Source organism: Monodon monoceros, unplaced genomic scaffold, assembly GCF_005190385.1.
Source record: "Monodon monoceros isolate NGI ecotype Baffin Bay Population unplaced genomic scaffold, NGI_Narwhal_1 Super_Scaffold_7, whole genome shotgun sequence".
Classification (NCBI taxonomy): domain Eukaryota; kingdom Metazoa; phylum Chordata; class Mammalia; order Artiodactyla; family Monodontidae; genus Monodon; species Monodon monoceros.
The window spans coordinates 55,277,201-55,401,919 of NW_021703784.1; the positions used below are offsets into that span (position 1 = coordinate 55,277,201).

The 124,719-nt window shown below is 51.7% G+C and overlaps 2 protein-coding genes, 1 non-coding gene and 1 pseudogene across 9 annotated transcripts; 2 read left to right on the forward strand and 2 right to left on the reverse strand.

Moving 5' to 3' along the window:
* Positions 1 to 19,639: 19,639 nt before the first annotated feature.
* TRNAG-UCC lies at positions 19,640 to 19,712 on the reverse strand. The gene has a single exon. It is a non-coding gene; the product is annotated as a tRNA-Gly (tRNA).
* Positions 19,713 to 22,459: 2,747 nt separating this feature from the next.
* On the forward strand, positions 22,460 to 104,147 carry ARRB1 (arrestin beta 1). 7 transcript variants are annotated; one of them, XM_029209506.1, is made up of 16 exons: positions 22,460 to 22,814; positions 74,532 to 74,562; positions 76,347 to 76,407; positions 78,954 to 78,998; positions 79,760 to 79,956; positions 81,325 to 81,384; positions 82,179 to 82,246; positions 84,421 to 84,556; positions 85,428 to 85,512; positions 85,940 to 86,012; positions 87,007 to 87,144; positions 88,328 to 88,411; positions 89,622 to 89,645; positions 92,563 to 92,633; positions 93,412 to 93,463; positions 94,788 to 95,499. In XM_029209506.1, exons 1-16 carry the CDS (start codon positions 22,795 to 22,797, stop codon positions 94,897 to 94,899), a joined length of 1,257 nt encoding a protein of 418 aa, XP_029065339.1. In that variant the 5' UTR covers positions 22,460 to 22,794; the 3' UTR covers positions 94,900 to 95,499. The 7 variants fall into 7 exon arrangements, with proteins under 7 accessions (XP_029065339.1, XP_029065343.1, XP_029065341.1 ...); XM_029209510.1 differs by having other exon boundaries at positions 22,702 to 22,814; positions 79,801 to 79,956; positions 94,788 to 104,147; XM_029209508.1 differs by lacking the exon at positions 22,460 to 22,814 and adding an exon at positions 24,605 to 26,578 and having other exon boundaries at positions 79,801 to 79,956; positions 94,788 to 104,147.
* Positions 96,898 to 104,147, forward strand: LOC114887692 (annotated as a pseudogene).
* A 6,508-nt stretch (positions 104,148 to 110,655) lies between these two features.
* Positions 110,656 to 120,115, reverse strand: TPBGL (trophoblast glycoprotein like). Its single transcript, XM_029206860.1, has one exon. It carries the CDS (start codon positions 113,355 to 113,357, stop codon positions 112,179 to 112,181), a length of 1,179 nt encoding a protein of 392 aa, XP_029062693.1. The 5' UTR covers positions 113,358 to 120,115; the 3' UTR covers positions 110,656 to 112,178.
* Between the last annotated feature and the right edge of the window lie 4,604 nt (positions 120,116 to 124,719).

The following is a 124,719-nucleotide window of genomic DNA, read 5'->3' on the forward strand; positions in this document are numbered from 1 at the left end:
CCACCAAACTGTCAAACATTAGGAAACTGTTTAAACAAATTGTAATATATCCATCAGATGGGATATGATGAAATCATGAACAAGAATGACATAACTATGTACAGTGGGAGGAACCACTTTCCAAAAAAAAAGAGCAAAGTGCAGAAGAGCATGGAAAATGTTACAATTTGTATAAAAACTAAAAAGAAAGGCTATATGTGTAAGTACTTTTATGTGGGTTGAATATCTCTGGAAGGAAGTGCCAGAAACTAGGGGGCTGCAGAGCTGGGCTTCAGACGTGGATAGGAAGCTGACTTTTTACTGACTACCCTTTTTGAATGTTGTATGATATGCATGTATATCAATTAAAATTTTAACTAAAAATAAAAGTGAACACCTGGGGCTTCTCTGGTGGCACAGTGGTTAAGAATCTGCCTGCCAATGTAAGGGACACGGGTTCAAGCCCTGGTCCAGGAAGATCCCACATGCCGCAGAGCAACTAAGCCCGTGCGCCACAACTACTGAGCCTGCGCTCTAGAGCCCACAAGCCACAACTACTGAGCCCATGTGCCACAACTACTAAAGCCTGCGTGCCTAGAGCTCGTGCTCTGCAACAAGAGAAGCCACCACAACGAGAAATCCATGCCCCGCAACGCAACTAGAGAAAGCCCGCGTGCAGCAACGAAGACCCAACACAACCAAAACTAAAAATAAATAAATAAATAAATGGGAAAAAAGTGAACATCTGAAGATATTCAATCTCAGTCATAACATTTTTCCAAAAATGATATACAAATGGCAAACAGATATATGAAAATATGCCCAACATCACTAATCATTAGGGAAATGCAAATCAAAACCACAATGAGATATCACCGCACACCTGTCAAATGGCTATTACCAAAAAGACAACAATTAACGAGTGTTAGGGAGGATGTGGAGAAAAGGGAAGGCTTGTGTAAAGCTGGTGGGAATGTAAATTGGTACAGCCACTCCGGAAAACAGTTTGGAGGTTTCTCAAGTAATTAAAAATAGAACTACCATACGATTCAGCAATCCACTTCTGGGTATATATCTGAAGGAAAGGAAAACACTCTCTCAAAGCGATATCTGTATGCCCAGGTTCATTGCAGCATTATTTACAAGCCAAGATAAAGAAATAACCTCAGTGTCTATCGATGGATGAATGGATAAAGAAGATATGTATATATATATAAATTATTCAGTCATAAAAACAGAAGGAAGTTCTGCCATTTGTGACAACATAAATGAACTTTGAGGGCATTATGCTAAGTGAAATAAGCCAAACAGTTTAAGACCAATTCTGTGTCATCTTACTTATATGTGAAATCTATAAAACAAAAACCCAAACTCACAGACTGGTGGTTGCCAGAAGCTACGGGGGATGGGAGAAATGGGGAGAGGTTGGTCAAAGGGTACAAACTTCCAGTTAGAAGATAAAGAAGTGCAGGGGGGGTAATGTATAGCATGGTGACTATAGTTAACAATTCTGTATTGTATACTTGAAAGTTGCTAAGAAAGTAGATCTTAAAAGTTCTCAACACACACACACACATAAAAGTTAACTACGTGAGGGGTGATGTGTTAACTAATCTTATTGTGGTAATCATTTTGCAATATATACAGTTGCCACATCATCACGTGGAATACCTTAAACATACACAATGTCATATTTCAACTGTATCTCAGTAAAGCTGGGAAAAAAACCCTCAGTTGTAATAAGCGACATGCAAATTAAAAAAAGGTGATTATACTTTTCATCCGTCAGATTGGCCAGCATTTTCAAGTCTGGTGTCAAGTGTTGGCTCACGCCGGTCCTGTAACACCTTGTTGGTGGCAGAGTAAGATAACACAGCTAACTTTATTATTTAAAAAAAATATTTATTTATTTATTTTGGTTGCACTGTGTCTTAGTTGCGGCACGTGTGCTCCTTAGTTGCAGCATGCGAACTCTTAGTTGCGGCATGCATGTGGGATCTAGTTCCCTGACTAGGGATCGAACCCAGGCCCCCTGCATTGGGAGCACGGAGTCTTAACCATTGCACCACCCAGGGAAGTCCTGCTACAGCTAACTTTAAAACAACTTGGCTTTATCTAGTATTTGCTCTATGCTGGCACGATCCCATTTTCCAGGTCAGTTCAAAGCCAGAGGTAGAGCTGTGTCCCTACCCTAGCTCAACATCAGCTCTTGGCAGCCGTTACCTCTGTGGGGCACTGAGGCCAGACTAGAGATGCTGGTCGGAGGAGACAGGCCTCACTGTACTGTTTCCAATTTTTTTTTTAATCCAAGGAGAATGTATTCATGCATTAGTTGTATAATTAATTATAAGGTTTAAAAGTTAAAAATATTTTGAGGGACTTCCCTGGTGGCAGAATGGTTAAGAATCTGCCTGCCAAAGCAGGGGACATGGGTTTGATCCTTGGTCCGGGAAGATCCCACATGCTGTGGAGCAACTAAGCCCATGCAACACAACTACTGAGCCTGTGCTCTAGAGCCCATGAGCCACAACTACTGAGCCTGTGCATCTAGAGCCCATGCTCCACAACAAGAGAAGCCACTGCAATGAGAAGCCTGCACACCTCAATGAAGAGTAGCCCCTGCTCAATGCGACTAGAGGAAGCCCACACGCAGCAACAAAGACCCAATGCAGCCAAAAATTTAAAAAATAAAATAAATAAATTTATTTTAAAAAATTTAAAAATATTTTGGCATCCCAATCCAAAAATGGGCAGAAGACCTAAATAGACATTTCTCCAAAGAAGATATACAGATTGCCAACAAACACTTGAAAGGATGCTCAACATCATTAATCATTAGAGAAATGCAAATCAAAACTACAATGAGGTATCACCTCACACCAGTCAGAATGGCCATCATCAAAAAATCTACAAACAGTAAACGCTGGAGAGGGTGTGGAGAAAAGGGAACCCTCTTGCACTGCTGGTGGGAATGTAAATTGATACAGCCACTATGGAGAACAGTATGGAGGTTCCTTAAAAAACTAAAAATAGAACTAGCATATGACCCAGCACTCCCACCACTGGGCATATACCCTGAGAAAACCATAATTCAAAAAGAGTCATGTACCAAAATGTTCACTGCAGCTCTATTTACAACAGCCAGGACATGGAAGCAACCTAAGTGTCCATCGACAGATGATGGCTAAAGAAGATGTGGCACATATATACAATAGAATATTACTCAGCCATAAAAAGAAATGAAATTGAGTTATTTGCAATGAGGTGGATGGACCTAGAGTCTGTCATACAGAGTGAAGTAAGTCAGAAAGAGAAAGACAAATACCGTATGCTAACACATATATGGAATTTAAGAAAAAAAAATGTCATGAAGAACCTAGGGGTAAAACAGGAATAAAGACACAGACCTACTAGAGAATGGACTTGAGGATATGGGGAAGGGGAAGGGTTAGCTGTGACAAAGCGAGAGAGAGGCATGGACATGTATACACTACCAAACGTAAGGTAGATAGCTAGTGGGAAGCAGCCGCATAGCACAGGGAGATCAGCTCGGTGCTTTGTGACCACCGAGAGGGGTGGGATAGGGAGGGTGGGAGGGAGGGAGATGCAAGAAGGAAGAGATTTGGGGATATATGTATATGTATAACTGATTCACTTTGTTATACAGCAGAAACTAACACACCATTGTAAAGCAATTATACTCCAATAAAGATGTTTAAAAAAAAAAATAAATAAACTACTATATATAAATATAGATACTATATCTATTATCTAAAATAGATAATAAGGTCCTACTGCACAGCATAGGAACTATATTCAATGTCTTGTAATAAACTAGAATGGAAAAGAATATGAAAAAGAATATAGATAAAACTGAAACACTTTGCTGTACACTAGAAACTAATACAACACTGTAAGTTATCTGTACTTCAATTTAAAAAAGCACATTTGTTTGTTTAAATGATAAACCATGTGGTATAGCAAATAATGTCTTGAACTAGGAATTAGAAAACTTGAATTAATTCTCTCATGTCTCATCAGTTTTGTGATATTAGGCAAAACGTGTAATTTTTTAGATCTCAGTTTCCTCACCTGTAAAAGTGGAAGAAAAACTGTCCTTACATGAATGTGAGGTAAAGCAAACAAGCTAATACATGAAAGTCTTCAGTGAAAAAAAAAAAAAAAAAAAAATTTGGAATCCCACCAGCTGTGAGGCGCGGCCAGCAATAAAAGGTGAAAAACATGTTACAAACATATTCTCAGGAAACATGGGGGAAAAGAAAAATGAAACAGAGAGGAAGAAACATCTCGATTGCCTAAGGTAACTGACATTTTAGCCATTTTCCCTCCATTGTATTTTTTTCCTCATAGTTTACCCTTGAGCTATGTTGAGAAGGTACACAATTTTGTATTCTATTTTTCCCATAACTTTATAACTTGGCATTGGTTCACATCTGTGGCAGGTCCATGAGTCTCTCTCCACATCTCTTAATGGCCTGAGGGAAGGAAAGCATGTGGGCAGGGGGTGGAGAGTGCTGTCTGCTCTGGGTCCCAGAGGGCCAGTTTCTCAGCCTTGGCAGTTCTGCCATTTTGGTGTGGATAATTCTGGGCTGTGAGGGACTGTCCTGTGCGCTGTGGGATGTTGAGCAGCACGCCAGGTCACTGCCCACTAAATGCTGGTAGCACCCTTCTCCCTGCAGCTGTGACAAACCACCATGTCTCCTGACATTACCAACTGTCCCCTGGGGGTAGGGTTGCCAGGTTCAACTGAGAAGAATAGAGGGCAGCCAGTTAAATTTGAATCTGCATTTCAGATAAACAACAAATAATTTTTTAGTATAAGTGTGTCCTAGAGGACATAATGAATAGGGACACACTGAAAAATTATTATCTGTCTGAACCTCAAATTTACCTGGGCAGCATGTATTTTATCTGGCAACCTAGGGGTGGGGTGAAGGGATCGCCATCTGTTGAGCTCCTGCTTTAGGGTATCAGACATAAAGGAACAGGCAGAGGAAATCCTTGCTCGCGAGGCTTACGATCTCATCTCAGATCTCACAGCAGGAGGCGGCACTCATATGTGCCACTAAAGCACCTCGGGTGCTGGCTGGGCCCTTCATCTCCTGGTCTGCTTCTCCCTCCTCCTCAGGCTCAAACCACTCCCCCCAAGAGTCTCCCTGGCCTATTTACACTCTGTCCCCAAGAAAGCAGAAGTCACTGAAACCCAAAGAACAACACTGAGTCTCCAGTTGCCAAGTGTAAAGGGCTGGTGGCCTCTTGGGGTTCAAAACTGCCAAGGAGGCACATCTGGGCTCTGGGATTGCTTTGAGGGCAGGTTCACGGGGACTCCCTAACTCCCAGCTTGGGGACCCTGGGAGTGGGCCCACTGGGCCTGGTAGGGGTCAGTGAGAGAGGGGGCAAGTTCAGAACCTAGAGGCAGTGGGTGAGACTGCCCGCTCATTTGATAAAGTTCATTTATTGAGCGCTCACTGTGTGTCAGGCACTGTACTAGGTGCTGGGGAGGTGTCAGCCATCAGGCCGAGCTGGTCCCTGCCCAGGTGGGCAGGTGTGGAAGGTGCGGGCAGGGAGCATGATCAGCATTGTCAAGAGAGGGCATCCACAGGCCAGCCTGACTGGTCTGGGGACAGTGAGGTGATCAGCAGGTGGTGAGTCCAGCTCTGGACATATGCAGAGTCCAAGACTCTGGAGACATTTGGGGCAGATGTCCAAGGAGAAGAACCGTGGCTCTGGGCACAAATGTGGGCAGAAGACCTGGTGGGGTGTGGGGTAGCCAGAGTTTTAAGAGAGAGAGTCAGGTGAGGACAGAGCCTGGGAGCCTCCCTGTTTAGAGGCAGTGAGGGAGACTTAGAAGAGATGGTCAGAGAGGTAGGTAGGGGTTGACATCATCGGGAGGGCCGGGGGAGAAGAGAGCTCCCAAGAAGGAGTGGTCGAGAGCAAGCAGCACAGCTGAGAGGGCAGGTGGCCTGAAGACAAGGTTGGAGGGCATTGAGGCCACTCACCAGCACAGTTCTGGGCATCACACTTTAGGACGAACATTCACCAGCAGAGAAGATCCAGGGGTGACCAGGTGTCTTTCAGGGGAATGTTTGAATGAACTGGGGATGCCAGCATGAGAAAGGAGTCTCCCAGGCCTGAGAGTCCCCCATAGACACAGCCCCTCAGACTCGGAGCACCTGGGGTGGCAATGCTGATTCACCCTCTGCCCCTGGCTCATTCTGCTCCAACCCAGCTGGCCTCCTTGCTGTTCCTTGGATGCCAGACCGGCTCCCACCTCAGGGCCTTTGTACCTGCTGTTGCCTTTGCCTGGAACACTTCTTCAATACATCCTCATCTCCTTTAGGTTTTTTTAAAAATATTTATTTATTTTAATTATTTATTTGGCTGCGTCGGGTCTTAGTTGCAGCGCGTGGGTTTTTTTTTTCGGCACGCAGGCTTCTCTCTAGCTGTGGCACGTGGGCTTAGTTGCCCTGCGGCATGGGGGGATCTTAGTTCCCCGACCAGGGATGGAACCGGTGTCTGCTGCATTAGAAGGCAGATTCTTAACCACTGGACCACCAGGGAAGCCCCTCCTTTAGGTTTTTACTCAAATGTTATCTTCTCTGTTAGGCCTTTCCTGACAATCAATTTAAAACAGCAGCACCCCCTCCCAACATTACCTAGTCCCTTCCCTACTTAATTTTTCTCCATAACACATCTATCATCATCTTATAATACCTATATTGAAGTTTTAAAATGTTTATTTTGATTTGAGTGGATAATATATTCACATGGTTCAAGATTCAAAGTTGTGTCCAGTCTTTTGCTATTACAAATATCTCTGCCATGAATAAATTTGTGCCTGCATCATTTTATTGTATAGATGAAGCTCTAGGCTACAGTCCCTTAAGTGGGATTACTGGGTTAAGGGGTAAATGCATTTATAGCTCACTTTTTAATTTTTTTTTCTGCTCTCATGGCTAGAATAAGCTCCATGACAGGACAGGAATTTTTTTTTTTTTTTTTTTTTTTGCGGTACGTGGGCCTCTCCCTGTTGTGGCCTCTCCCGTTGTGGAGCACAGGCTCCGGACGTGCAGGCTCAGCGGCCATGGCTCACGGGCCCAGCCGCTCCGCGACATGTGGGATCTTCCCGGACCGGGGCACGAACCCATGTCCCCTGCATCGGCAGGCGGACTCTCAACCACTGCGCCACCAGGGAAGCCCAGGACTGGAATTTTTCAACTTTTGTTCATTGCTGTATCCCCAGTGCTTCAAACAAGGCTTGGCACATAGTAGATGCTCAATAAATACGTGTTGAGTGAGTGAATGAACCCATTCCTGGAAGCCTGAAGATACACTCCTGACACCGTTCTAGAGTCGGCCTCCTTCCCGACCTCAGGGCTGTGGATTCTTGGAGAGGCTTGGACACAGTACAGTGTCCTCGCCAGTCCCACACCCCCTCCAGAAAGTGAAAGCCTTTCCTCAGCAGATACAGCAATGCTGTACTAAGGCTGGTTGTTCTCTCCTCTGCTTCCCCTGCTTTACCCAGGAAGGCTTTTAAAAATATGTCTACTAATATTTGCAAATGAATCAACGGACAAAGGATTAATCTCCAAAATATACAAACAGCTCAAGCAGCTCAATGTCAAAAAAACAAACAACCCAATCAAAAAATGGGCAGAAGACCTAAATAGACATTTCTCCAAAGAAGATATACAGATGGCCAAGAAGCACATGAAAAGATGCTCAATATCACTAATTATTAGTGAAATGTAAATCAAAACTACAATGAGGTATGACCTCACACCGGTCAGAATGGCCATCATCAAAAAACCTACAAACAATAAATGCTGGAGAGGGTGTGGAGAAAAGAGAACCCTCCTACACTGTTGGTGGGAATGTAAATTGATACAGCCACTATGGAGAACAGTATGGAGGTTCCTTAAAAAACTAAAAATAGGATTACCATACGACCTAGCAATCCCACTACTGGGCATATACCCAGAGGAAACCATAATTCAAAAAGACACACGCACCCCAATGTTCATTGCAGCACTATTTACAATAGCCAGGTCATGGAAGCAACCTAAATGCCCATCGACAGATGAATGGATAAAGAAGATGTGGTACATATATACAATGGAATATTACTCAGCCATAAAAAGGAAAGAAATTGGGTCATTTGTAGAGACATGAATGGACCTGGAGACTGTCATACAGAGTGAAGTAAGTCAGAAGGAGTAAAACAGATATTGTGTATTAACGTATATATGTGGAATCTAGAAAAATGGTACAGATGAACCAGTTTGCAAAGCAAAGTAGAGACACAGACATAGAGAGCAAACATATGGACACCAAGGGGGGAAAGTGGGGGTGGGATGAACTGGGAGATTGGGATTGACATATATACAGTACCTTATATAAAATGGATAACTAATGAGAACTTGCTGTACAGTAGAAACTAACACAATATTGTAAAACAACTATACCTCAATTAAAGAAAAATGTCGGGCTTCCCTGGTGACGCGGTGGTTAAGAATCCACCTGCCGATGCAGGGAACACAGGTTCGAGCCCCGGTCCGGGAAGATCCCACATGCTGTGGAGCAACTCAGCCCATTCACCACAACTACTGAGCCCACGTGCTACAACTACTGAGCCCGCACACCACAGCTACTGAAGCCCGTGTGCCTAGAGCCGGTGCTCTGCGACAAGAGAAGCCACCGCAATGAAGAGTAGCCCCCACTCACCATAACTAGAGAAAGCCCATGCGCAGCAACGAACACCCAATGCAGCCAAAAACAATAAATTAAAAAAAAAAGAAAAAGAACATGGTGAAAATTGTAGCTGCCGGCAGGTCTCATCATTCCTGGGGAGAGAGCACCCAGCAAATCTCCTTGTGGGCAGGGACTCAGGTTCTGGCATGTTCAAGACATCCACTACCCCTACCCTCCAAATTAGCAGGTTAATGTTTGAGTCCCCCAGACTTCTAGGGCAACGGTGAAGAAGTTGACTGTAATAATTCCCCAATTTCTCTCACCTGTCAAAAGGACCACTTTTGTTAGTTGGCTTCACGTTTCCAGGAGTGTCTGTCGATATTTGTCTGAGTCAACTGTTTAACTGCAGGAAACTTGGCCATTCTGATTCCCTCTGGGCCCCTTGAGGAAGCCCCAGGTCCCATGAGGACATCTCCTGTTGGCTTCCAGTTTCCATGGGAGTGGGGAGAAAGAAGAGGTTAAAATATGCAGCCAGACTGACCTGGGTTCACACTCTGGCCTGGCAACTGAGTAGCTGTGAGGTCTTGGGAAACTAAGGTCAAAGCTCCCTTCATCTTGTGTTCCAGCCCTGCCTATTTTTCTTGCCCCTCCTGTAACCAACCACCCTGATAAAGAGGAGGGAAAGGGTAAAGTCCAGAACCTACGACCCAGGTTTGGGCCAGAGACAGAAGATCCCATAATGGCAGTCTGTGTGCCCCAGGACAGGCCCCTCCTTCATCTTCATGGTCAAGTGGGCTGTTTATAACAAAACCCGGGATCCATGGCAGCAGCTCCAAACACCTTTTGGCTCCAAACCTGAACTTTCTGGATTTTCTGAGAAGTTCACTTATAAATTAGAGCATTGTTTGGATATCTTTAATCACATCTGGCACTCAAGTATTCACAGTGTGTATAATCAGGGGCGCTCCTAATAAACTTTGGTAAACACAGAAGTCCAGATTTCTAGGCTAGACACCTGCCTCAGTGTTTATGCTGGAATGGGGGATCTCAAATTTCTATAGGGACGGGACCACCAAGAAAAGGTCCTTTAAGGCTGAAAGAAATGGGAGATTCTTTTGACTCTAAAGAAACTGAAGATTTGAGAGAGCTTGAAGTAGCCTGAACTTGAAAACTGCCCAGGAAACAATAGTGATTAAAACAAGGGATTTAGCCTTTAAAGCAGAAACAAAACAATCCCTGCAGGTTTGAGCTGGTGACTGGATCAGTAGAGAAGAAAGTGTCAAATCCCTAGATTGTTTCTGTCCAAAGTGGAGCATTCCCCCGCAGCCTGGGAGAGATTTAGGAGACATGGAAACTAAATGTAATAAAGAGACCTTGTCAGGATCCTGATTCAAACAAGCCAACTGTCAAAAAGGAAAAACTATGAGACATTTAGGGAAATTTGAAAACTGACTGGATATTTGAGATGAAGCCAAGCTTGATAGTTGTTGAAGGTGAGTGATGGGTACATGGTTCCTTTTGCTATTTTTTTCGACTTTTGCCTATGTTTGAATTTTTCCATAATAAAAGTAAAATAAGGCCTCCAAATAGATTGTTTCATATGTTAAGCTCAAATACTTCCCTTTCCTTACATATCATCAATTGCTTAAAATCATGCCACATTTTAATTTCCTTCACATGTGAATCACAATTTTCTGGTACAGTTATGTGTTTTTCCTGGAGTTTCTTGGCACTTTTCCTGTTCGTTTGGGAGAGAAGAAACTTATGCCTTCTTTACCATATGACTAAGAGCTTCTAGCTTCTTTTTTTTTTTTATGATATTTTTATATCTTTTTTTTTTGGCTGCGTTGGGTTTTCGTTGCTGCGCGTGGGCTTTCTCTAGCTGTGTTGAGCAGGGGCTACTCTTCATTGCAGTGCATGGGCTTCTCATTGCGGTGGCTTCTCTTGTTGCGGAGCACGGGCTCTAGGTGCGTAGGCTTCAGTAGCTGTGACTCGTGGTCTCTAAAGCGCAGGCTCAGTAGTTGTGGCTCATGGGCTTAGTTGCTCTGCGGCATGTGGGATCTTCCTGGACCAGGGATCGAATCCGTGTCCCCTGCATTGGCAGGTGGATTCTTAACCACTGTGCCACCAGGGAAGTCCCAAGAGCTCTAGCTCCTTAATTGTATTATCTATTGACTGGAACTCAATTCTTGAAGAACTTTTTAAGACGTTGTTATCAGAACCTTCTGTTTTCCCGTTCTAATTTAAAGCAAATACTTCTAGGCAAACAGTTATTACTCTGGGATTTCCTTTCAACGTGTGTCTGGATTAGTTCTATTTTTATTGATATTAAGTGTGTTAGCTCAGGCTCCCCAGAAGCAGAGCCTGAGACAAGGATTCTGGTGAAAGTGACACCACTCTCTCAGTTAACCACTGTCACCAGGATAAAGCAGGGGAAGAAAGCTAAGCAGGGAAGTATTCTTGGCTGGAGATGCTGGAGTTCGTTCCCCCTTGAGATAAGGAGGAATTTTGTGCAGCAGCTCACAGCAGGGGCAATGGGTACACTAGACCATTGGGGGGGATTTGAGAGCACCATCCACCACTCTAGTGGTTCTCAAACTTGAGTGTGTACCAGAATCACCCAGAGGACTTGTTAAAACACAGATCACTAGGCCCCACCTCCAGAATTTCTGATTCAACAGCTCAGGGGCAGGTCCTGAGAATTTGCATATTTAACAAGTGGCCAGATGCTGCTTCTGGAACTATACTTTGAGAATCCAAAGCAGCACATGACATATTATTTTTTTGTTTTCCTGGACTACAAGCTCAAGTATAATTTTTTTCAGCGTGAATGCATGGGAGATACAAGTCTATTTTGCCCCTACACTTGTCTTTTCCTTAGGCAAGTTCAAAAACATTTCCCTCAAGAGCTTTGCAGGCCATTTCATAGTTTCTAGCTTCAGAGAAGCCCAGTGCCAGGTTTATCTTTATTCTCTCCCCTTACAGATAACCTGTTTGCTTTTAAGTTCCAGAAGCTGTTAGGCTTTCTGAAACCTCGTGAGCCCTTAGTTATGCATTTTCTCCCCTTTTGGCTCTGCTCAGCATTCAATGGACACTTTTATTTATTTATTTTTTGGCTTGAGGGATCTTAGTTCCCTGATCAGGGATTGAGAACCCGGGCCCTGGCAGTGAAAGCACCTAACCAGAGTCTTAACCACTGGACCGTCAGGGAATTCCCATCAGTAGGCATTTTTAATCTAAGGGTGGTTTGGAGGTTTTTTGATTTCTTTTTTGTTTGCTTGTTTTGGTTGCTCTGAGAATTTCCCTTCTATTATTTCTCTGATGATTTTCTTGCTTCTTTTTTCTGTTTTCTGTTATTCTCATTAGAAAAATATCAGGCCTCTTGAAATGATCTTTTATGATTCAATTTTCCCCACTTATTAAAAAAAATCTTTTTTGTCTCTATATTCTTTTTTTTTTAATTTATTTTTATTTGTGGCTGTGTTGAGTCTTCATTTCTGCACACAGGCTTTCTCTAGTTGCGGCGAGTGGGGGCTACTCTTCGTTGTGGTGCGCAGCCTTCTCATTGCGGTGGCTTCTGTTGTGGAGCACGGGCTCTAGGTGCACAGGCTGTAGTCGCGTGGGCTTCAGTAGATGTGGCTTGTGGGCTTCAGTAGTTGTGGCTCGCGGACTCTAGAGCACAGGCTCAGTAGTTGTGGTGCGCGGGCTTAGTTGCTCCGTGACACGTGGGATCCTCCTGGACCAGGGCTTGAAGAGACTTTAGTTTTTTAAAGAATATATCAAGGGACTTCCCTGGTGGCACAGTGGTTAAGAATCTGCCTGCCAATGCAGGGAACACGGGTTCTAGCCCTGGTCCGGGAAGATCCCACATGCCGCGGAGCAACTAAGTCCACGTGCCACAACTACTAAGCCTGTGCTCTAGAGTCTGCGAGCCACAACTACTGAAGCCCACGTGCCTAGAGCCCATGCTCCGCAACAAGAAAAGCCACCGCAATAAGAAGCCTGGGCACTGCAACAAAGAGTAGCTCCCACTCGCCACAACTACAGAAAGCCCATGCGCAGCAACGAAGGCCCAATGCAGCCAAAAATAAATAAATTAATTAATTAAAAAAATAAAGAATATATAAAAATTAATTTATTTTCATTAACTGATATAAAATACAATTCCAATTGCAAATCAAGCTTCTGATACCACAAATTTGTCATTGGATTAATTTACACAGAATGAAAAGTCTCAAATAATGATTAAAAACAAGAACATTCCAAGATTTCCAGGTGGAGGGAAAAGCAGCATCTTTTGTTCTTGAATAATCTAGGATACAATGTACTTAATAGTTGGAAGAAACCTGACAAAAGACAAAATTATCCTTAGTAAAATAGAAATATAAAACTTATGACCGTGGTATTATCCTTTGCTTTAAAAAATTGTTTTCCTTCCAGTTTTATTGAAATATAATTGACATGCAGCATTGCATAAGTTTAAGGTGCTCAGCATAATGATTTGACTTATATACATCATGAAATGATTACTGCAATGAGTTTAGTGAACACCCATCATCTCATACAGATACAAAATTAAAGAAGTGGAAAAAAATTTTTTTCCTTGTGATAAGAATTCTTAGGATTTACTCTCTTAACTTTCATATAAAACATGCAGCAGTGTTAACTATATTTATTGTGTTGTACATCATGTCCCTAGTACTCATTTATCTTATAACTGAAGGTTTGTACCTTTTGACTACCTTCATCTAATTCTCCCTCCCTCAACCCTCCGCCTGTGGTAACCACAAATCTGATCTCTTTTTCTATGAGTTTGTTTGTTTGTTCTTGAAGTATAATTGGCCTACAACACTATGTTAGTTCCTATTACACAACATAGTGATTCAGCATTTCTGTACATTTTGAAATGATCAGCACGGTAAGTCTAGTTATTGTCTGGCACCATACAAAGACATTACAAAATTCTTCACTATATTCACAACGCCATACATTTCATACCCTTGACTCATTTATCTTGTAACTGGAAGTTTGTACCCCTTAGTCTCCCTCACCTGTTTCTCTTCGCCCATCCCCTCTGGCAACAACGTGTTTGTTCTCAGTATCTATGACTCTGTTTCTGTTTAGTTTGTTCATTTGTTTTAGTTTTCAGATTCTGCATACAAGTGAAATCATACAGTAATTCTCTTTGTCTGTCTGACTTATTTCACTTAGCATAATACCCTCTAGGTCCATCCATGTTGTCCCAGATTGCAAGATTTCATTCATTTTTATGGCTGAGTGATATTCCATTTTGTGTGTGTGTGTGTGTGTGTGTGTGCGCGTGTATGTGTATGACATCTTCTTTATCCATTCATCTACTGATGGACGCTTGGATTGCTGCCATATCTTGGTTATTGTAAATAAAGCTGCAATGAACATAGGGGTGTGTATATCTTTTCAAAGTAGTAGTGTCATTTTCTTTGGATAAATACGCAGGAGTGGAATTGCTGGATTATACGGTAATTCTATTTTTAATTTTGGGGGTAGTCTCCATACTGTTTTCCACAGTGGCTGCACCAGTTTACATTCCTACCAACAGTGCACAGAAGATTCCCTTTTCTCCACATCCTCACCAAAACTTGTTATTTGTGTCTTTTGGTAATAGCCATTCTGACAGGTGTGAGGTGATATCTCGTGGTTTTGGTTTGCATTTCCCTGATGATCAGTGATGTTGAGCATCCTTTCATGTGTCTGCCTGTTGGCCATCTGTGTGTCTTCTTTGGAAAAATATCTGTTCAGATCCTCACTCATTTCTCAATTGGGGTTTTTTTTTTTTTGATGTTGAGTTCTATGCATTCTTTGTGTATTTTGGATATTAACCCCTTACTGAGTACGTCATTTGCAGGTGTCTTCTCTCATTTGCAGGCTGACTTTTGGCTTTGTTGATAGTTTCCTTCACTGTGCAAAAACTTTTTAGTTTGATGTAGTTCCCTTTGTTTATTTTTGCCCTTGTTTCCCAAAATTTTTATTAGCTCTTATTAGAATTTCAACAGTTTTTCCACTACTATCCTTTTTCTGTTCCCGACCCAATCCAGCATACTACATTGTATTTAGTTATCCTGTCTCCTGAGTCTCCTCTGGGGCAGTTTCTCAGTCTTTCCTTGTTTTTGTCTTTTTTCTTTTGAAAGTGGTGAAGAGTATTTGTCAGATATTTTGTAGAATGTCCCTCAATTTGGATTTTTTTCTCATGATTAGACAAGGATGAGGTTCTTGGGGGAGAATATCACAAAGGTGAGGTGCCCCTCTCATTACATGACAGCAGCTGGTGATGGTACCCTTGATCACTTGATTAAAGCAGTTTGTCAGATTTGTCCAGTGTGAAATTACTATTTTTTCCCTTTCCATACTTTCTTCTTCAGCAGTGAGTCACTAAGTCCAGCACACATTTACGGGCGGAGAGCCAATTAAGCTCCATCTGGAGGGGAGAGTATCTACATATGATATTTGGAATTCTTCTGCAAGTAAGATTTGTCCCTTCTCCCCATGTATTTATTTATTCAATCACTTATTTAGATCAGCATGGACTCCTGTATATGTATGTTATGCTTTGGGTTATACTCTAATACTCCAATATTTTGTTACTAAAATTGTCCCAGCTTTGGCTATTGAGAGCTCTTTCAGGTTGGCATCTATGTCCCTTTGACACACCCCCATCCTATATATTTAAGCACTTCCTTACTTTCTGGCACTAGTTTCTAGACTTTCAAATCATATTTTTTATTTCGGCAATCATATTTTTCATGTCCCAGAACTCTTTCCTGTTTTCTTTCTTTCTTTCTTTCTTTTTGTTATTTGAATTTTATTTTTATTTATTTTTTATACAGCAGGTTCTTATTAGTCAACCATTTTATACACATCAGTGTATATATGTCAATCCCAATCGCCCAATTCATCACACCCCCACCCCCACCCCCACTATCCCCCCTTGCTGTCCATACGATTGTTCTCTACATCTGTGTCTCAATTTTTGCCCTGCAAACCAGTTCATCTGTACCATTTTTCTAGGTTCCACATATATGCGTTAATATGATATTTGTTTTTCTCTTTCTGACTTACTTCACTCTGTATGACAGTCTCTAGATTCATCCACATCTCAAAAAATGACCCAGTTTCGTTCCTTTTTATGGCTGAGTAATATTCCATTGTATATATGTACCACATCTTCTTTATCCATTCATCTGTTGATGGGCATTTAGGTTGCTTCCATGACCTGGCTATTGTAAATAGTGCTGCAATGAACATTGGGGTGCGTGTGTCTTTTTGAATTATGGTTTTCTCTGGGTATATGTCCAGTAGTGGGATTGCTGGATCATATGGTAATTCTATTTTTAGTTTTTTAAGGAACCTCCATATGGTTCTCCATAGGGGCGGTATCAATTTACATTCCCACCAACAATGCAGGAGGGTTCCGTTTTCTCCACACCCTCTCCAGCATTTGTTGTTTGTAGATTTTCTGATGATGCCCATTCTAACTAGTGTGAGGTGATACCTCACTGTACTTTTTTTTTTTGTGTGGTACGTGGGCCTCTCACTGTTGTGGCCTCTCCCGTTGCGGAGCACAGCTCCGGACGCGCAGGCTCAGTGGCCATGGCTCACGGGCCTAGCTGCTCCACGGCATGTGGGATCTTCCCGGACCGGGGCACAAACCCACGTCCCCTGCATCAGCAGGCGGACTCTCAACCACTGCGCCACCAGGGAAGCCCTGTCTCTTTTTTACCCCAAGATTTATTTAGCTTTTTCCACATAAATTTCTCATATAAAGGTCTACTAAAGAAAAAGCTTATTGGGATTTTGATTGGGATTGTATTGAATTTACAGATTGATATTTAAAAATTACTTAGTTAATTTATTTTTGGCTGCGTTAGGTCTTTGTTGCTGTGTGCAGGCTTCTCACTGTGGTGGCTTCTCTTGTTGCGGAGCCCGGGCTCTAGGCACGCGAGCTTCAGTAGTTGTGGCTCGTGGGCTCTAGAGAGCAGGCTCTGTAGTTGTGGCACACGGGCTTAGTTGCTCCGTGGCATGTGGGATCTTCCCAGACCAGGGCTCGAACCCATGTCCGCTGCATTGGCAGGCGGATTCTTAACCACTGAGCTACCAGGGAAGCCCTATAGATGGATTTTTTTGGAAAATAACAGGCTAATACTGAGACTTCTAAACCATGAATTTGGTATATGTCTTCATTTATTTAGATCTCCTTTGATTTCTCTCAATGTTTTGTAATTTTCAGTGTGTAAAGCAAAGGTCATGCATGTCTTTTGTTAAATTTATTCCTAAGGATTTTATGTTTTTTGATGCTCTTGTAAACAGAATTTTTAATTTCATTTTCAGTTCTTTCCTGCTAGTATTACATATGGAAACACAACTGATTTTTATATATTGACTTCATTTATTAATTCTAGTAGTTGTTTGTACATTCCTTAGTATTTTCTGTGTTAACAATCATGTCATCTGCAAATATAGACAGCTCCACTTATTTCTTTCCAATCTTTGTGCCTTTTATTTCTTTTTATTTCTTATTGCAATTTGTATCAAATTAAATATAAGTGGTGGGGCTTCCCTGGTGGCGCAGTTGTTAAGAATCCACCTGCCATTGCAGGGGACACAGGTTCGATCCCTGGTCTGGGAAGATCCCACATGCCATGGAGCAACTAAGCCCGTGTGCCACAGCTACTGAGCCTGCACTCAAGAGCCCGCAAGCCACAACTACTGAGCCCACGTGCCACAACTACTGAAGCCTGCGTGCCTAGAGCCCATGTCTGCAACAAGAGAAGCCACCGCGATGAGAAGCCCACGCACCTCAGTGAAGAGTAGCCCCCGCTCACTGCAACTAGAGAAAGCCCGCGCACAGCAACAATGACCCAACACAGCCAAAAAACAAAACAAACAAATAAATAAATTTATTAAAATAAATAAATAAAATAAGTGGTGAGGACTGAAAGCCTGGCCTTATTCCTGATCTTACAGGGAAATCATTCAGTACTTTAACTTTAAGTGTCATGTCAGCTGTAGTCTTTTTATAGTTTCTCTTTATTAAGTTGAGGAAGTTCCCTTCTACTGCATTTCACAGTAAAGGGTATATTTGTCTTTTTTTTTTTTTTTGCTACTCAGCCTTTAAACTCCTTACTCATGTTTGGGGAATCCTCCACCCTTTGAGTCTTGGAGTAAGTTAAAGCCTGCCTTGCAGTATGGAATCACAAATGCCAACCACACAGATTCTCAGTGTCCTTGCAGCACAGGTAGGATCACATGACCTAGTGCAAGGGCACATGACTAGGCTCAGCCAATCAGATGCATAGGGGACTTTGACTGAAAGATGTAGGGCCAGCAAAGAATCCATTCTGGTGACAGAGGTGACAGTGGCCATATCTTGTTTCTGGGGCAGCAATAGGGCTAGGTTTGGTTCTGGCAGTAGTGGGGGTATGAGTTGTGGTATCCATCGTTCAGCAGTAGTAGCTACATGACTATCTTGCCAATATGTTCTTTGTATGATTAAGTCAGCCAGAATTGGTTTCTGTTGATTACAAATAAGAACCTTAAATTGTCCAAGTAGTTAAATACCAGTAAGCCCACCATAAAGAAATCTTGTTAGACAAACTGGAGATTTGTTAGATTTGTTTACACTTGTTAGACAAATGTAAAACAGCCCCTGCCATACTGGGGAGCTGACCCATCTGTGAGCGTTCTTCCTCAGGATACGGCCCTCATCCTCCTTTCCAGCTCCTCCCCTCCCCTCTCTGTGCTTTGGCCACAGATCCATCTGAATCCTTCCAAAGTGTCATGGCCTTTCCTTCCTCCCTGGCTTTGCAGCTGTAGAGTATCTTCTTCCTGGAATGTAGTTATCATCCCTCCCTAAACTGCTGACACTGCCTCCTAATTGGTCTCCCCCTCCACATCCCCTCAGGCCCATGTCCAGTCCATATTTCATACAATGGCCAGAGCCATCTTCTCAAAACTTATGTCTGAACATGTCACCACTCTGTTTAAAATCTTTCAAAGCTTCTTTATTGATCTTTGGATAAAGACTAAATTCCTTAACACGACCCTCCAGGCTCAGCATGGTCTGGCTCCTACCTACCTCTCCAGCTTACTGGAAGACACTTAGAGGTAGAAGCAGGGAACTGGATTGATATGGAATGAGGGGGGCAAAGGAAAAGTCAAGGATGACACCCAGATCTCTGGTTGGGGCAGAGGTAGGGAAGCTCCTTAGTTTATTCACCTTTAAGATCTCAAAGGTGTGTACTAGTCCAGCCTCACATCTTTTGCTGAACAGGGAGCTGAAAACCCATCCACCCACCCACCCACTCACTCACACTTCAGTCTGACAGTCAACTACCTGACCAGCCAAGCAGAGGCTTTAGGAGCGAGCTGCAGCTCTTTTATTTTTCTGTCTTTGGCTTAGGCACTTTCCCTCCCAGTGTCTTCGTTTTCTCATCTATAAAGCAGGAATAATATCAATACTTTCTCTCTTGCCTTCCCTTCCCTTTCCTTCTCTCTCCCTCCCTCCCTCTCTCCTTGATAAAAAATTATTGTAAGTGGTAAATTGCAGGCATGTGACTGGCCCAAGTTGAGACATAGCTGGAGATGATTATCTCCTATGAGCCTCAGTAATAGAATCTATTTGCCTTTTAGAAAAATCACTCTGGTTTTCAGGTGAGGATGTATTGCAAATAAGTTAAGACAGGAAAGAAGAGGTCTCCAGTCTTCTCAACCCTTGGAGAAATGTGTGGGGAGGTGGGCTACATGGAGGGTGGAACAAACAGACCTGCCCCAAAACTCAGGGTAATCCTGGATCCTCCACTGTCTACAGTCCGTCCCTCAGCACGTGCTGTCGGCTCTACCTCCAAATAAAGATGAACCCCTTTACTTCTCTTTTTTTTTTTTTGGCCATGCTACATGGCTTGTGGGATCTTAGTTCCCCGACCAGGGATCGAACCTGGGCCTCCCGCAGTGGAAGTGTGGAATCCTAACCACTGGACCACCAGGGAAGTCCCACCCCTTTACTTCTCTTCATTTCTGCTGCCATCACCTTAGTCCAACCACCATCCGTTCTCTCTGACCTACTCCAATAACAGGATGCCCCGCCTCTGCTCCTGTCTCGCTCCAAAACATCTCCATCCAAAAGCCAGTGACCTCTAAAAATGTAAAGCAGGTACTGTTACTCATTTCCTAAGTCCTCCACCGGCTCCCCAAACTCCTCAGCCCTAGCCACAAGCCTGCACGGTCTGCACCACTCCTTCCCTGTTCACCCAAACCCAGGCACCCTGTCCTTCCTTGCTCCTGTGCTTCAGGAAGGCCCAGCTTCTGTCCTTACCGCCCCCTCTGCCTGGGTGGCTCTTCCCCTGGCTCTCCCCGCACACCGCAAATCGCTGAGTCCTCCCCTGCAGGTCTCTGCCCAGAGGTGTCTCCTTGAAGAGCCTCTTTCTAAGTGCACTTGCCCCCATCACTCTTTGTTCCATCACTTTTATTTCCTTCATAACACTTACTGCCTGAAATTAGACTTTTTATATTTATAGAGGTCTCCTCAACATTACTACTTTTACATTTTTATTAATTTTAATTCTACTAGGAATACATAACTATGTTGTCCAAAGAGCCTGACAGGTAAGCTCCTCTTCTCCCAGTGAGATCCCTCACTGAAATGACAGCTCCGTTTGTCCTATTGACCATGATTTGTAAGTTCCTAGAACCATGCATGCATGGCATATTCCACAAACAGTTAATGAGTGAAGAGTGAATCAAGGGCCACACTCTGGCTCTACCACATATTAGCTTCCCTTTGGGGAGGGCTGGAGGAGGAGGAATCAGAGGCCAAAGTCCAGAGGAGGCAACGGATTTGGGCAAACTACTTATTTTCTCCAACTATCAGTTTGCTCATTTATTAAAAAAAAAAAAAAAAGGGAAAAGAGCATTTATCTCATAGAATTGTGAGCATCAAGTAGTGCCAGGCACACCATACACCCCCTCATGAAGTTTATAGTCTAGTTGGGGGGGGGCAGTGGGGACGTACTTGAAACGCTGCGTGTTGATTCCATAGTTCACCAATCTGTTCAGTGGCCCTAGAATGTTAGAGCCACGCTTTCCAAACGGGGCTGGAAAGAGCTATGTGGGAACAGGGGTTACCCTGAAACCGTCCGATGCATCTTCCTGGACTGTTTGTTTTACTTGGAAGTAATTTTTAGCATTATGTTTTATAGTAAACTAAACACAAAGACTTATTGAGTCAAATGCAGAATTTGCCTGAATTTTAAAATCCAGGCGCTTTGGGCATCATCATGAGGAGAGGCACTGGAGATCATGTGGGAGGGTTGAGCCCCGTGTTTTCTAGGTGGGGAAGTGGATGCAGAGAGTGGCCAGACCTGGCCTCTCCATCCTGGTTAGGGTCTTCTCTGGCTCACTTGGTAAGCCTCCTGTCATCATGCAGGACTCTGGTGTGCTCCTCTCAAGTCCCTGACCTCAGCAGAAACAGCAGGTAGCTTCCTCTCCTTCCCCTGTGGGAGTGAGGGTGAAGCCCAGAGGCCAAGGCCAGGAGGAAGGTTCTGGGCCCTAATCCAACTCTCCTAATTCCTAACATTGCCCAGACCCTGGACCACCCTGCCTGCCCATCAACACTTCCTCTTCTCAACCATCCATCGATCTGGACATAATTATAGTAATTATACTGGGATATCCTTTCCCAATTATGTAAAACCAGCATAGGTAACTGCTTCTGAGCATAATTACAGGAGATGTTTACAGACTCACAATCACATCAGAGTAAATGAGAGCTTCCTCTCCTCCCATTAATACACCAATATTAGGGCCCTATCAGGGCCAATTAGTCAAATCCCAGCAGTGAGGGGGTGGGAAAGACCTCACACTCTCCCACCACCTGCAAAGCAGGAAGGGATCTCAGGGTCCCAGCCAGGATTTTACAGGACACCCAGAAGCCTGCAGAAGTATGGGCTAACGTGCACTGGACACCTACCGTGTGTCAGGCACTCAGGGTAGGCCAGCAAACACCTAGGAACAATTCTGCATGCTGGTGTTAATATCCCACTTTACATGTTTGTAGACTGGTTCTGAGAGGGGGGTTGTCCAGCGTCACCCACAACAGACCATGAAGCTAGGAGGGGGCTTTTCCATTACGCAACTCAACTGGCCAGACTCCCAGGCCACAGCGCCGCCAGCTCTATGCCCCCTTCCTTACCTCCTCTTTTCAATGCTTCCTCTTCCGTGGCAGTCACCAAAGCTACCCTTGCTCGCCTCCGGTCCCCCTCCCACCCTCATCAGTTCCCCAGCGTTGACACTGCTTTCTCTGGCCCCCTCCGCCCCTTCTTCCTGTCCCTGTGGGGTTGTAGGGTGTTATCTCTCCAGAAGGGCGGGGAGGTGGGGTGGGGATAGGGTGGGGCATAGGGCGAAAGCCACCGCAGGCACCCGAAGTTTCCCACCGACCCCCACCAGGGGCTCCGCCCGGAGCTCGGCCCTGGGGTCGCACACCTTCGGCGTCCACGCTCCCGCACACGCAAAGGCCGCCCCCCGGCGTGCGCAGGGGAGCGCGCCTGCACACACGCACACAGCACAAAGACGTGCACCCCGCTCCATCCAGGCAAACGCACCCCCAATCGGTAGAGCACGCAGCGGTGCACACGCACCCTCGCTTGCACACACGCGCACGTATACCCACCCCAGCGTGCGCCCTCACGTACACACAAACGCACGCACACACACACACACACACAAGCCGGACAGCATCCTTGTGGGCCCCTAATGCCGATCTCAGGGCCCTGACGCGTCCGGGCCCTGCCCAGTGCTGGCTCGGCGGCGCGCACACACGCGCACACGGGCCCCCGCGCGCCCTCCCAGCTCGGCTGCTCGGCTCCCCAGATCCCCAGCTCCCCGCCCCGGCCGCGGCGGTCGCTGTGAGGCGGGCGCTGTGCGGCGCGGCGGGACCGGGCGGGGGCGGCGGCCGGGAGCGCGGAGGAGGCGGAGCAGGAGCCGGGAACCGGCTGGCCCGCGCCCCTCCTGCCGGCCGGGAATTTTCCAGCCTGGGCGCTGACGCCGCGGACCTCCCTGCGGCCGCCGAGGACCATGGGCGACAAAGGGACGCGGTGAGTGCGGGCGGCGGCCGGTCCGGGACGCGTGGGGCGACCCGGGCGAGGGCGCGGGCAGGGGTTCTAGTCCGTGTCCCGGCTGTGCGTGCGCAGCCACCCCGGCACCGCCGGCGCCTGCTCCGCGGCGGCTCTCGGCTCTCCTCCACCGGAGGTCTCCCGTGTGGTCGCCAGCAGGGCCAGGGGCGCGCGGACGGAGCGACGAGGACTTGGCCGCGGAGACACACTCACATGCACTCACTCGCTGACACCCAGCACTGGCCAGCCGGCGCAGGGATGCAGGGGGCAGGTTGACACACAAAGGCACACGCTTATGTGGACACACGGGCACACTCATGCATGGGCGTGCTCATGCTGGCATACACACTGACATTCACTGCCACATGTCAGCACATCCAGTGACACACTGTCACACACTCACTGGTACACACTCATCAACACGTTCTTGCTGACAGTCATGTTGGCATACACAGGTCACACTTCAACACATACCAATGCTAACACACCTTCATGCTGGCGCACACATGTTGGCCGACCCTGATGCATACGCTATCACTTGCACTGACCTTAACAAACACTCTCACTGAGACACACACGTTCTTACCCTTACCAACAGGAACACTTATGTTGGCATGTCTCTCACCAACACAGTGTTCAACAGGCTACGCCAACGCTGACCTCCACAGACACACATCAGACTAACGCCCACACAGACACCCCAGGTCACATGCCAACAGCCCCTGGCCGCTGATACACTCCAGGTCCCTGCAGGTGGAGAAGTGGAAACACACGCGCCACACAGGGTGGGAGGCCCCCTGGAGCCTGGGAAAATGCCTCCCATCCACATTTCCTTTCCCTCTGACCTCCCCAAGGCCTTCGGTGGTGGCTGGGATCTGCTTGAGCTGGGGGTGGGGAGGGCCCTCCTGTCTCTTAGGAGCCTGCCCTGCTCAGAAAGGGAGAGGGATGCCTCTGAAGTGGGAAACTGGGACAGAAAGGGGAGGGGGCTGGGGCCCAAGGCAAGCCCCGGTCAGGCACTCAGCTTTGTCACCCTAGTTCTACTCCTTCCCTCAGCCAACTCCCCTTAAGTTCTGATACAAGCTTCTCCCTTAGCTGCTCTCACCCCTCTGCAACCCCCTTATTCATTCTTTTCTTTCTTTACCCCCTTCTGTCCTTGTGCCCCACTTCTCCCTCCTCTCTTCCCTCTCTGCACCCTCCCTTACTCTCTCCTTGCTTCCAGTAATTATTTCTTGAGTGCCTGGGGTGTACAAGGTATAATGTGGGGATCAAAGATGTCCAAAACCTGTCCCTTCCCCAAAGGAGCTAATAGACTAGAGAGAAACGGCCCCCATGGTCATCATGTTTCGGGACCTCTGACAAAACAATGTACCACCCACTGCCATCTGATACTGTCTCTCAACAACCTGAGAAAAGTAATTTTTTTAAAACACATTAAAAAAATGTATTTATTTATTTTTGGCTGTGTTGGGCTGTGTTGCTGTGCACGGGCTTTCTTTAGTTGAGGCTAGTGGGGGCTACTCTTTGTTGCGGTGCGTGGGCTTCTCATGGCGGTGGCTTCTTTTGTTGCAGAACACGGGCTCTAGGCGTGCAGGCTTCAGTAGTTGTGGCACATGGGCTCAGTAGTTGTGGCTCGTGGGCTCTAGAGCGCAGGCTCAGTAGTTGTGGCGTGTGGGCTTAGTTGCTCCGCGGCATGTGGGATCTTCCCGGACCAGGGCTCGAACCCGTGTCCCCTGCATTGGCAGTGGATTCTTAGCCACTGCGCCACCAGGGAAGCCCCAACCTGAGAATAGTCTTTCAGAGATTATTTCCATTTTCCAGAAGAAGAAACTGAGACTCAGAGATAACTTGTGCTCCTAAGTTTTAGAAACTGCTTCCCAGCCATCCTCCTGACGGCTCTGCAAGGAGGTTAGCTCTCCTCTTCCTGTTTTCCAGAGGAGGAACCAGAGCTTAGAGAGGCTACCTGACTTGCTTAAGGTCAAGAGGGGTCAGAGACAGGATAGAGGCTGGAGTCCACTTGGTCCACTGCTCTGTGGCTCACCCTTGGGAACTGTCAGGCCCCTCGTGGGCCCTGGTTTGAGGCCCAGGAGGGATGGCCTGCTCTGTGTGTGGAGGCCCAGCTGGTGGTGGAGGCTGCAGAGATCGTGAGGCATCTGCGTTCACCTCGACGGCTAGTCCCCATTGCTGAACTGGTGACTCACGTCTCTGTCCTCAGCAGGAGCATGTGTGACCCTCTCCTCCACCACATCCATGTCCAGCATTGCCAAGATCCTCCTGACCTCTGAGGTCAGACTTTTCTCCCTGCAGGGAGTCAGGAGCCCTTCTTCCTCTCTCATTCCTCACGTGCTACTTCACCATCAGGGTGACTCAGCCCCTCCTGGGCCTTGGTTAGCCTCGCTGTGACTTGGGGGAAAGTGTCATTGTTCTCCTGCTGGCATGGGTTGTCAGCAGGATGGGGACACCATGAACAGCCAGGCACCTGTTGGAGACCCAATCTTTGGGGCCAAGCATTTTCCACCACTCCCCCTTCTCTGCCTCTAACTCACTGGGGGAGCTTGAGGACCTTGGACAATGGTCCTCACCTCTCTGGACCCTATCGTGTTCCTGTCTGTAAACTGTAGCTATCAATACCTAACATTTTCAGGGCTCTCCCTGTGTTTTCTGAATATACTGGGCAGGGGAGGAGGTGCTGCCAGAAGCCTGGTGCCCAGGCCTGGCTATGGTCCATGTGACGGTGGCCCTGCTCTCTCTTCCGGTCTCCCCTGTAGTCCCAGGAGGGCTCCGTCTCCCTTCCAGACAGGTTTCCTGAGTAATTTGGAAGAGAAAGACAAAATCAATAATGGGCTGTACCTTGCCTTGTTCTGTAAACCATGGGATTCCACTTTATCTCTGTCTTAGAAGAAGAGGCTTGCAAGTATCCAATACTCCAAGGATCAGCAGTCGTTGCATCCATCCTGCACCTGGATTTTCAACCCGCACGTGAAAGTGACAATGAGAATTTTTCAGAAACTGTCACTGCCCTCTAGGGAGTCCCAGGGTCAAGGGGGAAAGAGGGCATGAGACGAATACCTGGATAGGACTAATTACAGGTTGTGTGATGACTGCTCTAACAAGTGCTCTAGGAGCAATCACACAGCCATTCAACAAATGTTGACCAAGTGCCGGGGCTGGCGGTTCCGAGGTGAATGGCTCTACTCTGTTTCCAAAAGACTGAGAGCAGAGCAGCTGATCATAATGCAGGGTGACATGTGCTGTGGGAGGCTGAAGGAGGGGCCCCCCCACCCCCAGTCTTGGCAGGGGGCATGGTGAGGGAAGCTTTCATGGGAAGGAGGTGGCATTGGAGCAAGGGGGTGGGACTGGGGACGTCATTCCTGGCTGGGGGTACAGAATGTGACAAGGCTTGGAGGCATGAAGCAGCCTGCGGGTTGGGCTGGGGTGATGGGTGAGAGTGAACACGGACTAGTTATCAACAGGCTGGGATGTCAAGCTAAGGAGAGGAGATTTTCTCCCGAAGTCCCTGGTGACTCAGAGAGGACTGTGGGGAGGGGAGGGATGGGAGCAGATCTTTGTTTTGGAGGGATGCCTTTGGCAGTGGCAAGGAGGGGCAGGCCTGTATGAAGGGAGACCGGTGAGGAGACTGAAGAGGAGCCTGAGAGAAGGCGAGATCCGATCTAAGGCTTTGGCAAGGATGGAACTGAGAAAGATGAACAAGGAGCTGGAGTCCATTAGCCTTACTGCCTGGATGCCTGGTATGTGTCAGCTTTACATGCATGATCCCATTTGGTTCTCCCTGTGATCCTATTAGTGTAAGGACTGTTGTTCCCACTTTACAGACCAGGAAACAGACTAGGAGAGATTAAGTAATTTGTCCACTACCATTCAGCCAACGAGCTTCTGAACCCAGGCCCGTCTGTCCTGCTGCTCCGTGCTTTCACCCAGAGGGACGGGGTTGTCTGGCTCATAGGTGGCCTCCCCCATCTCCCTGGTGGCCTCATTCTCAAGTTGTGCGTCCCTTCTGGTTCTTGCTGTTCCCACTAATTCAACTGGCAATATACAGGATCAAAGTTGAACAACAGGAGGGACTTCCTGAGAGGTGATGGGATGGAGTGGCATTTCGTTTCCTACAGATGTTTATGAACTCTTCTTTTTTGGCAGAGAAGGAGGGTGGGTGTGATGGGGACACGTAATCACCAGCTCTCTGTGAACCTTGGCTGTTGTCTCTGTTGGTGGTTAAGCTCTGTGTGATCCATCTTGGCTGGAACATGGGGGAAGTCCTGTGGCTTTGGCCAGAGGTGCTTATGGGGCTGCTGGGAGTGGAAGCATTGAGCTTGACCCATCTTCTCTGATCCTTGACTCCGGGCTGAGCTCTGGGCTTCACACGTCTCCCCAGCTCTCTTCCTTCCGAGTTTGGGCCTCCTTGCCCAGGGTTGAAACCTCCCACTGGCATGGGTTCAGGGGTCCTGAGTCATGGGTGTGCCATACCTCGGGGCTGTGGCAATGGAAGAACAATAGCCTGGGAGTCAGCACGCCCCGAGTGGCCTCCTGGCCTCTGCCAGGCCATCCTCCACAGCGACCATGCTGACCATCTGTTGAGGCCTGCAGGGGGTGGCAGCTTGACAGGGAGTCAGGCTGGAAGTTGAGGAAGATGTAGGGAGGCTTCTGCATAGATGGGTCCGGATCTTGGGGCAGGGATGGACGTGGGAGGCAGGGATTTGAAAGTCTTCGGGTTAGAGGTGGTGTTTGACTTGGGGATTATGGGTGACATGGTACAGGAAGAGGGAGAAGATAGAGCGTATGAAGAGAGGATGGCTGGGGGCATTTGAGGCTTTGGAGAGCACATGCCTGGGGGTGGAGAGAGGAGGGAAGGACCAACAGAGGATGAGCTTGGGAAAGACCCCTGGGATTTAGGCAGAAGGCAGTGGCTGGTGACTTGGTGGGAGGGGTTTTGATGGAGCCATGAGGGCAAAGCTGGGCTACAGCAGGCAGAGGAGAGAAGAGAAGGACCTTGCTTTTCTCTGTGCCTGGAGCTGGGGGGGAGCCTCTCGGAAGAAGGGTATGAGGCCCTGGGCTGGGGGTGGTGGGGTTTCCGGGTGTGGGGACCTGGGGGGTGAGGCTCAGCTGGGGACTGGGGAGAACATTGCAGAGGCGTCAGCTGGTCACAGGGGGGCATGTCTGTGCTGGCTCCTGAAAGCGGGGCTGCTGACTCAGGCAGGGGGTCTTGAGAAAGGCTTCCTGGAGAAGGTGACCCCCTGAGCTGGGTCCTGGGGCACAAGGAAGGCTTAGGTGTTCTAGACAGAAGGAAGAGCCTAGGCCAATGTGTAGGTGCGGGAGTGTGAGGGGTGAGGCTGCTGAGGGAGGTGGCAGCCCTGGCGAGCAGGCTTTGGGTGCTGGGGTGGGTGGGTTTCGAGGTACTTTCTACCCAGGTATTCACACCTCAGGTGTCTTTGTTCCCCAGGTGGTGAGCTCCTTGTGATTTGGGGCTCTTTCTGTTTCCTGGTCCATTATCCAGCTCTGGGTCTGGTTCACAGGAGATGCCTGACAGGGATTTGTTGATGAGACTGAACTCCTTCCTCCCTTCTTGCCTCTGCTGTCAGCCCAGGGGCTCCCTGAGTGCTGAAATTAGCTCTTTCCCATTAGGGAATCCTAAGGATGGAAGCCATGCCTCCCACATTAGACCGGCTGTTGGGGGGTCTCTTCCATCAGACTGGGAAGTCGCGAGGGAGAAGATTACCACCCCTGTCAGAACGGGCTTCCTGCAATTGAAGCCTGTTTCTCCCCCATCAGATAGGCTTCTGCAGGTGGGAGCCATGTCTCCTACATCAGGCGGGGGGCTCCTGGGGGTGGGGCATGTCTCCAGGATAAGCCCTGGAATTAGAACAGGACACCCTTATGGTTCCTGGGCACCCTTCTTCCCTCCTGTGTGCAGGATGGGTCCTGCCCAAGGGGTGGCTTGAGTCCTAGTAGGGGGATATAGATCGGAGGGGGTGCGACAGGGCAGGGTGGCTGCTTTTGAGAGGGGAACAAAGGACACTGTTGTCCCAGCCCCCTCCCTCCCTCCCTCCCTCCCGAGGGGCCCTGGCAGGGTCATCTCTCTGGAGACACACCTCCTCCTTCCTGGTCCTGGCCCCATCTATAGTCCCACTTGAGAGGAACTGCTTGTTCCTTCCCAAGAGACCTGGTGACGGATGAGGCCCCCAGGAGGCCAGACCCCAGGGACCGGACCAGACAGGTCCCTGGAGTTCTGTGTGATTGAAGCCACCGCAGCCACTGAGCTGCTTTCCCTCTGCCTGGGGCTGGGCCTGGCCTGGCTGAGACCATAGCCAGTGGGTCCTTCTGTAACTGGAGAGGGATCTGGAGCAGGTAGGGTGTGGTGGTCCATGTCAGGCCAGCGGGAGGCAGGACTCTTCACTCAAGGTCGGAGGGGTTCAGTGGCCGTGCAGGGTGCAGCCTCTCTCCAGGGTGTACTCAGAGGCCCAGAAGCTGAATGAGTATGGACCTGCACAAGGCAGGGGCTCCCTCGCATCCTGGCCCTGGGCCTCTGGCCCCACAACTGGGCCTCCTGGTCCTTTTGCAGCCTTACCCCCTTCCCCGAGCCTGTGCAGTCAGTGGGCATGGATACATTTTGGCAGAGGACCAGGAAGGGGGTGGGGAGTGGACTGCTGGGATGTGCCATCCCAGGAGGGTCCCAGAGATACGCTCTAATGCTTGCTCAGTGCTGGAGGGAAGAAGTGGGGGATTGGGCAGCTCAGGCCTCTGCCACTTACCAGCCTGGCAACCTCTGCCGATTATTTAACCCATTCTCTGCTACAGCTCCCTCATCTGTAAAATGGGATAGCAATAGTGCCTGCATGATACGTTGTTTTGAGGGTTAAGTGAGTTAAAATAGGTACAGCTCGGGGACAAGTCCCTGGAACAAGTGCCGTGTTATATGCGGTTAGTTCACAACACCCTTCCTGTCCTTCAAGGCCTGGATCACACATGGCCTCCTTCTCTGGGAAGCCCTCACTGATTTCCAAGTGCCTTGTGACTTTTTTTTTTTTTTTTTTTTTGCCATATATTCATTCTCTCTCTCTTCTCTTTCTGTTGGCACTCATCCCTCCGTCTCTTCGTGGGTCCTGGTTATTTGCACACTTGTGATGTCCTCTGTGTGAGGCCAAGGGCACCTGTCCTGGATCTGTTGTCCCTTTGCACCTGTGCAGACCTGGCATGAGACTGAGCTCCATAAATATTTGTTCAGTGAAGGAGGCTAATGTAGGTGTTTCACTGGGAAAAAATATACTTGCAGATGGGCAGCGTGGTGGGTGAGGACAATGGGACACCATTGCTGATTCTGAAACGTCTAAAAGTGACCTGAGCCACAGGCATTAGATTATTCTCTGTGATCCAAAGGGCGGAGGTCACAGGATGACTCGCTTTACCTTTGCTAGGAGAATGTGTTTTCAGACAACCAGAGCTACCTGGCGAGGGGCTTGGTGGCTCATTCCAGCCTCTGTGCCTTTGTTTTTCCTGCTCCCACCATCCAGAATGCCATCCTGTCTTCTCTCTGCTTGTCCAAATTCTACGTCCTAAATACGTGCCCAGCCATGGTGCCATCACTTCCTGGCCCCCAGAGGGTGGGCTCCATTCATCACGCCCATCCTCAGACATTTACTGAGCCTTTCCTGGGTCTGGGCGGTGACATGGGAAAGTAGGGAGTTCCCCTTTGGGGTGGACATCTGGATCTGGCTATAGTATATCCAGTGTGGCTTGACCTGACCTGAGGAGGGGACCGTGGCTTCCAATGATCCACCGGTGATCAGGGAGCTCTTTATGCAGCTGGAGAGCCCTCCCTTGGCCTGCTGGCAGAGCATAGAACTCCCCAGTGGCTTCCCACTGGGCAAGTACTCAGAACCCACCTAATTACTGGGGACAGAGTTCTGGGCACTGGATCCAGCAGGCTGCAGTCCAGTAATAATCAGCTAATTCAACCACCCAAGAATTGCTCCTTGGCCTAGAGGAGTGGAGGGAAGGGGGTGGTGAGGCTCAGAAGAGTCGTGGGAAGGAGAGGGCTGCTCTATGCAGGGAGAGTTCAGACACTGGGCCTGCTGAGCAGAGCTGGGAAAGGAAAGCAGGAAATGGGGAGGGGGGTGGGCAGGGCAGGGAGAGAGACAGCTGGACGAGAGAGGGTGTTATCTGGGGACAGCACTCAAGTGAGATGAATCAGGGCGGGGATCTGGTCTGGGAGGCAGGGACCCCATTGGTTCACTGTCCCTGTGACATCACGGATGAACTGTTTTTCCTCTGTGGACCTCAGTTTCTCCACATGTCAAGCAGCATGGGGGAAAGGGATTGGCCTGGGAGGTCTCTGGGACCCTTTGCTTTGGTTCGGCAGCTAGCAGGGGAGGGGGCGTGAACAGCAGGCTGTGTTTCTGCCTGATAGCTTGGCGTCTAGCAGCCCTGTCTTCTGGAAGCGGCAGACGGTGCTCGGGTCTGATCCAGCCTGAGATTGAGTTGCCGTAGGTTAATCAGAAGGGAAGACTGTAGGTGGCAGCAGGCACGCCCTCGGCCTCTGGTGTGCCCTTAGCCCTGCCCTGTCCTCGTGACTGTCCTGTGGTTCCCAAACCAAGTGTCCTCAGCGAGTGACCGCTTAAGGCTCTGCAGTGTCTTTTCCACCAGTCTAGAAATTTCCCAAGTAGCATCCCCAGGTGTGTGGGGATGGGGTTCCCCGAAGGTAAAGCCACAAGGTTTGGAGTTTGGATTTCAGAATCACACAGACTCGGCTTTGCTGTCCAGCAATATTGTGCAGTAGCTCCATGCCCTTGGCTGAGGGTCTTAAACTCTCTGGGCGTCAGTTTTTGCATTTATGAACTAAGGATAATAATATCCCCTATTGCGTGTGGCTGCTATGGGCAGAGAGTGTAGGGATTTGATAACAGTCATTGTTACTCTTCGGGACTGGCAGTGGACCTCAGCTTTTCTCTCCGCCCTCTCTCTCCTGCATCCCCTCCCTCCTCCCGTCCTGCGCAGGACTGTGTGCCCCGCTGGGTGTGTTGGGGTGGGAGCTGTGCTGGGCTGGAGGAGGTCAGATGGTGGCTGGAAAGGGAAGTGAGATTGCCCGGGGAGGGGTGGGGCAGTTGGGGCTGGAGCAGCCATGGCCCCCTCCGTTTGGGCCCCGCACTTATGGTGGGTTCTCTAGGAGGAAGTGGGGAGAGCGTGGGGGGCAGGAAGCTGGGGACAAGGGTGGGCTTTATGGAGCGTCCCAGGCCTCTCTCCTTTAGCCCCCGCCCCCAGGTGCCGGGTGCGGAGCCCAGAGCCTGGTTTTCTGCCAGGGAAGCCAGCAGGCCGCTGTTTCACACACTCAGACAACAAACAGCCCTTCCTGGTTCTCAACCCCTGCTGGGAGGTGCCTGTTTGAAGCTGGGGCACTTGGAAGGCAGCGCCTGCCTTCCGCGGAGGTTGGCCGAGGTCTGGAGGAGAGGCCGCAAAGGAGGGGACAAAAGCCGCCTCCCCCTCCCCCAGCCTCTCCCCGCAGTGCTGGGCTGCGGCACGCCAGGGCCTCTGACTCCAAGGAAGCTGATGACATAATGCAGCTGGACTCCCTGCTGGCTTCTTCCATTCCTCCCCAGGGCGGCCTCGAAGGAGGTGCCGCTGTGCTTTGGTTTCCGGGCCCAAGAGGTCATTGTGACCATCCCCCTGCCTAGGGCGCTGGTATGCGCTGCCCACACCATCTCAGGAGGAGAGCTGCATGCCCTGCGCTGCCCTCGTGCAGGCACTGGGGTTGCCTCTGCGCACTGCCTCCCTTCCCACGCTCCTGGGAGCAGGGCTCCAAAGGGGAGAAGCCTCATTAGAGGAAACAGGCTATGTCCTGAGATCATTTGCCTGCACAGTGCCCCAGAGGGAAGCTGGCCTGTCTGCAGCCAGAGGGACGGATAACCAGCATCTTCCAGTTTGGTCAACTCAGTTCCACAAACGTTTCTCGAGCACCTGCTGAGTGCCAGGCCCAGACCTCAAGGCACGTCGCCAAAGCCGGCTGGCTGACCCCCGTGGCGTTCTCTCTCCTGGTGGGAAGCTGACTTAAGGAGCAGCTCTGCCCCCCATCTCCCACCTAAGGCAATAGCCTTTCTCACAGGCCGGGGCCTGGCTGTCCTGTGTTCTGGGGTGGCAGGGACATCACGACAAGGAAGCATGGGGGTTCCTCTGGGCTAGGCTTTTTCAGGGTTGGCTTATACCCTTTCTATTCAGCCACCCTGCCCTCCCAAGGAGGTTTCCGTGAACAAACCCGTGAGTGTCTGCCCCATCGCAGGCCCTGGGCCAGGCACTTGAGGTATGAAGAGGAAACAGGCAAGTCTCAGCCCTCCTGCTGCTTGTATCTTCTGGGGGAGAGGAAACAGATCATCCCAACATGCTATAAGAAGGCGGGTAGTGGGAATTCATTTATACGGAGCACAGAGCAAGCCCAGTAGATGTGTCACAGGTACACCCCCAGAAGCGGGGGGCAGGGGCGTCATTGCAGCAAGCTTTGGAAGGTGAGTTTGACATGAACCAGAGGTTCTCAGCAGGGACTGATCTCCTTCATCAGATACTTGAGAACCCACTATGTGCCAGGCACAGAGTCTGCTTCATCTGCTGTGAGTAAGGTGTGTCCTAGGACTGTTGGAGGACATAAAATCTAGGGTGAAAAGTGAAGGTTCTGCCACGTGGCATCACAGTGAGTGTTTGGGCCTGAACAGAAGAAATGGGGCAGCAGGTGTAAGAGGAGACACCGGGCTCAGCAGCCACTCCGTGGAAACCAGGGGCTGCCTGGCTCTCCCCTGGTGGAGGGCAGCAGGAGCAAAGGCTTCCCTCCAGCTGGGAAGACCTTGCAGAGGTCTGATGACTGTTCCCAGAAAAGTGATGGACATGAAAGAGCTGGGAAACCATATCTTACGAGAAACAGCTCTAGGCTTGGGGCCGTGGGGCGGGGGTGGGATGAGGGCACACGTCTGCAGCTCCAAGGGCTGGGAACACAGAGGCCAGGCAGTGGCGTGGTAGAAAGAGGGAGCTCATCTGGGGTTCTCACCTCCCCTCTATCAGTATTTTGTGTCTCTGGGCTGAGTTTTTCAGCCTCTGGGCATAAAGTTTCCATCCTTTCTGTGTTGTATCTGTGCTAATGAAAGCACTCAGCACATTAGCAGGTTGATTTTATTATAGATTTTATTATAGACTCTATAGCTCCAGGGCAGTGGAAGAAACCTGGAAGCATTTTTAAACTCAGTAAGGAGAACTTTCTTTTCTCGCAACAGATTTTTTTTTTTTTTTTTTTGTGGTACGCGGGTACTCTCAACCACTGCGCCACCAGGGAAGCCCTCGCAACAGATTTTAATATCCTAAAAAGGACAAAGATGATCACACGGCATAATGGAGTGGTTAATATGCACATATTCTTTTCTCATATTATTTAGAGCGATCACTTCAGCAGCAGCGACTCCCTATACATACTTGAAACAATCCAGCCATCTCTGATGTTCGCAACTTTGCAGAGTCAACTTTGCCAAAAAACTAAAAAGAAAGAAAGAAAGAAAAATTTTTTAGTAGAACTTTCAAACAAAAAACCACGACCCAGTCTTAGGCTGAGCCCTGACCCTGATCAGCTTCCGTCGGATTGTAGAGCTGGGATGGGGGTGGGAGAGGTCCCAAACTCCAGGGAGAAAAGAAACCCTCACCTAACCCTGGGGGGGGGGGCATTTAACCTGATGGTGATGGTTACATGTCCCCATCACCAAAGTGCTTTTCTTCTCCCTATTCCACAGCCACCAGCTCAGTCCATGCCCCACTTCTGGCCTGGACTTACTGCAGTAGTCTTCTGGCTGCTCAGTCTAAACCCCCCAAATCCTCCTCTTACTCTGAAATTCTCATCTGACCCTGTCCTTCTGCAGCTTAAAAACTGATCAGGGGCTTCCCTGGTGGCGCAGTGGTTGAGAGTCCGCCTGCCGATGCAGGGGACGCAGGTTCGTGCCCCAGTCCGGGAAGATCCCACATGCCGCGGAGCGGCTGGGCCCGTGAGCCATGGCCGCTGAGCCTGCGCGTCCGGAGCCTGTGCTCCGCAACGGGAGAGGCCACAACAGTGAGAGGCCCGGGTACCGCAAACAAACAAACAAACAAACAAACAAAATACTGATCAGTTTCCCCTGTTTCCTATGAGACAGTTCACATTCTTCTGATGGCACTGGAGGCCCTTCCCTCCCACGCTCCTTTCCCAGTTCTCCCCACCACGCAGCCAACATTCTGGCTCCACTGACTTTTTTGGATGTTCCTCCACAGTCTTTGTACTTTCCACACGTCTGTGTCTGTTCAAGCCGGTCTCTTTGTCTGGAATGCCTTCCTCCTCTGCCTGGTGAAATCTCCCTTGTATTTTAAGGTTGAACCTAAGCTCAGTGCGGTTCAACTGAACGCCATGCAGCTGAACTGCATTAGGCACGTACTATGTGCTTGGGCGTGACGCCTTCCCTTGACTCTGTGTTCCCTGCCCCAGCAGAGTCGATGCCCTCCTCCATGCTCCCTTGGCGCCTCCCAGCCTTCCACGATGGCAAGTTGTATCGGAATTGGCTGCTGTCATGTCAGTTTCCTGTGCTAGAGGGCAGGTGTGTGTCTGGTGCCTCTTGGATCCCCAGTTCCTGATAGGGGCTGGCCGAGCTGGGCGAGGTCCATGTTTGCAGAAGTGCACTGAAGCAGGAGTACAAGCAGCGCACACACACACACACACACACAGCTGTTGTGCTCAAATAAGCGGGGGCCAGAATTGGGTGTTGTGTTGGGGAGTAAGTCAGGGAAGGTTCTCTGGAGGAAGTGAGGCCTGAGCTGCTGACCCAAAGGAGAAGCACTTTTTCCTTCTTCTCACTTGCTTCCTGGCCCTGGCTGAAAGAAAACAGCTGAAACTGACTGTGAAAAGGGAAATGTATACATTTTGAACTGGGGGTTGAGATCTTCTAGCCTGGAGATGATTAAATAAGGGTATACCTCCTCCCTCCCTTCCTTCCACACACATTTTCTGGACATCTAGGACATGCCAAACACTGGGGCTACAAAAACTGATTAAATAAAACAGGTCTTAGCATATTCTTCGGTCTTAATATTCATGCTGGAACCTGCCCTTTCCTTTGTTTGTCTTATTGGAGTCTAAGTCTTGGCATGTCACTTACAGCTCTGTGACTCAGGACGGGTCATATATACCATGGAGGTGATAGTTTGCCCCTCATAAGGTTGTGCTCGATAATGTGTGTGAGGTGCTGAGCAGGTGCCTTTGACAGTCGGTCCCTCATGGAGTGAGAGCTCCTCTCAGACTGCAAGCGTCCTGAGGGGGGCGGCGGGGACCGTGTCCAATGTGTCCTCAGTGCCCAGTGCAGGGCCAGGCACACAGTACACTAGGGTGGTCAAGCATCCCAGTTTTCCTGGTCTGTCTCAGTCCCACATTTTGGGAGAACCCTCCGTCCTGGGTGAATGGGGACGGTTAGTTGGTCACCCTATACCATGTTCTCCATAAGGGTTTATAGAGTGGATATACGGATGAATGAATCATGAGGGACAGACAGCAGTGGGACTTGGATGATCAAGAGCAGCGCTGGGTGGCTGGCTTGTGGGGTGAGAAGTGATCTTGTGAAGGGTCTGGAAGACCCAGCAGGTAGAAGGCGGGAGGCAGGCATGGGGCCCTCTGCTCCTCGGCAGGGAAGACACGAGGCCCTGAGTCTTTAAGACTGTTGCTTTCAAGCAGATTTCAGGCTTCCAAGGCCCATGTGCTCTTCCTCGGACTCATCCAGAGAGAAGGCAGTCATTGAGGTCCACTTTCGCTGCGAGGGCCTGTAATGAGCCCCCAGTTGCTCCTCTGCCTCGGAAGTTGGAGGCCTCTGGCCCCTCCATCTGCTATGTTCCGGCAAGCCTGCCCACTGACTTCTGAGCTGTCCGCTCCAGACGTGGTGGAGGCCTGGGCCGCGAGGTGGGAGAGCAGGGCTGCAGCCCCATTCTTCAGCCCAGGCCCAGAGACTGAGTTGGAGCCTCTGTTTCCCCACCTGTTTCGTGGGGATACGGCCCCTCCTGCCAGGGCGTCTGTGAGATGGCACTTGTGGAAGTCTCCTTGGCATATCTAGCACTAGTATGTGCATAACTAGTGTCATTTGTTGTCTGCTTCTGTAAACGGGGACAATAAAACTTGCCCTGCATACCTCCAGGGGCTGTTGTATGGGCCCAGTGGGATGTGGGAACACATGCTCAGCCACGTCATAGCCTTCAAATATTTGGGGAGGGGGCCCTCAGAAGAGCTGCTCAGGCCGGCCCAGGGTTCCAGGCGCAGGTAGGGGTGGACCCTGCCCGCCAGGCGTGAAGGATCCTGTGGGGTGGGCTCCAGCACTACTGTCCGTGAGAGCACTCAGACCCTGTGAGCAGGCCCTGTGCTCAGGTGAGCTCTGCTGCTTCTGAAACCATGGCAAGAGAGAGACGTGGGAGGGTTTAGTAGCAGCAGGACACGTGACAAGAAGAAGGAATGTTCCAGAGCCTCGTCTGTCTGTTGGGCCGGAGGCAGGGCCTTTGTGAAGGCGGGTTGTGCTCAGATCGCCTCTGGGCCCTTCCTCCAGCCCAGAGGCGGATTCACCTGGAGGCTGGTGCCGCTTCAGCTTCAGGCCTTCACACTCCAGGGCCGTTTCCAAGGCCTAGCAGTGTGTCCACAGGTTCAGGGGGTTTGTGAAACACGCAAAAGGAAGAAGATATTTTTGTACTCTTTTTTCTTTTTTTTTTTTTAAAAGAGGGCTACCAAACTACATGAGTTTCAGGCCCATCCAAGCCTGGATCTGCCCCTGCTCTAACTAGGAGTCCTTTGTGCCAGGAGGTTGGTGCCACATCGCTGCATGTCCTCAGGGAGTTCTCATCCCATCGTGGACCTGGTCATCAGTTAGAACCCTCCCTGCTGAGGCAGGACCTGAAAGGCAGCTAGGGGAGCGAGTTCTGGGCCAGGCCAAGCCCACAGTTCCTGCTTGCTGTGTCAGTAAGAGACTGGAAAGGCGTCTCTGCCCTCAATCTTACTCATCCGTGAAAGGGACACAAAGCCTACCTTAAAGGCTGTGAAAAGGTTTAAAAAAGGTACCAGTGCCTGGTGCTGCAGGTACCCAGTACCTGATGAAACTGCCTGGGAGAGCCCAAGGCTTGTCACGGGAGCTCAGTAAACGGCGGTGGAAGCTGGATGGACGTGGCGCAGGGAGCCCGCCCCTTCTTTTTTTTTTAAATTAATTAATTAATTTTTGGCTATGTCGGGTCTTTGTTGCTGCGCGTGGGCTCTCTCTAGTTGCGGCGAGCAGGGGCTACTCTTCGTTGCGGCGCGTGGGCTTTTTATTGCGGTGGCTTGTTGCGGAGCACGGGCTCTAGGCGCGTGGGCTTCAGTAGTTGTGGCTCACAGGCTCAGTAGTTGTGGCGCACAGACTTAACTGCTCCGCGGCATGTGGGATCTTCCCAGACCAGGGCTCGATCCCGTGTCCCCTGCATTGGCAGGCAGATCCTTAACCACTGCGCCACCAGGGAAGTCCGGGGCGCACCCCTTCTGTTGGGATGGAGCCAGTTCTGCTGACTCTGCTTCACCTGCAGTGTGCTGTGCCTGGTGCTAGGCGCTAGGGATGTGGGCTGCTGGGTGGGGTGGTGGCGGTCGGATGAGCTAAGAGGGTGAAAATGTTTATCAGCTGTCAAGCACAGCTCCCCGGGAAGGGGCCTTTGTCAACGGAGTAGCCCTTTGGTGGGGAGGGGCAGGGTGGAAGTCTGGACTGTCCTTTCCTGCTCGTGGAGGGGAGGTGGTGGTGGTGGTGCGGAGCCTGGCCGGCTTTGTGTCTGAGAAGAGCTGCCTGTGCGGGCTGGGCTGACCTCTCCTGCTCAGAAAGGAAGTCAGGCCGGCAGGGGGCGCTGCTTCCTCCTGCACCTTCGGGCAAGGGTGGCTTAGTGGTGGTTGCCTCCTGTGCCTCCCAACTTCAAACCACAGTGCCCCCTTCAGGGAGGGGAGGGAGGAGGAGACTAGGGCGGGGGCTATGAGGAAAGAACGTGGCTTTGGTGTCATGCCAGGTTTCAGATCCCACCTCTATTGCTTATTAATGTCTATGACTTTGAGGCAGTCATACCTAATCTATCTTTTGGTTTTTTCTGTTTGTTTTTTTTGGCGTTGGCAGTGAAAGCGTGGAGTCCTAACCACTGGACCTCCAGGGAATTCCTTTTATATTTATATATTTTTATATATATATATATATATATATATATATATATATACACACATATACATTATATATATGTGTGTATATATAGTCTCTCTGAACCTCAGTTTTCTCATCTTCAAAATGGGGTTTTATCCAGGGAATTCCCTGGAGGTCCAGTGGTTGGGACTCTGTACTTTCACTACTGGGGGCCGGGTTCGATCCCTGATTGGCGAACTAAGATCCCGCAAGTGGCGTGGTGCGGCCAAAAAAGAAAATGGGGGTGATAATATCTTCCCCAACACCCCAGTGTTGTGGTAAGGCTTAAATGAGATAATGTAGGGCTTAGCATAGTTCCTGGCACACAGTAGGTGCTCAATAAATGCTGATTGTCTCTCTCTCCTGCCCCATGACCCTCATCAACCTGTCTTCCACTCCATCCTTTACCCATTTGTGAGTGCCCTCAGTGGGACTGCAAGCTCCCTGGCGGCAGGGGTTGTGTATTGTTTGTCCATCATTATACTCCAGCCCTGGCACAGTACTTTCAATACGCCTTGAATTGGTTGGCGAGAAGTTGCACTGGTCCAAAGAAAAGAGCACGACGTTTTAGCCAGAAACTCACTGCGAACCTACTATGTGCTCCTGCCCAAGGCCTACTGTGTGGTCTCTGCCCTGCAGAGCTTGAGTAGCCACGTATAACTTGCTGGGACCCTCTGCACCAGCGGCTTTGTTTTCTTTTCTTCTGAGCACTTAGCACTCATGTAATCAAATCACTCTTTGCTCAGCCTTTAAGATCCATCTCTCCCCGCTGGAACGCGAGGGCCACAGGAGCTGTGTCCCCAGGTCCCAGTGCCTGGCACAGGGGACACGCATATATTTTTGTTGGCTGTCCCTTTTTTTCCCCTTCTCTGAGGTCAGGCCTGGTGTCCCTCCCAGCTCAGCCCCTTTCTAGCTGGGACAAATCACCCTGCCTCTGTCAGGTTCAGTTTCCTCATCTTTAAAGTGGGCATAATGTTGGTCCCAAATAATCAAGTGCTCAGCTGTGCCCGGAGCAAGGTAAGCAGCCCATCATGTCAGCTCCCGTTTTTTTAAATGGTCTTCAGGGGTCCCTCTGGTTCTGACCTTCAGTTACCTCACTGCCTCTGGCTGGGAGGAGACTGGGGAGAACATTCCATTCCTCGTAGACCCTCTCTGCTGGTCTCACAATGGATTTGGAGCTCTGTGCAAAGTGTTTATGTTTCCCGGCTGAGTTGATTACCCAACTGGGCCTTCTGCAATTAATTACAAGCAGAGCAAATAACTTGTCCCTGGGAGGCTGGGCTCAGGCATAAACATTTACATCCAGCCAGGGGCTGGCCCAGGGGCTAGGCTCTTTCCTCCAGACTTTGGAACAGAGAAGGATTAGAGGATTAAGGCTGGGAGGGGTGGGGGCCCAAAGAGAGAACTTTGCTTCAGCATCTTTTCCTGGACCCCTCCTTTGCCCCTGAGATGCTGGGCGTATCCTTTCTCTTTTACTCCTCCTTGGTACTCTGCCAGTAGAGTCCCTGTTTGCATATGAGGAAATTGAGGCTCATCTAAATTAAGGAATTTGCCCAAGGACACACAACTTGCAGGAGTGGCAGGATCTTAGGGTTCACATGGCAGCTGTGTAGAACAATAGACTAGAAAAGAGAGGACAGACATTAGGAAATCACTGAGGGAGTGTTTGTTTGATCGTTCATTCATTCATCACGTATGTGTCAGGCCCCTGTTGTGTGAAGGGATAGTGAGGAGACAGTGATGACTGTTAGTGGCTGGGCTGAGACTGTTTGTCTCCACACTGAATGCTGGAAACTCCCTCAGGATGGTCCCGTTTACAGGCTAACGTTGGCTGAAAGAGGTTTCCTGGAGGGCTAGGAAGGGGGCAGCTTTCTCTGGGTCTCTAGTGGTCATAACCATCTCATCTTACACAAAGAGATGCTCCAATGGAAAAGTAGTCTTCAACAGGAAGGGACCTCTACAGTCAACCTACTCATCCCAACCTGGAATCTGGAATTCTAGGTCCTTGGGCCCCTGCCTTTGCGCTGAGAAAGGCTCAGAGAAGGTTTGGCTCCAGGCTATGCAGCAGGAGGGCATAGGGGGGCCCCTGGCAAAGTGCTTCTTCTAATGCATTTATGTCTGAGAGGGGGATGACTGGCAGGGGGAACCCTCACTGCTGTCCTGATGCCCCGCCCCTGCCGCACTGCGGGGCTGTGAGTTTTCTGAAGGCCCTTCCAGCCCAGCAGTCCCTGCTCCCCTCCACAGTCCCACTGTGCAGATCTCTGGAGCCTTCTGCTGGGGGCCATCTTCCGTCTTTGCAGAGAGAAAAGCTGAGACCAGGGAGGAAAGGGTACGTGGGACATGGTGTGCCTGGATCCTGGAACGCCTGGGTGAGGCAGGAGCTCAGGCTGGAGGCTTCAGGCCTTCTGGTTTCAGGCCCCAGGAGACTGGGGCTCAGCCTGAGCTGTCCACTCCGTGTTGCCAGCTCCCAGCCCAGAGCCTGGAGTGTGATAACTGATGCCCGGGAGAAGTGTGACCTGGGGGGTGGAGTGACTGGCTGATGGGACACATAGGAAGGACACTCTCGTCTGGGAGGCAGGGGGCTTTAGTCCAAGTCACTGTCTCTACCATGAATGGTGATGCCTTCTGGGAACCGAGACAGAACAATAGTTCTCACCCACAGGGTCATGGTGAGGATCAAAAGGCAGCAAGTGACTCTTCACAATGGACAAAAAGTGGAAACAAATGGCCCAAATGCCCATCAGTGGATGCATGGGTAAACAAATTGTGGCCTGTCTATACCATGGAGTATTATTCATCCTGACGCATGCTATGACATGGATGAACCTTAGGCACATTGTGTTAAGTGAAAGAAGCCAGACACACAGGTCATGTATTGTATGATTCCATTTATATGAAATGTCCGGAATAGATATGTCCATAGACCCAGAAAGCTGACACTGGTGGTTGCTGGGGGCTGGAAGGGAGGGGAGGGTGGGAGAAGAAACTGCTTAGGAGGGATGGATTTTATTATTTTTTTTAATTTAAATTTTATTTATTTATTTATTTGGTTGCATTGGGTCTTCTTGCTACACGTGGGCTTTCCCTAGTTGCATCCAGCGGGGGCTACTCTTCGTTGTGGTGCGCAGGCTTCTCATTGCAGTTGTTTCTCTTGTTGAGGAGCTCAGGCTTTAGGCACGCAGGCTTCAGTAGTTGTGGCACGTGGGCTCAGTAGTTGTGGCTCATGGGCCCTAGAGTGCAGGCTCAGTAGTTGTGGCGCACAGGCTTAGTTGCTCCGCGGCATGTGGGATCTTCCCAGACCAGGGCTCGAACCTGTGTCCTCTGCATTGGCAGGCGGATCTTTAACCACTGCGCCGCCAGAGAAGTCCCGAGGGATGGATTTTACTGTGGAGTGATGGAACTGTTTTGGATCTAGAAAGACGTGGTGGTTTTGCGCAACACTGTGAATGTAATAAATGCTAATTGTTCACTTTAAACTGGTAAATTTTATGTTATGTGAATTTCACCTCAATAAATTATTTTTTTAATTGCTAATAAAAGAAGGCAGCATCATGAGGAGGAGGTACTGGAAATGAGATACAGGTGTTGGGGTGAGGCTACTGGAGAAAGAACGAACGGAGCGAGCAGCTCTGACAGGGTAAAGGTGTCCAGTGGGTGGCACTTTGGGAGCCTGGTTAAGACCAGGGGTTCTAGAACAATAATGCCTAGGGGGCAAAGCTGTGTGGCCTTGGGTAGATTATTCAACCCCTCTTTGTTTCAGTTTCCCCATCTGTAAAATGGGAACAGTAAAGGTTTTTATGATGGGAACCTAAATCTTTTGTGATGGAAATCTTAAAAGTTTTCTTGAGGATTAAGCGAGTTAATATTTGTAAAGGGCTTAGAATAGTGCTTGGCACAAAGTAAGTACTGCGTAAGTGTTAGCTACTGTTATTATCGCTCATTCACATTTTTATTTATTTGTTCATTTACTGAGCACCTCCGCTGAGCCAGGCCGCCGGCTGCATTCTGGGGACACAGCTGTGAGCATGAGTCAGGGCCAGCTCTCAGGAGCTCCCTCACATCCTGGTACCCCCCTCCCCTTGCTGCCCCTGCAGCTTCAGCTGTTAATGAAAATTGTTCATCACCTCCTGCTTCTCCAGAGCTGCCTGAGCAGGCACCGTCTCCCCTGGGATCAGACAGGCCTCCTTTTGAAAACTCCCTGGGTTTGTGGGCTGGTGCCTTGGGCTTGGAGGGAGGGCGTGCCTGGGTCTCAGTTCCCCTACCTGTCAAGGGAGAGGGCAGGCTGGCTGTGCCCTGGGGTCCTTCTCAGGCTTTTCTGGCCTCCAGACCTCTGAGCCACATAGCTCACTAGCCTATGTTTGGGATGGACCTGAGGAGTCACATCTGCTGAGATTTAATTTATAAAGAGTAGGCAGTTGGGCTTCCCTGGTGGCGCAGTGGTTAAGAATCCGCCTGCCAATGCAGGGCACACGGGTTCGATCCCTGGCCCGGGAGGATCCCACATGCCGCAGAGCACCTAAGTCCGTGCGCCACAACTACTGAGCCTACGCTCTAGATCCCACGAGCCACAGCTACTGAGCCTGCGCTCTAGAGCCCGCGAGCCACAACTACTGAAGCCCACGTGCCTAGAGCCCGTGCTCTGCAGCAAGAGAAGCCACCACAATGAGAAGCCTGTGCACGGCAAAGAAGAGTAGCCCCCGCTCGCCACAACTAGAGAAAGCCCATGTGCAGCAACGAAGACCCAACACAGCGGGGGGAAAAAAAGAAAGTAGGCAGTCTTTTGGGGGCTGGCATTTGGGACAGTAGGGGTTGGGGGGATCCTGCCTGAGCTCCAGGCTTCAAGGACTGGGCTTCTTCCCTCTTTCGAGCATGGCCGGCCCCTGTCAGTCTCCCCGCCGACCAATAATCATTCAGGCTGAGTCTGACTGCAGTTCTCCTAGACTGAAACAATCGGATTCTAGCTGCTGCCCCTGCCCACTCTGTAACCCCCTCCACGTGAGCACCTCTTCCACTGCCATCCTCAATCTGTCACCTCTGCACGGTCATATGCCCCACCCTCTCACTGTGACAACCAGCACACACACACTGTGACAACTATCACTGTGACAGCTATCACCTGGCCACTTTCACTCCCATTCACACCCTAGCGAAGTCTTGCTGAGCTCTTGTATACTCCTCCCACCCTCCAACACCTGCATTCCCCATGTCACACTCCAGCCACCTGCCCATCTCCCTGCCCTGCTCCCCCGACCCCCCGACCCCCACCCCCATCCCAGCTCAGTCTCCACCTGCTGGCTTCCCTCCCAGATGCTTGTCACAGAGGTTGTCCCAGGGCGAAAGGGCAGAAAAGTCCTTCCAGGAAGAAGCTTGCTCTCTCTCGTCTCCTTTTAAAAACAAACCTACGTCTTGAGTAGCTTGAGTCAGGCCTTCCAGAACTCCTCCCCAGTGGTGGTGGAGGAGGGACCAAAGGGGCAGCTGAACAGGGAGGGCCTGAGGAGGCAGGGAGGGGCAGAGTCAGGCCAGGCCAGGCCCTCTGGGTTCTCAGAAAACCCTGGTATATTCACATCCCCCTTCTTTCTCGCATACACAGGCATCTCGCTCTCACAGACACGGAGGTTTCTTTGCCAGATATTCATTTATTCAGCCCTTCATTCATTCATCGGTCTTGGCTCTGTGCCAGGCCTTGTGCTGAACCCTGGGGACACAGAGTGGGGCGGGACCTGGTCCCTGCACGAGGACCGATGAGGGAGGTTGCCATGTATTCACAGGGACACAGTACATCTGATATGCGCCATTCATTCATTCCCTCGTTCAGCACATGCTGGCTGAGCACCTGCCTTGTCCCAGACACCATTCTAGCATCGGGGCACCAGCTGTGGCCAAAGCAGGTGACAAACCTTACCCTCGCCAGGCTGAATTCTAGTGCTGTCATCCTGGAGACGGGCGTGACCAAAGTTCTGAGGGGACATTTGAAAGAACTGACATTTATCGTTTAATAATTATTTAAAAAACACAAAACCCTTCACATTTGGACAGGAGAAGATAGCAATCAACCATAATCTTATCACTTAGAAAGAAAATTAAAAAAAATTTTTTTTGGTCTTTGCGCTCCTTGCTATTTTGTGTGTATGTGGATGTGTGTGCCTGCATGTGCCTGTGTATTCAAACACAATTGTGCTTAAACTGTTCGTGATGTTTGGTTAACTGCTTTTTTCCCATGTCATTAACTTATCCTGGTATCCGTGTTTGTTAATGACACGTAAGGGTTCCTCGTGTGACTGCTCGGCAGTTTATTGAACCATCCCCTTATTTGGCATTTACATTATTTCCAGTTTTTTGCTATTGTAAATAATGCTGGAATGATTAGCTTTGAAGCCATCTGATCACTTCTGGAGGGCAGAATCCCAGAGGTCGCAGAGGTCCCAGGCTCGCACACCCCCGCGCCCCCCCCCCCTTTCTTGTCCCTCAGGGGCACCTTCTTCCCTATGGAGGAGAGGAGCTTCCCTCCAGGTAACTCTCAATATGAGCTGTTCCGGTTACCTTTTGGTGCATAACCAATCACCCGATAACTTAGTAGCTCAAAACAACAAACATTCATCTCCTTATCTCCCGGTTCCATGGGTCAGGAATGTGGGAAGAGGTCAGCTGGGCAGTTCTGGCTCAGGGCCTCTCCTGTGGTTGCAGCTGGCATGGGGCTGCAGCAGCTGGGTGCTTCCAACAAGCCCTGGTGGTATTATCCCTGGCATCTGGACTCGTCCCTCTCTTTCTCTCTCATGCTACCTCTCTAACCTGGACCACCTTCATTTCTCACCTGGGTGAATAGTATCAGCCGAGCACACCACACTCTCCACGGCCTGGTATCGTCCCAGGCTCTTTACACACAAGACGTTGCTCATTTAATCCTCACAACAACCCAAGAAGGCGGGTGCCGTCGTGATTTCTCTTCTAGCAAATAAATGGCACATCCTGGATCTGAACCCCAGGCAGCCTTGTTGTTAATCCTGCCCCTAACTGGTCTCCCTGTGTCCACTGTAGCCTCTCTGCCCACCCATTCTCCAGCCAGCGGCTGAAGTGAGCATATTAAAATACAGTTACCGGGCTTCCCTGGTGGCGCAGTGGTTAAGGGTCCGCCTGCCAATGCAGGGGACACGGGTTCGAGCCCTGGTCCGGGAAGATCCCACATGCCACGGAGCAACTAAGCCCGTGGGCCACGACTACTGAAGCCCGTGCACCACAACTACTGAAGCCCGTGCACCTAGAGCCCGTGCTCCGCAACAAGAGAAGCCACTGCAATGAGAAGCCCGCGCACCGCAACGAAGAGCAGCCCCTGCTCACCACAACTAGAGAAAAACCCGCGCGCAGCAACGAAGACCCAACGCAGCCAAAAATTAAATAAATGAATTAAAAATATATATATATATAAAGTACAGCTACATCTCGTCCATTCCCCACTGTAACCCTACCAGCATCCCATCACGGCGACAGTAAAATCTCATCACAGTGACAGTAAAATCCGACTCCTGACCAAGGCTGCCTGGTGACCGGCCCCTGCTGGCCTCGCCTACCCATCTCCCTCAGCACCTTCCTCCCCCAGAGCCTTCCCACTGCAGGTTTTGTTTCATTTTGCTTCAATGCAGCATCCCCATCCCAGCCCCCTTCAGAGTCACATTACTACCTCTTCTTCAGCTCCTAGCTCAGGTGTCACTTCCTGGGGAAGCCTTGACTTTCTCAGGCTGGTCAGTCACCCATCCTGTGCTCGGGGAGCACTGCCCTTGACAGCCTGTAGCCTGAGAGTCACTGTGTACTGTTTGCTCACTGTCGCAGGGCTGTTGTGTTGCACGCGTGCAGGGGACATGGTGGTGCCAGTGGGCACTGTGATCTGTGCCATGCACCCGCCAGAGTTGGGCAATGCAAAGCCCTGCTGTCTTCCCCGCTGGAAGGGAAACTTCAGACAGGCAGGGGCCATCGCATGGATCTGCTCTGGTCGCCGTGTGTCCCTGGTGGCCAACGGCATCTGACACACGATAGGCACTTGATAAATATTTGTTGACTATTATAGAGCTAATATGTATTCCTGGGTGGCCAGCACCACGCACATTTATCCCTCAGAACAATCCTTTGGGGTAGGCTCTATTGTGGTCCCCTCTTTTTAGAAGAGGAAACAGGCTGAGGGAGGGAGAGTCCCTTGACTGGTGTCCTCTAGCGAGTGGAGGTTTCATCTGAGGCAGACTGGTTCGCTGTGGTAAAAAAAAGTGAATGAAAGAAGGACCTCTGTATTGTGGCAGCTTAGAGCCAATCATATGAGGGTAAGCTCAGACACAGGTCATCGCAGTGCTGGCAAGGATGTGTGTGGGGAGGGGGTTTTTCCTCCAGTCGGGAGAGAGCAAGGAGAGAAAAGGCCCCCAGACAGGAAGTGGATCTGCTCTGGGGCCACTCTCCCCTTTGGGTGCCAGGGCTGGCTGCCTTCTCTCCTGACTGCAGCTTGTCTCCCAGGTTCTGTACCGTGATGGAGGCCTGAGGAAAGAGGGTGCCCGCGGGGCAGGGATAGGGTGGGCATGGGAGTGGCGGTGAGATTCTCTCCTGTGTGCGAAAGTCATACCAGAGGACTCTGTTCTCACCTACTTGGAGGTCTGTCCTTCCTGTCATGCCTCCCCTGGGAGGAAGGTGGGTACAGGAGAACCCCACTGTACAGGTGAGGGAGTGGAGAAACCAGGAGACATCAAGGGATTTGTCCAAGTCCCAGAGCCCAAGTCCCTGGAAGCCCCTCAGCCCCCGGAGCTGAGTGTGTGTGTGTGTGTGTGTGTGTGTGTGTGTGTAATGGGGGTGGAGATGCCCCCAGGAGAAGACGCCTCCCTCTTCCTCAATCCTGATTCCTATCCCAGCAGCGTGTCCTGTTGAAACCGTGCACCTCAGATTGGGACTCGAAACCACGTGCTGGGACTCGAACCCGGCCAAAATCCACAGTCTTCCAACTGAGGTCACACACCTGGTTTCAGGACTTAATGAAGCTCAGGTTCTTGATGTCTCATCTCAGAAAGAATTCAGTGAGAGACAAAGTGATAGGTAAGAAGTGGATTTCTTTAGAGAGAAACACACTCCACAGACAGAGCTGGGCCATCTCAGAAGGTGAGAGCAGCCCCAGGGTATGGGGTTGTCAGTTTTTATAGGGGTGGGTAATTGCATAGGCTAATGAGTGGGAGGGGTATTCCAGCTATTTGGGGGAGGGGTGGGGATTTCCAGGAATTGGGCCACTGCCCACTTTTTGATCTTTATGGTCAGCCTTGGAACTGTCATGGCGCCTGTGGGTGTGTCATTTAGCTTGCTGATGTGTTACAGTGAGCGTGTCCTGAGGCTCAAGGTCTAGTGGAAGTTGACTTGTCCGCCATCTTGGACCCATTTGGTTCTAATCAGTGTCCTTGGGCCATGTCATTCTCTCAGAGGTTGTGACCTGCCCCCTTCCCTCCTGTTTCACTATCAGAGGAAAAGGTCTCCCGTAAGGCTTTGTGGACTGGCCCCAAGTGCCTGCCAGTCCCTGGTTGTCGGGGAGTCCAGAGCCACCTCAGTGCCCGTGCTGCCTCCTTTGAATTCCTTGGGTTTCCCACCGGCCTGGGGGCTTTCTAAGGGCTAGGCCTGGACTCCCCCATCCGATCAGTTTTGCTGCACAGTGTTTTCTGAGTTTGTGCTAACTCTGGTGTCGGAGCCCATCCCAGCCCAGAGGTTGGGCCCAGCGGCTTAGGGAAGAGTTGGTACCCGAGTGGGTCTTGGAGGAGCTGTAGGAGTGACCATATGGAGTCCACATCCCCTTCCTCCCTGAGCCTCGGGCCCCGTGGGACAGAGCTGGGCAGGCCCCAGTGATGGATGGGGCCTCCCCACCACCCCCATGCCTGGCAGGGCTACCCAGCTTCCAGAGGCTCCAGCCCTGGGCTCCTTCCCAGCCACCCGCCCCTCTGAGGCCCCGGCTTCATTCCCTGTCTCCTTCCCCACAGGTCTCAGTCTGCTGGGGATTCTGTTTTCGTTGGAAAGAGGAGGCGGAGGTGTTTGCGTGTCTGGCTGTTTCCTCCTTTCTCATTCCTCCTCCCTGCCTCCCTCCTGCCTCTCAAGATGTTTCCTCTGCCAGCCTGGCTCCACTCCAGCCTCTCCCCTCCCAGGGCAGACAGCAGCCATCCTCTCCCGCCTGGGGCTTCTGCGGGCTGTGGCTTTCCAGAGTGCGCTCTTAATGCCTTCCAGCCACAGGAGGGGTCCACAGGGCATGTACTTCAGGGTAGGGGCACACTGCCTCCTCCTTCCTCCAGTGTTTAAATCTCCTGGGAGAGGAGGCCAAGGGCCCACTCCAGGGCTGCCTCCTGCTTGGGGTTCATCCCTTTCCCCCTCTGGGCCTCGGTTTCCTGGGGAGCCTACAGCCAACACGGCCCCTTGGCACAGAGACACATAGCGTGTCTTGTGTTCATTTGGTAGTAATTTTGTGTTGCTTTGCCAAAGGCATTGGGGGGATGCTCCCCACAACTTGGCAGGGCCCTGGAGTGTAGAATTTGTACTACTACTCCTCACAGCCCCACCTTCTGAGATATCCAGCTGAGGTCTCATCACTTCCTGGGGACCTCCCTGGCCCCCCTCTCTGTCTGCCCTCCTGGCAGAGGCTTATAGGGTGAAGCAGACCCATACCCTGGCCTGATGGAGCTCGGCCTGGGCTTTGCCTCCCCATCACCTGCTCTGTGCCTGCAGCAGGGCAGATGCTCAGTAAATATTTGTAGAATGAATGGTTGGAGAGCAGCTAGGGAAGCAGAGGTTGGCATGATGGAGCAGTGAGGACAGACAAGGTGCTGAGGGAGGACTTCGCAGAGGAGGTAGAGCTGACCTGGGGTTTTGAAGGATGGAAAAGAGTTGGACAAATAGGCAGGGTAGGAAGGCCATTCCAGGAAGGAGGAACAGCCTGTGCAAAGCCTGAAACAGATGGTGTGTGATCTGGGGCTTAGGGTATGTGTGAGTAAGTGGCTTGAGGGGAGGCTGTAGAGAAGGGCCAGGATATGGGAGGAACTTCCAGTCTGGGGGTGGGCACCCTGGCCTGCTGGAATGATGCCAGCAGTTAGCCCCTTCAGTTGGGTCCCAGGTCTTTGTGCTGCAGGCCTGGCCTTGGAGGGCAAGCAGGCCGTGTGGGGAGGGCCCTGGAGGTTTGCCAAGGCTTGTCAGAGCTTGTCAGGGTTTGGGACTATGTGAATCCAACCCAAGGCTATGGCTCTGCTCCCCTGGGCCGAGCAGGTCGTGGGATTAGAACCTATCAGGGCCAGCTGGTTGAAGCAGGCTTTGTGACAACACGTAAGATAGAACCAGGTTCAGTTGTGGTCTCCGTAATTTCCTGGCTGTGATCCTGGGCAAATCATTGATTTCTTGATGCTGTGTTTTCCTTTACAGTAAAGATAATAGAAGCTACCTCTCAAGATTGTTACAAAAATTAACAAGGTAACTTGTAAAGTTGTCCTTTTTCCTCCTTGCTTTTTCTCCCTGGCCTCCCCCACCCTCCTTCCCTACTTAGCAGAGCTGGCCTTTTGGACTGAGGCCTGAAGAATGCTGGACATCCTCAGCCCTGACAGCCCACCTGAAATCTCTCCTTCCCGGAGGCCCTGGATTCAGAATGCCCTGTTAAATATGCATTCCTTAGGGCAGTGGTTGTGTGTCTCAGCCCACAGCACCAGTGTCAGCATAGAAATGCAGCAGTTAGAAATGCAAATTCCCAGGCCCACCTCTCACCTACTGAGTGGGAATTCTGGGGGTGGGTGCCCAGCAAGCTGGGTTTTAACAGGCCTCCCAGGTGATTCTGACCTAGGCTTAAGTGTGAAAACCACTGCCTGAGGGGACCGATGCTCAAGGGCCTCTCAGTGGGAGAAGCCTGGCTTTGGGCCTGGGGTCAGAGCACATGGGTGCCCAGGGGGCCGGCTTCAGGGGTGCGTAACCTGTGCAGTCACTCAGGGCCCCAAGTTCAGAAGGATCTGGTTTAATGCGCGTCTGTCTCTGTCTTGAAATCTGAACAAGGGGCCCCACGTTCTCATTTTGCAATTGGGTGCACAGATTATTATAGCCGGTCCTGGATGCTGGTCCCAGCGTGTTCCCGGTTAGCTGGGTATCCCTGGGGAAGTCGCTTTCTCCTTGAGTCTCGCTGTCCTCATCCGTGTAGGGGGTGATAATCCCCACCTCCCAGAGGGAGCGTGAAGATTAAATGTGATGAGTGGGTTCAGCAGTTGGAGTGGGGCCTGGCCCAGGAAGTATATAGTGGCTCCCAGAGGCCGTGTGCCAGCACTGGGCACACCTCTGGGGATGCCATGGCAGCAAACAGGCATTGTCCTTGGCTTAATGGGGCTTCTGGTCTGGAACAGGGACACAGATGGCAAGAGATGCACACTGTGAAAAGTGCTCTGACGGTGCCTAATGGAGGGATCTGCCCTAGTTGGGGGTCACCAAAGGCTTTCTGACGATGTGAACTTGGTGTGGGGCTGGACAGCATTGTCCACGTGGAGGCAACAGCATTACAGGTGGTATTTTCATAGTTATTTATTTTTTTATAAATTTATTTATTTTATTTATTTATTTTATTTTTGGCTGTGTTGGGTCTTTGTTGTTGCGTGCGGGCTTTCTCTAGTTGCGGTGAGCAGGGGCTACTCTTCGTTGCTGTGCGCGGGCTTCTCATTGTGGTGGCTTCTCCTGTGGCAGAGCACGGGCTCTAGGCATGTGGGCTCAGTAGTTGTGGCACGCGGGCTCTAGAGCGCAGGCTCAGTCGTTGTGGCGCACGGGCTTAGTTGCTCCGCAGCATGTGGGATCTTCCCAGACCAGGGCTCGAACCTGTGACCCCTGCATTGGCAGCTTCTTAACCACTGCACCACCAGGGAAGTCCCTTCATAGTTATTAATAACAGACCTCCGGGAAGGCTGAGGTGAGGTGAGGTGAGAGGGCCTGGAGGGAGGAAATGGGTCACAGTGGCCACAGGCAGGTCAGGAGGTTGCATTGGGGCCTCAGCGTCCAGTCTGGGTTCCTTCCCTTCAAAAAGGCTTTAGACCGCAATAATTTGGAATAGGAACGGACCCTTGCCCAGAGGCCTGGAAACCTCTGGAAACCTTGGACTTGTTTTCAGCAAATGGGCCTCCTAACCCCCTCTGGGTGGGCGGTGGTGACGTTCAAGTGAGATGAGTGCACGGAAGCCCCAGCACAGTGCCACCTGCACGAAGTGCTCCGTGCGAAGGGTGGATTCCTGTTTCCCTCTGTTGATGTGGAAGTGGGAGCCCAGGTTTTGATCAGGAGTCCCTCTAGCCCAGGCTAGCTCCCTTGGGGAAATCCTTTCTTTAATTGTAAGGCAAATGAGGCTGACAAGCCCTTTCCTAGAGATGATCAAGGACTGACCAGCATTGGGGGCCCAGAAGCAGTGGCTTTGGCGACAGCTGAGTGCCCACCTCTCTGGGTGCTTCCCCAGGTTACATTAAACCCACCAGCTATGTCACAGAGAGGGGGTGAACTCCCCCATGGGCGTCCTGAGTCCAGCCGCTGCTCTCTGAATGGTGAGAACAACTTTCATTTATCGCAGGCCTCACTGTACCGGGTGCTTCTCATGCATTCCTGGAGAAAGGCACTATTATTCCCATTTTAGAGGTAAGGATCGGAACGACTCTCCCCTTGCCCAAGGTCACCCAGCTAGTGAGTGGCAGACCCCAAAGCCTTACCTACTACCCCAAATTGGCTCCCATAGTGACACACTGTGGAGCCGGGGGCAAGTCCAGACCTTTCTGGGCCTCAGTATCACCATGTGTGCCCTGAGGGGTGGGACCCGATATTCTTCAAGGCCCCTTCAGCTCCAGTGTCCTAGGGTCTGTGTATCTGGGAGGGCCCGTCCCCTGGGGAGTTCTGCCACCACACCTCCAGGCTGCTGTTGTCTTTACTGTGTAGAAAATGACCAGCTTACCCAGGCCCTCTCAGCTCCAGCCTCCCAGGCCTGCCATCTAGGGCTGACCCCTGACCCTGCTCCCTCTCTCTTAACCCCCAAGTAGGAGCAGGAATGGCCAGGACCCGTGGTTTCTGCACCACAAGTGGCCTGGGGCTGGTGTGGGGGCCAGTGGGGGCAGAACCCTGTGGGAGATTCCAAAGTGGGAAAGAGTTTGATGGCTCCAGGGAACTGACCAAGGTCAGTGTGGCTGGAAGGTATGGAGGTGCAGGAGACTGTGGGGGAGGGGAGGTTGGAGGGGTGAGTAGGAGCCAGATTGCGAAGGGCTTGTGGGCAGCAGTTAAAGAGCTTGAGGCAGAGAAAGGACTTGATCAGGTCTGTCTAGAATGACTGAGAAAATGCCAGCGACAGTTAACACAGTGTCAGGCACGTAGCATTCAAAGCCGTTCATTATGGTTTGATGCTTTTCATTATATCGATCATTAGGAATACCCAGATTCCACTCTTACCAGCTGTGAGAACTTGGGCCAGTCACTAACGCCTGGGACCTCATTTTTCGCACCAGTAATGCAGGAAGAAGGATAAGGAGCCTTCCTCCCAGGGATTTTATCAGGATCAGAGAGAGAGAATGGGGGGATTTCATCTCATCTCCGTTAATCCTGAAAACACTCAGCCCCCTGAGCCCAGCTGTACAGCCAGTGCCCTTTCTCTGTGTCACATGCATCCCTGCTTCCCAGTTTGGGGCAGAGTAGGACTCAGCCACTGGCTCCAGAAGCCCCCAGCCACAATACAGCCCCTTTCAAGCAGGACTTTACCTTCCCCAGATCCCTTCTCTGTCCTCGATCTCAGTCCTACAAGCAGCAGACCTCTTCCTCCCCCTCAGACTCTCCCCCAGCCTTGAAGCTCTGGCCAAGGGGCTCCCAGCCTTAAGAGCTTGTGGAGATTCCCAGTAAGCCAGTGTGGTGTGGAGGGGAGTGTGCAGAACCTGAGAACATCACGTGCCTTCTTGGAGCCTCACTTTCCTCATCTGCAAAATGGGAATGGGAACACCTACTTTATTAGTCTCCTATTGCTCCTGTAACAAATTACCACACATTTAGTGGCCAAATACAACACATAATAAATTCTCTTATAGTTCTGGATGTCAGAGTCCTAACATAGGTTGGCAGGGCTCGTTCCTTCTGGAGGCTCTAAGGGAGAATCCATTCCTTTGCCTTTTCTAGCTTCTGGAAGTTTCCTGCATTTCTTGGCTCCTGGCCCCATCCTCCATCTTAAAGCCGTCAGCGCAGCATCTTCCAATTTCTCTCTCAGTGCTTCCGTTGTCCTCACATTGCCTTTTCTCTCTCTGACCCTCCTGCCTCCTGCTTATAAGGACCTTCATGATTGCACTGTGTCCACCCAGATAATGCAGGGTTATCTCCCCATCTCCAGATCCTTAACTAACATCGCATCTGCAAAGTTCCTTTTACCACGTAAGGTAACAGATTCACCGTTCCAGGGATTAGGATGTGAGCATCTCAGGGGGTCGTGATTCAGCCTGTCACACACTCCTTGCAGGGTGGTTGTGAGGATTAAATGAGCCAAGAAATGTGAAAGGCTCAAACAGTACCTGGGACGTGGCAGTCAGTCCCTCGGCACATTTTCTTTTTGTCCTCTCTCTGGGCCTTTGTCTCCCCATCCATAAAAAGAGGCCTATTCTAGCTCTAGCAGTTGGATCCCACCTTATCTAGAGCGTGTCATATGGTCAGGCAGACCATGCCCTTAGCACGGAATTCATAGGAAGCAGCAGAATTGAGCCCAGGATGCCCCCAGCGGCCCTCGGAAAAGCCCCCCCCCTCCTCCCTCTTGGGGGTAGGCCTCCTGTTAGTTCCTGGCCAGCTGAGCATTTCCCATCATTCCCAGGGACGGCTGATGGGAAAGGCTGAGCTCACTGCTCCCTGGGGAGGGCGAGGGGTGGAGGGAGGAGAGGGAGAGGCTGGCGGCAGCTGCTTCAAGAGGCGAGAGGCGGGGAGAGGAGAGGCCAGGAGAGATTTACAGTGGGAGAGGTGGAGGTTATCAGCGCTCAGGATGAGTGGGAGAGGGTGAGGCAGGGCCTCTAAGCTGGGCCTTGGAGAATGGTCAGCTCTTCCTTGGCCTCCTCAGCCCAGCCCTGGCCGTGCAGCTCTGTCCCTCTGTCCCTCCTGAGAAGCCCTGGGGTCTGGAGGAGTGTGTATGTGTGCTGGGGATGGGAGGAGGGTGTCATAGGCCAGCAGGGGCTAGAAGTGAGAGGTTTTGCTGTCCGAGAGGAATACCGTCCCGTCCGTGAGAAGAGAGTCGTCTCAGCCAGCATACGTGGCCCGCCCAGAAATCAGTCACCATGTGCCCTTTGGCCCATCATCTGTGTCGCTGTACCCCACTTTTCTTATTTGTGTGTGGGGGGGGAGGGGGAGGTAATAACACCATTACCGGATTTGAGAGAATCAAGTGGGAGAGTGACTTTGCAGCGTATACTCTGCTATATAAGGATGTGTGAGTCCATGCTTATGCACGTCACTTTGATGTTCTCTCTTCTGCACCTTGACTACCTGGCAAACTTAATCGCCCTTCAAGTCCCAGCTCAGATGTCGCCTGCTCTGTGTCACTTCCTCAGCAGCCCGTTGTCCATCTGGGAAGAATGGAGCTGCTCCCGCCCCCGAGTTATCCTCTTTATAACTCTCTCTCGGTGCCTTTGGCAGGATAGCGGTTGGTCTGTGCATCTGCCTCCCCAGCCATATGTGGGCAATGCATTCACCTCAGACCCCTCTGCTTCTCAAGGTCCCAGTGGTTGTGGTAGAACAGAGGCAGGTTGATAAAGGCCCCGGGGGAGCTGGCCTCCTGGCCTGGGCAAGGTCCCCACTTGGCAGTCCAGCCCTTAGAACCGAGCAGACCCCCATGATGGACTCAGTCAGACTCAGAGACCCCACTCAAAGCAGGTGGGCAGTCATCTAGGTACAGGAACCCTTCACTTTCCATGATGAAAATGCTCATGCCCACTGCCCGGGACCTCCTGCACGTAATCAGGACACCAAGGGGGACACGTTGGTAATGAGGTTTCCTGATGAGGGTGAAACCTGAGCCAAGGGACAGGGAGAGTGTTTCGGGAGAGGCTGTCTAGGCCCTAGAGAGTGTATTCCATAAGCTCATCCACCACACTCCAGGGACCCCCAGGAGGCCCATATCCCAGTGCCTCAGGCCCACTAGATACACAGAGAGGGCCAAATAAATGTTGGGGGATTTGGCCTCCCACTCTTCGCTGTGTGTTCTCACCTGTGATTATTTGTCTCCTGCATCTCTCCAGAGTCCTGTATAGCCTTGTTCATCCGGGCACTTCCGGTGCCTCTCAGTGCCCTAATCCTACCGTATATTGAACTTGGATTATGTTTCAGGCCTAGGCAGACATCAGCCCATTCATTCCCCTCCACAGCCTGGAGGTGGTCATGTGATCCCACTCTCCAGGTGAGGACAGGTGAGGTGAGCAGCCGTTAAGTGGCAGGGTAGAGATCTGGACCCCGTTCCCAGTTGCTCTTTTCCATTTCCTTCACCGTTTGCATGGTCTCCCTGAGGTTCGAGGAAAGATGGCCTGAGCGTCTAGGTTGCGGCAGGTGGAGCTGGTACTGAGTTGTCACTTCAGACAGTTTGGTAGCTAAGGCCCAGCGCTGTGCCTCCCGGCAGGTTTCTCACACCCCACCCCCGCCCCCAAATCCGTGTGAGGAGCAGGTGGAAGGTAGACTGCCAAGCCCCAGGGTGTGCTCTGGGGAGAGGTTCAGAGATGCCCTGGAATGCCCTTTCCTGCTGGCTGTCTCACTGAAGCAGCTGCACTTGGCTGGCTTCACTGTGCTCACCTCAGCTGCAAGCCTGTATGTTTTTGGAAGTAATGGAAATGCATTTCTTAAAAATGCTCGATAATTCAGCCTTGTCCTGATAACAGGCCTTGGTCTCTGCCCAGCACTCTGGCCTCCCAGGAACTCCTCATACCCATCACCTCCTCTCAGCGGCCCAGGCCCGTACGAGGTGACGTGACCCTCACGGAGAGCTGGTGAACCAGCTGAACCCTGTTCTTTGGGGACCTGCCCAGGGCTACCCAGCGAGTCTGTTTCTTGTGGGGATGGTGGTGCCCGTTAGTATTTTCACCACTTACAGAGTTCTAACTGTGTGCCGGGGCCTCACTTAACACTCTACAGGGCTGAAGTGCAGGCTGATGAAACAGCAGGCCTGCCTCACCCCAGCCCTTAACTCCTTTATGTTGCACCTTGTCTGAGCCGGAGCACAGTTCCTGCCCTGGAGCAGCTCCCATCCTGGGGGGCAAACCCCCGCTGGATTACGCCCACCAAGGAGGTGTATGAGATAGGTACCCTCAGCCTGGGGGCTCATTAAAACCCCCTGAGGGAATAATGCCTCTTTTTTCCCCTTCAGTTGTTCTCAAGATTAAACAGGAGGAGTAGGTCAAATATTTAGCATATGACAAATAAATGATAAATCTTAAAATAATTTTTATTGTAGTTTTTGGGGTTTGTTTTCTAAAGTTTAATAAAACCACTCAAAATTTCACAAGAAAACTATGATTTTGGGATGACTGACAAGCACGTCTTGTACGTTTGTAATATCCCTCTTTCAGAGAACCTTTTACATTGGAACTATACCAAGGATGTCCAATAATGAAAGTATTTGGTTTGGAACACACTTAGGATAAATTGTATCTTTCAACAGTATCTCATTCTTTTAAAACCCAGAAGCGTTACTATATTTTTATTTCCTAATTTATCAAGCATTTGGTTTGAACTGCTTACGTTTCTTATTTCTACTATGTGACTTTGAGCAAGTTACTTAATTTCTCTGTGTTTCCTCATATATAGAGTGGCGATAATAAGAGTATCTACCTTACAGGGTTCTTGTGAGGATTAAATGAGTTAAATACAGTGTTTAGAATAGTGCCTGACACTTAATAAACATCAGTTATAATAATAATTATTATTATTATTTCTTAATAAGAAAATACACCCAGATTTAGTTACCAAATCCGGTCAGGTTGCCTTTCAGTGACTGTGCATTCAGGTAACATTTACTGAGTGCTGGTCTTGGGTTTGTCTGGGTCTTGATCTCGGGGCTCAGCTGCCCCCTGGCTCTGCCCAGGGGCCTGGGCTTCCTGCTCGGTTTCTGCCTCGTGCGACTAGCCCCCAGGGCCCCGGGTGAGGCTGAGCTCATAAAGTGTCGGCAAAGCACTTTGTGGATCAATGATAACTAATAGCAGCTCCCTGGAGTTGGCTCATATAGGGAAGACTATCGTGGAGGCAGCTTGAACCAGGCTCAGGGGCGGCCCCTGGGGAAGGCCAGTGATGTCCTCAAGGTGGGACCTGGGAAGGGCCCTGCCGTCCCTCCTCCCTGTTGCCTCCTGCCACTTTAACCAGCAGTGGGTGCTGACAAAGTTTGGAGATGGGCGGGGGGTGTTAGTGGCCACACGGGGAAGAGGTTTGCCCATTTAGTGACAGAGTCAGGAGCAGAGACCCATCTAGCCCACACACCTGGTCACTTCCAGGCCAGAGCTGGGTGCACGGCCTGTCCTGGGCGTCCTCTTGTCAGGGATCTCCCAGTCATCCCCATTGCTGTCTCTCAAGAGGTCAACATTCCTGGCTGAAATAGATAGCTGCTGGCCTTTGCCCAGACACATGCCTGTCTTAAGGATGGCAAAGCAGCTTCTGTTCAGTTGTGGGCATGAATGGGAAGTTGGCATGGGACCTTGTGCAAGGGAGGTTGTGGGCAAGACTTCCCCTAGTTCTGCCCCAGGGGGAAGTCCTTCGAGTCTCAGACGGAACTGAAGTCTGTTTTGGGAACTGCTGAGGAGGCAGCAGACAGGAATTTGCCCTCTGGGAGCTCATGGTCTGATGGAGGGGCCATGGTCCTGTTCTCCAGGAGAGAGACTCCGGTCTGCTGGTTGGGGGCAGGGAGGGGGGATGTGGCTCCTGTTTCCTGGGACTTCCGTTCCAATGGAGGGGACATAGCCCTCTTGTCCTCTAGTAGCTCCTTGTCTGAGGAAGGAAGCACGAACTTTGTCTGCAGCAGCCTCCTATCTGATGGAGGAGTCATGGCCACTTCCCTCAGGGAATTCTTATCTGATAGAGGAGATATGACCTCTGCCCTCAGGAAGGCCCCCTGTCTCCCTGTTTGATGGGGGAGGCTTATCTCTTTCTCTCACTTAAGAAGCCCCATTTGATGGCCTCTGCCTTTGCTCCCTGCCTCCCTGGCCTGATTCATGGGGAACTCTGGTCTACAGGGAATAGCCACAGAGAGCTGGGCAGAGTAAGGGGCTAGGCTGCTGTGGGGCAGGGCAGAAGGGAAGAAGGGGGTGCTTTAGAGGGGCTCCCGTAGCGAGTAAGGGTGACAGGAAAGGCTTCCCAGTCGAGATGCCTTTATGGAACAATCTGATGGAAGGAGGTGCCTGGCTGTGATGAGTACCCACTGGGGATCAGGGGTTGCTCCTCCAGGCTGGGAAGGGTAACTTGAGGGTCACTCGGGAGCCTGTCTCCACGCAGGCCAAACTGCTGGAGTGGAAAGGGCCCCTGGAGACGCTCACCTTCTGCCTGTCCGTGCACAGGCTGACTACTGCCAGCCCAGAGACCTCCGCCCTCCAAGGCCTGAGAAGCCCAGAGGAGGAGAGGAAACAGGACATGTATCAGGAACGCCTTTTCCTTTTGTTTGTAACTAACCCCCTGACTTGGGGCTGGGGAGAGCTGATTCTGCACGGGCTGCCCTGGCCTAACTGCTGCTGCCTGCAGCCCCCAGCACTGGGTCTTCCACGGCCTCCCTCCTTCCCACACAGTGCCCCGCCTTGCCTCAGCTACTGCTCCTGGGCTGGTCCCTTAATTTCACCGAGACTCAGGGCTCTCATCTGTAAAATGGGGTAAGACTTCCTATCTGCCTCATAAGGAAGTTTGTTTTTTCCTTTCTTTATAGGACTTACATAATTTATTCCTTTATCCATGAGATGTGCCTGGAGCATTTCCTGTGTGCTGACCTCTGGGGTGGGCAGGGGCAGAGAGTGTAGGCGAGGAACAGGTGCGGGCAGACAGGAAGTCTGTTTGGGACTTGTGTGAGGAGTCTGGGGACATCCGAGTACACAAGTCCCAAGGCTAGGGGGTATGGGGTCAGAGAGGGTCTGGCTGGAGATGGAGGTTTGGCTTACCAGCATCTGGTGGCAGTTAAAGGGGCCAGGTGGGTGGGGTCACCAAGGGAACTGCTTGTCATGGGTCCTGGGAAGGGGTGGAGGCCAGGCCCTGGAGGCCACAGGCAACTGGGCTCTGCTCTGGAGCCTACAGACAGCTGGGCACAGGGCAGGGATGGGGGACCACTGAGTCAGGGCTCCAGTGGCTAAGAGGAACGGGCCTGGGATGGGGTCACAGGATGGTGCTCCTGGGGGGTGTCGAGACCTTTGCTTTGGCAAGCTGGGTGTGGGGGTGTGTGGGAAGGATGGTCTTTGGGTTGAGGAGACAGTAAATTATGGCAGAGGTGCTCAGACATCAAAAGAAGGTGGTCAGGCAGATTGGCATTCTCTTTTTGTTTTGGCCGCACCGTGTGGCATGCAGGATCTTAGTTCCCCAACCAGGGATTGAACCCGTGCCCCCTGCAGTGGAAGCGTGGAGTCTTAACCACTGGACCGCCAGGGAAGTCCCGGATTGGCATTCTCTTATTCTCATGATTTCAGTTAGTCTTCTGCTGGCTAGAGGGCTGCTGTGGGAGCACGTGTGTTTACGTGGTGTGTGTATGGTGTACATCGGGGGAGTTGTAGGTGAGATGTGTGTGGGGTGTGTGATGCAGGTGTGCACATGGAGTGTGCTTAGTATTTGTGTGTGTGGTCTGTGTATGTGGTGTGTATAAGTGTAAGTGGTATATATGTGGTGTGAGATGTGAAGCATACGTGGTATGTGTGTGGTGCAAGTGTGCACGATGTGTGTGGTGTGGTATGTGGTGTGTTTTGTACATGTGTGATGTGTGTTGTGCCTGTAGGTACATGTGTAGGGCGTGTAGGGTATGTGTGGTGTGTGTTGTGTGTGTGTGGTGTTTGTGGGTATGTGTCTCTGTGTGTATGCATGGTGTGTGTGTGTGTGAGGTGTGTAGAGTTTGTGACTGCATACAGCAGGCTGATGCTGAGCCATTTGCCTGGGCTAGAAACTTAGAAGCATCCACCAGGCTTCCGAATTTCCCTTCTCTATTTAGGGTCACATCCAATGGTCCACTGGTAACAGCTGGCTATCCAGAAAAAAAGGGGGGGTGGAGTTGTAGTATTTGCCGATTTCTGTGGTGTAAATTCTTCCACCAAGGATTTCACCCTACTAATGTCATGTCATTGAACATGGAGTTGGGAAGAGATGCACAGTAGGGCACCATCTTTATAGAGAAATTTAGTAAAACAATAGTAAGTGATAAGTTTTGAGTATTTATTCCCTTTATTTTTTTTTTTTAATGAGTGTTGATAGTTTTTTTAAAATAAATTTATTTATTCATTTTATTTTTGACTGCATTGGGTCTTCGTTGCTGTGCGCAGGCTTTCTCTAGTCGTGGCGAGCGGGGGCTACTCTTCATTGCGGTGCGCGGGCTTCTCATTGCGGTGGCTTCTCTTGTTGCGGAGCACGGGCTGTAGGCACACGGGCTTCAGTAGTTGTGGCACAGGGCTCAGTAGTTGTGGCTCGCGGGCTCTAGAGTGCGGGCTCAGTAGTTGTGGTGCATGGGCTTAGTTGCTCCGCAGCATGTGGGATCTTCCTGGACCAGGGCTCGAACCCGTGTCCCCTGCATTGGCAGGCGGATTTTTAACCACCGCGCCACCAGGGAAGTCCTCCCTTTGTTGTTGTTTTTTACTTTTTAAAAAAATTTATGTATTTATTTATTTTTGGCTATGTTGGGTCTTTTTTGCTGCATGAGGGCTTCCTCTAGTTGCGGAGAGTGGTGGCTACTCTTTATTGCGGTGGCTTCTCTTGTTGCGGAGCACAAGCTCTAGGCGTGTGGGCTTCAGTAGTTGTGGCACGAGGGCTCAGTAGTTGTGGCTCGCAGGCTCTAGAGCACAGCCTCAGTAGTTGTGGCTCACGGGCTTAGCTGCTCCGTGGCATGTGGGATCTTCCTGGACCAGGGATCGAACCTGTGTCCCCTGCATTGGCAGGCGGATTCTTAACCGCTGTGCCACCAGGGAAGTCCCCCTCCCTTTGTTTTTAATATAATTTATTTAATTGTAATTTTGGATCAGGATTTCTCACCATCAGCACTGTTAACATTTGGGCTCGAGGTTTTTTGTTGGGAGCAGGGAAGGGGCCGGCCTACACATTGTGCAGGCAGCACCCGTGACCTCCGCCCACTAGATGCCAGTAGCACCCCTCCCCCAAGTCGTGATCACCCAGATGTCTCTAGACATTGCCAAATGTCCCCCAGGGGGCTGAGACAGCCACTTCACCCCCAGTAGAGAGCCATTGGCAATGGCTGTGTTTAACAACTAGCTCACAACATTCCTACAAGTGTGACAGTCGGCTCTATGAGCCTGTACAAGCCAGCTCCAGCCCATCATGGGCACTGTATCTAGCTAAATATAAGATGTGGGTTTTTCTCCCCAAAATTCTTTCTCAAGAAAGAGCCACTATCCTAGGCCATACCTTTCAATCTGGACAGAGCTCCTGACCACAGAGGGCTCTCAGCCCCTGACTGGCCCCCAGAGTGGTTGAAGCAAAGTGGGAGATGCACTGCCCTACTGATCTGTTCTGATATTTCATGAAATGTGACAATGGAGAAAAAAGTAACACTTCTGAATCAATATCTTATTTTATTATATGTTCTTCTGTATCCCTAAAAGTTTATATGTGCAAATTGGCAAAAACAAAAAAAAATACACACACACACACACACACACACACACACACACACGCAAGTAGAACTTTAAATAAAGTCTTCCCACTGGGAAAACCATGGCTGCCACGTCACACACCCGTGTTTTATCCTGGCGGCCAGGCGGCCCGCCTCTGAATCGCCTCTTGGCCCAAGTCCTATTTTTCCCCATCTTCAAGCTCAGGGTTTGGCCCTTGTTTATGCATTTATTCATTCATTCGAAATATTTACTAAGCACCCACTATATACCAAGGAAGATGACTGAAGGAAGACAGGGTTCCTGCTCTCTGGAGCTTGTCAGTATTTCACTCCACACCATCCACTGGGGAGCAGAGATGTGCAGGCTCATGTGGATGCTGAGGGGACATGGGGCAGAATAGAGGCGAGGAAGGGAGAAGTGCATGTGTGGGTGGCTATTGTGTGCCTGAAGCTGAGCTGGGCACATCATACATCGTATCATCCCACCCTCCTGCTGTGCTTCTGAGGGAGGGTTTTGTTTATTTGTGGAGTATCTCTCTCTCTCCCTGCTCCAGAGTGCAGGTGTCCTGGTGACAGGGCACAGGGGCCTGTATCTTCTGGAGGTAAGAACAGTGTCAGGCCCAGAGATTGGAAAAAAAGGAAGAAAAGCAAGGAGGGGAGTAGCAGAGATGGATGGAGAGAGGGAAGGAGGAAGGGGTCAGGGCAAGGACACTTTAAGCTGAAGCTGTCAGGGAAGGCTTCTTGGATGAGGTGACATTGGGAAGAAGGATGGGAGGGATTGCAGTGGGAGAACCGATAGAAAGGCTATTACAGAAAGAGGAATAACAGGGCATGTCCCTGGAGATTTCTGGAATGTGAGGGTCTAAACTAGGAAGAAAATATCATAAACTGCTGTTTTCTACCCAAGACTGAGAGAGAGACAGCTAAAAAAACTTGTTTGTCTCCGGTGGAGTTAATATAACCATCCCCTTCCACCTGAGGGACAGCTGGGCAAGAACTCTCCCCTGGGCGCTGGAGGGAAGGCAGAGTGTTGGCTCAGGGAATGAGGATAATAGCAATAATAATTACAGTCCCAATGATGTCCGCTTCCCTTTATCATTCCCTACTAGGTACCAAGGCTTTATATATGCCTTCACCTATGGGGTAGATATCAACCCCACTTTCCAGATGATGGAACGTATGCCTCAGAGAGGAAGCAAAACTCAAGGTCACACAGGACTCAGGCGGGGTCTGCGTGCTTCAGCGTCTGCACTGTTTCCTCTGCCAGCACCCTTCCCTTCCTGCCTCTCAACCCTCGAGAAGGCTGGAGAGCATTCAGGTGCAGTTTGTGGGCTCTTTGGGATCCAGCTGCCAGCCTGCTTGGTGAAATTACTAGCTTTCGATTTCAGATCTCCAGTTTCGTGGGTTACTAGAAAATGGGCCAGGCTCCTTTAAGAAACTCTCCCCTCTGTCCGTGGCCATCTGGTGGCTCCCCTCCTCCCTCACTCTGCACCCCCTGGAAATCTTCACATATATGGATCATGGCTAGAAAAGTGAACACATGAATGTGGACAAGAGGCTGGAGCAATTGCTGTCTGCCTAGACGCCTGTGAGAAGTCTGGAGCCCGGGAGCTTGACTTAGCCAGACCCCCATCCACCACCCCTCACCCCTCAGGCCTGTGCCCAAGGAAGCCATGCACGATTCTGAGCAGGGGTGTGACAGGAGCACCAGAAGCCTGGGGCTCTCCTCCCAGTCTGTGACTGTACACACCCCAGAGTCTCTCTGGGCCTTAGTTTCTTGGCCGGGTGCAAGATTTTTCTCTTCCGTTGATTTCTCCATCTGGGAAATAAAGCAGGCTACACTGTGATCCCTCATGCTCCCCAAATCTGTGAAACAGGGGTGACATCTCCTGTCTTCTTGCCTCCTCCCCCTGTCCTGGGCTGTCCTGAGAAGCAGGTGCACTAATGGTGGGTAAACAGGCAGGCACTGTTCTGACACAGGGAGGGCTGTTCAGTTCTGGCAGAGCAGACAAGCCTGCACACAAATAACTCTGCTACCAGGGAGGGTGTGATAAGGGCTCTAGAAACCTCTTTGCTGCCACAGCTACCTGCTCCTCACACCTCCCGGCTCCCTGATGGCTGTTCTCACACCCAGGAAAGTGGGTCAGAATGTAGGGCGGGTGTACCTGAGGGTGAATGCCCCCTTGCAGGTCCCCACCCTACCCAGCTGAGCTATGACTGCTGTCAGGCACAGGGATGGGGGAAAGGTATGGGGTGACAGCATCTCTGTGTCCAAGGTACAGTCCTGGCCATTCTCCTTCCCCTTAAGTGCCTATGGCTCCCCATTGCCTTCTGGATATGGTCTGAGGTCCTTAGTCTGGCATTCGAGGCCCTTTATACCTAGCCCAGGGCCTGGGGCATGGAGGTGCTCCGTGACTATCAGGGAAGCGAGTGGACCCTTCTCTGGCCCGTCCTCCTCCCTGGTGCTCCTCCCAGGCACTTGGGACATACTGCAAATTGCCGACTCAAACGCACAGTGGACTCAGCTGTGAGGCCCCCACCTGCAGTGCTGTCACCTCTTGCACACCTCTGTGTGTTCTTCAAGATCCCCCTCATTGCTACTTCCTCCCTTGAAGCCTTTCCTGACCCCCTCAGACAGAACCACACAATCCTACCTATAAGGTAGTATTGTGAGTGGTGAAAAGTGTCATCCCTGCAGCTAGACTGCCTGGGTTCCAATATCAAGATGAGCACCTTACTAGCTGTGTGACCTTGGGCAAATGACTTAGACTCTCTGTGCCTCAGTTTCCTCATCTGGGATAGTCGTACCTCCTCATATGTTGTTGGAGGAACAAATGAGTTAATATTTATGACACACTTAGAGTAGTAACTGGCACCTGATTTCTCTCCTGGATGAGTTTTCTGTTGTTGATTGAGCTTAACATCTGAAGGTCTCCCCACATTCACTGTATTCATAGCATTTTTATCTAACATGAATTTTCTGATGCTCACAAAGGATTGAACTGTTGCCAGTGCTCTCTCAGTTCACTGGTAGAGAATCTATGTTCGTGGATAAGCTCTACAAGATGAGTTTCTGATGCTGAGTAAGACATGTTTGGCTAAATGATTTCCCATAGGCAGCCCGTTCATGGGCTTCCTCTCCTGTATGAGTTTTCTGGTGCTGGCTTTGAGACATTGATTAAGTTATTCATGGTCTCTGAAGCTCAGGTTTCCCCTTTGAAAAATGGGAATGTTTAGATGGCATAATATACTATCTTAATGTGTGTGAAGTTCTTAGCACAGCACCTGGATTACAGGGAAAGCTTAATGCACGGTGGCCGACGTGATTGGTGGGTTTATCTCACTTGACTATACCGTGGTTTTTTGTCAGCAGGAACATCTTAGTGCCTGCAGAGCCTGGCAGTGGTAGGAGTGTGTGAATGTTTACCGGGTAAGTGAATGATAAATGGGAGAGTCATTGGTCAAAGCTGAGCAGAGGCCCGTGTGGGTGTATCAGTTGTATACCTGGCTCAGCCTGGTGGTGGCTGGGACCCTGCCCCTATGAAGTATTTTCTAAGCCTGGTGCCTGTTGATCCTGACAGCCAAAGAGAAGCATACATAGAAGAAGAAATCCCTGGAGTCCACTCACCCAGAGCAAAGGACCATCCCCACCATCTTTTTAAACGTCATCCATCCTCACTATTGACTAATTCTCTCTTAGGGCATTCATTCAACAGCATTCCACCTGTTTTTATTTACTGAGCACCTACTGTGGCCCAGGCACCGTGCTGTGCCCCAGGGATCCAGTGTCAAAAATACAAATAAGATCTCTACTCTCATATAAGTTATGAAAGAGAAGCAGAGGGTGAGTAAACAGACTTTTACAGAGTGTGGTAAATGTTGTGACGGAGACACACTGGGTGTGGGAGTTGGGGGGCGTCTAATCCAGACCTGGGGGGGAGTCAGGGAAAGCTTCCTGGAGAAGGAGAGTGCTGAGCAGAAGACACAGCACGCAGTTCTAGCAGTTGACACAGCAGGCTTGGGGAAGGTTCTGAGGAATCACAGAGATGTGGACTCTGGCTTGTAAAATCGCAGAATCAGAGATTCTAGCATCAAAGGATCCAAATGACAGGATCCATATTTTCTCTACTGTGCTTACAATATTTTTTTCACTAAGACTTGAAACATACCTTGTTAGGGAAGCCCTGGCATCTTTATGAAGTAATTTGTGCTCATTGTACAACATGGAAAAATAAGGGATATAAAGGAATGAGTGGGTGGGTGGACGGAGTTTCCTTCAACCCCTGTTAACATTTAGGCACATTTCCTTTCCTTTCATTCATTTTTTGGGGTTGTTTTTAGTTTTAGTTTTTAAAACTGAGATATTTACATACCATAATGTTAGCAGTTTTAGTGTTTTTGAGTATTTTCACAAGGTTGTATAACCATCACCACTATCTAATTCCAGAATATTTTCATCACCCCATTAGCAACCACTTCCCATTTCCCCCTCCCACCAGCCCCGGGTAACCACTGATCTTCTTTCTGTTTCTATGTAGTTGCCTATTCTGGACATTTCATATAAGTGGAATCACACAATATATGGCTTTTTGTGTCTGGCTTCTTTCACTTAATACAATACTTTCGAGGTTCATCCATGTTGTAGCATGAATCAGTGCGTCATCCCTTTTTATGGTTGAATAATATTCCATCGAATGTATATGCCGCATTTAAAAAAATAGATTCATCAACTGATGGACTTTTTTTTCACTTTTTGTGACTGTTATGAATAATGCCACTATGAACATTTATGTACAAGTTTTTATGTGGACATCGTTTTCAGTTCTCTTGGGTATCTACCTAGGAATGGAATTGCTGGGTCATATGTTAACTCTATGTTTAATGTTTAGAGGGACAGCCAGACTGTTTGCCAAAGCGACTGCACTGCTTTACATTACCACCAGCAATGTACGAGGGTTCTTGTTTCTCCACACCCTTGATAACACTTGCTATTGTTCTTCTTTTTCTTTTTTTTTTAAATTTTATTTACTTATTTGTTTATTTTTGGCTGCATGGGATCTTTGTTGCTGCACGTGGGCTTTCTCTAGTTGTGGCGAATGGGGGCTACTGTTCGTTGCGGCACGCGGGCTTCTCGTTGCGGTGGCTTCTCTTGTTGTGGAGCACGGGCTCTAGGCACGCGGGCTTCAGTAGTTGTGGCTCGCAGGCTCTAGAGCACAGGCTCAGTAGTTGTGGCACACGGGCTCTAGTTGTGGCTCGCGGGCTCTAGCGTGCAGGTGCAGTAGTTGTGGCGCATGGGCTTAGTTGCTCCGGGGCATGTGGGATCTTGTGGACCACGGCTCGAACCCGTGTCCTCTGCATTGGCAGGCAGATTCTTAACCACTGTGCCACCAGGGAAGTCCCTATCCTTCTTTTTCACTATAGCTATCCTAGTGGGTGTGAAATATCTCACTGTGGCTCCCCCCGCCCTGCCACACCAAGCGGCTTGTGGGATCTTAGTTCCCTGACCAGGGATTGAACCCAGGCCCTTGGCAGTGAAGGCAGAGTCCTAACCACTGGACAGCCAGGGAATTCCCCTCATTGTGGCTTTAATTTGCATTTCCCCCATGGCTAGTGATCTTTTCATGTGCTTATTGGCCACTTGTGTATCTTCTTTGAAGAAATGGCTATTCAAATTCATTGCTTGTTTTTAATTGAGTTGCCTGTTTGTTGTTGAATGGTAATAGGGTCTTTATATATCCTGGATACTAGACTCTTATTAGATACATGATTTGAAAATATTTGTTCCATTTTGTGGATTGTCTTTTTACTTTCTTGATAGTGACTTTTGAAGCTCCAGAGTTTTTAATTTTGATAAAGTGCAATTTATCTACTTTTTCCTTTAGTTGCCTGTGCTTGTGGTGTCATATCTAAGAAACCATTGCCTTATCCAAGGTCATGTAGATTTACACTTATGTTTTCTTCTAAGAGTTTTATAGTTGTAGCTCTTACATTTAGATCTTTGGTACATTTTGAGTTAATTTTTGTATATGGTGTGAGGTGGAGGGACTCTGACTTCATTCTTTTGCATATGGATATCCAGTTGTCCAAGATTCATTTGCTGAAAAGACTATTTCCAAAGACTTGTCTTGGTTCCCTTGCTAGTAATCAATTGACCATAAATATATGGGTCTATTTCTGGACTCTCAATTTTGTTCCATTGATCTCTATGTCTATCTTTATGCCAGGATCACACATTCTTGATTACTGTAGCTTTGTAGTAAGTTTTTTTCTTTTTAAAATAATTTTATTTATTTAATTTATTTTTGGTTGCATTGGGTCTTTGTTGCTGCACGCAGGCCTTCTCTAGTTGTGGAGAGCAGGGGCTACTCTTTGTTGCGGTGCGTGTGCTTCTCATTGAGGTGGCTTCTCTTGTTGTGGAGCACGGGCTCTAGGTGCGCGGGCTTCAGTAGTTGTGGCGTGCGGGCTCAGTAGTTGTGGCTTGCGGGCTTTAGAACGCAGGCTCAGTAGTTGTGACACACGGGCTTAGTTGCTCCGCGGCATGTGGGATCTTCCCGGACCAGGGGTCGAACCCATGTCCCCTGCATTGGCAGGCAGATTTTTAACCACTGTGCCACCAGGGAAGTCCCTGTAGTAAGTTTGAATTTGGGAAGTCTGAGTCCTCCAACTTTGTTCCTTTTTTTTTTTTTTTCAAGATTGTTTTGGCTATTACATTTCCATATGAATTTTATGATCAGCCTGTCAATTAATGCAAAAAATCCAGCTGCGATTTTTGATAGGGGTTGCATTGAATTCATAGATCAGTTTGAGGAGTACTGCCATATTAACAACCTTGTCTTCTCCTTCTTTCTTTTGGGTATTTATTGAGTATAAAGTTGAGCTCATGCCAAAAATACTGTTTTGATTCCTGATTTATTCTGCTTAATATTCTATCATAGGCATTTCCCTGTGTTATGAAAGATGCAAGCATAATTTCAATGCTATGTAGTATTATTCCATTGTTTGGCTGTACTATACAAACTTATAACCTCTTGGTTGTTGGATAATCTATCTAGGAAGGTACTTTGTTCTGGGTCCCTCATGATATAGGCCTCTCCCTATAGGCACAAAGGGACATTGGGAGGGCTGGTGGCACACAGAAAAGCGGCAGAATCAGAAAATAGGATCCAGCAGGCTGCACAGACACTAATACAGCATGTTTGTTTTAGGCATGTTCTCTAGAACAGTGGATTTTAAACAGTTAAAAATGTGCAGCATGGTATTCATTTTACATTGTAACTCAGTTCATCTGAAACAAACGTTTTACTAAATAATATTTACTTTTCCTATTAGCCAGGAGAAGCTGGTCTGCTGCAGTTACAAACAACCCCCAAATGTCAGTGGCTCAAGAGCTTTTTTTCTCTCTCATGCTACATGTCTATCATCTAGCAGGAGAGCCCTGGGATTTCGGTCTCTGAAGGCTTTCCCATCCAGATCATTGCTGGTTTCAGTGATAAAGGAAAGAGGCTGTGGTAGGCAGAAGAATGGCCCCCCAACAATGTCTACATCCTAATCCTTGGAACCTTTGAATATGTTATATCACATGGCAAAGGGGAATTATAGTTGCAGATGGAATTAAGCTTCCTAAAATCAGTTGATCTTTAAATAGGGAGCTACATGTATTCATAAGGGTCTTTAAAAGTGGAAGAGGGAGGCAGAAGAGGAGGTCAGAGCGATGCAATGTGGTAAGAACCCAACCTGCTGTTGCTGGCTTTGAAGATGGAGGAAGAGGCCTTGAGACATGGAATGTGGGTGGAAAGGGCAAGGAAACAGATTTACCCCTAGAGCCTCTGGAAAGGAACGCAGCCCTGCTAACATCTTGATTTTAACCTAGTGAGGTACATTTTGAACTTCTGAACCACAGAACTGCCAGATAATACATTTATGTTGTTTTAAGCCACTAAGTTTGTGACCCTTTGTTATAGCCTCCATAGAAGACTAATATAAACAGCATGGGGAATCATGCACCAGCCCTTAAATGCTTCTGCCCGGAAGTGACATATGGCACTTCTACTCATGTTTCCTTGGCCAGAGCAAGCTGCATGGGCACGACTAACTTCATAGGACTGGAGAAATTTGATCCACCCATATGCCCAGCCTTAGAGGGCAATAGAATATTGGTAAAATATAGTAGTATCTACTATACCTTTGCCATCTGCACCTGATGCTTGTATCTTTTATTCTATTGCATTAAAAAACAACGACAACAAAGTGCTGGTGGCAACTCTGTAAGTTGATTTCATTGTCAACTAATGGGTTGTGACCCCTGGGTTGAAAAACACTGCTCTACAGACCCTCCTCTGCCCATGCCTGATGGACCACATGACACACCCTAAGCCTAGCTGATTGGCCCAGGCATCAGACACCTGACCAAAACTGACCAATGAAATTCCTCTCCTGGGGATTTGGAATTGGGCCATTCAACCAGTTCACCGTGGGAAGCTGAGCAGAGGCAGAGTAGAAATAGGGTCGGAGTGAGAGCCACATGCAAAGCCAAAATGATGGAGGGGCAGAAAAGCCCTGAGTAAGTAGAGAGTTGGTCCACAGAGGCATTGTAGCAGCCGCACACAGAGCAGTGCAGCCGGGAGAACATGCAGCCCCAGGGAGAGAGGTGGAGAGAGAGAGCAGCCGCCTGAGAGGCTGATGGCTTCCCCGTTCCCGGCTCCAGCCCCCGTGCGTCCTGCCTGCATATCCTTCCCGTGAGATTTTTGCCTGTTTATCATACCCTCTCCTTTTCTTGAGCTCTGCTAGGTGGGCTTCTGTTCCTTATCTCCAGAGAGTCTTAATCAGCTAGAACACCACCAGTATTTCTTGCGTGGGACCCAGCTTTGGCTCTGAGGGTCAGGCTTATGGGGTACAAACGGGACTTGGGGATGAACTAAACCCAGCCATCCCACAGTCTGGAAGTTTGGCTTTTACCTCAGTTTTGTGTGTTTGTGCTTGCTCTTCAAAGTGGACAGGCAGAAGCCATCTCTGAGGTCCTGCACCAGGTGGGGGTCCCAGTGAACTGCAAGCACCCCTGCAGGGGCCTTTTCTCTGACTGCATTGTGGTCAGGAAGCCAGTGGAGTTGTTTCAGGGACCGTTTGGCTGTGGGACAGAGTGGAAAGGACTTGGGCTCTGGAGACAGGCAGCCATAATTCACCTCTTTGAGCCTCAGTTTTCTCATCTCTGAAATGGGATTGTGGAAGGATCAACAACAGTGTTCTGGGAAAAATACTGAGACATGCTGAGGGCGTACAAGCCTGGAGGGCGCCCGCAGCTGTTGTTGTTGTCTGAGGAAGCCATCAGCATCCAGCTTCCTGAGGAGTTGGCCTGGTGGCTGGTTGAGTTAGCAGCGGGCCATCTCCCACTGCTGGGCTGTCCGTGCTTCCTGCCCCTCGTCACGCTTACTCTCCTGGTCGCTCCTTCCTCACCCTTTAATTTCTGCCCCCAACTCCTGTCCTCATTTCCCCTTTTTCTGTTATTCCTGACATTGATAAAAACACCTGCTTTAGGAAAGCAGCAGGGTTGGACAGAAAATAACCAGCCTCTGGAGGCAGACAGACAGAACTGGGTCTGAATCCTGACTTATTAGCCCCTTGCTTGCTGTATGTTTCTGGGAAAATTACTACGTCTCTCTGAATCTCGAGTTCATTGTCTGTAAAATTAGGGTTATAATGCTCATTTCACAGTGCTGTTATGAGAAATAATTGGGCACTCAACAAATGCTAGTTCCTACTTTATAAAAATGTTAATTGCTTCTTCCTTCCTTCCCTCCCTCCCTTCTCTCTCTATCACTACTCCCAGCTGGCCCCCGCACCAGCTTCCTGTGGCCAGGGTGCTGCTGGTCCCTCTCAGGGGTCACTGGGATGGCCTCAGGCATTTGTGGCCCCTCCTTTCCATCAGACCCAGGGCTCCTGAGGGGTGGACTGAGGCTTCCGGAAGCAGCTGAGATCTCTGTGGCCTGTCACTTCTCTGGCCTCCTCTGCAGGTCCCGCCTTAGCTTGGGAGCTGCTAGTTCAAACTGTGTGATCTGTATTTTTTTCTCACTTTAGCAATTATTATACCCCAGCTGACTGTGGCATCTTCACACTCCAAACACTGATAAATATTTATGAGGAGGAGAAAAACCCAGAACTCCTACGGGAGGTGGGGGAGGGATGTGCTAGGCTCTTATTTGCCAACCAAGCTCAGACCCATCAGTGGTCCCTTGGGCCCCAAAAGTAAGGGGGAGGAGCGATGGGGGGGGCTACGGAGGCAGCACAGAGCCACCACCCCACTCCCCTTCTGGGAGGACCTGCTGTCGCTGGGACACTGTGGGCCTCACCCCGCCTTGCCCTGGATGCCTGCTGGACCTCCTGCCCCTCCAGGATGTGGGCTGCCTGCATCGCTCTCAGCGCATGCAGGTCTGCTCTGTTGCTCTGTGTCTGCTCCATCTCTCTCTGTGTGTGACTGTCTCTCTCTCCCTCTCTTGTTTGTTTGTTTTATCATCTCTCATTCCATCCTTTATTGTCACATCTCCAGAGCCAGCATCCCCCTCCTCTCCCTCCCTCCCTACCCTCCCTCCTCCAATACCTTCTCTGCCTCTGGGTCTCCGTCTCTACCTTTCTTCTCTCCCTCCCAACATTGCTCTGAGTGGTTCTGGGGCTGGATGATGGGGGATAGGTGAGGGGCCTCAGGCTCCCAGACCAGCTACAGGGAGACAGCAGGAAGAGCTGCTGGGGCCCAGGGTGTGCTCTCGGAGGCAGAGGGAGCACTTTACGGGAGTCAGGGACCATGCCTCTGCCCGACCCCACATCCGTGCTCTGCTGTGTGGCCGTGGGCACATCCCCTCCCTTCCTGGCCTCAGTTCCTCAGTTGATTCCTTCACTAATTCATTCATTCACCCTCTCAACTAATATTTATTACGTGCTGGCTGCCTACCATTCATTAACACAGAGTTATTAAACACCTACTAGATGTGCCGTTCTAGGTGCTTGGGGCACATCAGTGGACGAGAGAGACAAAGATCCTGACCTTGTGGAGGTGACGTTAGCAGGGTAGACAGGCGTAAATGTAATCCGAGAGCCAGTCATGTAGTGGGTTAGGAAGTGGTGAGTGCTGTGGAAAAAGGGAAAGTACAGTGAGAGGATTTGGAACCCTGGGTAGGCACAGGGTGAAACTTCATCGTATAAAGCGCAGGGCTGGGCAAGTGTATCTGTGCGGGGAGAACGTCCCAGGAAGGGACTGTTGCACTCACTGCCTCGGACCACCCTGGTGTGTTGGAGGAAAGGCAAGCAGGCTCGCGGCTGGAGGATGGGGGAGAGTAGGGGGACGTGAAGCTGGGAGGTAAAGGGGGAGGGCAAGCCACACACACAAGGCCGTGCCTCTGTGTGAGCTGGGAGGACTTTGAGCAAATAAGTGGCCAGGTCTGACCTATCTTGGAAGACTCCCTCTGCCTGCTGGGTGAGGAACAGACCGAGGGGGCTGTCGAGGGAGCCCAGGGGACCTATAAAGGCAAGCATGGCGTCACAGGTGGGGATAGCAGTGGAAGAGAGTGAGATCTGATCATGCCAGGCACTGTTCCAGCTCCCAGCGCTTGGTTGGCGCCTGCAAGTCACTCCAGACCCCTTGTTCTGGTCCTGCCGAGGGACGGCCTGCAGGAACCTACCCCTGGGCGGGATATGCTAACCTGGCCTTCCCGCTCTTTCTCTCCCCAGGGTGTTCAAGAAGGCGAGCCCCAATGGAAAGGTGAGTCTGTAGCAGCCGCACCCTGTCTCCTCTCTGTCCTCAAACTCTCATCCCCTCTTCCGGCATCTTTACTGCCGCGAAGGACCTGCACACCCTGTCTGAGGGAGAGACACAGCCCTGTCCTTAGGAGCCCTCGACTACAAGGAGAGGGGCCCTGTCAGCAAACTTGCCGTCTCAGGGGGGCAGGACGACTCTCCTGGACTTTAGGGAACCCCTGCCCTGGTGTGGCCCGTCACGGAGAGGCTGCACTGCGAGTGCAATAATTAGAGCAAGTGCCAAGGTCCTCAGGGGTGGTGAGTCCTCCGGCATGAGTGGCCCCTGGAGCCTCTCTACTGAGCCCTGTTATCCGGGGCAGCTCCCAGTGCCTGCCCTGTTCTCTTTCTTAATACGGCCCCAGGCTCCATCCTGCTTTCCTCTCAGTTCAGCGCATATTACTGACATCATTCCATGTCAGGTATAGGCTGAGCCAGTGGGAATCAGGGTAGGGTGTACTGAGATAAATAAGGCACAGCCTGTGCCCCTCAGGGCCAGATGCGGGAGGTAGACACAGAAACTGGTAATTTCAATATAAAGTGGTAAGTATAGCTGCAGACCCAGCCTGGGTGGTCAGGGATGGCTTCCGTGGGGAAAGATGCATTCCCAGGCAAGGCAGGGTGGAAAAGGGCATACAAGGCGTGAATATAAGTTGTAGGGAGTCTGGGTGCCAAGAGGGAGGCAGAGGGAGCAGGAGCTGAGAGGGGGAGGTGGCCGGGCTTAGGAGCTCGGACTCCTGGCCTGGGCTGGCAGATAGCACCACGTGCACCCACGTCTCCCTTCTGAGCCCACAGCAGACATCACCAATCACCCACGTCTCCCTTCTGAGCCCGAGGCAGACATCACCAATCACTGTTCACCCTTTCCTGCTGAGCCCATATTCCATCTTGGATTCTTCTCAACCCAGGGCCCCAGGCAGCCCCTACCAATCAATCAGAGTTGGCATTTGGAATGAAACTCATTTGTCATTTTACCTCTGGGCACTGAGGAACCATCAGAGGGGTTTTCAGACCAGACTACCATGGTTAGATTTGCATTTTAGGATGACCAGTGTGGCTAAGGAGGGGAGAAAGGTCCGAAGTATGGGAGGCTCCAGGCAGCAGACCATCAAGGGGCTGGTGTGTAGTTCAGCCAAGGCTGGCTGTGAGGATGGAGAAATCTGGTGGAGGGAGACTTGTCAGTATTTAGGGATTGGGGAGGAGTAGGAAGCATCCAGGATGACACTCTGGATTCTAGCTCTGGGGTTCTTCCCTGAAGACTGGTTAACGAGTGGGGCACTCACTGCCTCGGAAAACAAGTCCTCCTTCGAGTGGATCTCTGCAGGCTGCACAGAGGCCGGGAGCGGTGAAGGGCACAGAGCTCAGTGTTCAGAGCGCCCTCTCGGCGCTGCTGGCCCTGCTCTGGGTCCCCCCGTCCTTTCAGAGATGCACCCAGCACCCCCTCCCAGCAGACTCCTTTGCTGCCGCCTCTCCACCCTCAGTGGTGCTTGGCATGAAGATCCCTGCAGGCCTCAGTGTCCTCATCTGCAAAATGGGAACAATAGCAACTTCTTCACAGGGCCTCGGGATGAACGCGTGCTTTAAAAATTATACACGGGCTTGTTAGTATTAGGACTGGGGCTCGGGTCCAAGTCCAGTTAGGATTTTGATGAGGGCTAGGGTTGGGTCCAGGGGTTTCAGGGGCAGCTCCCAGGGTTTCCTCCAGGGCGGGGGCCCACAGCTGCTAACACCCTCTGTGCCTCTCCTCCCCAGCTCACCGTCTACCTGGGAAAGCGGGACTTTGTGGACCACATCGACCTCGTGGACCCCGTGGGTGAGTCCCTGGAGGCCAGAGAGGGAGGGGAGGGGGGAGGCAGGGCTGGCCTGGCTCCTTCCAGAGAAGAGCGTGTTGAAGCTGCCCAGGAATAGCCTTCAGGTCTCCAGAGTGGCCTGGTACCAAGAACAGGACGTGCGTTCAGTCAGCAAAAGCTTACCAAGCAGCTACTTTCCTCTTCAACTGAGGGACCTGTGAGAGGAAATTGTGGGAAGGATTGAGGAAAGAAGCGGGGCCGGTGTCCTGATGACACCAGGAGGATGACAACAGCCACCACTTATCGTGAGCCTTATTATATACCCAACACCGAGGGTAACTGCTACTATTATCATCCCTGCTTTACCGAGGAGAACGAGGCACAGGGAGGTTAAGTGACTTCCTCCAGGTCACAGAGCGAGTAGATCGAGGAGCCTGGATTCAAACAGACCCAGGCAGTCTGGCTTCGCAGAGCCTTTGTTCTGCTCCCTCCTAATGGCAAAGGGTGGGAGGTGACAGGAAAACCTAGGGGCCTGTGAAATGGAGGCTGTCCTCACTGACGTGGGGTTCTTACCGGAGGTTGGGCTGTGGCTGAAGGCACCTTGCAAGGACTTTTTCTTGTTCAGGGCTTCTCAACCTCAGCACTCTTGACCTTTCGGATTGGATAATTCTTTGCTGGCGGGGGCCATCCTCTCTGTTGAAGGGTGCTTAGCAGCACTCCTGGTCTCTACCCTTTAGACACCAGCAGTCCCCCCATCCCAGTACGACAGTCAAAAATGTTGTTAGACCTTGCGAATATTCCCTTGTGGGGCAGAATCGCCCCCAGTTAGGATTCTGGCCTGGAGCACTATGACCCCACCCCACTTCTTCTCCCCAGCCCTGTCTGGTGTCCTCTGAAGCTCACTGCCCCCTCTACCATTTCCATCTCCTCCCTGAACTTGGAGGCAGGGAGCAAGCATCCCTGTGTTCGCCTGTGGCCTGCTCCAAGGCAAAGTTTCCTACAGGCTGTCTGAGGCCAGGGCTGTTCACACTCCTTGGCCTTTAAGGATAGCAGCGGGGTCACGGGGACTGGGGAGAGGGACAGGAGGGATCTGGCTCCCCTAACACACACAGGTACCCTGAGAACTGTTTGACAAGTGTTCATAGAGCACCTGCTTCATGCCAGGCCCTGCAGATCCCAGAGAGTGCTGGGGCGTCGTCCAGAGCTGCTCAAATGACCCACAGTGAGAAAATCTTTTTCCCTCACAACGTTGAGCTGATTGTGTCTTCCCGATGTTTAACTCTACCCCTGGTTACCCTGCAAACTCAGGGGCAAGTCCGAGCCCCCTGACCTCACAGACAGGACGTTTAAGGTCAGGCCCGGCTCTCCTTCCTCCTACGCCTCCGGGGTCTGCTCTCCCAAGCCTCAGAGCCGTGCTCTTCCCACTGCCCACCTTGGGCTGTCCCTTGGTCACCTAAATGATGACCTTTACTTGCCCTTAAGACCTGGTTCCCCCTCCCCCTCCCCCAGGGAGCCTTCCCTGACACCCCTGGTTCGGGAAGTGCCCTTGCTGGGATGTCCTCTGCATTGAGTTTCCACTCAGCCCCTGGTGCCCAGGCCCAGAGGAAAGCCCACGGTAAAAGGAGGGAAGATGCACGTCAGGCTCTGGGCATGGGGTGGGCACCCCCTGACCAGTCGTCCCTTGGACCTGCCCAGCACTGGGAGAAGACCAGGAACCCTCCGGGCACTCACTTCCTAATGTGGCCTCTGAGGGGTCAGCTCTGGGGGTCAGTGTGGGGTGAGGGGGGCTGTGGGTTAGACTGGGGAGGGCAGGTGACAGGGTGACCCCTGAGCCAGTCTTTTTGGCCTCCTGGGGTCTGGGCAGAGAAAACATCCTTCGTCTTCAGCTGGACTCTGTACTCCCAAGACCAGGCCTTGGGACATTCTCCATGGTGTCACATGTGTCAGGCACTGTCTAACACTTGACACATACTGACTCATTTCGTCCTCACAGGAGCCCTATGATGTAGGTACTACAGGATCTGATAATCCCAAATCCCAAAGCTCTGCAAGCCCCAAACTGTTCATGAGTTTGACACAAAATTCATTCAGTGGCAAACCTGACCTGAACTGATGGGAGGCCACCGATACCTTAGTGACCCTCTTGGTGAAAATATTTGCGTCTCCCTGCAGAGGTATCAATGAGTTTGACAAGGGGTGCTGCCCCAGGGCTGGCAGAAGACATTAGAGAACCTGTGGAAGATGGACCATATGGCCTTTCTACAATTCAAACCTTCTGAATTCCAGAGTATACCTGATACTGGGGTTTTGGACCCATCTTATTATTCTGACTAACAGATGAAGACACAGAAGTTAAATAATCTGCCCAAAGTTGTGAGCTGGGTCTGTCAGGCCAGACTGGGTGGGTGTGTAAGGGGGGGACATGGTGGTACCATCGACCGGGCGCTGGCCTCCCCATTTCGCTCATGATGCTTTTGGACAGACAAATGGTTGAGTTTAAATTTAACTTGGTGTTTGGGGCTCAGAAGTTGGAATGGTCAAGTCTACTCACCCTCTGTCCTTCCTCCAGATGGTGTGGTCCTGGTGGATCCTGAGTATCTCAAGGAGAGGAGAGGTGAGCTGTGGCCCTTACCCCCAGCCTGTCAAGGGGCCTCCTTTTCCTCCATGACCTCCAGCCGAGGGCCTTCCTGACTCGCAGGCAGAATATCAGCAGTAAGAGAGGCAACAAGCCTGTCCCTGCCCCTCCCTGCTGGTACTTCCCTCGACAGCTCCAGTCAACGTCAGAGCAGGTGCCTTGGCCTCCCCCGGCCTGGGGCGGCCCTGCCCGCGCCCATTTTGGGAGAACCTTCTAATGCCCTGAGCCCTTTTACATCAATCCATCATGACTGTTGCAAGGCTGGGGATGCAAACAGAGCAGGAGTTAGGGTCTCATTGTACAGAAGAGAAGATTGATTCCTGGGGAGGTCAAGGAATTGTCTAAGGTCAGCAGGAGGACAGGAGGCGGGGCGGGGGGGGGGGGTGAGTGGGACAAGACTCTGAGCCTTCCGGACACCACCCAGCACTTGTTTCCCCTCCCACTACTCTTTCCCACTGTGCTCCTTCCCAGCCCCTATCAACCCTGTCAGACCCTCTCCACACATGCCCTGGGCTGCAGTGGGGGTGGAGAAGAACAGAACCGATCCAGCAGTCAGCCCCACTTCCTCCCAGGGGCCAGGCACCTGACACCCCATCCCAAGGGCAGCGCAGCCCTCCCCGCAGGAGCTCTGGGACAGACCTGTGCCTCCAGTGGGGCCAGTCCCAGGGCTGCGGCTCACGCTCTGGGGGGCGTGTTTGCTGCCCTCCCAGGCCCCTCCTTAGTGCCCCCTGCTCCCACAGTCTATGTGACACTGACCTGCGCCTTCCGCTACGGCCGGGAGGACCTGGATGTCCTGGGCCTGACCTTTCGCAAGGACCTGTTTGTGGCCAACGTGCAGTCCTTCCCGCCAGCCCCTGAGGACAAGAAACCCCTGACTCGGCTGCAGGAGCGCCTCATCAAGAAGCTGGGCGAGCACGCCTACCCTTTCACCTTTGAGGTCAGGGACTGCCAGCCCCTGGGGCCCCATTCCAGAAGCATCACGTCTAGCAAGCCCTCTGGGCAGGCATATGGGGGCAGCTGGGGCAGCAGCGCCGTGCCACCCAGTTTCCCAGTGTACGCTGGGACCAGGGCATTGGCACTTACGTTGCCTGGTAAGTGTCTCTGGCCACTGCCAGGGGCATCACCCTTACCTCTGCGCTACTCCCCAGACCCTCCTGAGTCCGGGTCATTGGTGGGAGAAAGGGGGGTCGAGGGGGGCTGCTGCAGAGAAAGAAGGAGCCCTTTCTGGCCCCTGGGTCACCACAAGGCTGTCTCCTCCCTCAGACCGGCTGCCCACTAGCCCTGCTTCAACCCAGCTCACAAACGAGGATGGCAAGTAGTGGATTTCCCTGCTCAGCCATCTTTCCACTCCAAGACCCCAAGATTCTGGATTTTCAAATTAACTGTTTCTCAGACTCTGATTCTGTGATTCAGTGAAATCCCCCGGCTTTCTGTGAGGGTCAGAGAAGGGGAGAGGGTGCAGAGCCATCCTCTCTGTTATAGATGTGTTAGCTTCTTGTGGCTGCTAGAACGAATCATTGCAAACCTGGTAGTAATTAAACCTGCTAATTAAAACACGAATGTGTTATCTTACAGTTCTGGAGGTCAGAAATCAACATCAGGTCTCACGGGGCTAAAATCAGGTGTCAGCAGGGCTGCATTCTTTCTGGAGGCTCCAGGAGGGAAACGGTTTCCTTGTCTTCTCCTGCTTCTGGAAACCACTCACACTCTTTGGTCCCTAGCCTGCCCCTCCTCCATCTTCAAAGCCAGCAATGGCTGATCCAGTCTTTCTCGAATCCCATCACTCTGACTTTTCTGCTGTCTTTTCTGCTTTCTGCTTTCACTGTTAAGGACCCTGTGATAAGGCCCATCTGGTTAATCCAGGGTAATCTCCCCATCTCAGGATACTTAAGTGAATCACACTGTAGAGTTCCTTTTGCCATTTAAGGTAACATTATCACAGGTTTTGGAGATAGGGATGGGGACATCTTTGGGGGACCATTATTCTGCCTACCACAGTGGACATCGTGGAAAGACCTTTTCAACTCTTGTTCTGTGGGGACTGTGCTGGGTTAAACCCTTAGATAAAGAAAAACACTGAAATCCTTGGCTTTACTGAAGGGGCCTCTGGTCTAAACATGGGGCGTGGCTTGGCATGGTCTGATGGGGGAAACATGGGCTGTCCCCTGAATTCCCTAGTCTGATGGGAGGGACATGGCCTGTCCTCAGGGTCCCCTGGTCTGATGAATGTGTGTATGGGTGCCTGGGGTGGGAGACACAGAGAGGTCAGTGGTGAATGTGACAGGTCTGTCTGTCCTCTTAACAGATCGCTCCGAACCTCCCATGTTCTGTGACGTTGCAGCCGGGGCCTGAAGACACAGGGAAGGTGGGTCACCCCCAAGGGAGCATCTCTCTGGGTCCAGGACACTGTGTCTCCAGTTCCCTGGCTTTCTCTCTGGGGAGGGTGCTAGAACCCTCCATGTAGAAGCCTCCTTGCCTCTAGGCCAGGCTGATCCCACCTCAGATAAGCAGTCTTTTCAGACAGGGCAGCAGATACGGTATCACTCAGTTATGTGCCCAGGGTCACTCTCGCTGGCCTCGGTGTTGTCTGCAGAATGTTCTCTGGAAAACCAGCTGGCCTCACAACCTTGTGCGGAGGTGCAGTCATCACTGTTTCACAGGTGGGGAAACTGAGGCTCAGAGAGGAGTGACACCATGAGTGGCCCAGGCCTCAGATCTCTGAGCCCGTTTCCTCGTCTGCGAAATGAAGAGGGTAGGATGTGCCTCGTCGTGCGGCCTAGAGGGTGGAGTGAGGCGCTGCAGGGACACGCCCAGTGCAGGGTCTGTGCACCGGAGGTCGGGGGGAGCCCTCTGAACAGGGCTGCAGAGGTGCCTGTTGTTGTTTCTGGGCGGCTGCCTCGCTGAGTGATGAGGACAGCCCCCCAGACAGGCAGGAGTCTGGAGAGGAGCCCGGTCAGGGAGCAGCTCTGCGGGAAGGTCGGATGGGGGAGGCAGCCCCACGGCTGGCTGAGCGCAGGGCTCCGAGTCAGACGAGGGGGGTCAGGCCGTGGGAACGTGGTGCTCCCATCCAGCGGCCTTGTTAAATGAGAGGGTGGGCAGGCTGTGCTCATGGGAGCCGGTCCTCTCCAAGGCTCTGCGGTCAGTGACCCCTCCCCACAGGCCTGCGGTGTGGACTATGAAGTGAAAGCCTTCTGCGCCGAGAACCTGGAGGAGAAGATCCACAAGCGGTGAGAAGGGCGCAGCTTCCGCCTGCCTGGGCGTGGGCTGCCTGCTGGCAGGGGTAGGGAGACAGGATGGGCAAAGTCTGAAGAAGACAGAAGTCACAATGCCTGGAAGTGTGCAAGGAGGGGCCTCACGTTCCAGCCTTGGGAACTCTGCAAAGGGCACTCGGGAAGGCTTGCAGGTTGTGAGGGCTTCCTGGGGGAGGTGGCTCAGTTGCCTTGGCTCAGGCCTCAGCGCTTTCTCCTTTGCACCACTGTACCCGCTTCCCTTATCTCCCTGCCTCTAATCTCTTCCTCTCCAGACGCGTGTCCTTTAATTTTGTTTTGGAAAAAAAACGAAAAACGAAAATCAGGTTGTTTTAAACAGTGAACAAGATGTTTCCCGCCAGCTTGGACCCCCATCTCCCAGTTCTCCTGGGAGGCCATCAGCAGGAGGTTGTGGCGGCGGGTTAGGGGGGTGTCAATGGAGGCTTCTAAACAAGGCAGGGAAGGGGAGAACGTGAACCCACCCAGGGCAGAGGGAGGAGGTCAGCCGTATGTCAGAGAGGGGAAACCTTTTCCTGGAGAGACACAGCCCTGGGCAGACAGAGAGCCCAAGCTAGCAGCCAGAAATAGCTGGTCCTGACTTCTGGGGTGAGCTGCCCAGCCCCGCGCTCACACCTGCCCCTCCTGGGGTCGGGCTTTGCTCTGGCTCCCGGCGAGGCTGGCCTCAGCCCCCAGCTCTGATGCACCCTGCTTCCTGAGGGCGCTGCAGCCTCTTAGGGAGCGGGCTGAGTTTGCCACCTAGTGGTCGCAGGATGCATTGCACATCTCTAACTCCAACCTGGCAGCTTATGTGTGTGTGGAGATGGGATCCTCCCTTGCTTCTCTGTCCCCCTTTTCTTCTTAAGCCCTGAGATCAGAAGAAAGGAAGGGGGTTGTAGGTTGTGGTAGGTGGCCTAACCAGAGCAGGGAAGAGGAGGCAGTACTGAGAGCCAGCACTTACCACCAATGGGACATTTTAAGTCCACGCTGGAGTTACTAATAATGATATAGCAACTATCACTTATCAAGAGCTTATTAGACACCAGACACAGTTCAAAGTGATGGACATGTATGAACTAATTCAGTCCTCACAGCAACCCTAAGAAGTGGGTCCTGCTGTTGTCACCATTTTACAGATGAGGAGACTGAGGCACGGAGGTTAATTTACTCAAGGTCATATAGTTAGTATGGGGAGAGCTAGGACTTTAGCCCCGGCTATCCAGCTCAGGGAATGGAGGTGGCTTAGCTGAGAAAGAGGGATGCCGGGATACCTAGCACACCTGACAGTCAGGAGACTGCCTGTCTGAGTCCCATCCCCTCACCAAATCTTCGTGTCCTTGTTTCCTCCCCGAGCCCATCACCTTCATTGAGCCCCATCCCATCTCTGGGCCTCCATCCTCTCACTGAGCCTTTATCCTCTTTACTCCCCCTGCCTGAATGCACACCTCCTCACTGAACTCCTTCACCTCTCTGAGCCCCGTTTCTTCATGAGCCCCTTGTTCCCTGTGTATATTTTTATTTAATAGATATTTAGCAGGTATTTATTATATGGCAGCAGGCACTGTCATAAATACTGAGAATACAGTAGCGAACAATGTAGACAAAAACGTCTGTCCTTAAAGAACTCACACTGTTAGGTGACATGAGAGATGCAGGAGGTGAAACAACAGTCGCTTTCTTAGCGTCCGCTGGCTACCAGCACACAGATCCACGTGAAGTGCTGCCATGGGACGGTTTGGCCTCTGATGTGGTGGGAGGGAGTTCACACCAGGAGAAGATCAGAGTGGGCGGATCTTGGGAGTTTCCTGGTAGAGCAGGTGTTTGGCTGGGCCTTGAGGAAGGAAGCAAATGAGGGCAGAAGCTGGAAGAGAGTGTTATAGGCTGGGACCCAGTATAAGCAGAGCTTCAGAAATAGGACTAGATAGACCATCGAGAATGATAGTGAAGAAGTGGAGGAGGCTGGGGACAAGATGCAGGAGGTTGGAGTGGGACCAGATGGTGACAAGGCCCTATGCCAAACTCTGCAGTTTGGACTGGAGTCCAAGGTCATGGGAACCATGGCAGTCTCTTCAGCAAGAGAAGGATGTGAGGGTCGCAAGGAAAGAGGATGGAGGCAGGTGACTCTGGTCATCTTTTGCTCTACCCATCTCCACTAGGAATTCTGTGCGCCTGATCATCCGGAAGGTGCAATATGCCCCGGAGAGGCCTGGCCCCCAGCCCACAGCCGAGACCACCAGGCAGTTCCTCATGTCCGATAAGCCCTTGCATCTGGAGGCCTCCTTGGATAAGGAGGTAGGAGGCTCGGGCTTGGCAGGGGGTGGGGGCCGCTCCCCCAGGGCTGGAGCCTCAGGTCCCAGCTCTCTCATGCCCTCTGGGCCTCCTCGGCTGGGAGCTTCTGCCTCCAGCCCAAGGATCACAGGGCTCAGGGAATCTGAGACTTCCGTTGGAGGATTTGGAGAAGCCTCTTGGGGACTAAAGGCGTGGCAGAGGTGGGGCATGAGCTCGAAGGGTGCGATTGACTTCAGAAGTCAGCATACCTCCTGAAGGGTCCTGGGTCCTGGCCATCTCCCTGCACCCCTGTCCCCCTTTGAAGTGTGAGCACCTCCTCTCCCTCTTGGGGGGGGGGCAGCTGAAGGCAAGTGCTTGGGCCAAGATGCAAGTTGAGGCTCTTCAATGAGGATTCAGAGCAGTTTCCCTCAGTGAGTGCGTCAGCCCTTCCCCACCTTTCTCCTGCTTCTTCCCGACCCTCCTGGGTCTAACTTCCAGGCAGCCAGAGCCGGCAGGGACTTGACATATCACCTACTCCAGTCCCTCCATTGTACAGAGGGGGAAACTGAGGCTTAGATAACCTGTTCAAGGTCACACCACTCTCACCCTCATTACCGTTATTATTCCTGTTATCGTTACTTCTGGTGGCCAACCCCGGAGTGGAACACAGGAGTATCACCTTCTAACTTAATTATCTTTCAAGGTCCCACAAAGGAACTTAAGTTTAACATGCCCAGTGGCATCAGTGGGAAGTGGCTGATGAACTTGGGGCCAATATCAGAGTGGCCAAGGCCTTGGGAACCCCAGGAGGTGTGTGTGGGGCCTCTTCTCCCTCTTCGTCATCTAAAGCTTTGGAGGCTTCCCATCCGTCCCTCTCCCTTCTTACACCTCCCAGATCTACTACCACGGAGAACCCATCAGTGTCAACGTCCACGTCACCAACAACACCAACAAGACAGTGAAGAAGATTAAGATCTCGGGTACTCGGGCAGAGGGCCGGCCCGGGGGTGGCACGGGGACTCCTCCCAGGGGTCGGGGTAGCTGAAGGCTCTCCCCGCACTAACAGCCTTGTAAATAACTACCGGCCCACAGAGAAGCCCAAGGCCTGCTAAGCCAAAGGGTAAGACTTTTGAGGCTGGTAACACAGGCTGCTTGTTGACGGGGTAATGAGTTTACTGTTGAAGCCCCCTCTTCTCTTAGGTTCCCTGGGTTCTGGCCAGGGCTGTCCTTCAAGGGAAGATTTTTGTTTATGGAAGGAGTGGGCATGTTTGAGCTGCCATGTAGAGGATGGGTCCCTCTCCTGCAGAAGCTTCTGGTGGACTGGCTGTTGCCTGGGGCTGAACATCCCCAACTCGGGGAGCCTGGGACCCCTGGCTCACCCCACCTTGTCTCCCTCTTCCTCCTCAGTGCGCCAGTATGCAGACATCTGCCTTTTCAACACAGCGCAGTACAAGTGCCCCGTGGCCATGGAAGAGGCTGAGTAAGTGAGCACAAGGCCAGCTTTGGACGTGTGGGATCCGGTGGGGAAAAGAGAAGCCCTAGGTCTGGTCACAGGTCCAGGTGGCTCTTCTCCACCTGGCAGAGGGCCGGGCCTCAGATTTCCTTGCCGCTCAGTGTAAATGACCCTGAACAGCCTTTTAGAAACCATCCACTTGGTTTAGCTATAAGGAAATGCATGCTACAGTCAGGGAAAAGACCCACTAAAACTAGAATGACAAAATAAGAGCTAGTGAATCTAAGAGGACTGGGGTTATGGAAGGAAGAGAATAATTACACTGTACTGGAAACCTAGATTGCACAAAGCCCTCTGAGTTGGGGTTGCTGCTGACCCCAGTACGTAGGGAAGGAAATGGGGCCAGAGAGGTGACTTGCTCAGCCTCACAGGGCTGGCCGGCAGCAGAGCTGGGGCTCTTCTGACTCTGAGGCTTACTGCACCCCAGCTCGCTCATTGTTGAGAAGGGGGATGGCGGATGGAGCAAAAGCAGGTCAAAACTGAACAATCCAAACACCTTACACGTGATGGATGGAGATGAGATAAGGCAAATAAGGTCTTCATTGTAGAACCCAGGGGGTGGGTAGATGGGTGTTCACTGCACAATTCTTTCAGTTTTCCTGTATGTTTGAAATCCTTTCATAATAATGTGTTAGGGAAAGAAAAAGTCCATGCTGTCTCCACTAAAAAATTATCCTAGTCAAACAGCACAGGGCCGAGCAGTACCTTGAGTCTTTAAAACCTTGCACCTGCTTACAAACCAAGAATGAAGTTGTTGGATCACCCCAGAGTCATTGCTGTTTGCATGTGGAGCAGAGATGTGGCCCTTTTGGGTGGCAGTGGTCTCCCTGCCAGAGCTGGGCCTGGCCCATGTGGCCCCTTCGTGGCGGAGGGGGACTTGGAGCAGGGCTGGGCTCTGTGACCTGGCTGGGCTGGGGTTGGCTCTGGGGGGCCTCTCCACATCGGTCCCCCTTCTTCCCAGTGACACAGTGGCGCCCAGCTCGACATTCTGCAAAGTCTACACGCTGACCCCCTTCCTGGCCAACAACCGAGAGAAGCGGGGCCTCGCCCTGGACGGGAAGCTCAAACATGAGGACACGAACCTGGCCTCCAGCACCCTGTGAGGACCTACTCTCCCTAGTCCCAGGCTCTTGGATGTCCCCCCTCCACTGGCTCCCCTACCCTTCCCCAAAACGGGTCCACACCCACCTTGGTCCCACCAGTGCCAGCGTGGGCTCAGGCTACCCTCTCCCCAAGCGTTGTCCAGGGCCTGTCCTCATGAGCTTGAACTGCCAGAGAAGCTGTCCCCCAATCCCACCCTTATCCAGGGGTGCCCCAGAGAGCAAGATGGACCACTCGACCAGCCTCTCGTAGTCAGTGCTGCGCTCTGCTGGCTTGCCGAGGGGAGGGCAACCTGGAAAGGCTTCGTGCAAGAGGCAGGAGCTTCTGACGTCATGTCTTCTGTTGGATGGAGTGTGACCCTGAGGCAGAGCAAGGCTGGAAGGAAGGAAGGAAGGAAGGAAGGGAGTGGCTTCTGGAAGGGTCCTAGCAGGAGAGGGTGAATCAGGACAGGCCTGGGGAGTCTGGAGAGTTGAGGGTGGTGAGCTGGGCTAAACCACATGTGGGGGTGTCCCCGGACGGCAGAGATCCCAGGGCCATAACGTAGGGTCACTCCTGTTCCACGGTCACCACTGACTCCCTGAGGCCACCCTCCTCTAGTGGAGACCTGGGGGTGTGGGGACCCGTCTTGCCCTGCCCGCTGAGGTCTGGCCCTTCCTGGGGGTTTGACCCACCTCTGCAGCACCGCTGCCCACCACTCCAGCCCAAACGCTGTCTCACCCGCCCCTTCATATGCTACCATCTCCCCTTGGAGTGTTTGCTCTCTTCTTCCCTGGCTCAAATCCTACCTGCTTTCGAGACCTAATTAAAGCATCACTTTCCTGCAGGGTCTTCCCTGGTACCCACTCCCCTCCTCTCCCCCGCCAACTGCCCTCGTCTCTCTGGCTCAGGAGTGAGACAAAGGGAATCCACGTGAGAGCAGGAAGAGCCGCTCCGCACAGCACTGCTGGGACTCAGGCCCCTGGAGGGAAGCAGGGGTTCAAAGCCAGACTCGGAAGCCAGGGCTCTGAGTTCCCGCTCCCTGAGAGCAGACCTCGCCTTTCTCACGCACTGGGCTCTGCCTGTACCTGGCGGCTGAGTGGCCAGGAAAGGGACCGATGGCCGCTGCCCACACCGCACCCCACCCTGCCGGGTCTTGCCCACCAGCAAGCCCTGTGAACCGACTTCCCTGTGTCGCCTTGCAGGTTGAGGGAAGGAGCCAACCGGGAGATCCTGGGCATCATTGTTTCCTACAAAGTGAAGGTGAAGCTGGTGGTGTCTCGGGGAGGGTAAGTGTTACAGCCCAGCCCAGACCCAGACCCCAAAGTGCAGCAGGGAGGTCCCTGATGGCCACACCCGCTGCCCCATTCTGCCTGTTTGCTGGACCTTTTAGCTGAATCCTCTTCCTTCCCCTTTCCCTCTTCTACTTCAGAGGCCTTTGGCCCCTCTCTTGCCCCTCCCCTCTTTCTCTCCTCCCCCCTTCTCCTCTTCTTCCTCTTTTTCCTCCTCCTCTTCCCCATCGCTAGTCTGGGCACGTGGGAGGTGGGGGGAAGCTTCCTCAGAGTCTGTGCTGTGGGGTCTACAAGGGGTGCCATGTCTGTCATCACATCTCAGGGCACAGCACCCACCCCGACTCATACCCAGGCTGATCTGCTGGGGAAATGGCTCAAGGAGCTCAGAATTCCAGAGTTGGATTGGGGATGCGCTGACTCTCCTATTTTACAGATGGGGAAACAGAGGCCTAGACACACATTTCCTGAAATCTCCTTCCTTAATCTCAGGTCACGGACTGGGTGCTGGGGTCATGGCGGTAGACCAAACGTATTCCCTTACCTGGAGCATTGTCTGGTGGAAGCTCAGAAAGAACTCCCACTTTTCTCCATATGTTGGGCCTACATGTTGTTATAAACCTAGAATTAGGATTTCTAATTTGTCAGAGGGATTTGTTTTAACTCATAAATTTCTATGAAAAGATTGGAAAGCTAATAGCATTAGACATCGAGTCTCCTTTATTCTTAGAATAATGCCTCGTGCAGGTGACAGTGTGTAATATGGACCATATATTATAGGACATCTCAGAATCACAAATCTCAAATCCCGTGTCCTGTGACTCTTGCAGGACCCACAGTCTGCCTCAGGCTCCTTCTTGAGGAACCCTTGGGGAATCCTAAAGTGCTTCCTTCTGCCATTGGATAGCCCCAGCCTCCCCAGGGCAGGCAGCACAGGGGTTAACTTTTATGTCTCCTTTACAGATAATGACCCTGGGGCTCCCCTCGCAGGGAGTTTGGCTTAGCCGGGCCTGGGTTCCAGTTCCCCACGCAGGGCTCACACCTCCGTATGTCCCTGAACGAGCAGTTACAACTGGGGTGGGTAGAGTGTGTCCCAGGATCTAATCTACCCCAAAGGGGAACAGAGGTGGTAAATGAACGTGCTTTCTGTTTTCTTCCTCTCTGAACTCTCTCCTGACCACTTCTCCCGCCTCCTCTGACCCACCCACAGCCTGTTGGGAGATCTTGCATCCAGGTAAAGTCCCTTCCTTCGACCTGATCAACTCACCTGCCTGAAGGGCCCGGAGACCATTGTCCTGATTGTCCAGAATCACGGGCACTGGGTTGGAAGGAATCTTAGCGGTCACTTTTGATTGCCAGGCTCAGGCCTGTGCCGGGACTAGGACCCTCTCCAGAGGGACTGAGGAGGTGCAGTTTCTCCTTTCAAACCTCGCCCTGCTCTTCCACCCTACCCAAGTGACAAGGACCTTTGCAGACAGCAAAGTTGGCTCCATTTATCTGGGGAGTGGCCCCCAGTCTGTTTTACAGGATGTTTTGGAGAAATGCAGGCTTTGTGGCTTTCAAACTTCTACACTAATGAGAACTAACAGCTGGCTGAGTGTTGTCAAGGAGAGGTCCTGAGATCTGCCTTTGTAGACAAGGCTTCTTGGAGCCAGCTGGATCCACGTGCATTCCAAAAATACCTGTGCCCCAAACCCAGTGCTTTGCTTCCTCCTGTCACAAGGTGCCACTATTGCTCATCCAAGAAAACTGAGTCCATTTGGAGAGGCGAAATTCAATTCAGTGTAATTCAGTAAGAATTTCCTGAACCCATACTTGAGCCCAGCCTGGTGAGGGGGACTGAGCTCCCAGAGAGGAATCAGATACACCCCCTGCCCTTGGCTGCTCATAGCCTGGTGGAAGGTTAAGGTCCAGATTCTTCCATCTGTATTCTGGATGGCTTTAGTGAAGGTTGGCAGTCTTAATCCTCCACCAGCTTCCATTCTGATAGCTCACTTTTCCAAGTGAACCTGGAGAAGCAATCCCCTTTGGAAGCAAAAAGCAAAAAGCAAAAAAACAAAACAAAACAAAAAAGCCAAATTGTTTCAATAGCCTTATGAAACCCCCATGTTCCTATTGAGGGGAAGTGATAATTCTGGCAGGCACAAGCTTCACAGTTTAACCAAGCCTTTTACCTACATCACCTCCTGGAAGTGGCTCTAGAAGGTAGGTATAGTTAGCCCCGTTTTCCAGATAAGCTCAGTGAGACTTAAAGATGTGAAGTGTTGGGGCTTCCCTGGTGGCGCAGTGGTTGAGAGTCTGCCTGCCGATGCAGGGGACACGGGTTCGTGCCCCGGTCCGGGAGGATCCCACATGCCGCGGAGCGGCTGGGCCCGTGAGCCATGGCCGCTGATCCTGCGCGTCCGGAGCCTGTGCTCTGCAACGGGAGAGGCCACAACAGTGAGAGGCCCGCGTACCAAAAAAAAAAAAAAAGATGTGAAGTGTTCCTCAGTGAGTGGTGGGGCTGGTGGAACAGCCCTTTCTGGTTGCGTAGTTTATACCCCTGACCCCTCCGTCCCCTGCCCCATCCTCCTCTCAGCTGGCCCCTGGCAGCAAAGTCAGTAAGATGATGTGCCTGTAGGCGCTCACAGTTGACAGGGCCTTGTAGGATGATACCACCTAAGTGGAGTGGAGGAGCTTTCAGGGCTGCTTTTGTCTGGAGTGGAGAAAGAGGGTGGGTGGAATCACCTTCTCAATTCTGAGATGTTATCACACAGGGTTAAGGGTGTGAATTAGGGAGTCAGAATCCTCAGTCTGTAACTTTCTTTTTTTTTTAAAAAAAATTTCTTTCTTTCTTTAATTAATTAATTTAATTTTTGGCTGCGTTGGGTCTTTGTTGCTGCACGCGGGCTTTTCTCTAGTTGCGGCGAGCGGGGGCCACTCTTCGTTGCGGTGCACGGGCTTCTCATTGGCTGGCTTCTCTTGTTGCAGAGCACGGGCTCTAGGCGCGCGGGCTTCAGTAGTTGTGGCACTCGGGCTCAGTAGCTGTGGCTCACGGGCTCTAGAGCACAGGCTCAGTAGTTGTGGTGCACGGGCTTAGTTGCTCGGCATGTGGGATCTTCCCGGACCAGGGCTTGAACTGTGTCCCCTGCATTGGCAGGTGGATTCTTAACCACTGTGCCACCAGGGAAGCCCTGTCACTTTCTTTTAAGAGCTGTACGGCCTTGGATATGCTGCGTTTTCTCCTTGGTCTCAATTTCCCAGCCTGTACATTGTTGTTGTGAAGGTTAAATGAGTGACTCTAGACTACTCCTTGGCGGAATGCCCTGGCAGTCCAGTGGTTAGGACTCTGTGCTTCCACTGCAGGGAGCACAGGTTCGATCCCTGGTCAAGGAGCTAAGATCCTGCAAGCTGAGCAGCAAGGCCGAAAAAACAAAAAAGTAGACCCCTCCTTGGCACAGAGTCAGTACCATGTGAGTGTCTGCTCTTGTTATTATTCTGTCCATCAGGGCTAAGGGGAGAGAAGGCCCAGTCAGAAACGTTAGCCACTAGCAGCACCGCTCCCATCCTTCCATCCCCACACGGCTTCAAGGCTCTGTGCACAATGTAGGGGCCTGGGTCCCATCTAGCTTGAATTTGATTAAGCTGACCTCAGCAGTGCATCATCTAGATTGCAGGGGGCTAGGGCCACCTGAGCACTTTCACAGGAGCCCTCTGGAGATGTTGGGAGATAAGACAGAGTGAGGGTGGGAGGAGTTCCAACCAGGAAGTTGGGAAGGGCAGTGTCAGGGGAGGCTGGGCTGGCTGTGGCCATTTGAGGCCAGCAGGGACTCAGGGCACCTCTGGAGCCACTCAGTGAGCAAGATGCACACTCACTGCCCTGGGCAACCCTTTTCCCACCCCTGTGCCTCCTCCCAGCTCGTGGGAATCCAGGGATCCTTCTCAGGAAAGGGGAAGTTTCCATGTTTTTTGGAGCCAGGAGAAGAAATCTCCCAGTTCAACTCCCAGATAGACTGATGCTCAGAGAGTGGTGGAACAGGTTCTTGGGCCAGATTTCCTGCCTCTTGGCCCAGAGCTACCGTAAAACCCTCCCCAGTCCTCAAAGTGACAGGGCATTGAGACTCACAGCCTGGGACTGGATTCAAGGCTCAACTGGTCTGGGTCTCTTTCAGTGACGTGGCTGTGGAGCTGCCCTTCACCCTAATGCACCCCAAGCCCAAAGAGGAACCCCCGCATCGGGAAGGTGAGCAGAATCTGTGGGTCACTGGGATGGGGTTTCCCTATCACCCCACCTACCTCTGGGTCAGCCTTCAGCCCAGGGTCACGCCTTTTCCCCAGCTCACGGGATCTTTTGTGAGGCCCACACTCCTATTTGCATCTGACTCCTCAGGAGATAGAGAGGTCTGGCTCTGTTCTCTCTGGGCTGGGGGTGGTGGTGGGAGCTGCACGGGCCATGCTTGGAGCCCTTGTCTGGCATCCAGGCATAGCGGAAGGGGCTGCATGGATAAAACGATCCCTGGACACACCACCCCCATAATTTTTCCAAGTGATACCGGATTAAACCTAAGACTGTTTCGGTTGAAAGAAACATTGTAGTATGTACCACAAAGAAAGAAAAGTGTTCCCACAATTAAACTTTGAAATGCCATTGATTGTAAACATACCCCAAGTTCAGAGATGTGAAAATGTGAATAAATGGTTGTATTAGAGTTAGTGACAGTCCTACATGTGACAAATGAATCTAAGTCGTGCTGGAGAAGTGCCAAAAGGAGCAGGGTCCAGAGATTTTTCTGTTCTCCTGGGCCTGCTGTGGGCCTCCCTGGCCCTCCCTGGACCCTCCTCCCTGCATTTAAGGTTATTCGAGGTGTTACCAAGACCAGGGACCAGCCCCCCCTTCTCCACTCCCCTTCCTCCTTTCCCTCCCCATCTTAGCTTAGTTGTCCCAGGGTGGGGACCTGTGCCCACCTGCCCACTTGCCCACTCACTAATAATCCATGGGCACTCGTCTGCCCTGTGTTTAGTTCCAGAGAACGAGGCTCCAGTAGATACCAATCTCATAGAACTTGACACCACGTAAGCCAAACCCTGCCTGCAGACATATTGGGGGGGGGGCGGGCCTTGGGAGGTGGGTGGGGCTACCTGGTTATTTGCATTTATGCTAATTAACCCCCTGAGGAGCAGCTGGTCTAACCCGTCTGCTGAGAGCTGCCTCTGCTCGCCTCTTCAGCAACCTGCTTGCCTGCATGTGACTTGAAGGACCCTCGGTGCCTGTTCCTCTTCCTCCTGCCTTGGTGGGGTCTGTCTTCCTCCCTCGTCCTTGCACGTCCGTCAGTCCGTTCGTCCATCCACAGCACCTGCTCGGCTGTCACAGGGCTGGTTTGTGGCCCTGGGCTGGGACTCTCTTGCCCGGCCTTCACCCAACCAGTGGAATCAGGCTGTAGGGAGGGGAAGTTTCTGGGGATCTTGTTGCTTCTGACTCCCGAGGACCAATGTGGATTCCCCTGCGGTCGAAGGCTGTCGTGTCACCAGACAGTGGCCAGAGGGGGAGGACCTGGGCGAACATCAGGAAATACCTCCAGGGCCAAGCAGATTTCTCGCTCCAGCTCCAAATCTACACTTCCTTTGTCCCCCAGGAGATATTTGGCATATGGGGTTTTAAGTCACGCCATGAGGACACCCCATGCGGCTGGCTGAATTCTGTGGGGCTGGGGCCTTGGGTGGGCCTATGTGGACATGTCTTATAGTAGAAGGGAACTTACTGTTCTTAGAAGCAGCCCTTAGCCCTGAAACCCCCTCAGGCACCCTCTTTTCCCACCCACATTTTCTCTGCCCCCCTATTTAGATTGGCCTACCCCCCTCCCTGCCCCCCACAGACCCTGTCTTATCCAAGATCCCTCAGGGTAGAGTGTGAGCTGACACTTCCCTGGAGAAAAGGGGTTTTCTCTTCCAAGCCAGGCCCACTGCTTCCTGTGCAGGAAACAGGAGTGCTTTCTTCGGGTGGTTGAATGGGGTTCCTTGGGCCTGTTCTTGGGGGATTCAGAATAGAATATGCTGTGAAACTACTGGTGGCCTGGCCTCTTTGTGGGAATAACTTCCTCCTCTGGCCCTAACCCAGCCACACTGACCCCCCCTCCCAATTTTATGTGTCCCTTGACCCCAACTCCTCAAGAACCAGGTCAATTTCCAGCCCTTAGGCAAACTCATGCCTCCCTCTGGTATTTCCACAACTGGCTGGTCCCACTGTCATTGATGGGCATCCAGATGTGCCAGCCTGGCAGGCCTTTCTATCTGAGGCCAGCCTCTGGGTCCCACCTGGCTGTGCAGGCTCTCCAGCCCCTGGATAAGTCTACTCTCCCTGCCCTGCAAACACACCCGTTTTCCTTGTCTTTCCCACCAGCGACGACGACATTGTGTTTGAGGACTTTGCTCGCCAGAGACTGAAAGGCATGAAGGATGACAAAGAGGAAGAGGAGGACGGTACCGGCTCTCCACAGCCCAACGACAGATAGACTGGGGCTGGCCCTCCCTCCGGGCAGCTCCAGGTCCACTCTCATGCACTAGGATGCTTGTTTGTCTTCTTCCTGCCCTGGTTCCCCCTCCCCTTTGTTCTTCCAGCTTCTACCGGGGGCCCCAGTGGTCTTTCAGGTCACGGTGGTGAACCTCTGGCCTCAGGATTGGCCCCGTCACGATGCCAACAGGGCCACGTGCACCACCCTCACCACTCTCACTGCAGTCACCTCTCCATCCCCCCCTCTTTTCCTGTTGACCCCCAGAAAGGCCAACATGGCTCTGGTCTTGGAATTTGACTTGGGATGGGGAGTAGAAAGGGGAAGATGGGGCGCGAGGGCTTGGAGGGGCGGGGATGGGGGCTCAAGACACGTGAGAGGATGTCCACCGTCCCAGGTGATTAACACAGTTCTGGCAGCTAAAACATGACCGAATCGAAGGCCAACCTCTGGCTGGGAGGGGCAGACCGGTGGATAGATTCTCCATGCAGTTCTTTTCGCAGTTTGGACCCACCAAACACCTCTCCCCTTCCTCTCCCATCCCCCCCCCATGTCCCTCTGTGACTGACAGTGACATTGGTGAAGGTTTGTGGACCCCAGGAATGGAGCAAAGTAGCTGGACTGACTTTCTTACCAGCAGTTACCTAGTCTAAGGCAAGTTGTGTGAAGTAGCCCAAGTCTATTTCAGTATCGTCAGGATGTAATATCCTAACTGCCTTGTATCTTATGTGTGTGTGTCCTATCTACAAATATGCACAGAGAAAGAGAGAGAGAAGGGAGGGGTCTTCAGAAAGCACCAAGGTCCCGAGGAGGTTTCCTGAAGGGTGACTCTGAGAGATGGGGGCCGGGTGGGAGGATGAGAGTCTGCCCAGCTCCCTTCCTTTGTAGACCTAAGAGTGATCAGTGACCCCGAAGTGATTACTGGTGCGGGAAGTGAGGGCCACCGGTGTCCTCCTGCCCTTGCAGTTCTCCAGGGCCGGGCTGGGCTGCCCCTGCAGGCTAGGAGAGAGCACCTGAGGTCACTGTGCCCACAGTCAAAGAGGGTCCTTCCCCAGAAGGTGGCAGGGTCCATCAGGATGCCCTCACCTAAAAGGAAGGGGGGGGACTCCTTTGTTTCCTTGGGGAGTTGATGACCGCCCCAGTAGTTCCCAGTGTCATGGGTACCCAGTACCCATTGGCTAGTGTTAGTGTGACTGGGACATGGGGCATTTCCAGGGCAACAGGGCAGGCAGACAATGAGGCAGAAAGTGTTAAAAGGTATCTGTTTTTGTCTGACCTTTACTGCTCACTTACTGTGTGACCTTGGGCAAGTTCCTTTCCATCTCTGGGCCTCAGTTCTTCACCTAGAAAACCAAGGGGTTTGACCAGATGATCACAAAGGGCCCTCCCAGCTCTGCCTCCAAGAATTCGTGAACATTAGAGCTTCTGGTCTGGTGGGTGGAGCCCGAGCCACTGACTCTGATCTGTCTGCTACCAGCGAGGATTCACTGGACCCCAGAGGTGGCAGGGCCATGGAGAGCACCTAGCATCACCACCCCACACCCACTCCAGGCCTGAGAAAGGCCCTTCTTGGGCTCCTGAGTGGTTGTGTGATGTCAAGCTGTGGCCATAGCTAGCATGAGCTGCTTGGCCCTAGGGCCCGAGTGTTACAGAAGGACAGAGCTTGTATGAGGTGGGTGGGGGAAGAGCTTGTGATAAGCCCTCCAGTACTTCACACCCCCTTTGGATGTCCTGAAGTTTACCTTACACCCAAGCAAATATATTGATTCACAGGGCAAGGGGATCTCTTGCTCCTTTCTATCCCTGTCCCATACTTGTGAAAAGGGAGATGGCAAAATTTTATTGTACAAGTTGCATCTCAACGCTTTTCAGTTCAGCCCCTCCTGGGGTGGACCGAGCAACCATGTTCCATGGTGAAATTACCCAGTTCACGTGCCTGGCACTGTACCCCAGCCCTTCCCTTCTGAATCTCATGGAGACTCAACCCTAGGGACCCCTACTCCTGGTCAGAACCAAGTCAGCTTGGGGCAGTCACACACCCATGGCCAGTTCTGTGGTCCCAGCTGCACCCAGCCCCTCCCAAAACCTGCTGGGCAGTCTGTACCTCATTTGGGCAGCTGGAGAGTTAATGAGTTGTTGGAACAATGCATGGCAAGCATATGCTCTTCAGGGTTGTCCTCTGGAACATTTGGGGCTGGTATAAGACCCTTTAGGATTTGGGGTGATCACTTGCCTACAAATAGACCTCTTCCCCCATCCCTAACCCGGTCACACAAAAGCTTTTTCAGGCTGGTTTCTTGACCTCCTTCCGCCTCAAAATCACACTCACCATATTGGGCTTATCCCAGTGTTGAACTGAAATTTCTCCAGCTGCAAGAAGTATCATGGGCCCGTTTAGCCTTTTATTTACTCTTTGGGCCCAGGGTTGCAGAAGGGCAGTGGTCAAGTTCATTTGAATTTGGCTTAACCATCCTTGGTTGACAACTTCTCCACTTGGCGCTGAGCAGTGGAGACACAGAGTTGGGTCAGTCCCAGCCCCTGTCCTCAGGAAGCTCATGGTCAAGGGAAAGTTTTATGGGAAGTAGCGAGGGGGCCATTGCATTCAGGGTTCCATGATCGCTGCTAGTCTGTATGGTGCCTTGATGTGAATTAGAAATGGTGTCCCTTCCAAGCGGATTCCACCCACATTGGAATGCACAGCTTCTTGAGTGGTCACAGGCTGGAGTTTAGCCCCACTTGCCCCTGGGCTGGGCGCCCTCCTGCACAGACATGCACTGCAGCCCAGTGGGATGCTCAGGCTTCTTCCTGAGAGAAAGAACATACAGATCATCTTGCCAAGTTTCTGGTTGGTTCCAGACCCCGCTTCTCCTGCAGTCCCTAAGCATGACTGAGTTCTTCTCTGCAGGGCCCCTCTCCATCTGGAGTCAGCCTGTCCAGGGGAACCCTTGGAGTGAAACTGGGGGTGGGGGAGCCCCGCTGGGCTCCAGGCACCAGCCCACAGTACTGGCTCTCTCTGTCCACACATTTGGAGCCTGTGCTGACCATGCCTCTCCGCACTGAGACTTTGCAGTGGGCCATGCGGGTGGCACGTAGATAGCAGTCTGGGCAGGAAGGGAGAGCATGGCTCGGGGTGAAAGTCTGCAGGCAGACGGCCAGCTGGACTTCCTCAGCCTCCCAGCCTAGAGAAGAGTTCAGTCCCCGTGAAGATAAGGACAGAGTCCTTCGGCTGGGCCCCACGGGCCTTCTCAGTCTCAGAGCCCAGACAAACTGAGAGTGGGCTCACTTGGGGTCTTGGTTCAGCTGGGGGAGTTGCTGACAAGCTGGTCCCACGTGGTGCCGTGAAGAGCGCCCTGGCCTGCGAGTCCACGATGCCTGTCCGTGTTGGCTGTTACCACCCAGCTGAGGAGCTTGAGCAACTCATTCAACCTCTTGGGATTGGTTTCCCTAACTGTAAAATGAGACAGCCATCCCTTTCCCGCCCAACTCGAGGAACTTGTGAGGCCCAGAGGAGATGCAAGTCAGCTCTGTAAGTTGCACATGGCTGCCCAGGCTGTGGCCCTGCCGCTGCGGGGGGGGGGGGGTAGCCCAGGGTCACACAGGAAGTTTGCCACTGGCTGAGCCCTCCCAGCCATCTTCATCTCTTGCTCTCGTGTCACTTAGGCAGAGGTCAGCCAGGATGAGACGAGGCCAGTTTGGCTTTGGTGACCCAGCCAAGAGGGAAATTCAGATACTATTCAGGAATGCTGTGTCTCCGGGCAGTGGTCCCAGCAACCAAGACAGAGAGACTGGACATGGATTGTGTCAGTGATTGGGGGGGGAGGGGGCGGGGGCACACCTTGGTGTCAGAGGCCAGGAAGCGTTGGATCTGATCCCAGGTTAGGGAGAGCCTCGTCCCTCAGGCCGAGGGGTGCTAACCCCCCCCCACTACCCCACTAGAGAACCCCAAGGGTGAAGTGGAATAGAAATTGCTTGCCCCTTCCCTTCAAAGTGTAAGACCCCCTCCAGGATCAACCAGAGCTGCCAGTTGTCGCTTCTTGGTGACACTTGGGAGGGATTTGCGTCCGGGGAAAACCCAGGCCTCTTACGCTGGGATCTGAGCCCCAGCTGACGCATCCCCGGTTGTTTCAGCAGCCCACAGAGGCAGCTTCCCTCCTGCCAGCGACTGGGGGCTGGACATCCTCCACCCATCCCAGAGGAAGGCATTAGGCCCCAGTCCTGGACTCTCATAGGGTCTTGTGGACGTAGGCCTATACCTGTTCTGGTTTTTAAAGTCAGCAAGGACCAAAACAGACTCCCCCGACTCTCGTGCATAAGCCTGCCTTGGGCCTGGCATTTTGCTTTCCTGGCCCAGGCAGCTCCCTCACTTTTGTTCTCCTTCCAGGACTGGAATGGCCTACCCATGGGGCAGGATCCCCACCTCTACCACAGGTACCCCGCCTCTACCTGCAGGCTCACTGCACAGTGGCTTCAAAGAGAGGCCCGTTGAAGGGGGAGCATCCTCCCCCCATCACTCTCTCCCAACTCTTCACCCTGAAAGGGAAGTCAAAGCACAGATTCCCCAGGACCCATGACCCGTAGACTCTGACACACTGGTTTTCAAACCAGGTGCTGTGGAACCCCTGGTGTGCCACAGAGCTTTGTCAGGGGCTGCTAAGGTGGGAGAATGGGGGTGGAGGCCAAGGATAGGTCTCCAGCCCTCCCCGCCATTCCCACTTCCACCAGAACAACTCTGCTTTTATCTGTCTTGCCTATTGAGGTTTCACCTTTAAACTTTCTTTTGGAGAAAAACTTCTTCAAACCACCATTCTGAGGTTTGATCTTAGACCAGCAAGCCCAGCTTCTATTCTTGCATTTCCTGTTGGAATGACTCTAGCATTCCAATACAAAGTATCGTCCTATTGGAACTTGGGTCACAGACCCAGGCCCAAGCATTTGCTTATTCACACGCATACACACACGCGTGCGCGTGCGTGCACACACACACACTTGATGGTTTTGTAGCCCACCCCCACTGAAGCTCCGGCCTGGGTTTCATTTGGGCGGGGGCCTGGTGCTGTGAGGATGGGTCTTGGCCCTGAAATTGGCCCAGGCATTGTGGGGGACCATGGAGGAAGCAAAGAGGCCCAGCCCCACCCCAGGACTTGTGTCTGTGCCCCAGTGTGACACCCCACTCCCCCGGCCCAGGCCAATGAGATGGCAGATGGACAGCGTGGTGGGAAGAGAAACTAGAGTTAGGTTCCTCTTTATATACAGCCAGCTTTAGTAAAAGAAATGCCAAGGGAGGACTTTATGACAAAAGTCCCTCCTATGAAGGCAGGATTCCTCCAGAGACCCTTTAAGCAGCAAATTTCCCTCGAGCAATTCTAATCGGATTACATTCCCACATCTGTGGTCAACTAAATGTGTGGGCAACAGGCGGGTGTCTGAAGAGAGGCTGGTTCCCTACCTCCAGTCCCCCAAATTCTCTTCCTGCTGGTCTGTCCCTCTGCCCAGGTCCCTCACTGGGGCTGACTAAGAGGTGGGCACTTCGGGGAGACCTGGACCAGCCCTTGGCACAGCATCCTGCCCAGCCCCCACCCAGGGCATCCAGGTGGAAATGTGAGACTTGGGGCACAGCAAGCCACGTGGCATGGGAGAAAGAGTGCCCAATGCTATTCTGTGTTCAGTGTGAGTGTGCCCTTGGGAACCTGACCTCAGTTTCCCCTTGTGTAAGATGGAGATAGTGCCCGGCTCTGCCCAACTCAAAGGGATTACTGCAAGGGTCATGGGAGAGGTGGGTATGAAGGGGGGCTCACAAATTCGGGGTGTCGTCACGGCCTGCCCTGGAGATCCAGGAGCACTCGGGGGATGATGGTTGGATGGACCGTCTTCCTGGGACATCTCTGCTCAGTGTTGGGGTCTAGCCGCAGATGCCAGGGGAGGGGGCTGCGTATTCCTTTCCAGTGGGAGCCGGCACTTAACCTGGTACTGTGTGTGGATCCTGGGTGTGAGGAGTGACAGGTGGTGGAGACTGGTCTCCAGGTCTGTGGCCCTTCTGTTAAGTGATTCTTTTGTGACACCCTTATTCCTGGGCCACCTGCCAGGTTTATCTGTTGTACCTGTGGCATTCCTTATTATGTCAGATAAGTTATTACAGTTTATTCAACTCTAACAGGACAGTTCTAATGAAAAAAAGAACCATAAATAGGAGACCATTAAAGGTCTTTTATGACAGATGCTGGCTGTGCTTTTATTTCTGTCTCATAAGCCCATGGCAGGACATAGACCAGCAGAAGCTGTCCCTGCTGCCCTGGACTAGCTGGGTCAGGTGGTGGCCCCAACTCCAACCTGGCTGCTCACCCCCTTCTCCTCCCCTCACTGCCATTTACCAGCCTTTGGGCCTGGGGAAGTTGCCAAACCTCTGATCCCTCTCAGACACCACTGGATCCCATGACCCCTGGTTTGCTCCTGGGGTGAAGCCATCCCATCTTCTCCCCAGTGACCACTTCAGCTGGAGTCCTGTCCCAGTCCCAGCTCTGGTTCTTACCCAGTTCTCATCTCCTGCTCTGCTAGGTCTCCCCGAAGTCACTTCAGTCTTCCATGACTTACCCACTGCCTGTTCCAAAAGAACACATGGGAGGAGTGGGGATATAGGTGAGGAAGATTCAGAGTCCTAAATGACAGTGTATCATATTAACACGAAAGGAAGATACTGCTGAATGTAAGATGGCTTTCCTAGAAAATTGGTCATATGTGTGAAACCATTTTGTTTTTTACATTCTTGTAGAATAATGTGCAACTTAGATCAGTGCATTGCCCTCCTGGTCGGCCAGAGGGTGGTCTCTTTCCTCTGATGCTCCCAGCCAGAGAAGGGTAATGGGCAGACACTGACATCTGAATCAGGAGACATGAGCTAGATCTTTGATTCTGCCCTCCCACGTGGACTGTATCAGTCCAAGTCCAGATAAACAGAGCCTATGCCAGAATATCAGTAGCAGGAATTTAATCAAAGAAACTGGTTATGAAACTGTTGCAAGGGCAAATGGGATGTAAGGCAACCCAGGTACAATAGGAAATCACTACCATCTGTAGGGTGGAAGGACAAGGGAGAAGAGGTGGTGTTACGGCGCTAAGGACCAGGGAAGCCCAATAAGGCTGTTGAGGGAGAGAGTAGCTGAAGAATCCAGACCATAGAAGAAAAGCCTCTGTTCCTGGGATGCTGCCCAAAGCAAGAGGGTGGGGGAAATACTCTGATTTCTCCTTTCCTTCTGCCCTCCTAATGGCAGACTCGAATTAAAAATTTTCAAGGAATCTTGGGGAATGTAGTTTGCAATGGTCAATGCCCTGCAATACAGAGCAGGAGAAGGTCAGGGGATTAGATCTGAGACCAAGTAGGCAAGTCACCAGCTCTTCCTTAATCTTCTCATCCAAAAAACAGAAATAATCCTATTGGCCTGGATACCACAATTTAGAAGGAGTGCCCTGACACCTAAACAAGGCTCTAAACATGGAAGAGGTCTTTGCGGTTACCTCTTAGCTTTGAGCTTTTCTCCTGTCACTGTCTTCATGGTGTTCTGAGACTTCATTTGTCTTAGCTTTTAAAAATTTCAGCAAATCAAAATAAATTGTGTAGGAGTTTCCAATTCTGGCCAAAACAGAGTAAGTCCACTACAGCCTATCTCTCCTACTGATTACATAAAAACCCTGGACAAAAATACAAAACACAGCTACCTAATGACTCTGAAAATTAAACAAAAGCAGGCAAATGGTCCTGGGAGTAAAAATTTGGAGAAGTAACCTGCATGGGGTAGATTTCCCTTTTATTTCTCCTTTCTCTTGTGGATTTGTGCTGCGATTAGAACCACCCACCACCCAACAGACAAATTGGGTCTGAAACTAAATCAGTTGATAACCTCTTGAAACAACGACAACAACAACTACAAAATCAACGTTCTATCAAGGATTATAACAGGGGGCTTCCCTGGTAGCGCAGTGGTTGAGAGTCTGCCTGCCGATGCAGGGGACACGGGTTTGTGCCCTGGTCTGGGAGGATCCCACATGCCGTGGAGCGGCTGGGCCCGTGAGCCATGGCCGCTGAGCCTGCGCGTCCGGAGCCTATGCTCCACAACGGGAGAGGCCACAACAGTGAGAGGCCCGCGTACCGCAAAAAAAAAAAAAAAAGGATTATAACAGGACCTAGAGTCTACACAACATAACATTCACAGTGTCCAGGATACAATCTAAAATAACTCAACATACAAAAACCAGAAGAAGAGGATGATCAATGAGGATGCATGATCAGTATACAAAAATCAATTATACTTCTGTAGAGTAACATCAAACAACTGGATCTTGAAATTTAAAAGACAATGCCAAATAAAAAGATAATACCACCTACAATAGCACCAAAATGGAAATATACTTAGGTATAAATAGGAAAATATGTGCATAATCTCTATGTACATCTCTAAAGCACAAAATACTGATCAAAGAAGACCTAAACAAATTAAGACATGTACTATGTTCATGGATTGGAAGATTCAATGTTGAATATGGATTCAATATGGATTAGAAGATGTCAATTCTCTACAAACTATAGATTCAGTGCAGTCCAAATCAAGATCTCTGCAGAATTTTTTCTTTTCTTTTGTATGTGTAGACAAGCTGATCCTAAACATTATATGGAAAGGTAAAGGAACTAGAATAGCCAAGCAATTTTTTAAAGGAAGAACAACATTGGAGTTGCCTACTAACTGATCTCAAGACTTACTATGAAGCTACAGTAATGAAGACAGTGTGGTAGTGGTGAAAGAATAGACATCTATATCAATGGAATGAACGCCAGAATCCAGAAGTAGACCTGTATATATCAACTGATTTTCCAAAAAGGTGCAAAGGCTATCCAATTGTTCTTCCCAATAAATAGTGCTGGCAAGGGTGTGGAGGAACTGGAACGCACACATGGCTGGTGGGCATACCAAATGGTACAGACACTTTGGAAAACAGTTTGGCAGAGTTTCTTATAAGTTTAAAGATACTTACTATAAGACTTAGAAGTTCCACTCCCAAAATAAATGAAAAGTTATGTCCTCACAAAAACCTGTATGTGAACGTTAATAATGGATGCATTCATAACTCAGAAACTGGAAACAACCCAAATGCTCTTCAGCTAGTGTGAATGGATAAACTCTTGTACAGCCATACAATGGAATACTACTCAGCAATAAAAATGAACAAACTAGTGGTACAACAACAAGGATGAATCTCAAATGCATCATGCTAAGTGAAAGAAGCTAGACTTAAAAGGATAAATATGTATGCATCTATTTATAGGACATTCTGGAAAAGGCAAAACTATGGGGATGGAAAACAGACCACTAGTTGCCAGTGGCTGGAGTTGAGGAAGGGTTGGCTACAGAGGGGCAGCAGGAGGTATTTGGGGGGGTGATGGAACTGTTCCATATCTTGATTGTCAAAATAAACTATGCCAAAAAAGAGTGGGTTTTTACTCTTTGCAAATATGTATCTCAATAAAAAGCAAAAAAAAAAAAAGAAACTAAACAATCTGTAGCTCACAAACCGCAAACTATTTACTGGGCACGTACCATTTGCTGGGGCTTATGCTGGACCTTGAAGACACAAAGATTAATAAGACAATCCCTTCCTTCAAGGGGTTCACGAATTCACAGGAATGTAAGGCATGACGAAAAAGATTTCGACTTGATGTTGAGGGATATTGGAGATGGGGGCTGACACACACTCATGGCGTGCCATGGGAGCACTAAAGAGGGGCGGGTGGGATAGGAAATAAGGCAAGCTTCCTAGAAAGGGAATTGCTTCAACTGAGTTTTGAAGGATGAGAAGCAGTTAAGCAGGTGAGGAGAGGCTATGGGCATTCCAGATAGAAGGGGTGGCCCATGGGAAGCCCCAGGTGGTGAGACAACCTGGGACCTTCAAGGAATTGTAAGGACTTCGGTTTGGCTAGAATGAAGGGAACCAGAAGAGCTAACAGGAGATGGGAGCAGACCATAGTCATGGGGAGGAAGGTTAAAGATAATCAGTTCAAAGAGCTTTTTATCCAGAAGACGGTGGGACAGGTTTTAAGCAGGGCAGTGAGATGGATCAGCTCCATGCACTTTTAGGATCACTCTGGCTGCATTGCAGAGGATGGACTGGAGGGGAAGGCTGGAGGCAAAGGGATCAAGAAGGAAGCTGGGACAGGGATCCGGCTGAGAGATGTAGAGGTTGGGGCCAGGTGGGGAAGCAGAAGAAGGACTGATTGGAGAGGTATTTAGGGGTAGAATGGTCATAATTGGCCTCCCACTCAATATTTGAATATTCAGTCTCAGAACCTTTGCACTTGCTGTTTCTTCTGCCTGGATTGATCTTTCCTAGGCGGTTTGCAGAGATGCTTCCTTCCCATTGTTCAGGGTAAGCCACCTTCTCAGAGGAGCCTGCCTGACTACCCCATTCAAAGGAAAACCTTTCCCATCACTCTCACAACACTCTGTTTATTTCCCTCATAAGAGGTATCTTACTTGTTTATTTACTTGTTCTTGGTGCAAGCACATGGGCTCTGAGTTCTAACCCCAACTTGACTCCTTTATTAGCAATGAGCAAATTATTCATCTTTGTCTTAGTTTTTTCATTTGTAAAGTAGGAATAATAACACCTACTTCATAGAATTGTCATCTAAAATGGGTTAATATATGTAAAGTGCCTAGAACAACTGCCAGCTTCTTCCTAGCATAGTGCTTGGCGCATAGTAGGCACTTTATAAAATATTTGCTGAATGGATTTGACTAAATGAAAGAAGGAACATTCCCATGTTCACCAGCAGATGGCGCATGTACGGAAAAAAGTTAAAACTGCTCCCACTCTCACAAATTGGCCAATAGATGTCACTATAGCTCCCTGGGTCAAGGAACCAAGGCTGAGACAGGCTGTCAGTGGCAGATGTTGCCCAGATAGGACGCTGGACAAGAATCCCAAATGGAGGGCCAGAAAGCTATAATTGTATTAAAAAGTCAAAGTCTAAAAGCTAAAGCTAAATTATGTTTTACATGATTACATATTCTAAAGCTGCATTTTCTTTCTGTTCTCTCACTTTATTGAATAGTAACAAGGAGCTGACCATGCAGGCATCTTCTATAACTGCAGCCTCAGCTCAACAAGGTGAGAGGTTGTGGGACTTAAAGGGAGTGGGCATCAGACATACAGCAGAGGGAGGCCAGAGCGAGCCCTGCGTGATACCTCTTCCTCTGCGCTTTGGTCTTCTGTGGGGCGTGGCGCTCAGAAATCTCTGTGCGCCAGGGTCAGGCACCCAAAAGGGAACTGGGCCCAGCCCCTGCAGGGAGTGTCTGGTCTGGTGCAGACAATGGGCCAGAAAACAAATCAGTCCAAATGAAGGTCTGGGGGGGTGTCCAGAGACAGGAGGAAGAGGGTGAGGTCAGGAAAGCAGAGGGAACCATTGAGCTGTCCTGCCGCTCTCTGTTGGGGGTAAGGCATCCCAGGCAGAGGGTACTGTGTGAGCAAGGTATGGGGCCTGGAATAGCTAGCTGGGCTCTGTTACTAAAATCTGAGTAGTCTGGTGTGGCTAGAGAATAGCATTCAGGAAGTTGTTTAGCATGGCTGGAGGACGGGGGCAAGAACAGGGAGTGTATTAGTTATCTAGAGCTGGCAGACTAGCTAGTCTAGCAGTCTGGCACGTTTTCTTTTCCCCTCCAAGTCTTGTCAAAAGTCATTGTAGCCCAGGGCCCAACAGCCTGGTACAGTCCTAGTTTATTCTTGTCCCAGTGTAATTATTAATAGAGGTCCCTTTCACTCTCCAAAGTTTCCTAGTTTGGATGGTCACCTTAGTTTGGGGGCCCCCATGCCTCCATTATCACAGTGACCCCATCTTTACTGAGCACAGGAGCCGGGTATGGTCCATCTCAGCAGATGCTCGGCAGAGAGGAGAGGCTCAGGAAGGATGAGTTTCATGCAGGGGGACCTCAGAGCCTGCGGGTCCAGAACAAGCCCCTTTCTCCTCTCGGAGAGGCGTAGAGATGCCCCTTCCCTTGAGAAGGAGCCCCCATCAGAGTGTCTGCCTGCAAGAGGCTGGAGCAGGTTTCTGAGGCCTCCTGGAAGCTGCTGATGGAGGCTGAAGAGAGCTCTCCACCCTTTCCTTGCTGGCTTTTTGCTCATCTCCAGGTCACCACAGGTCTGGCCACAGGAGGCAATGACCACAGGGGTGGAGATACAGAGTTTGGAGGTGGGGCAGCACTGCCAGATACTCAGACCCAGAGCAGGGCAGGGATGGCCCCAGGGGGCACCCTGAGCTCTGGATCTGCTCTGCTCTTGACACCCTGTGTGACCTGGATGGGCTCCTGCACTCACTGGGCCGCAACTTCCCCACTAGTACACTGAAGGGTTAGTTGAGGGGGTCTCCATGGGACTGGCCATCCCCGGGCAAATCGCTGTGAGGCAGGGCTGAGGGAAGAGGGTGGAGGTGGAGAGGGAGGGCTGGGGGGCAAAGGCGGGGACTCTGAAGGCAGCCAAGTTCATTACCACAGGAATATTAACTGCCCTTGTAACTTCTCCCAGTCCGGGAAAGGCCATGCCGGTAAATTAGGGCCATGAGTCTGCCAGGCAGAGACTTAATGAAGAAGGAGATGGACTTCAGTGAGAGCAGGGAGTGCCTCTGGAGGTCACAAGTCCAGCCCTGGCCTGACAGAAGGAACCTGGAGCCAGGGAGGGGCAGGGGGTGTCCACAGTCGGGGTCGGACTGAACCAGAAAGGCACGAGCCGGCTCTGCTGTGTTCACTGCTGGATCCCCAGCACCCAGCACACAGTAGGGCCTAACCAATGCTTCTGACTGACTGGGGTCCAGGCGACGTGGCAAGTCATGCTGAGCTCAGACTGAAACCCAGTCCTCTGGACTCCAGCTGGGCCCTCACTTATTCCCACCCCAGACCTGAGGGGCCTGGGTAGGAAAGGGGTCGCAGAAGTAAAAGGCTTCTCAAGGAGATGGTGATCGTGGCTTCCCTTTGTGTTTGAGAGGCAATTTCAGTTTTTACAGGGTCACAGAAGTCTGACGTGTTTCTCGGTGCAGAGCTGCCTTGATGTGTATCACATTTCTGACAGTCACGCACGTTTTCTCTCCTTCTCTACCTGCTCTCTATCCCGCCTGCTCTTTAAGGGCACATCCTGGATGGAGCTTTCCGCCCTGGCACTTGGCCCCTGCAGTTACTTGCCCACCTCAAACTTCCAGCAGCATTCACAGCATCTCATTAGAGGGGGAGGTTAACCGTTCGGTGAGCCCCTGGCACTGCTGAAAGAGGGTCTGCAGTGAGTGGGTGACATCAGGGTGTCAGGGGAGGGCCAGCCAGACCCCTCCATCTCACCTTTTCCTGCAAGACCTCTTTGTGGCCCCTTCCCTTACCCCCCTGCCCCTCTGGCTTCCCATGGGCACGGCTTAGCGGACTCCTCTCTCTGTCTCCTGTGCCCAGCATAAGGCCTGGCACAAAAAGGATGGGCAGAAAGAAGGAACAAGTAAGAGCACCACACAGTTCTCCTGGCCCACATAGCACACCTCCCCACTTCCCTGACTTCTCTGAGGGCGGAAGTCCCTCTAGTTCCTCCCAGTGGAGAATGAAGGGAACGCAGAACCATCTTACCCACACACATCGTCCTAGCTACCCCAGCCATTAATGGTCTTCTTGAATTATCAGACTAACAGATCTTCCTGCATCTAGGCCTTTGTACAAGCTGATACTTCTGATCTTTCTCTGTTCTGCAACTCCTACTCATCCCTCAAAACACTGCTCAAATGTGACTTTAAGAAATTTCCCTAGGCTGGGTACAGGGGCCCTTACTCTGAGTTCTCATGGTTTCCTGGGACTTCTTTTCTCTAGAACTTGATTGAATAGAATTTCTCCTCTGGGTCATTAGCTTTCCTAGGACTGACAAAGTTGTATTTAGTAGAGACTAAGAAAATGGTTGGATTTGCAGAGGAGGCTGGGGCCTTGGGGCCCTGCTGATAGTTCCATAAAGCCAAAGGCCACTGACAGGCTACAAGAAGGGAAGCTGCTCAGAGACAACATTTAATGGGAGTCAGTGAATGGCACTAAGGTTAAATGTCAATTGGCATACGTTAGGTACTCAATTAGTTGATTTTTGACCACTATTGGTTTGATATTTAGCTTAGCATCAGCTCTCATCTAAAACCCTCAAAGATTTTTGCTGACAGTACCACAGCTAGCAGCATGTTTTATTTGCCAGGACTTAATGTAGTCTTAGGCTACATTACATTACGTCTTTGGAATTGGGCGGCGGGGGCAGGGGGTGGGGTGGGGTGGTGGGCAGGGTGACCTGTTAGAGACACAGTTCTCTAACCTGTGTTAGAGAGAACATCACCATTTTCCCCTACGGGACTGGCAAAGCACCCTTTGAAGGTCACTGATGGATGGGAATGCTTCAAGAGAATTTAACCCCTTCTCACGAGGAATGACTGGGAGAAGGGGTGAGGAGGCTCGTGCACTGCCAACCACTCTGTGAAGAGCTGTCCTGGGGTGAGGTGTGCTCCTGGCTTCAGCGCAAAGTTGGGACTGTCAGGGAGTCCCAGGCATATTTCTCCCGTATTGGCACCCAAGGGATGCTCCCTGGAGGGGAGGGAGTAAGCACCTCGAGAGAGGGTGCTCCTCGCTGATACAGTTTAGGAGCCTTCCCACGTTACCTCTGAGGTCCCTTTCAATGTTTAGAAGACACAAATTCTAGAATTAGGGCTTCCCCGGTGGCGCAGTGGTTGAGAGTCCGCCTGCCGATGCAGGGGACACGGGTTCGTGTCCCGGTCCGGGAAGATCCCACATGCTGCGGAGCGGCTGGGCCCATGAGCCATGGCCGCCGAGCCTGCACGTCCAGAGCCTGTGCGCCGCAACGGGAGGGGCCACAACAGTGAGAGGCCCGCGTACCAAAAAAAAATAAAAAATTCTAGAATTACATAACCCTAAGATTCTAAAATGCCAGAATTCTAGGCTTCTGCCATGTGGTTCTAGGGCTCTGAGACCCTGAATGTAAAATAATCCAGCCTGGGGACCTTGAGGTAGGAGACAGCCTCTTATCCTGGCCCTACTGGCCCAGAACCCACCTGTCTTCTTGTTCCACATATCTCAAGGGGCTATTTTATCCACGTCCCCCACTGCTAGGTTACCTCTCTTCTCAGCCTCTTACATATCCAAGGTGCAGGTCTTAACCCTCTAGCCAGGAGAGCGTGGCGTGACACAGGACATAAGGGAGTACCAGGTAGTTCAACAGAGGGGACGATGTCAAAGCAGCAAATAATGATTCCTCCTCTTTTCTGTCTGAATTAACTGCCTCTGATTGTCTGCAGCTGGATTTGTTCCCTGATAGCCTCATCTGATGCTAGTGTCTGTCAGTCCAACTACATCTCCCCCATGACCCTCCACCCCACCGCAGTGATGAGGAACCGAAGGGTAAGAGGATGTAGAGGAAGTGCAGGACCCTACCCTGGCTGCGGATAACACTGTCTCAGCATAAAAAGCGAACTGGTTTAGAGAGCAATGCCATCCCAATGGGAAGTCCCTCCATGTGTCTAGCCTCAAGCTTACTATGTACAGTCAGAGCCCTTTTCTTCTCCCACAGTCCGGGAGAAGACATCAAGAGTCCCTGCTTCACCTCAGGAAGGTCTAAACTGCTCTAAGTGTCCCCTCCCACCCCCTTTAATGACCCAAGGTCAGCAGGAATGACATGGCACCGTTTACAAGAGCAGAGTATCTGAGATTATTGCAGACTTTATAGAAAACTGCCCAAGGGAGATCCAGATTTCCAGGGTGGGGTGGGAAGGCAGGCCTCCGGCAATATGTTGAAGGAGGGTCACTTCCTGTGTGCAGAAGCAGCACAGGCCAGCCATTCTGCCTGACCCAGGGGGTGGGAGTCAGGGAGAGGCGGCCCCCTCCCACTCACCAGTTGTGCTTTGGGATCATGAAGAAGGCAGGGCGCTGAGGCTCTGACCCTGGACCGGAGGGCTTTTCCCTTCCTCTCCCAGAAGGCATACGGGGGGACAGCGGTGGGGAGGTGGCAGAGAGGACTCTCCAAGGGAGAAGAGTCACATGGGTGGGAAAGAGAATGTGGCCAGCAGCTCCCAGCCCTTCAGAGCCCCTCCCCCACCCCTCTCTGTGGCACAATGGTCAGGTGACCCTGGTTGTGAGGCCAGACCATCTACTTTGCACCCCCAGGACTCTCTCCTCCAGGATCTCCCATGGGGATCTGCTAGTATGGCTGCGGGGTGCTTCGCATCTGTGCCTGTTTTGCAGGGCTAGAGAGCTCATCCTTAAGAGGAAAGGGGGCTGGGCATATCCCAGGGATGGATTCCTCACTGGACCCTGAGCCAGTGAGTGGCAGTGTGGGTACTGAGTGCAAGCGACGGATGTAGGAGGAATTGAGAGCCTAAGACTTGGGCAGGGGGAAGAAACTCAGATCGGGGTGAAGAGCTGAGAGTTTGAGATTGGGGACAAGGACTGAGTATTAGGGTATCAGAGCCAAAAGTGGGAAAGGCTGAGGATCAGCTCCACGCTAAGGCTATAAAGGGGTGTGCCTGTCCCTCGGATGGGGGAGATAGAGAAGAGCTGAACCCCAAGCCTGGGCCAAGGAAGGGAGGGGCCTGAGCAAGAGCTGGGGTGGTGGGTGGTATGAAATACATCCTCAGATTGGGGGAGGGTGCCCAACCCTCAGACTCCCCGGATGTAGGTTCTATGCAGGATGGAGAGTTAAGAGCTCCCAAACGAGAAGAAAGGCTCAAAGTCCACAGAAACCTCCTGGTGGGGTTGCTCTGCTTCTGAGACCAGAATGGGATGTGAGGGTCCCTGAGCCCTCGAAGGGAGCTGAGGGCTGCAAGCTGGAGTGTAGTCTAGGGGTTGTTTCCTGCTGAGAGGTCTGGGTTCAAAGCACAGGGTAGTGGAAGCAGTCCCAGGGCCTTCGGATTGAAGGACAGGGTCTCTGGGTGAGTGCTGAAAGGGGGAGGGGGCTTCTGGTGGTTCAGGAGGGCTGTCAGAGCTTGGGATGGGTGGATGGGGTTTCTGGAATCAGAAGAGAGTGTCTCTGGGTCTTTGATGGTGACAGCTCTCAGAGGCTGGGCAGGGGGGTACAGCTTGGGGCCTCCAGGTAGGGGAGATGCCATAATCCAAAGGTCTCAGATCGGTCAGGCGTAGGTCTCAAAGCCCCAAGCTCGCGGGAGTCTCATACCCACGGCCTCGGGACAGGTCATCAGCTGGCAGGGGTAGCCCCCAAGTCCCAACAAGCGAAGCTCAGAGGCCCGAACCGGGGGAAGTGGCCCCAGAACCGGCGGGGGCGGCCGAGGCGGGCGCGCGGCGCGGGTCTGCGTCCTGCTCGTAGCGGTAGTGGTAGCCCTCCATCTGGTCCCGGCAGGCCTCGCGCAAGTTGCGCATCCAGCGCTGGATGCCACGGCGGTTTAGGTAGAGCACCATTAGGAAGATGAGGCCGATGAGCGCCAGAACCAGCCCGAAGAAGACGTAGGACGCTTCCAGCTCCGGGCCGTCAAGTTCCACTTCTTCCCCGCGACCGTCGGCGTCGCCTTCGGCGCAGCGCAGCCCCGCCTCGTCCAGGTCCAGGAAAGGTCGGTCGTACAGCGCCCGCGGGGAGGCGCAGCGCAGGCGCCGCGCGTCGGGTACGCGCTCCGTGGCGTTGCGCATCCAGGCCAGCAGGGGGCGCGCAGCGCAGCCGCAACGCAGGGGGTTGTCGGCGAGCAGCAGGCGCGGCGTGGGGAGGCCGCCATCGCGCTCCAGCGCGCGCAGCTCGTCGGGGCCCAGGCCGGCCAGCGCGTTGAGGCGCGCGTCCAGCTGCTCCAGGCGCGGACGGCGCAGCGCGGCGGACGGCAGGTGGCTAAGCGCGTTGCCCGACAGGCCCAGGAGGCGCAGCTCGTCGAGCGGGGCGAGCGCGGCGTCCAGCGCGGCCAGAAGCGCGGGGCCGCCCCGCGCCAGCGCGTGGTTGAGCTGCAGGGAGCGCAGCGCGGGCAGCCCGCGGAAAGCGTCGCCGCCCAGGGCGCGCAGCGGGTTGTGGCTCAGGTCGAGCGCCGCCAGGCTGGGCAGCCCGTCGAAGGCGCCGTCTTCCACCATCTCGATGTTGTTGTGCGTGAGGCGCAGAGCGGTCAGGAGCGGCAGGCGCACGCCGCCCGCCGCCTCCGCCTCCGCCTCCTCCTCGTCCGCGTCCCCGCCGGCGAAGGCGGCCGCGCGCAGCACAGTCAGGTTGGCGCCCACGATGGTGAGATTGCGCGCGTCGGGTGGCACGTCCCGCGGCGGCTGCCGGAGCTCGGCGCCCGACGCGCAGCGCAACATCAGCTTAGGGCCGCCGAAGCAGTAGCACTGGAAGGGACAGGGTGCGGCGGGTCGGCTCAGCGCCGCCGCCAGGAGCAGCAGCCCCGGCAGCAGCGGGCCCCTGTGCTCCGGCTGTCCCGCGCGCGGGGCCATCACGGCTGCCCCCGCATCCAGCGCCCGGGCCGCCGCGCTCACCAGTGAGTTCGGAGCCCCGTGGGGGCGGGGAGGGGGGCGGGTGGGGCAAGTCTTCGATCGGGAGCGCCCGGCAGTTGTGGTCGGTCCTTCCGCTGGCTCTATAGTCCGAGGAGCCTTCACTTTCCTGGCTGGGGCGAGAGGGGTCAGGCGGGGAGCGGAGCCCCCCGCCCCCGGTGCCCTCTTCGCCCTGCGCACCGGCCTCCGACTTCTGCGGCCGTTCTGGGCTCGGAGCCGAGTGGGCAGGGTTTGCCTCCCCCCTCCCCGCCTCCCGGCCTCCTCCTCCGCCCCCGGCGGTGTCTCCGCGCCCTCCTTGCGGAGAGGCGGGGTGGGAGGCTCCCGAGAACCAGGGCTTTCGGCTGCTGCTCTTTCTCTTACCCCCTCTGGGCTCCCGGACTGCTGAGAAGTTTGGCTCTCCGAGGTTCTGACTTATTTCCCCCTCATCTCTCCCCTAGCCCCCGCGCTTAGGCTGGTACCTTCCCCCTCCCTCTCTGGGATGTGTGGGGTGGGGTGGGGCCGGGCTAGGGAGAGCAGGCAGGTGGGTCAGCATCACCGGCCGGCCGAGAATTTGGGGGAAGGACTTTAGGGCTCCTCCTACCAGCGCAGGCAAGGATGAGGGGTGGGCTGGGAAAGTTCCTCATTTTTCAGCCTCTACCTTATCCTTGAGATCAAGGAGAGGGCTGTGCTAGGAGTGAGGGAAATCCCCAGCCTCAGCCCCCTCCTCTGCCACCCCAGTTACATCAGGCCTGGCTCGGTCAACAACCCTGCGAGTCCCAGGAGACCAACGTCTTCTCCACCCCACCCCATCCACCCCGAGGAAGTCAGCGACATCCCCTCCTCCTTCCACCCCTCCTCCCCCCAAGTCACTGGCTGCTCTGCCGGGAGTTCTTCCATCTGATTTCCTCCACCAGGCTGGACTCTTCCCCCAAGCACTCTCCTAGGCCCGGGGACCCAGTGGGTGTGGTGATTCAGCTCTTTGCTGTCCCCTCCCTGCCCCAGCACCTTGGTACCCCTGCTAGGCTGTTCTGGGTCTCAGGACCTTAGGGTTGTTGGATACCATCAGCTGCCCCTCCTCCCCTCCAGGGTACCTCACCTGTAAATGTTGAATGGGTTAGGAGGGTTTGTGAGACCGGGAGCAGATTTTGCAGCAGGGAGTGGGGGTCTCAGAAGGGGCCAGGGCTGAGCTGTTTATAGGTTTGTTTTGTTCTGGATTTTTTTTTTTTTTTTCCCAGAACTGGGAAGCTCCAGACCTGATTTAAAGGGACAGACTCCTGAGAAGGGAGCACTCCTTGCCTTGGCATGAATTATTCAGGCTGGAGAGGCTGACACTTGATCCAAAAGCCCTTCTGGTATCAGCAGAGCTGGTTGGGATAGAGGCTCCCCCCAACCTAAGAGTCATTCTCTTTCACCTGAATTAGGGATTGTTGGGTTGACTCCTTCCCTGAGGTTATATTTAACTGATCAACCAACAGGTCAACACCACTTAAGGAGAAGAGGTAGGAAAAGATGTAGACCCTGCAGTGGCCTGGGTCTCAGACAAGGACCATTGTTAAGGCCCAGGGCTGTTGATGCTGGGGGTGGGAGGGTGGCCTCCCCTTCCCCTTCCCCTTTCTCTCCCCGTCCCCATTGTCACTCCCAAGTATTGGCAGATGAGAATAGTAACTTGCACAGGCACGTTGGCCATGTCTGTACAGATGTACATGTGCGATTGTACATGCACGTGTACACATAGAAGCAAGCTTAGACGTTAACAGACCTAGGTGTGTTCACGCGTAAGCGCACACACACACACACACTCATGCTCACTTGGGTGTGCATACACATGCATAGGAAGGCTTGCATAAGCTTGTGCACAGTTCCAGGCAGCCTCAGATGTGCCTCTTGCAAGTACACGCAGGCTCATTCGTACGCGTGCACATAGAAGCAGAGATTTGAGTGCATCCTGGCATGTGTCCGTAGATTCATAAGCACATACATATTTGAACCTTCCTACCTCTGGGGCCATGCAAGTGCCTGGGTGTGTTCTCAGAGGGGCAAGCTTACAGACTCATGCGTGCAAGCACATGTATCCAGAGGTCGGCCAACACACCCTGAGCCCACGCCTGCCCTCGGTCTGTGGAATTAACAGGGTGTGGTGTCTTTTCTCATATGGGCACAAGAGCTCAAACAGATGCCACTGAGGCTGAGCCCTCAGCTCTTGCACTCACCCCAGTCCAGGTCCACGTCAGCTCCAAGCCCCAGCCACGACATGTCCCCCCAGTGGGAGACGCTGGCTCTTCTTCACTATTGTGTTTCCAGTACAGGGACTAGCACAGGAGACTGTGCAGTAAATGTTGGTAAATGAATGAATGAATGAAAAGGTCTTTGCTTTTCTGTCCTGCTGCATAGAGCCCCTTCTGCCTCCAGCCACTAAGAAATCACAGACCAACTCCCAAGGCCAGATCTCCCTCCCCAGGTCCCATGGCGGCTGGTTTCTGATGGGCTGATGCCTGCTGAGTAGCAGGCAGCTTTGGTGGTAGGGGGTTGGGGTGTGTGTGCAGGTGCTAGACACCTCAGTTGGGGAAAGGCGGACCAGAGGGAACCTAGGACCATCAGGTGGCAGAGAACAAGGTAATGACTGTGTTTTATAAATGGGGAGGTGAGGCCAGAGGGCCAGGGACTTGCCACAAAGCCTGTGGTCCTCAGGGCTTTGCCTAGAAACCTGGCCCCAGGGTCCTTGCCCAGGGCTTTGTCCAAGGTAGTAGCTGCATCTGAGAGGGGCCAGCACCACAGGGAAATTTCATCCTGACCCCAGGAACCTGAGGCCAAGAACAGATGCCAGGGTGTGTCTGGTGTCACCTTGGACCTCTTTCCACCTCTGGGCTGTCAGCTTCTACTTCTGCAAAGTAGGTGGGCTTTTGAATTCCTGTCATTCCTGGTCCTTTCAGAGCTATTGTGATAACGTGAAGGGAAAAGGTTTTGAAACAAGAAAAGCCATATCATTAGGGTCTGGCCACCTAGCATCCATGTGACTCTAGATGAGGCATTGCCCTTTTCTGGGACTAATTAGTTCCCATGTCGTTTTGCTCTGTTGCATGTTCCTTCATCTCCCAATACCTCAAATTCTTGGTAGATAGTAAAAGGAGTGAGTCTCCACTTGCTGTCTCCGTATATGCCTCTACCCTGCCTTCTCCCCACCCTCCTCTTTGTTCAGCTGTTCCTTTTCTCTGTCCAGGTTCCCCCAGAACCAAGTCTGTGAGCCATTTGGGGCTCTCTGTTCTCTGGAGGAATAGCCCTCTCCGTCTTGGGGTTGTCAGTGTTCAGTATGCAGTAGGTGTTCAATAAATGTATGTCCAGTTGTGTCTGAGGCTGTGTGTTTATTCTCTGATGCATCGAGTGGATTGCTCGCTGTTTGCCCCACCTGAGGTGCTCTCTCCCCTTCATTCTATTTCTCCAGTCCAGCCTACTGTCCCTCAGGGCTCAGCTTGAGTTCGGTCCCCTCCAGGAAGCCTTCATGGCTTCCTTCTCTCTCTTTTGAACTTCACTGAGTGATCAGAGGGCTAGAGCTCTCCTGAGCCCCCTGACTGTCAGCAGTTGGGGCTCAGAACTGTCTGATTTCTTGTCTTGTCAGCCCACAGCTCAGAGGGAAGGCACCAGGGAACATTTACAAAATGAAATAATGATTTAAAAATCTCTGGCTCGATCCACCCTTGTGAAGCAAGCTAGGTGAAATCCTCCATCTACATTTTACACCAGGAGACGGCCTCCTAGAAAGGTCAAGTGCTTTCCTCAAGGTTGCACAGCTAACTGGGACCCGCCTGACAGGAGCTCAGGTTTCCTGCTCATCTCCTTTGCTGCAGCCCTCCCCATCCTAGGTTATCTCTCTAGGGAGTGTGACTGGGTCAGATCCCAGGGGCGCTTGTGGGCAAAGAGCACAGGCACTCAGGGTTTCCTTAGGACTCAGCAAATGAATCACCCCAGCCCCACCCAGGCAGAATGATCCTGTCTGCCCTGTGCCAGGTTGAGAATCCCCCGTGTCAGCCACGCTGGGCCCCAGTTCTTGAGTTTATTACCCCACTAGGTCCCAGAGCCCCTCTCAGCCTTTCAAGGAGCTGTTCCCTCCCCTAAACCTCCTATACCCTTTTCTCCCTGAAAAGGCCCTACCCTTTATAAGCTCCACTAAGCCTTGGTAGGGAGCCTGGAGAGGTTTTCAACTTCCCTGAGGTCACCCAGCAGGTAGCCCTTCCCCATCTGCCTCCAGCTCCATTCTGTCCATTAGGGGCAACTCAATGTTACTGGAGCCTGTAGACAAGTCTGCCTTTCCAGCTCTGTTTCCCTCTCTTCAAAGGTGTGTGTGTGCACGGGCTAATCTCGGAGGGCTTTTGAATCCTGTGCCCCTTGGCCTTTTAGGGATGAGGGTCATGGAGGGGAAGGTAATGCTGTGACTTGCCCAAGTTGGTGCCCCCACCTTTTTAACATGTGACCTTGAACTTGCGCCCCCCAATTATAAAGCAGTGGTAGGATAGTCTGGGGGTCCTCCTAAGTCTGATGCTGTAGCACCCTGCAATCCAGGCTCCCTTTATCCTGGCGGCCCTCACGCTGGCCTCCCTTTCCCTCTGCCCCCCCCTTTCTCTGAGACAAGTGGAGGAGCAGCCCGGCAGGCATGACATGATGAAGCTCAGTCATTAGGTAGTGGGGGAGGCCCCAGGTTCTCTTGCGTAGTGTCTGTGCTGGTGGGGAGGGGAAAACTCCACTGCAGGCTTTGCTGTTCCCATTTCTCATTCCCCCCTCCCCCCACTGCCATGAGACACAGGAAAATCCATAGACCCAAGATTCATTTTCTCCATTGAGTCAGCAGAGGCCACACTCTGCTTCTGAGGGGCGGGCAACCAGCTTTTAAATAACTCTCCGATATTTAATACCCTCCTCCTCCACTCTGTGGCCTGGGCCTCTGGGGAAAGGCTAGAATAAATGAGTTGGATGAATCCTCTGAAAGTCATAAGTGCTCCTGCCTGCGCCTCAACCCACCCTCCTCCACCCAGACTTCCAGGCCATGGGGAAAAATACTGATTTCTTACTACCTTTGCACTGTGCTTTACAGTTTCTAAGTGGTGCCCCAGGTTGGGTTTGTTATCCCCAGTTTAGAATTGGAAACTGAAGTTTAGAAAAGAGGATGACCCCATCTGGCTTTTGGTCTTCGTCTGCTGCTGGCTGGCTGTGGGACTTTGATCAGGTCCCTATCCCTCTCTGGGCTTCTATTTCCTCACCTGTGCTACAAGGTGGTTCAGCCTCTGGGTTGCCACTAGTCCCTCTAGCTGTTACATTTCATGAGCTGCTGTCCTGGTCTAGGTCTAGGTCTCCTCTCATGGAGCTACTTTTTGCCTCCATCCTCTTCTTGGGGAAGCTGACGGGCAGAGCAGACTGAGACTCAAGGCCAGGCAGGGTCTGGCCCCAGGATTCCAGTGTAAGTCAGGGACAAGAGTGGGTGGGGGAAAGGGAAAGGAGCAGAGCTGGATTCTTTTTTCCCCTCCTCCCCAACCCCCTTCCTTTCTTTTGCAGGTAGAGGTTAGGACAGACAAAGGGCAATAACATATTTAAAGCTTGGCTTCCTTAAAACTCAGGGTCTCAGCAGCTACAGATATAATTTGAGAAGTTGGGAGCAAAACCCTCTTCCTAAGCTGTGTCAGGGTCAGGCTTCTGATAATGGAAGTCAGTGGGCCCAGTTCTCCTGGCTTCACCACGGTTCTGTGTCGTTTGGAAGACAGGGATTGATATCTCCGTTGGTTATATGAGAACACTGGGAGGTTAAGAGCTGTGCTTGGGGTCACCTCAGACTAATGATGGAACAAGGTCTATAATCTAGGATTTCTGATTTCCATTTCATCCCACTGCCTGCTCTAGCAGGAAATTGGGGGCTGAGGGACGGGAATGGAAGAGGCATGTGGGTTCCTGCTTGGTCTGGGAGTGACCTTACTTTGCTCAACTTCCCTAGCATTCTCTTGGGTCCTCATGAGCCTCTTGAGCTGTACCAAGCCTTCTACTTCTAAAATTACAGAATCTTAGAATCAAAACGTTGAATTCTAAGAACCACAGACTCCGAGAGCCATAGAGCCATGGTCTGTTTGAATCAGAGCATAAGACATGGTGTTGGTAATATGAATGGTGGTGAAGCACTTAGAGCCTGCGGTAGGTTGTTATATTAATGTTCCCCAGTGAAACCTGCCTATCGGTATCCACACTTTTATGCTGTCCCTTCCCACACTGACTTTGGTTTAGCCATGTGAATTCCTTTGGCTATGGAGACATCAGCAAATGTAATGCAAGCAGAGGGTTAAAAAGTGATTGTGCCTGGGGGCTCCCCTCTTCCTGCTCCCCTGAGATGTCCATGTATAGAAACCAAAGTAAGCCTCTTAGAGGAAGAGACCAGTAATGAGCCATCCTGCTGAAGCCCTCTAGACCAACCAGCTCCCAGATGATCTTCCAGCTGATTCCAGCTGCCTGAGTGACCCTAGATGAGACCAAGAGAACTAGCTGGCCCGAGCCCAAATTGCTGACTCACAGAATTGTGAACAGATAAAGTGGTTGCTGTTTTAAGCCATTAAGTTTTGGGGGGTGGTTTGTTACACAGCAGTAGATAACTGACTCAGAGCCTTAGAATTAGAATTGTAGAATCTTAATCATAGATTCCACATACCCCTCAATCACAGTATCATAGATTTCTCAGACCAGAAACTGGAATCTTTGATGCAGTACCCTAGGAATCGAAGAGTCCTGAGAACTCACTTCTTTAACTCTAACCCAATACTGAATTCTCCTTTAATTCACAGAACAATTGACCCACTCACTCTCTTCCAACCTGGAACCCCCTGCTCGAGGGTCCCCGATCCTTCAGTATCTGTCCATCCTGTCATGCAGTCTTCTTGTTCCACCCCTCAACTGGTTTCTCAGTTCTTCCTTCTTTAGCAAGCCTTCCCGTGTTGATTTACTTGCTCTGGTCTGGGGAGCTAAATGTGGCCTTGGTGGAAGTTTGTCCTGGAACCGTTCGTGGCACAGTGCCTGGTGCAGAGTGGGTGTTAATGAATATACCTTGAGGGAAAACAGCCATTACCACCACCACAAAACTCTTCTCATCTTTTCCTGCTCTGTCCCCTCATTACTGAGTTCCGTGATCTGTCCATGGTGCTGAATGCCTATCCTTGCTACTGTCTGCCTTAGAATGGCTACTTCCCAAGGGTAGGAATCAGTCCCGTGTCCGGGAATTCACTCAGTCTCCCTCCCTCCCTCCCTCCTTCCCTCTCTTCCTCCTCTCTCCCTCTTTCTTCCTCTCTCCTTCTCTCTCTTTGCCCCACCCCTCATGGCCTAGCTCCCTCACCCCCCACCCCATCCTCCATATACAGATCATTGGCCTGAACTATTTAATGCAAACTGATATGAGATGATGTGTACTAATTAGGATTAGGTTTAGCTGTATGTATCAGAATGCCCAAAACAATAATCTCTTAAATGATACAGAAGTAGAAGTTCATTTTTTTTTCTTTCATAAAAGAAAGTCCAGACATAGCAGTCCAGAGACTGAATGTTTTCTCCACAGTTATAGAAAACCAACACTCCTTCCAGCCTCCCATATTGCCTTCCCCAGGGTGTAGTCCTCATTCTTGTGGTACAAAATAGCTGCTAGGGTACCAGCCATCACATCAGGTAGCAGATGGAGGCAAAAGATAAATAAGGGTGCCCCTTCCCTTTATGGGCACTTCCCGTAATTTCATCCAACACGTTCACTTGCATAGTCACATCTAACTAGCTTCAAGGTGCCTGGAACTATAGTCTTTTAACTGGGGGACAATTTTTCCAACAAAAAGTTGTGGTCTTACTGCTGAGGAAGAAGGAGAAATAGTTGTTGAAGTGTAACTGGAAACCTCTGACATTAGTGATGGAACAGTGTTGTTGACGGTGACAGTGACTGTGGTATACTACTTGTGTGGGTGATGACAGCAATGGTAATGGTGGTGGTGATGGCAGAGGGGGCGATAGTGGTAATGGTGGTGTTGATAGTACTGGTGGTGATGAAGAAGGAGGTAATGGTGAGGAGGGTGATGATAAAGCTGGTGGTCAATATCAGCTCTGGTCCAGGAGCACAGACTCGTTCAAGCATCAGCCTGGACCAGGAGAATACCAGAAGATAGACCCAGTGACTACAAGGTGTCTGGAGCTTGGGGCCTGCTCCAAGCCACAGGGGAGTGATTTCTGGCACCCTTGCTGCTTTGCAGTTCATCAGTCATGAGCCTCTTACCTTCCTGAGTCCAAATAACCCCCAGAAGAGCATGGATCAGGTTTTCCCCCACACCCCATTTAGGCTGGAAATAACTCTGGAATGAAAATTTAAGGCCTTAGGGAGGTGAAGCAGGAAGGACAATATTGGACTTCCATTTATTAGACAATAAACGTTGATGGAATTTATTTCACTCAAGGAAATATTTGCTGTGAAATACACAGAGAAACACACAGACACAGCCTCAGACATAGAGACAAATGGTTACAAAGACAGACATGCAAAGAGAGTTACAGATGTGCAGAAACAGGCCCATAGTCATGGAGACCCATAGGCACAGACACACTTAGTCTCACAAGGAGGCACCAGGCCAACCCCTCTCCCCAGAAAGATGCAGCCCATGCAGCCATCTTATTCCATAGGACCACTTTCATGTTACCCCTGGGTCCCATGCACTGAAGGCACCAAGGAGCCAGAAGTGACAATGAAGAGGGGGGCTCAGAGATCAGTAGCCAATCAGAGAAGGAGGCAGTCTGACCTTTGATAACCCTCCCACCTGGGGTGAGATTGCACCAGTGCACCGTGGCCTGCCCCAGGCCAGCCCAGGTTCTGTGGCTGAAGGTGACCAGAGGGGTGGGAATTGGGTAGGAGGGGGTGTGTCCTCCATGATGTCTCCCTCCAGGAACCCAAGGACACACCTGGAGGCCATTAGCAGAGGAGCCATCAGGCAGCAGGCTCTGGCTCCAGGTGAGAAGGCGTGATGAGAACATGTGGCAGCCTCCACCAGCTGGAGCTGGAGCATGGAGGACACCTTGGTCTGAGCGGCTCCAGCATCACTCCCCCAGCACCCACCTGGAATGCAGAGGTAACCACAGCACAGGCTCTGACACTCAACATTGTTGGTGAGCCCACCTCCAGTTTACCTCCCAAACTTTTTTTTTTTTTTTTTTGCAGTACGCGGGCCTCTCACTGTTGTGGCCTCTCCCGTTGCGGAGCACAGGCTCCGGACGCACAGGCTCAGCGACCATGGCTCACGGGCCCAGCCGCTCCGCGGCATGTGGGATCCTCCCGGACCGGGGCACGAACCCGTGTCCCCTGCATCGGCAGGCGGACTCTCAACCACTGCGCCACCAGGGAAGCCCCTCCCAAACTTTTCTGACATCAGATTTCCTGACCTTCATAGTGACCTTCTTCTTCTAGGAAACCTTTCTGATGACTCCACTGCCCCCCTTACCCATCACCCCACCCCTGTCTCTTTCTCTGCTTCTGCTCAGAGCTCCTATATGGCATTGTCCTGACCTGCCTACCCTTTCCATTGATCTGTGCTTCTTGGTAAGTGACAGCCCTTCCTGGCTCCAGCCCCTGCCGCCCTCCTCCTCTCTAACCAGCTGGAGCAGGTTTATTTCACTGCAGTTTCAGTTCTTTCTTAGTGACTGAAGATGTTTGGGTCCCACCTTGGCTCTCAGCCCCCTTTGCTGCCGATCCTTGGCCCTGGGACTCATGGCTGACTCATTTCTCACCACTGGAGCGCTGGAGCTCCCAGCTCACGAAGGAGCCCCCAGAGAGCGCCGCTCTTTGCAGACAGATCATCACTTGCCACACCAGCCTAGGCCTGGTTGTTTCCTGCTGCCCCAGGGCCTCTGCTACCTTTCCAGCTTCATGGTGGCCATTTACCAGGATGACTTAGTGCTAGTTGCCCCCAGTGGGTCACATTCAATGTCCTTAGACTTCCCCAACTGTATCCCAAAATGGTAGAGAAAGCATTCAGCCTCAGGTGTGGTTGCAGTAGTTTTCCCCAACCCTAATAAAGGCCTGATTTCCCTGGGGATCTCTATGAGCTCATCACTTTATGGAAGGCTGCAGGTGGGCAGGAAGACCTTGAAGGCTGGCCAGAACATTGATAATTGGCTGCCCCACATGTACCTGGACTTAGGTCAGGAACCTCGGGACAATGGACAGCAGCCCGAGCAGTCAAGAAGCTGTTTCCTGTTGAGGCAACCCCGCACTCTGTACCTCGGCAGCCCCCATGGCACACCCACGGTAGACATCTCTCCCCCCTCCTTAGCACAGGGCCCGGCTGTGGCGGGGATTCAGCTTGGCCCTGCCAGTGTGTCTCCAGCCCTGCCCTGGGGAAGGAAAAAAGAAGCCAGTTGGAAGTTCAGAAAAAGAAAGGCTAAAAAGGAGCCCACAATCGGCCCTAATTAGCCAATGGGAGAGAGAAAAAGAGGTCAGAGGACTGAGTCTACTTCTGAAAGAAAGCACCTGGCAGGCAGAGCTCTGGCTGGTCCGTGCTCCACGCCACCCGGTACGGGGCTGGGCCCTGCATGCAGGGGCCCATCTGACCCTGGAGTCTTCGGCTCCCCAGCTGGGGAAGGGCTCCACGTCTATGCACAGGCTCCATCATGGCCCTCTCCCCTGGAAGAGGCAGCTGGGTTGAGGGAGGGAGGGAGGGAGGGAGGGAAGGCAGGCTGACTTGACTGAGGGCCCGCTGTACCCAGTGCACTAAGTTGAGAGCTTTACATACATGGTTGTATTTAATTCTCACAGTGGCCCTGAAATGGAGGTACTTTGGCCCCAATTGTTAAATAAAGAAGTGGACACTCAGGTTAAGTAGTTGACCCAAGATCACACAACTTAAAAGGGGCCGAGTGGAGAGTCCAGCGCAGGCTGTGAGCTCTGCAGCCTGTGCTCTGGGTGCTATAAAATGAGCACTCAGAGGGCAGAGCCCTGGTCTGCGTCCTCTCTGTGCCCCCAGCGCCCAGCCTGGGGAGGGGCAGGCAAGTGGCAAGTGCTGAGAAGAGCTGTTGAACTCAACAGGCAGGACAGGCTGAACCAGGGAAGGACATAAAAAGGGAGGGACAGATGGAGGGATGGCGGAGGCGCTGCAGAGACAGAGAGGCAGATGGCTTCCGTGCCCTGGGATACCATGCAGGGGACCCTCGGGGTGGGGGGCTTTCCTGGGGCTGAGGACAGTGCTGGACTGAGCACAGCTTGTACCCTGCCAAGGGGGAGACGGGGAGGAAGAAATGCATTTCTTCTCCCCACTTCGCCACTCCTCCTACCCCGCAGCCCACC

What these genes read in the sequence shown, in the direction of transcription:
- TPBGL (XM_029206860.1), bottom strand. Translation starts at nt 113,357, where the DNA reads ATGGCCCCGCGCGCGGGACAGCCGGAGCACAGGGGCCCGCTGCTGCCG.
- ARRB1 (XM_029209504.1), top strand. Translation starts at nt 71,496, where the DNA reads ATGGCTTCCCCGTTCCCGGCTCCAGCCCCCGTGCGTCCTGCCTGCATA. An exon ending in AGGCCTCCTTGGATAAGGAG is followed by an intron (nt 84,557 to 85,427) that starts GTAGGAGGCTCG and finishes TACACCTCCCAG; the next exon opens with ATCTACTACCACGGAGAACC. An exon ending in AACCTGGCCTCCAGCACCCT is followed by an intron (nt 87,145 to 88,327) that starts GTGAGGACCTAC and finishes GTCGCCTTGCAG; the next exon opens with GTTGAGGGAAGGAGCCAACC.